This window comes from Cavia porcellus, unplaced genomic scaffold (genome assembly GCF_034190915.1).
Source record: "Cavia porcellus strain 051 isolate PalLab524CR breed Dunkin Hartley unplaced genomic scaffold, mCavPor4.1 scaffold_1, whole genome shotgun sequence".
In the NCBI taxonomy this organism is placed as follows: Eukaryota; Metazoa; Chordata; class Mammalia; order Rodentia; family Caviidae; genus Cavia; species Cavia porcellus.
The window spans coordinates 191,581,412-191,725,590 of NW_026947484.1; the positions used below are offsets into that span (position 1 = coordinate 191,581,412).

The 144,179-nt window shown below is 39.9% G+C and overlaps 1 protein-coding gene across 2 annotated transcripts; it reads right to left on the bottom strand.

Annotated features, from left to right (window-relative positions):
• Positions 1-28,882: 28,882 nt before the first annotated feature.
• Positions 28,883-119,914, bottom strand: Melk (maternal embryonic leucine zipper kinase). Of its 2 annotated transcripts, none has more exons than XM_063225338.1 (18): positions 119,735-119,914; positions 108,516-108,611; positions 106,130-106,215; positions 101,822-101,938; positions 97,544-97,687; positions 94,449-94,517; positions 91,829-91,921; positions 84,150-84,248; positions 64,437-64,505; positions 62,541-62,639; positions 54,161-54,247; positions 47,200-47,319; positions 43,104-43,214; positions 39,082-39,313; positions 36,434-36,530; positions 34,927-35,095; positions 31,898-32,001; positions 28,883-29,408 (listed from the first exon to the last, which is right to left on the bottom strand). In XM_063225338.1, the coding sequence occupies exons 2-18, from the start codon at positions 108,571-108,573 to the stop codon at positions 29,231-29,233; spliced, it is 1,932 nt and encodes a 643-aa protein (XP_063081408.1). In that variant the 5' UTR covers positions 108,574-108,611; positions 119,735-119,914; the 3' UTR covers positions 28,883-29,230. The 2 variants fall into 2 exon arrangements, with proteins under 2 accessions (XP_063081408.1, XP_013008692.1); XM_013153238.3 differs by lacking the exon at positions 119,735-119,914 and adding an exon at positions 112,206-112,372.
• Positions 119,915-144,179: the final 24,265 nt, after the last annotated feature.

The window sequence follows — 144,179 nt, forward strand, 5'->3', positions numbered from 1 at the left end:
AAAGTGTATTTTTAAAGAATTTTATTATTCTGTGTTCTATTTTGTAGCCATACATGTTTCAAACATATCTGGATATCTAAAATAAGAGTAAATGCCCTACATGGTATGATACTGCATTAATATAAAACTATATTTAAAAAAAGAATATATGGCCCCACAACCAGCCTGCTGGGAGGAACCCAGGAGAATATCAAGATGAAGGAGCAAAAAACAATCTCAGACTTCAAGCCCACAAAAAACAAGTCTGGGAGACACAGTCATGGAAGAAAATGGAACTCACATACCTGAAATCTCTGAAAGGATAGCAACTGAAATAAGGAAACAACTTCATGAGACAGTAAAAGTAGTCAAATCAGAAATAATGTCTCAGGTGAAAGAAGAAATCACAAACATACTGGAAGAATTGTTCAGCAGGTCTAAAGAAGACAGAGACAATAAAGAGGAGCACAGGAAAATGATGGAAACCTTGAATGAAAGTAGAAAGGGAATTACAATGCAAGAAACAGATTCAAAGAGAGATGCAGGAAATTAAAAATTCAGTCTAAAGCTGGCAAAATGGCTTGAAAGAGGCTGAAGATAGACTTTCAAACCTTGAAGACAGGATTACAGCTAGTGATCAGAAAAGGAAAGATCTCTTAAAAATAACACGGAATCAGGAAATAACTCAACAGCTGCTGATGCAAAGAATCATAACTTAAGAGTGATAGGTGTAGGTGAAGAATCAGGGTCAACACAAATGAAACTAAAAGGATATTCACAGAAGTCATAGAAGAAAATTTCCCAAACATGGAAAATGGATCTGGCATGCAGGTAAGTGAGGCATATAGGACTCCAACTAACCATACCAAAGTAAATCTACACCCAGACATATAATAATCAAGATCTCAGAAATTCAGCACAAGAATAGAATATTAATAGCTGTTGGAGAAAAGAGACAGATCACCTATAAAGGAAAACCAATCAGAATCACAGAAGACTTATTAACACATACCATCAAATCAAGAAGAGTTTGGAGTGAAGTGTTTCAAACCCTGAAAGAAAACAACTTCCAACCCAGATTGATCTACCCAGAAAAACTATCTTTCAAAACTGATGGAAAATAAGATACTTCCATGATAAAGAACAACTGAAGGAATTCATGATCATCAAACCAACCCCACGGAGAGTGCTAAAGGATGTTCTAGAGAGAGATAAAGATGACCATGATTCCAGAAATAGCAGCAGAGGAGGATCACTAGACAAGACAGGCGACTGAATGAAGGGGAAAACTGGAAGGTTAACAGGAGGATAGCAGGGTAGAGACGAACCAATGTATGCTGGTTGTAACCATTAATGTAGATGGCCTCAGGTCAGCAATAAAAAGAAACCAGGGAAAGTGGATCAAGAAACAAGAGCCAACGATATTCAGTATATAAAAAACACATCTAACTGGAAAGGAAATTCATAGACTAAAAATCAAAGGAGAGAAAACAATTGTTCCATGTGACAGGAGATTAAAAAAAAAAAAAAGCAAGAGCAGCTTGCCCATCAACTGCAGAATGGCCAAGAAAGATATGGTATTTTCATGCAGTGGAAAGTTACCCAGCTATAGAGTAATCTCAAGGCTCCTGTAGGTAATTAGACACAACTGAAGATCATGCTCATGGCGGCAGCAATTCAAACTCATACGTGTGAACCCTAGCATAAGAAACAGAAGGAGTTAATGGGATCCAAAAGCAAAATAGTAAATGTAAGAGCAAAGCGGAGGGAACACCCTGGAGGGAAAGGTGAAAACTACTGTCAATTTCTTATTGTCTTATCTTGAACTCTTGCATTGTTTACACAATTTTGTTAGGTTTGGCTTTGTTCCATCTTATTTTGTTAGATTTTATGCTGTCAGATGGTAGGGCCAGATATTTTGAATATAACGGGATATTTTGTAGTAATCATAGTTTCCTATTATATTGCTTTGAAGTCTTAGAATGCTTTCATTCATTTTTTATTGGTTTTATTCTGTTTGTTTATTATGTGTGATGGTGTGAACAGCTATTTTGAAGAAAACAAGACATTATGGCAGCCATTGCTGATTTACTATCATGTTGTTTTGAAGTCCTACCATGCTTTTGTCCTTTTGTTTGGACTGGTTCTATCCTGTTATGTTTTATGTGATTTTATGTGAGACGGTATGGACAAGTTTTTTTGAGGAAAATGAGATATTATAGTAGCCATTGTTCATCTCCTTTTATTTGGTTTTGAAGTCCTGTAATGCTTTCATTCTCTTGAATGGTTTTATACTATTTTGTTACATTTCATATTAATATGTATGAAGGTATGCTCAACTATTTCAAAGAAAAGAGACATGGAGCTATTGTTGATGTCTGGTTGTTTTGTTGTAAAGTGCTGTGCTGTTTGCATTGTTCTGTTCTGATTTGCTTTGTTCTGTTCTCTTTTGTTTTATTTGCTTTAAAATAAAAAAATTGAAAGAAAGAAACAAAGAAACAAAGAAAGAAAACGGATCTTCACAACCAAACCAACCCCTCACAAGACTTATACTGATGACTTAGCAGGTCTCAGAGGATGATGAGCATCTTCAAAATCATGTTTGTGTCTTCTTTCTCTTATTACAAAAATGTTACAGCTCATTATACACAGGACCAAAAAGAAAATTACAATCAACTTTAATTCCCAGGGCTAACTTCAGTGATTATCTTAGTATCTATCCTTGTAATTCCTTCGTTTTTGTTTGTTGGTGTTTTGTTTGCTTGCTTGCTTTTCTTCTTAAGTAGCAAACATGGGTCACATGCTCCATATTGCTTTGTAAATTGCTTTTCTGACTCAACACTCCATGAACACTTTTCTTTATCATTAACTATTATTTCACAGCCTTTTAATGATTAATAATGTTCTACTGAGTAGATGTTCCATGCTGTTTTATAGCCAACCCCCACTTTTTTGTAGGTATTTGAGGTGTTTCTAATTTTCCCCACCAAACAAGGCTTCTTCAGATGTTACAGTGATTAAAATACTCATTCCCATCCTTTTAGACTTTACTAACTTGGAGAGGAAAAAGCAGTGACCGTAACCTCCAGTTGACAGATAAGAAAACGGAAGCTCATGAACCAACAGTAAGCCTCAGGGTCACGGGCTAACTGCTGGAACAGTATCCGACAGAGGTCTCTGGGTGCCCACCACAGCTGAACCCCTGACCCTCCTTTGTTCCTCCCCTGAGAAGAGAACGACTCTCCCAAGGGATGCTGTGTCTTCCTCCTCCACAGAAACACCTGTTTTTAGAGCAAGCACTTGACCCAGAACCAGAACTCTGACCTCCTTATCCAAAACTGCTCCTAACCACGGTAGTACTGTGACTTATTATTTTATTGTTTTTAAATTTGTCTTTCATGTAGTTCAGTGACTCTTAGTGGAACCAAACCCAAGAAGGTATTTAGGTGGCCAGTGATGGGAAGATGGGAGCCGGGACACTAGGTCTCCTACGAGGAGGCATAGGTGGTCTCACATCCTCACAACGCTGGCATTTAAACCTGACATCAGCATAGGTCCAAAGCTTTTTATAATTATCTAAACCTAGACTCAAACTCCATCTTACACATAAACACACAGGACACACACAATTTATTAATATTTTCAGGAAAGCAACCAACAGGGAAACTGAGAAGTTTTGTTTTCTTCTGGTTTTTGAGAGATTATTTTATTTTCTTCAACTCAGAGTGTCATCATTTCAGAAAATGACATTGTGATTGGCAACGCTCTTCATGGTGTTTGAGTCAGTGATATTACTTTTTATCATTCTGCCTTCATGGCTGTCACATTCAAAGCAATTTTAAGTATATTTACCAATATACATTTTTTTAGCCTTTATTCGAAAATGTCAAAGATAAAGAGAAAATGTCAACATCCAGTTGGATATTATCTTTTTCTTAAATTCAAATATCCACGAGTAAGTGTAAGCACCTGAATATTCTGCAGCGCTGTGTAGTTATAATCAAACACTTCTATATTGAAACACACATTATTTTTATTAAAATTGCTTTCCTCTTATTTTTACATTATATGACAAGTAAAATGCTATATTGATTTTTTAAATTACGTGAATAAGTGGAATATGATATTTTCCAACTATGAAGAACTGAGGCCTTGGTCTCCCTCCCAGTTAGAAAGATCAGCTCCAGGAAGGCAGGGCTGGTCCAGCAGTTCACCACTGTGGGCCCAGCACTTGGAAGAGTTCTCAGTAAAGATCAGCTGAATGAAGAAGGATGGGGGTGGTCCAGGCACCGTAAAAGAATCTGAGTGAAGGACATACTTACGCCAGAGTTCATCCCCAGTCAAAGGTACTAGGTGATACTACAAATCAGTGTGAGAGACCCCATCTGCATGGAGGTGGCCAGGATGCCCAGAGAACTTGGCTGCAGAGACAGTGCCTGGCAGAGGGGACCCCAGGCTGAGTAAACAGCCATTGTTGTCATTAGCAAACTTCTCAAGCAGTAACCACCACCCTCCTCAGCTCAACACCCAGTGGCTGCTGTTACTAACACATCTTCCTAACAGCCTCCTATCCCCATTTATTTCTGTCCACCACCCTACCCCAGGCCTGGCCAGCTTCAATAATCTCACTCTAATGGAAATTGGGGTTGTCAGGATGACCTTCCTCTCCCCTCCCCGACTCTCACCCTGGTGCCTGGCTCTGATAACTGCAAACATCTTCACCGCTCCAAGCAGAGGCCACGGGACCAGGAGGGTCCATGAGGGGCAGGCTCCTACGGGTGGGTGCCGTGACAGCGGGCAGGCCGGGCCCCAGGATTCAGCTGCCACACGGGGAGTGGAGCTGCCACGGCTCCACTGAGAATGCCAAATGGGCTGCCCTGCCCCTGGGGAGCCATCTGCAGCCCTCCACAGTGGCTCCGTGGCAGGTTTATCACACTCGCTGAGAGAAGACATAATCAATTCCCCAGCTGGCACTTTGCGCTGAATACCTACTTTTTCAGCTTGATAGCAGGACTAAATTAGTTATTTAGCAACTAGGCCCTAATTTAGAGAGAGCGAGAGCCTTGACAAGGATCATTGTTCAAGACCATCCCCCCTCTGCCTTCAGATAGGAGGCCCGCAAATCCCCAGAAGGTGATAAATAGACAATTAGAAAATAGATATATTTGGTTAGATCTACAAGGCTCCCCAGTGCTGTCAGGCTCACAATGAAGGGGGCCAGGGTAAATTGGTGGCCAATGAACGCCAGCTGCACGGCCATCCGTCCTGCAGACACACAGCCATATGTGGCCATTTACAGGCCATCCTGAAGAATAGATTGGACCAGTAAGACCAGGGGGAACTGAAAATACTTGACAAAGTTGGCTGCTCTTCATTTAACAAGAATAAAATATCTAATGGGGTGTAATGGAGGCCATCAATCACCTACTGCCAGAGCCGACCGTAACACCACACTTTTAACTATTAATGCCACTTTTTTCTCTACTAAGTGGGACAGCCACATCCGCTTTGTACGCAAGGTAGATGCTTGGGAGTGGAGCTGAACGGGTGATGCTGGAGAGCCATGGTAGATAATGAATTCCAGCTTAAAAATAGAAAGGGGACGTGAAGTGGTCCAGCCACTGTGGGAAACAGCATGGCGGCTCCTTAAAAAGTTAAACCTAGAGTTGTCATAGGATCCAGCAATTCCACTCCTAGGTGGAAACCCAAAAAGTGGGAAGCAGGGACAGCTGCTGGGCTTACAGTATTCAGAAGACAGAAGCAGTTCAAGTGTCCTTCACGGATAAATGGATAAATGAACAGATAAATGGATTTTTAAAAGGATATATATATATATATATATATATATATATATATATATCAGAATATTATTCAGTCTAAAAAATGAAATTCCTACCTGCATGTTGCAACATGAATGAATTCTGAAGACATTATGCTAAGTGAAAAACTCTAGACACAAAAAGACAAACACTGGGGGGCTGGGGATTTAGCTCAGCGGCATAAGCGCCTGCCTTGCAAGCAGGCAGTCGTGAGTTCGATCCCTGGTACCGATAAAAACGAAAAAGATCAAAAAAAAAAAAAAAAAAAAAAGACAAACACTGAAAGTGTCCTGAACGGTCCAGTTCATAGACACAGAAACGATGGAGGTAGCTGCTCCAACGTGGGGGAAGTGAAATGGACAGTAACTATTTAAGGGTATAATCTATGGGAAGGTGAAAATTTCTGGAAATCGAGATTATGGTTGTATAACACTGCAAATGTACTTAATGCCACTAAAGTGTACACTCAGAATGGGAAAACTTATGTGTCCCCTACCACAGTAAAAAGGAAACAAAGGCTAGGAAAGGAAAGTAGGCAAGACATTTGAATCCTCAGCTTGGGTGGCAAAGACTGCGTTTAGCAGGTAGGGACTGCTGGTTGTTTTGTGCACGTGAGGCGGGGGAGTTCCAGTCCATCTGTTTATCTCAATTCTAAGCAGCGACTGAGGCCTGCTCTGGGACGATCAAGGTGCTAGGCCACAGGACCTATGCAGAGGAGGCCACCTGCCCTCATGGAGCTGTCTAGCTGGAGAAGATGCTAGAACAAACAGAACATGTACAAAGAGCACACAGAACTGCAGGACCCTCTGGCCCTAGGAGCGGTGTTGGAAGCAGGTAGGGCATTTTTAGCACTCTGAGGAAGAGAAGAGGATGCCAGGGAGGCTCCAGGGCTGGTCATAAAAGCGGGGCCTTGAACTGGGGCATAAAACACAGGCAGCTTTTGCTCTAAAAGAGCAGAGCAAACTTCTCCATGCAGAAGAAATAATGCAAACGAAGGGGAAGCCTCTGATCTGTGCAACACACACCACCTGTTTGGCCAGGGTACAGTACCTAAAAATAAGTTTTTAATGTCTTAATTTCCACTCTTCTTGGTTTTATAAAACCAGATTTAAGACTCTTGAAAAAAAAATATTTAAGGCTCTTTCTTCATAGCGGCCACCACCCTCCTGCAGTGCTATCAGGAGAGAAAGGCCCAGAACCCCTTCAGCTTGAGTGCCAACTCCACTTTTCTCTTCAAGTGCAAAGCCTGGCCCCATGTCCAGTACTGCAGTGTAGCCCTGTAGCCAATTCTAGCCACAGGGTAGAGGAGGAAAAGGAAGATTAGCACCGGGGTTTGTTAGGATGCATTCAGTGATGGTGAACAGGAACATGGGCTTGAGCCGGTCTAGAGGACGGGGAGATGCTCTAGTTCTAAGGACAGGAAGTTGGAGGCAGACCAGCATCCTAGACAGGTGTACTCAGAGGATCAGTCTTGCCAACACGTACCCCAGATCCTGCTGTCACTGATGGAGATTGGATATTCACTAACCTAGTTTCTTTTTTTTTTTTTTTCCAGAGCACACAGCTAGAGTACATCTCCCAGCCTGCCTTGCAGTGGCTGGCTGACTAAATTCCATCCAGTAGACGGCGGGTAGAGCCCTGTTCTGCTCCCAAGCCAGGGAACCAAATCCTGACATACACACATGCACCCACTGCCTTCCATGACCATTCGTCTGCTAACCAGACAGAGGGCATGGCAGAGCCATCTGAAGGAAGGAGCTCACGTCTCTGAATTGCCTGAGACTAACTTGCTGGCATAATACCACAGGATGGGTGACCTAAATTATAGCAGTTTATTTTTTCACAGTCTGGAATTGAGAAGTCCCAGATCAGAGTGTCAGAATGTTGGTTTCTTGCTGGCATGCTGACAGCTGCCCTCTCACTGTGTCTTCCCGTGTTCTTTGCTTCTGTGCCTGCATGTCTCTGGCATCTCTTTGTATGTCACAATTTTCTCTTCTCAGGAGAGCAGTCAGACTGAAGTGTAATCCACCCTCACAGCGCCTTTCTAATTTGATCGCCACTTTAAAGACCCTCTTTCTAGTACTTCACATTCTGAAGTACTGGGAATTAGGATTTCAACATATAAATTTGGGAGAATATGATCATCCATAACACCACATGAAAACTGTTTCTCAGATTTCCAACTGGTGTTCATATGGTTGAGAGATAAACTGATAGTATGCTAAGACACTGAGATTTGAAGGTTTGTTTGTTACATGGCTAAGGATAATCTCCCTGACTGATGCACTATCATTGTGCGCCATACTGAACAGTGAGCTGCAAGACAGTCAAGAGTAGAATAGACTACATCCTTGCTCGTGTCCTTAGTAGAAAGAGGGTTACTTCCAAACGCTCTTCAAGAACAAGCAAGTGCCCTCTTATCCCGGAAGCTCTGAGCAAACTCGATTCCTAGTCCATTGTCCAGAAATGGGTTGTATGTCTATGGTCAATCACATGAGTGGACAGGAGTCATTCCATTTGCCATGTTTTACCCAAAGCTCATGGCTCTGTGAGAAAAAGAAGGGTTATCTGAGCAAAAATTGGAATTGCATTAGGCAGAGAGAGAACAGATATTGGGGATACAATCAACATTATCAGGGGTCTCTTTATCCTGGAGCCTTCAGGGCCACAATTTGCCAAGTGGAAAATTTTTAAAAGCACATATATCACATAAGTACTGGATGACACATTTTTTTTTTTAACTTATCGGTACCGGGGATGACCACACGTTTGTAAGGCAGGCGCTTATGCCGCTGAACTAAATCCCCAGCCCCCTAGATGACACTTTTGAGATCACATGTTCTAAGCCAATCCTGTCACATACGGATGAAGAAAGAGGACCCCAAGGTCACCAAGGGCTTAGTATGAAGTCCAGACCAAAACACAATGGGCTAACACACATACCATACCTCCCTCAGCATTCCAGTGTTTCCACACCCTGCTCCTCATCAGAAGCTCTTGAAAAAATTTCTAGGAATACATATTCCCAGGCCCCAGTCAGGCTAAACCAGAATTTCCAGAAGTATACCAGCCATGGTGGCACATGGCTGTAATCAGCACTCAGGAGGCTGAGGCAAGAGAATTTCGGCAAGTTCAAGGCCAGCCTGGGCTACATAGCAAGACCCTGTCTCAAAACAAAACAAAACAAAAACTAAAGTGGATCTCAGTATTCTGTCTTTACAAAAATCTTGCTGGTTTATTTTGAGTGAAGATAGTCTTGGGGCCAGAATATCACTCCTTTTCCATAGAAATAATTTTTATATTTCAATTTGCCTTAAGAAGAGAAAAAAATTCCATGAATTCATGTAATTTGGGAATGTTAAAAAGATAACTGACCTAGAAATGTGAGCATGTCACACTTTTCTGAGGCCTGATTCCTTGTCAATACGTGATGGATAGCAACCCTTGATCCCTGAACTTCTTCCCACATCTGTTGTGAGGCCTCTAGGAGATGAATGGGACCCAAACAGCCTTTGCGAACCATCAAGCACTATTGTTCTAATTTGTCCTTCCAGTCAGCACAGGAACACTGAAGGAAACACTAAGACACTTCATCCATATGGACGGACCCATCAATCTGAAAGATCCCACGGATGGGAAGCTGGGTCCCCACAGATGGAGGCCAGACCCTGCTCTCAACCCACCACCCACTTAGGGAGCCCCCCACTTGGCCACTGCTGGTTTCATGCATTATTCAGTTACTAGAGTCACCCTAGAGTGGCCTGGCAGTGTCCTTCACACAGTCTGAGTGTCTCCAAGCAGGGCAGATGAGGAACAAGAAGCAGAATGACTTTGAAGGAACCTGCAGAATGCAGATGAGCCAGGTGCTGCGGCAGCATGGGACCGAGTGCTCCTCGTGGGGAAGCGGAAGAGGTCTGGGTGTCGGAGGGGATGGTGGCAGCTACAGGATGTGGGCCGTCAGGCTCTGGGTCTGCCTTGGTCTGAGCTTTCTATGGCTTCTTTGCCCCAGAATGAATCTTTTAGTTGTAAAATTCCTTCTATTTTAAAGTACATTCACACCTCTTAATTCATTTGATCTTCAAAACCACCTTGCAAACAAGTAGACCTGAGTATTTCCTTCTCTGGGCTCTGCTATGCCCGGCTTTGATCCTGGCTCACTCTGAATTCAACTCAGTTCCTCAGCTCACTGGTTCATACATGCCCATTGTCTTAGTTATTCCTTCTTGCTGAGACAAAATACCCGGCCCCCACAAGTTAAAGGAGGAAAGGTTTCTTTTAGCTCTGTTTGTAGAGGCGTCAGTGCAGTCAGCAGGCTCTAAGACAGGGCGGCATGGCAGAAGGCCGTGGCAGAGGAGAAGCAGGTCAGCCTGTGACAAGCAGGAAGCAGTGCGCTTTCTTCTTCCAACGCTTTTGATTCCAACCAGGCTGCGAGCCTGTTCATGCCGCCACCCACACCAGGCTGGGGCTTCTTTCTTCAGTAAGCCCATCGTCGGCACCCAGTAGATGAATCCGGTATCACACGCCATGACCCAGTTTTACATGTTCATGATCCAGTCACCCCCAAAAGCCCTGCCTACAAGTGCACAAGGCTTTGGGGGACACAGAGATATAAGCCATGATATCAATGAACCCAATAGCTGTAAAGCCCTTTTTCTTCTTCCATTTGAATCACACTTGAAAACTTATTTAATAGAATTATCTAGGACACACAAGTAGTAGAAAATGAAATCAAATGAGCTTAAATAAGAAAGAAGTTATTATGCCAAGAAAAAGAGAATCTCATGGAACCCAAAAGAGGAATGTGAGAAGAGCAGATATAAAACCTAAAAGTCCAGACTTTGATAGGACAATCGCCATCTCCCTTCTCTGCATGGGGACCTATGATTTCTTTCTGTGTGTCTCTCTCTCCTCTCCCAAATCAATCTTCTTCAGTTCTCTGATTCAAAGAGAAATAATACAGAAGTAATTCCTGAGTTTTACCTCTTACATTCCTTTCCACTGTGAATAAAGAAACCTAGCCATCTTTCTTTTTTTGTTCTTTTTCGTTTTTTTTATTGGTACCAGGGATCGAACTCACGACTGCCTGCTTGCAAGGCAGGCGCTTATGCTGCTGAGCTAAATCCCCAGCCCTTCTAGCCATCTTTCTAACCCCAAATTTCAAAAGCCCTGGCAAGAGCCTACTGGGCCCGGTACCCACTCCTTGACCAGTTACCAATGGGAGCCACCATATGGATAGAATAAGAGATTAGGAGGTGATCCTAGAAGATAATTGGGAGGTAGTGTGTCTATTCTATAGTATACCTAATGTGTGAGATGTACATTCCTTCAAAATGTACCCTGAGTACACACTACACCCCAACCACTGCGGTAGGCACTGTAGATACAGTAACCAACAGTAATGAACCAGACACAACCCCTGCTGCCAGGGAGTGTACAGTCTGGCTGGCAAGATAAATGATACACACTCAATAATTTACTGCAATTGTGGTGTTATAAAGCGGAAGGAAAGAAGAGACAATAAACCAGGACTGGAGGGAAAGGGAGAGGGAAAGAAAGGAGGAGGGAGGGAGGGAACGGGGGAGGGGAGAGGCAGAGAGATGGAGACAGAGAGAGAGAACACTTAGTTTTGATGAGCGAGGAGACATCCTCCCAGAGGAAGTGAGACTGAAACTGTGAGTGAAGCTGAGTAGCCATTAGCCATTGCCTGGAAATTTTGAGGACCCTGAAATGTAAAGATGAAAGCCTTTTGTCTTCAAGAAATTTCAATCTAACAGAAAATTATATTTCTTTAAAAATTCCTTAGAACTTGTGATCCACAGCACAGTAACAAATATCTGACTGATTAAAAAAAAAAAAGTTCTGTGGTCAGGCATTCTGTAAGCTGTAAACAGAAGGTAAATTGTTCGCTTTGTTAGGGATTTTGATATGCCACAGTGCCCTGAGAATACCAAAGAGATGAGACTTTATAAATCATCTCCTCCACTGTAAGCCAAAATACTATCGTAAAACTCAGTCAATGGCTACAGGTTAAAAGACTTACCCAAGGCCACTCAGCTCCCCGGTGAGTGAATGTGGATTTGACTGGCCTTCCCATGGGACTGTCCTCTGGCCTATCTTCTTTGCATGGTAGAGGTTACAGATTCCTGCATCCTTAAATGGCCATGTAACCCATTTTTAATAGTTAGGGGTCAGGAGAATTCTGCTTGAAGGCTTGTGAAAAAAAAATTACTCCCTATATAAATAAAGACCAATAAGATGAGTTTTCTGGCTGCATTTCCTGCCTTCTTTTGGACTGCGTTGACAGCAGATGTGGCTCTGAGCTGCTGCAGCCACCATGAGAGCATAAAGGGAGACTTTATCCCCAACACTGTGAGTAGGGTGAAGCACAAAGCAGGTGGGAATGGCGATGGCCCTTGATTGCACTGGGGCTGGACCAGCTCTGGGAGCATCCATCGCTGCACTTCCTGCTATTAAATCCTCTAACTAGGATGTTTTATGACTTGCAGAAAAAAAATCCTTTCAGGTCAATTCTCAACCTTATAATCTATATTGGACTTTTAAAATACGGTACAGAGCATCTTCCTGTTTAATATTTTCCTTGAAGAATTTCTTAGTTTAATATACAAATTTCATGAAACATACATAACTTTCAATATATTATTTTAGCTAATATCCATACAGGAACACACACACATGGCTTAAAAAACTCATTGCAATGTTATTAACAAAACAATGTATGAAAAAGTCTCAGTTATATTCCGACTGCAACTAGGACTGTCCAGGCAACATTCTGAAAAGCACCCCAGAAAGCAACAAAAGGGAGACCCATCTCCAGGGAGCTGGCACTAGAAGCCTTGTTACCACACACACAACTGTTAATAATGATACTGATCATTTGATGGCAGAAATGGATGTTCTAAGTATTTCTACATCCTAAGATGATGGTTCGTAACTAACGGTATTTGGTTATGTTGTAGTTGTGTTTTAGGAAAGTCAGTTAAAGGTTTTGTGTTTCCATACAGCACACTGTATTCCTTCCCATTTTAGATAACAAAAAGTGGGCTCGCAGTCAGCCTTTCTGAGAAAAGTAGGTGCTTTTCAGGGATGAATTACTGAAAGGACAGCTGCCTATCATTTTATGTGGCAGGAAACCTGAACTGAAATTCTTTTAGAAATGCCTAAAATACAAATCAATGCTTCACCAGTATTAAGAATCCATATGATAACTGGCTGTGAGAGCTGCACCTTCCACAGAACAGTGCTTACTCATAGGTTTTCATAAACTACTGAGACCTAGGTGACTTCATCAAATACACCAGAAGAGTGTTTAACAAGTATGAGTACACACCCTGGACAGATTAAACAGAGTTCCTGGAGGACGTCTCATTCATCAGTACACCACCCCCGCCCCAGGCATTTTAATGTGTGGTCAAGTTTGAGCATCATTGCTCCCAGAGCTTAGCAGGAAGAAAACATCATGACAACATTAATTATGAAATCCTCTAGCTTCCCTTTTATCTTGGCTACCAGGAAGCTTGAATTTAGTTATAGTAACTCTCTTGTCCTTGGTTCTCTTTTAGTTAACTCTCCTCTTTCCCCACATGTCCAAATGCTACTTCTTTTATACTATTTCTTTCATATTCATAAAGTTCCCCCAAATTTGTATCCTATCATTAACCTCCCCCAGACACGATCAAAGATTCTAGCGCACACACATACAAGCACGCACGCGTGCAAATACACTTGTGGAATCTACACATTCAGCTGCCAGCCTTATTTCTTCCCCTCCTCCAGAAGTTTGATTGCCTTAAACATGTTCTACAGTGGTTAAAACCTTGACTAATCCAATTTTCTAACCAGGAATACAAAACATTAATATCAATTTATTTTCTGTGGTTAAAAAAAAAATCTTACCTTTGAAACAGAATATATGGCCCCATGTATGCCTGAGTTTATCAACACATTAAAATCCTTTATGTTGCTCTTCTCATCAGCTCTGACAAAGTAGTACGGAATTAGACACCCTGTGAACTGTTTCTTTGCTCTAATGTGTGAGCTGCGCTTCACTAGAGGGAATAAAATAATCCACTGTCATTTCTGCTTCTATCATATTCATTTTTGGCAGAGAATTTATTCATTCTCCACTATATAGTTATTTATGTGCTACAATCTTGCATTTTTGCATTCTCCAGAGAAGGCACCATTAAAACTCTTAATGTGACACCTCATATTTTTAGTAGACTAGAAAATAGTTACAATTTTAATTTAAATTGAAATGACTGTGTAATAGCTGGACAAATCAGTTTGAGATCCCTAGAGCTCTTAATTGTAATTCTCGATTGTTTTCTATGCATAAATTTATTTTCCAAAGTGCTTGTTGTGAAATATTCACTCATTTTTTTCAACTGTTCTATGCTCATTTCAAACTCACATATTTAATAATTTTCTATGGTTAACAACTTCATGATTAAACTTTAATGTTAAATATAAATGGTTGAAATAATAAGCTTTATTAGAGTAGTTAGAAGGAAAGGCGGATTCAACATGTAAAGAATGATAAACTTAAATATAAAGTGTTGTTTAAAAAAGTGAGTAATATTCATTCTGGCCAAGAACAAAGCAGACAAAGATTTTGATATATGCATATATTAGATATGTAAATGGTAGATAACAACATCTACAGTTTCATAAGCCATGGGAAGAAATTTAATATGATGGAATTTAAGGACAGAAGCAGCCACGAGGGGACAGCACCTGGTGTAACCCACTCAGTTCTACAAAGGAAGAATACAAGTTTCAGAAAAGAGAAATGATTTTTTCAGAATCATGATTCACTAGTCAAGATCAGGCTAAGAAAAGAACAGCAGAAACTACAAGAAGAGGGGAGAGAATTCTACAAAGGTGACAAGATATCCTCCTTGCAGAGTCCCCACACCCACAGAGGCTTCAGCGTCCACACAGAGCCACAGATCATCCCGTAGCCTCCCACGGAGGTCTCGGCCACATGGATGACTCAGGACATCTGAGTCTCAGTGTTAAACAAGAACGAAGAGAGCACTTGAGATACTGTGAGAGCAGATTTGATTTTAAACTTAGCTGGCAACGTTCAAGGGTAAAAATGTCTCCAAGAAAAAACTGGCAGAATGTTTCCCAATCCTTGAACACATCCCCAAGACACACTGACCTGTACACACACACACACACACACACACACACACACACACACACACACACCGCTAATGAAGGTTGATGGCCCTTTGCTTAATTTAAGAATATGTAAACTACTTAGAAAACAGCCCTGGCTGGGCCTGGACACCTGGGGTCTGTTACGGACCTTGCCCTACCTGGACATGTGACCTGGGCTATGGCCATTTTTCACATCGGGCCTCAATTCCTTCAGCAGTAGAATGAGGACTTAGGCCTAAGGACCCAGCCTTCCCCCTAACTTTCTATGGCTTTTAATTCTGTCCTTTAAATCCATTTTCATGTTCTTTATTTGACATATACTGAGCATCTTCTATAGGCAAGACTCCGCTTGATACTAGAAATACAAAATGGATAATGATACACTTCTGTCCTTACCTTGCAGAGGTTCAGAATCCATAAAAACAAGACAATGCAGAATGCGAAAGGTAAGCAACAGGGAGCTGAGAATAAATACAAGGTTCTGGTAGGGGCATTTGAGGGGGTGGCCATGCCCTTGTCCACGGAGTGACCATATAATGTACTAGACATACTAGGACACTTTGAAGTATAAGGGAGTCAATATTAATAATTAGGATGGGCAGCAGGCTTACACCGAGACTACCCCAGACAAGCCAGGGTGCATAGTCAGTCTGCACCTGAGACCTCTAGGGAAGAAATAGATGTGGAGAGAATAGGGAAGAAATAGGTGTGGGCCTTTTAGGTGCCTATGGAACACCTCCATGAAGCTGTACAGTGGAAAAATAAGACACAGACCTGGGATCACGCTGAGAATTTTGGGTCACAGATATACAAGTACATTTTGGAGCCATCAAGAACCCTAAGACAGCAGACAGTGACATATGCCTGTAATCTCATCTCTGTAGGAGGCTGAGACAGGAGGATCTCAAGTCTGAACCCAGCCTGGCCAATTTAATGACTTAGTGAGACCTTGCATCAAAAAATAAAAAGAGACTGGGGATTCACTTCAGTGCAAAGCTCCTAAATTCAGTTCCCAGTACAGATGGTAGTGTACACACACACACACACACACACACACCAGAAAAACAGGATGAATGTGAAAAGTGGGTCAAGGTCAGGCAGTGGCAGAGGCTGAAAAGGAAGACAGAGTGGGAGGGTAGGAAAATCAGAAGAGGATAAAGTTTTTTTTTTTTTTTTTGTCTTTTTCCTTTTTATCGGTACCGGGGATCCAACTCACGACTGCCTGCTTTACAAGGCAGGCGTTTATGCCGCTGAGCTAAATCCTCAGCCCCTGAGGATAAAGTTTTAGTCTTAGAAGATGTGATGTCCACACAAGGCCATGAAGAGTGACTGAAATCAGCAAGTGGATCACCGACTTCCTTGGAAACTCCACTTCGGAGCAGTTTCCTTCACAAAGACACAAACCCCCTTAAAACCGAAAGGCTTCTCAGCTCTCCATGCCTGCCCACCTGTATGGAATCTGCGAATGCACCTGAAACATGGAGGTAACAGCCAGCCTGCTGCATACTCCTTAAAGAGCCACGTCTATCACGGGCCAGAAAAGCACTCTGCAAAGGACGAGCATCATGCTAAAGTTCTCTGTTCTTCCCTCCACTCATTAAGCACCTTTCCTCCTGTCATCCTCCCTCCCTGCTGCCTTCAGTTTCACAGGCCCCAGCCACCCAGTCATTCACGAAGCCAGACACACGAGCACACGGTCTGAACCCCTTCCCTCCACTTCTCTACTGGGAGCAAGCTTCCGCGCCAGCCTCATGATAAACTACTCCTGGTTCCTCCTGGGCAAGTCCAGTGTCCTCTGCCACGTCCAGCACTGCTGACTGCTCCTCTTCTGGAGGTCTTGATTACCTAAAACCCAGCTCCTAGATTCTCATACTAAGAACCTCGAAACATGAAGGTTTCTTAGGGTTCCAGGGAAACTCAAGGGACTCAGTTCAACTATCACTCAATCTTTATAACTCCTTCCAGCAGTCCCAAGGGAGGAACCCTCCGGTTTCTGCTTGAGAACACAGGGCAGGGAACTTGGTCCTTTCAGAGCAAGCATCTTTCCTGCCGATAGCCAAGGAAAAAGTCCTATCTTGCAAAAAACACAAAAAAGTCCTTCCTTGCATGAACACAAACCTGGCTTCTTATTGCCCATGCATCGGTCTTCATTTATGGGTCCACCCAGAGGAGGTCAAATCCCTCTTCCATACTTCTTCAGATCTTAAAGATACGCCTTACATCAGCTCCTGAGTCTCATCTCTTCAAATCCAGGCAATCTCCACTCTTCCCACCATTCCCCTCCTCACAGCAGCTTCAGATCCCCACCTCACCCCGACCCACTTATCTGAGTGCGCTCATTTCCAGTGGTTAAGTGTGTGTTTTGTGTGTGTGTGTGTGTGAGGTAAGTGAAGAAAGGGAATGTCTTTTAGTTTCTGTTCCAGTAGTTCGTTTTTGCAAATATCAGGGAACAATTTCCAAGAGGCAGCATGACATATGATGACATAGGAACAAGGTTATCAGAGCCCAGCACACCAGACAGTCTGAAAACCCTTAAGTGAAGAATACTCCTCTCCATGAAACCTTGATGATTTAAAGGGGACAATAACCATCTGAAGCAGTCAAGGTCTCTGTTAAATCTGGCAAAGCTAGGTGATTGGAAGGGGGGTTGTGTCTCATGCAAGGGGACCCTTTGGTCTTTAGCGACATCATTATCTGTGGGTTATTATCATTACTACAAATACTAATACACTTTTATTAAGCACTGGCAATGACCCAGGGCAAGTGAGTTTAAGTTCATATTATATCCATTTTCATTATCTAGAGAAAAGAGGAGAATGAACAACCGACTATAATGTGAAATTCTAAAGTAGGAAAAATGAAAAAAGTTTAATTAAAAAAAAACACACAGTAAAGAGAAAGGCTCCAACTGTTCGTGGTCAGGGGCCGTGATGGATGGTGAATCTTGTCACCCTGGACTCGTCCCCTATGATTTCTTTCCATCTCTTGCTCTAAAAAAAAGATCTTCCTTTACATTAAGGGCATGGCAGGGAGAAAGGAGGGGCTCTGGATAAGATATGTGGACTCTTATCTCAAGGGCTCCTTTGACTCTGAAACTCTACTAATCAATGTTTCCTAACATCACTTTTGAGCCCCAAACAAAATCAAATTTAACATTAAACATGCAGTAAGTGTAAACATAAAAGTAAAACATTAAATCCTGAGAAACATCTCCTTCCCAAAGACCACTTTGAGCTCCAACACTAAAACACTGTAGTATATCACTGCCATCTTTTAGAGCATCCTGGCCTGCTGGACAGTCTCTATCTCTTAAGAAAGATCAATGTCTCATTAACCACATTTTTTTTTATTGGTACCAGGGATTGAACTCATGACTGCCTGCTTGCAAGGCAGGCGCTTATGCCACTGAGCTAAATCCCCAGCCCATCCACATTTTTTTAAAAAAGCCTTCTATGAAATTACATCTTTCTGTTCTAAGACTCTGTTTGGAAATATGAATTATGTTTCCATGTGAGTGATTTCTCTCCATCTAAGGAATGGCTGAGATTTTTCAGTGTATAAACCAGACCACGAACTCAGAACGCCAGCGAGTGAGCAGAATGGACATGAAGACAGAAAGTGTGTTGTCCAGAATCCTTGGAAGAAGTATGAACGTATACTTACATCCACAGGGGAGGTACTTACTTTGGTGGAAACTTTGACCCATTTAAAATGACACTTTAACTCTTGATGATGTTTGTAGCACTGTACATATAAAATAGAAGCATACACATTTGCATGGGTATGTATCATAGTTATAGAAACACCTAGAAACATGCAGTGGTTTACCAAAGATTATACAACAGAACCAGGTCTAGACACCCAAGTGCCTGAATCCCAAATTCTAGGGTCAGGTGGGAGACATATCTCAGTGACACAGCGAGTGCATGACAACAGTGAGGTCCTGAACTTGGTTATGGTTTAAAAAAAAGAAGTGCTCCACACCAAATTGTTCCTCCTGTTCAAGTACACAGACTCATGGACCATGCAATGAAATATCATAGCTGGGCCTGGAGAATGCTTTACTGTACCTCAACATAATAACCAGAGGTCACACCCCAAAATCTTCTCATATACTATGAGAAACAGGTGTCTCTTAGAAAGCTCATAGTAAAAATTATGCAGAATGGACACACACATACACACTCACACACACATACACACTCACACATGAGTGTACATGCATCTTGGTGCTGTCTAGCTTGTTTCTTACTAAGGCCCTTGACCACAGGAGAATACATGTATTCTTTCCCATATCCCAAATCACATCAAATACGAAGTTTAAATTCAGTAAATGCTGGTGTTAGGGCTGGGGATTTAGCTCAGTGGCATAAGTGCCTGCCTTGCAAGCCTGTGGTTGTGAGTTCGATCCCTGGTACCAGTAAAAATATTCAAAAAAACAAAAAAAAATTTCAATAAATGCTGACTGAAAAGTGAAATAAAGGTAGAAACGAGTCAAGAATAAATTCCCAATAAATGATGCCCAATAAACTGGGTCAAATGGCTAATCATTCAGGGAGGCAGCTAAGTTTGATAATGGAAGGGTCAAGGGTGGGACTACAGTACCTATCAGATTTGTGCTTCGAAAAGACCATCATGCAACTAGGAAAATATCGTAATCTTCTAGCATTAACTTTCGGCAAACCCTGTGCTATGAGGTGCACATATACAATCTCATTCTTTTAAAATATTAGTGCATATTTGCAGCATATAATGATTGCATTTATCATGGGGATTAGTTACATATACATAACAAATCTTAATTATTTTTATTTCCCATTCCTTCTGCTCCTTCCCCCCCCCCCCCGTTTCTTGGCCCCCTTCTATTCTCACTATTCTTAAGGCCATCTCTTGCAGAAGGCATATTTTTTCCATAATACAGCTGAGAACCTGAGCTTTAAGAAGATACCTAAAGTGAGGCACAGCGGTGGATACCACAATCCCAGTCCTTGGGAGGATGAGACAGGAGTGCATGTTTGAGTCCAGCCTGGGCAACTTAGTGAGTCTCGTTCTCAAAAGGCTGGAGAGGCAGCTTATCTCCCGCTAGGTTCAGTTCCTACACTGTGTGAAAGAGAAGGGGCGAGGAGAGAAGGGGAGGCCTAGGGAGAAGGGGAGCAGATCTAACTGCTTGAGGTGCATCCAACAGAGCCTTTCTACAAACTGCCATTTCAAAAATCTTAATTAAAAAAATTTCTCAACAGTTCCAAATTCTCCATTTATATTCACATTAGTATGTGTTTTGTTGTTTTGCTGCTCCTTTACTTTTGGCACTACAAGATATTCCTGACTTATTCTGCGTATTTTTCTGCCTTAGTCCTAGAATCAGCCATTTCTCTAACCCTGATTTCTTTTTTTTTTTAATTTTACTTTGAAAGTAGTAAACTACAACAGAACAAGACAGAATAAAGCCAACTGAGACCATGTAGTGAAATTGGTACAGAACTTCACAGCAGGTTACCAGGATAACAGTAATAGGTATCACAGTATATTTCGTTATCTTTACAATAGTTGTGCTTTCAATCACGTATATCAAAATAAAATGAAATAGCGCATTATAGAACTTATCAAAACAGAATATTGAATAGAGCAGTACCATTAATCAGAATAGAGCAAAACAGTAATAAAAATACTTGCCTTCAAAGAGATGGTAGAAGGAAATCCCCCTTATTTGCTACGGGTCAACCTCCCAAGAGATGCTCAGATTTCTGGTTCCCATTTGCTAACGGGGCGGGGGGGGGGGGGGGAACAGGGGAAGGTGGGTAGGGGAAGTGGGATGTTTGACTCTAGGCCGTGCACCAGTAGGTTCACTATCGCTTAGCAGGAAGGCAGGCTGGTTGCTTGGTTTCCCAGCGTCCTAAGTTCCAACATGCAGATCTCAGGAGACACTGGTGGTTCTCCCCCTGGAGGGGCCGTAGTCTGCCACACTGCTGCCGCTTACCGGTAAATCTGATTTCTTTCACTGAAGAACAGAATTAGAAACCTAGATTTACTCACTTGGTGTGATTATTGCTCCTGGGATGTCTTTTAAGTGCTCTCACCCAACAGTGAAATAGTCATGAATATATTACAGAAGCTAAGATTAAGAACAGTGGGCAGTTTTGCACCTTTGAGCCTGGAAAGGGTGGGATCTTGCTGATTCCTGAGATGGCTTTGAGCCATCTTTCGTATGGTCCTGACGCAAAGCACCTGTCTTCTTTTTTAATATAAAAACTTTTGGCAACCAGGCTGCTCATGGTCCCCAGGAGTGGATTTACCCAGCATGAGTCTAGTAGTTGAATATGCTCTTAATAGGTGGAGCCCGTTTGGAGGTGGGTCACTGGGTGTGTGACCTGGAAGGATGCATTCGTGTCCCCAGCTCCTCACTTCTCTGCTTCCTGTCTATGACATGAGCCGTTCTACTCTGCCAGGCCACTCCATCATGCCATTTCTACCGTGGAGCCAGCCAAATTGGAATAAAACCACTGAAATCGTGAGCCAAAATAACCTCTCCTTAGGCTGTAGCTGTCAAGTATCTTGCCCCGGTGACGAGTAAGACAGCCGGCAGTGCAGGAGCTCCTTATGCCTTACTTCCTTGTCAGATCTGGTAAAGTTTTGTTTTTATTGTTGTTGTGACTTTCGTTGTTGTTGTTCTTGCCACTCTAATAGGTAGATACTGGTATCTTAACTTGAAAATCTCTGATAAATGGACAAACAGTATTTTCATGTTTGTCATCTGTATATCTACTTCAGTGAAGGAGCTGTTTATAATTTTTGACCATTTTTAATTATATTTTTTATTATTTTAAGAATACTTTAATACTTGGGGTACAAGTCCTTTATGTGTTGGAAATATTTTCTCTTCTTTTGTGAGTTGACTTTTCTCTTTCTTGATGGTGTTCTTTGCAGCAATTTTTTAAAATTTTGGTGAAGTCCAGTGTATCTATTTTTTCTTTTGTTGCCTGTACTTTTAAGTGTTAGAGCTAAGAAGCTATTGCCTAATCCAAAGTCACTTTTACTCTGATATTTTTAAAAGAATTTTTAACATTTTAGCCCCTACATTTATGTCTCTGACCCATTCTGAGTTAGTTTTGTATGATTTAAGGTAGGGGCTCAACTTCATTTTGTGTATGTGCATATGTGTATCCTGTTGTTCCAACATTTGTTGAAAAGATAATTCACTGAATTGTCCTATCATCTTTATCAAAAGCCAACTGGCCATTACCATCAGCAGAAGAATGCCATCCCAAGACATCCTAACCCTGGGGATCTATGAATATGATAAGCTATATGACACAGGAGAATTCAGGCTGAAAATGGATTCAGGCTTGTCAAGCTACTGACCATAAGTTAGGGAAATAATACTGAATTATCAAGATGGGAGTGATGTAAAAGGGTGTCCTTAGAAATGGAAGATAAGGTGTCCCACCTCCAAATGGGCTCCACCTATTGAGCATATTCAACTACTGGACTCATTGCTGGGTGAATCCACTCCTGGGGACCATGAGAAGCCTGGTTGCCAATGGAAAGGGTTCAGAGTTAGAGAGAACGGTAACTATGTAAGTTAGAGGAGTGTAATATGAGAACTCAAATCCTCTGTTACCTTTGCCATGAACCAAGGAATGTGAGAAACTTCTAGAAAAGGTAAGCAAGGAGGTCCTATTCAGAGCCCAGAGGTAGCATGTAGCTCCATCTATGCCTTTATTTGAACCTGGTGAGATATGTCATAGATGTAAGATAACTGATATGTGGTTTTAAAACCACCAAATTTGTGGTAACATTAGAAAACTGTTTTTTCTTGGATTCCCTGTTCGCTTCCACATATTTATATCCATATGTTATTACCATCCTGTCTAAGTCACTGTAGCTTTGTAGTAAATTATGAAACTGGAAAGTGTATCTCCAACTTCATTTTTTCAAGATCATTTTGATATTCTGGATCTTTTGCATTTTCATGTGAATTTTAGAATCAGCTCATTAATTTTGGAGGAAAAAATCCTGGGATTTTGATAGGGGTTGTAGCGAGGATGTAGACCAAATTGGACAGCATTGCTGTATTTAACAATATTGTTTTCCAATCCATAAACTTGAAATGTCTTTTCATTTGTTAGATCTTATTTTCTTCTATGTTGTTTCAGTTTTCAGGGTATGTCTTGTAAATTTTTTTTCTCAGTATTTTTTTCTCTTTAAGTTGTTCCTCATTTTCTTAATTTAATGCTGTTGTTTAGAAATACAAATTTTAAAATGTCAATCTTGTATCTTACTACTTTGCTGGACTTCTAGTTCTAGTAGTAGTAGTGGTGGTGATATGGCAGTAGTAGTAGCATTAGCAGTGTTTGTAGTAGCACAGTAGTCACAGTACTGTGTTCCTTAATATTTTCTACATAGATCATGCCATCTGCAAATAGATAGACTGCACTTCTTTCTTTCCAGTCTAGATATAATTTCATTTTCTAGCCCAAATGACTTGATCCTCTAGTACAATTCTGAATGGAAGGGGAGGAACAGACAATCTTGCATTATTCCTGATCTTAGGGGAAAATCATTCAACCTTTTACCATGAAGTAAGATCTAAATTTTGGGCATTTTGTAGATGGTCCTTATCAGTTGAGGGAGTTCCCTCAATCTCAATTTGTTGAGCATTTATATAATAGAAGGATATTTTACTTTGTCGATGGTTTTTCTACATCTATTTTGATGATCATGTGTGAGATTTTCTCTCTTAATTCTATTAGAATGGTATATTACATTATTTATTTTTGGATGCTAAATCAATTCCTAGTGCATTTTAAAAATATTCTTTTTGTTCAAAGTTTTATAATTTACACATATTAGTTCATTTATAAGACATTCCTACATTCTAATTTCGCCATAAAATTGCCTCACAGACAATAGTTTCATATGTGAAACTAAAGTAATTAAAGGGATAAAGACACTCAGCATCTTGTGACTAATAATGGAGGGATCAGCTTTTTGCCCAATTTTGATGTCCTCTTTGCTTCCCTCTGCCATACGATCCTTCTGCATTTCTTACACATTAGTCTAGCGCCAGAAAACTACCAAGGCACAACAAACACAGGAGTATAGGAAGGACTGCTCTTTCTGTCACTTTAACCACTTGGGTTGTGATTGAACATTTTCTGACATCCAAGTGTCCAAAGAGACATCCACGCGACTTTGTCCTCTCCTTTAGATACGTGTAAAGTTCTTAAGATGACTCTCCAAAGAAAGGTGCCCCAGAACTTTTAATACCAACACTCTATGAATGCCAATGAATATGACACTGTATTTTGATCTTTTTTCAATGGTCTCCCATACCTTTCTTCTTTTTCTCTTTCAATTCCCTTAGCTCAAGATTGAGTTAAATCTCTTGTCAAGCTGCACTTCAAATTGTGGTGTCCGGCCTCACGAGTGTTAGGCCAACCAAAAAGAGCCCCAGCCACAGCGCACCTGCCTAGGAAAAGGGAGGCGTTGATACCATCTGATCCACTCCATCTACTACGGGGGGGAAGCTCCACTTTCACTGTGGGCTGCAAAGAGCCCACACACGGAAGAACAAAAACTCGCCATACTACCACCTTATAGCCAAGAATTGTCATCTTTTCTATCTTTGTGGCTTAAAAAGCTTACTGTACATGCTGTCTCACTTGCTAGGTAAAAGATTATCATTACAGAATTTAGAAACTGATGACAAAAAGAGAGGTAACTTACCCAAGATTTCAGATACTAAGCAGTAGTCGGGATTAAAAGCTAAGTTGTCTGACTCCTGTCCAGTGCTCTGTCACTGCTCTGCTTAATCTGCTTTTCTATGGCTTCATCTTTTTGTTGAAATGAGAGGTCCAGGATGCACTTTTAATCAAATATATGTACACATACTTCAGAATGACAACTATCTAGATTATCAGTAAACTATCAGTAGTGAGCTATTCTCTCTTCTAAAAAGTGAAAGGATTTATAAAAAGTTGTATTTTTTCCTCAGGAGGTTTCTAAAACAGCCTAAATCAATAAAATTTAATGTAAATACATTTTTTTAATACTGCAAAACTGGACACAAAACTAGACATACCTGTAATCAGCTCAGGGGGCTTGAGGCAGGAAGATCATAAATTTGAGGCCAGCCAGGGCAATTTAGTGAGACTCTGTCTCAAAAATTTCAGAAGGGCTGGGGCTGTAGCTCAGTGGTAGAGCACTTATGTTCCAGGCCCTGGGTCCAATCTCCAGCATTGAAAAAAAATTTCACCCAAAATCACTAGTTTTATAAGATAATAGGAAAAGAAATCAACTTACAACCAAGTATTTGAATTACAAATCATTGAATTGTATTTTCTTACATTTAAACATATAATTCCATAGGCCTGCATTACACAAGATCTTGGAAATGAAAAAAAAATCCTGGAAACACATGAAATTACTATGTGAGAAGAGGGAAAGGGGAGAAATACAAAGGACTAGGATGTAGTATGTTTATGTACCAGCTCCCCACAATATATTATGTATCACAAACACTTATTAGTAAAACAATTTTCTTAGTGTAGAACTTAGAAGCTAATTCTTATTTTACTATACTCTTATTCAGAGAAAAACTTTAAATTTTACTGAGAATCACATAACTGTCATTTATTACAGTAATATAGTATGAATTAGTGAAGTTTTCTTGTATCGTAAAATTCTGATAGGACTGCTGCTGTGAAAAGGCAATTTTTAAATAAACATCATCTGCACAAGCGCATGTTCCTCTACAGCAGTTTCAGGAGGGAGGGAGTCAGTCCTCTATTTCCAATACAGGACATGACTTTGAAGCCCATCGCATCTGTTTCAAACCCAATGCACTTTAAGTCCGATGGCCTTGAGAGATCTCTTACTTTAGCTGTGCCTTAGTTTTCTCCTCTGTAAAAAGGAACATCACCTGTCTTACTTTTCTCGTTGCTGGAACAGAACCCCAATACTCACAGTTAAAGCGAGGAGTTAGCTCACAGCTTTTAAAATTTAGCTCACAGTTTGCTAAAGTTTCAGTCCTTCTCTGGCCTGCTCCAGGGCAGGGTGGCGTGGCAGGCAGGCATCACAGAGAGAGTTCACAGCAGGCAGAAGGCAGCAAAGAAGCAACAGACAAGACTCAGTCTCTTATACTGTATCCAGGCTACTGGGGTGATTGGCATGGTGCCAAACCAATCAACCACCTGAATCCTAGCACAGTACCCTGAGTCCATCAGTCACACATTCTAGGTTCAGCTCTCTCTGAAAAGGCCCCACCTATGACTGCATGAAGCTTTGGGGGGGACATCTAGACACAAGTCAAAACTTCACCTACCTTTCAGTTAGTGTAAGGAGTAAATGAGTTAATACATGTGACACACAAGCTTCTGGCAATGATTTGAAAGCATTTGTCTAAATTAGGAATCAGGCCAAGGATATAGCTCACTGGCATAAGCACCTGCCTGATAAGCACAAGGTCTGAGTTCAATTCCTGGTACCAAAAAAAAAAAAAAAAAAGTCAGGAACAAGCAAACATACTCTGTGAGAGTTCAGGCAGTAAATACTTCATACTTTGTAGGTCATACATGAGTTCTTACCCCCTAAGAGATTAAAATCAGATATAGTGGGCCGGGGATTTAGCTCAGCAGTGTAAGCACCTGCTTGGCAAGCACAAGGTCATGAGTTCGATTCGCAGTACCAAAACAAAGCAAAACAAAAGTTTGAATCTGTTGACAACCATCATAGTCTGTTTGCTTCTTCAGGGCCCCATGCAGGACAGTCCTCTATGTCCTTCTAAAATGTTACAACCTGAAGCCAGGCATGGTGGCACATACCTGTAGTCCCAGCACTCAGGAGCCTGAGGCAGGAGGATCACCCTGAGTTTGAGATCAGCTTGGATTATAAGGTGAGCTTAAGGCCAGCCTGAACTGCATAGCCAGACTCTGTCTCAAAAAAGACTAAATAAATAAACAATAAAGTGTTACTAGCTGGCTGAGGTTTCATGCTCATACAGAAATCACAAACTGGCAAAGTATAGCTCTTTAGTATTAACAGGGCTGAGATTTGAACGTTAGTGTCTAACAGCTCTGTTTATGTTAATGACCTCTTTACCTCTCAAAGCAAACAACTACTGACAGGGCTTGGGAACTCTTCCAGCCACCAGAGATGCCAGCTCCCAGCTATTCTTCACTACTCTCTGTTGCTCTCTGGCTGCCAGCTGTTGACACTGCTACCAGCTCTGGCTGCTGGTTACTGTTGGCACTAACAGCCCTTGGTGTCACCAGCTCAGCATGTGCTACTCAAGACAAATCAAAAATTGGCAGGAATATGGTATCCAGACAATACTAGTGTTGAATATAGAAAACTAGGGACTCTCAGACATCACTGGCATGATTGCTAGGCTCCACATGGGGATCAGAAAGAGATTCTGCAAGTAGACAAACCACACCTTCCTGTAAGCCAGGCTTTTATAGGTAAATGGAGGCAACTTGAGACTATACTCGTAAGTGAAATCAGACTCACATTTGTAAATATCATGTTGTCTCTTTAGTGTAAAAAATAAAAACTGAAAGAGTAACAAGAGCCAAAATGTACAATAAGTATTGTAATAATGAAAAGGAAAGAAGTGTTTAAAAGGAAAGAACAACTTGTAAGTATACACATATAACTGTGTATGTTTGGGTGTACAAGATAGGTAACCATACTACTAATTCTCTGTTAGTTCATGAGAAAGAACAGTTTGTGCTGTCATTGTTTGAGTGTTCTTTTTTTTTTTTTTTTTTTTTTTTGTACAGGAGATCGAACTCATGACCTTGTGCCTGTCAGGCAGGCGCTCATGCTACTCAGCTAAATCCCTGGCCCGGATTGTTTTATCCTTTGATTTTGTAACTTGAGCAACTACTTCTAAGATAACAAGTGTAATGTATTAACTAGTGTTGATTGATTACTGTTTTCTTTTTTGAAATTGTGTATTATTTCTACTCTTTGTTTTGTTTTTAAAAATAAAAAAATTCAAAATAAAGGAGAGAATATTAAAGTATGTGAATTATATTTCAATAAAGCAGTTATTTTAATAAGTAAGATCCTCTGATGGCTCTCCTCTTTCAAAGCATTTAGTTTAGACCTAGTTCCTTCACGACTCATTTTCAGCTAGCTTCATTTCTTATCTTTTTGTACATACTCCTCTGTCAGAATGTCGTACTTCCTTTTTCTTTCTAGTGAATCCCAATATATCCTTCAAGAATAAATTCTGCCTCCTCCAAGAAGTCACTCTGCCTTCACCTCACCTCCTCTATGCCATGGCGTCCATGCATCAGCAGCCAACTCTGACTCCCTGGGTTTACGAGACTGTATCATCCTCACTGCTAGCACCTAACTCCTATAAGTACTTAGTAAATGTTTACTGAATAAATGAATGACAGAACATCCCCTGGCTATTGACCAGAAATAGTGCTATCTTTTTTCCAACTAGTTTAATTGGTAAAATCCATACAAATGTAACTTGAGTTCTGGTCTTCAGAGACCAATAAAATGAAATAAAAATACAAAATTGAGGCCAACACTGAGACTTAGGGAAATTACCATAAAGGAACATTTCATGGGGGTTCACAGTTCGAATACTTATCATTGTTGACTGAACATACTTACTGAAGTCAATACTCTTTTATTCAACATATTAAATGTGTTGTTTAACTCTGGTAACCACAGCTGTGACTTAGTTAACGATCTCAATAAATCCTACTTAAATCAGAGACAGGAAAAAATTATGCAAATGAATTCTTATCTGTTTTTCTGCCCAAGGCATATTTGATAACAGATAAAACACACTCCAAATAGTCTCTACTTAATAATCAGGAAGCCATTTGAGGTTTTATTTGGATCAAAATCAAATACAAAGAACAGAAGCCTGCTACATTCACAAACAGTTTTATTTTGGGAAAAAAATATATATTAAAAGGAGAAAGGTAAGAGCTTGCATCCACACACAGATCGAAATCTGGGAAAGTCAATGGTTATTAATAAACAAAGCCACATGATTAAAAAAAGACAGTAACAGATAATGACAGATGGGCTTGCCTTCATTTCATCTACAAAATAATACCCTTTACTTAAAGACAAAAGGTATTAGTCTTTAAGATAGCTCTTCAGAAATAAGTTTGTAGTTCCAATGGACTTTAAAATCAAACTAATCACATCGGTCTCCATGTAAGTTGTATTACATTCATGTTCAAGCGGGCAGGATAGAAACCATCCATCAATTACACCTTGCAGCTAGACAGGATATCTTCCACTAATCTCTTGTAAACCCAGGCATCACCCTTCAGTCGCTGCCTCCTGATACCCACCACATCAGGCTTCTGAAGCTGGCATACCTCTAGTTCAAACTGCATTGTCACCTTGCCAAAGTCTGACTGTGTTTGACACTTCAGTGTATAGCTGTGAAAAACAAAATAACAGTTAGTAGGAAAACCATGAATATTCTGTATTGTACCAGAGGTTGCTAAGCTTCTAAGAAGCTGGAGGGGAAATGAGACGTTATTTCATATCAAGCAAAGTACAACTGTTTAGTTTCCAAATGGCCTGGCTATGCTTTAGTGATAGAGTAAGACTGGTGTATTCCCAGAAGCTGAACAAAGATCCTAGGAGAGAATAAAGAAGAAAAAGCTTTACCAGAATTCTCCGGCTCCGGAGAAAAGCCCTTCTTTCATAGCTACACATGCCACTCATGCTTGGGAAATCTGGCATTCTTTATGCATCTCTTTCAGCAGTGTAATCCAGGAACATTAGGCCATTTTCACAATGTTTACAACAAAGGAAAGCACGGAGAAGGTTAAGAGTATTTTGCATACACACATCTTGTCAGAAACTTCTGTCTCTCATGTAAATAAAACTGAAACCACTACCCTATCAGAAGGACACATATTTTTGAGAGTTTAGTAACAAAAAATCATGACTCTTAACACTTAAAGCAGAAAGCAAAAGCAAGAGACAGCTGAAGGAAATGGTATTTTCCCATAGCGGGATGCTTAGTGTCAGAACTACTACCAACATTAGTTACCCACGAAGGAAAGGACCAGGAGAAGCGAAGTTTGAAATGCATCTTAAAAAATAGAAATGATCCTGAAAAGGTGCATAAGTTGAATTCATCCAAATGAAATTATCTTAAAAACTGCTTTACATTATAGTTTTATTTGTTTTACTTACCATCAATTAACAATAAACACTATGCCTGATTTTAAATTTCAGCTCCTCTAAATATTTAAGGGCATAATATTGGGCACTTTTCTACAGAAATGTAGAGAAATTTTTTTGCTTGTTATGTATTACGAAATTTCACAAATTACCATTCTTTGTCTTACTAACTTATCTATTTTGGGAAAAGAGCACGATCTCTTAAGAAAAATAAGCAGTCAAATCAGAAATACCAAAGAGTTCTTTTTTATTTTTCTTTTGTGGCAACTCTCTACCACTAAGGTACAGCCCCAGCTCTATCTATCCATCCACCCATCCATCTACTGAGACAGCGTCTCAGGAAGTTGCTCGGGATAGCCTCAAAATTGTGACTCTCAGGCTCAGTAGTCAAGGAGAGTGAAGCATACAACAGTTTAATCTGAAGGCATTTTGTACTTACTGGAAAAAGACAACAATGCAACATAACTGACATTATAAACATCACCCCACTGAAAAATAGCTTTGTCTTTCTCTTTTGTTAGAGACAATGAAAAAAAAAAAAAAACTAGAAAGGAAAAGGAAAAGAAAAGGGTCAAACAGAAATCTCCTGGTTACTCAGAAAGTTAAGAAGACAAAGTATTGGTTAGCATCCAGTTACTGATCCAACAGATTACATGCTGAAGGGAAGATTATCCAAAGCTCTGTGAAGATTCTCCAACCAAGCCCTCAAGCACGAGGAGAGCAGATTGAGTTAAATGGATGTGTTCTAATGAAGCCAAAAGAAAATCTGGATTCATGTAATGTTTACAGACAGTAAAAGTGAAATTACACTTGGAAAAGACTGTTTCTTAAATATTACTCTATAATGACTATTCCATTTATATGGTTTTGATAAATCTATCAGTGGCTCTACCTAACTGCTTTAAAAAAGAAGTTTTAAAACTGGGTGTAGTGGCTCATGCCTGTAATCCCAGCACTTGGGAGACAGAGGCAGGAGGATCCTTGCAAATTCGAGACCAGCCTGGGCTACATAGTGAGATCAAGGCCAGCCTGCACTGCAGAGTGAGACCTTGTCTCAAAAAACAAAAAAAAAAAAAAAGAAAAGAAAAGAAAAGAAAAAAGAAAAAAGAAAGAAAGAAATTTAAAAACATACATTAGTGAAAATGCCTAGAAATACAAACATCTGGAGTAACTAATGCAAGGCTGTTCAAAGCATAGAACATCACTAAAGAGAGAGTTTATTAAAGAATAGGGAAAAATTTAAGTCACTTCATTAAAGTACTAAAAGTCCAATCCTGTAAGATAGTCAGTCATAAAGCGAGTTCTATACAAATTCTGAATTGTTCAAAATAGTTCATTAATTTAATTATAACTGATAAAAATTACTATAAGGTAGGAAATTCAAAGGAAAGCAGAATTTAAAAGAAAATTGGAAGTTCAGTTTTTTTCTGGTCTGAAATGAAAGTCTAATTTTCAAAGTGGGTCAGGGGTTTAGCTCAGTGGCATAAGTGCCTGTTTGGCAAGCACAAGGTTGTGAGCTCAATCCCTGGAACCACTAATTTTCAAAGCAGTGACAAATTGGATACTTACTAAGTCAAATAAAAGCAAATAAATTATGAACAATGATGTCTGTAAAAACTTTTTGGAAAATGGTGAGAAAAAAAATTTAAGTGGCAAAGTTGAGAGAACCAACCCTCAGTTCTTCAAAGTCCAAGTAAGTGATAAGTGAAACAATCTCTAAGGGAGCTTCTTACCCTTTCTGTACAAAGTCAACATGCTTCTTTGGGAGAACAGACATTAATTCACTCAAGAGTTGATCAGGATTCACTAATCTGGTTGTAGTCACATTATAGTGAAGCTTTAAAAAGAAAATACAGAGGCAAGAGTAAATCTTTACATCAGGACAAAGTTCACCCTATCTCATCTAGAGACACAAAACTCCTCCAAACGGCTCAATCCCCTCCCCACTTTTAGAGCCAAGGGCTCACTGTGTCCTCGGCAGTCCCCAGACTCATCATCTTTTCTGCCTAATCCTCTCAAGTACCAAAATTACAGGTGTACGTCACCCACCATACCTGGCTGTAACACCTTTTCAAACAGAAGTATCTCAAGAAAATCCTGGAAATACCGACAGTCAACTCTGCTATCAGAATTAAGATGGACTGGGGAAGCTTGGAGAAAAATGTTTATTAGGAATACACAGTTATTCCATATTCCACACTGTCACCCCTCTCCTACCAATCTTTTTAAATTAGTTAATATAAAACAGCACCAACCTATCTAAACTTTACCTGTGTTCCCCTTTCTACACCAGGACACAGACATTAACAGTCCCGACAGGTAAACTGTGGGAAGGGGAAACAGATGCTCTAGAGAGCCTGCTTTGTATGGAGATGGAGATGCGTCCCCAATTCTTTCTGGATTAGAGTTTCAGGAGCTAATTCTATCCCAACTTTTTAAGGGAATAAATTAATAGGTATTTAAGGGAATAAATTAATAGGTATTTGTTTAAAGACGTAATGTTTCTTCTTACTGACTGAGAGAGAGCACAGTTCTAAGAAACAGTTTCATTCCTAACTGGTATCTATCCTTTTAGGCTGAACAACTATTTATTATACTTTCTATATGAAAGGCACCATTTCAGTAGGTCCTAGAGAAAGGGGAAAGAATGTTTTCCTAGTAGTTCTTTCATTGTTAAACAAAATTATAGTTTTCTATGCCTTTTATATCTGAGTTCATTTTATACATAACGAAATGCTGATGCAAAAAAGGGTCCAAACAATTTTCAAAATAAGAACCTGTGGCCCAAAGAATAGATCCTTATTTTCTTGAAATATAACTTCCCTTAGGCCAGGCATGGTGGCACATGTCTGTAATTCCAGCACTCAGGAGGCTGAGGCAAGAAGATTGCTGAGAGTTTGAGGCCAGCCTAAGCTGCATAGTGAAATCCTACCTCAAAAAGTCAAAAAAAAAAAAAAAAACAAAAACAAAAACAAAAACCAACTTCCCACACTCTGATATAAATTACTGCTGACATACAAAAAAAAAAATCTGTAAATTTTTAAAATAACATACAGTTCACTGTATGTTAACTAAATCTCAATACACTCATTTTTAGAAAGTGTCCATATAAAGCAAACACCAGTTCACATCACCAGTACAGCAAATGTGAAGTTGAGCGTTAAACAGTCGGAGTTTGTAGCCTCTGCATCAAGTTCTAAAAGAAATAATCAGCAGGGCCAGGATGAGACCCCATTCTTGGCTCCCAAACCAGGGCTCTTCAAGTTAAACTGGTTTAGTCCTGACGATAATAAGTAGAATACTTATAAATTATAATTTCAATTTCTGCTTCTGTAAAGTAAAGCACAATCCTAATTTATCTATTTACATTTTGGATTTGTAAAGACTGCTTCTTTTTTTTAAAAAAAAATTTTTTTAGGGCTGCTTCGGGAGCCAAAGATTTAGCTCAGTGGCGCAATGCCTGCCTGGCAAGTGAGAGGTCCTGAGTTTGATTCCTGGTACAAAAAAAAAAAAAAAAGACAGCTTCCTAAAAGAGGTTAATTGCATATCACTTGCTATCTTAAAACTAAGGTATTCATTATACTATCTTTCAACTTTTCCACGTTTATGACTTTTTAACGCAAATTATTGGTAAAAAACATGAGGTTAACTTCTTAAAACAAGCCTTTCACTTCTGCAAAAACTTAAAGCATTAAAAAGGGTTAAAAAAATACAAAGTTAGATCAAGTTTCAGATCTTAGGTTTGTGCTAATTAGACTGATTTTGCTACGTTGGAGTTAAAATGCTCAGTGCTGACAATAACGATCCTTAACACTGCAACAACGTATTAGATTAATAAAGCATTTCATACGCATTGGAGCATCCTATGTGTACAGCCTGCTTCAACAGCTCACCTCCACAGAGCTGCCAGAGTAGGCATTATCTCCAGATTCTACAAATGCAGAAAACAAGGGAGCCAGGGAGAAAATGACCTGTCTAAGCTGTAAGGTATGAAGCTGGAGTTAGACTAATCCTCAGATTCCCAATCTTGTGGTTTTATTCTGTGTCCAGGAAGTATGGGGACTAACTAGAAGGTCAATACAGCAACTTCTACTAGGACATTCGGGTTCCGAACATTTTACATAGATGAACAGTGTTAGAGCATTACTCATCGGTATTTGATAGACTCTTAGCAAGTTTCCTTAAGTTTATGTCATGTTTTATAATGAAATGACACTAAGGTTTTCTTAGTCCCAATATAAAGTTCTATAATACGTCCTGTCCCTGCTAAAGAAACCTCAGAAAAGATAAAATGCACCTACTAAAAAGCTACATGTAACATCAAACTTCTCGGTGCACTCTATAAATTGAACAAGCCAATAAACACTCGTAAGTGCTATCTTCTACTTTGAGACAAAGCATCAATGAGATGGCAGAACATTCGCAAGTGCCTTCTTCCTTCTTTATGCCCCCCCATCACTAAGGCAGCTCTGAGCTCCCTACAGATACCCTGTGCTTGCCCCTCCTGCCTCTAAATCCCTCCATGCGACCTTGAATATTTGAATTCGTTCTTTGAAGACAGACTATCAATTTACTTGTATTCTCAAAATGTACTGCATAGAAATAACGTGCATTTTAAATGCTCAAAAATATATTAACTAAATAAATGCATAAGTAAATAAAAATACTAATCGACTCACTCATTCAATACTTCTCTTAAAACAAATAAAAAAAACAGCAGCTAGCTTCTGCAGCCCTTACCTAAGCACCCCAGCCCGCTTACCTTTACCCTCCGTGGCCCGTCTCGGGCACATCCCTTCCTTCTGCTCCGGGTGAGCACAGTGATAACCTTATCCAGTCCCCTTTCAAGGCTCCCGAATACTCTGGTTCCTTTTCTTTTTGGAGTATCCTCCATATATGCCTGGTTAAGGTCTACTTCCACTGAGCGGCACCTTTAAACACAACAAAGCACGGATTGGGCCTCCTGTTGTCTCCCTACACACTTAGCTAGGTGAGGTCAGCCAAGGCCAGCTTGTCTCTCTCCTCCTCTGAAGGCCCAACGGTGTCTCCCCTAAAGGAGCCATCACCCATGCCCCTAGTCAATTGCCACACAGCAAAACTGTTTTCCCCTTTATTTTGTTTTTTTGAAGGGCGTTCTGTTTTGATGTCGAATATGTTAAAAAGTATAAAGAACAGTATAATGAACACCCATATCTGCTCCTAGATATGTAGATATCTGCTCCTAGTGTACACAGCTAATACACTACAGTTCTGAAATTTCTATCAATATTAATAGCTAATATTATTAAATAGTTAATATTTTGCCACACTAGCTTTGTCTAAATAGTTAATAAATACACTAAATATATGTACATATTTGCTGAGTCATCTAAAGATGTTAAAATATTTCAGTCTGAAACACTTCAGCTTGTACCACCAATGAAGAATATTTTTATGAAACCACAATACCATCATCACATTTAAAAATTAACAATTCCATAGATTCATCTCATACAGTTCACACTGTAGTTCCTCCAGTGACCCAAAATGTATCATGCTTAAAAAACAAAAAGTTGTGAAAGACAACAGCAGCCAGGCATGATGGTGCACACCTCTAACACCAGTCACTCAGGAGGCCAAGACAAGTGAGCAAGTCCAAGAGCTGCCTAGGCAACTTAGTTAGACTGTCTCAAAATTTCAAAAAGGGGATATAGCTCAGTGGCACAGCACCTGCCTAGCAAGTGTGAGGTCCTGAGTTCGATTCCCAGTACATAAAAAGAAAAATTTTTTAAAGGTTGGTATAGGTTTTGCTTAGAATGCACAAGGCTCTGGGTTGAATTCCTAGTGTAAAAAAAAAGAATAAATAAAGCCAATGAAAGGTCACTTATGCCACGGAGCTTTTCATCCAAGAGAAGGCTTCCTTTGAAACATCAGTTAACGTACCCTTTATTACTTGGGAGAATGCTGCCTGCTAGTGGATTTCTATATTCTACCGGCAAAAAAAAAAAAGGAGAAAGTGAACATCGAAGAGAAAATTATATGGCCAGGAAGCTGTTAAGATGCCAATCCCACTACTGGTCATCAGTTTCACAATGCCACTCCATTCGGGTAGGGGCAGTAGTAGCTCCAGTAATGGCCACGGACCACCCTCATGAAAACAGGTGTTCCTGGAGTGTAGTCTCCAACAGTATCTATGCCACAGGTCGCCTTAACCAGGTATGTCACAGAAAAAAGAAAAGAAATCTCAGTATAGATCAAAGATCAAAGAATACAAAACACCAAACACTTACCGCCTCTCAGGACTAATGACACCTGTCACTAACTTGTCCGTTACTGCTGAATTTCCTGGGGTTTTAACTGGGGTCTCTTTCAGGCACTGGTTCCTGGCTATCAGAAAAACAACAAACACAAATCACATGTAGCTGATACACTACAGTTCTGAAACTTCTATCAATAATGTATGTGTCACTTTATTCACTGACTCAGAAATACTGTAATCCTTTGGCCAGCAAAGTTAAAGATTCTATTTAAAGAGATGTCATGTAATTTATGAGAAGCAAAATCATTCTGCCTTGCACGTGTAGCTTTCTTTCATTTCACTGAAAACTGAGCTCATATGTGTTTTATAAATATCATATGATAATCTAAATTGATCAAATACAGATTTCAAGCGTACTAATTCCCCTGTCTTTAAAGTCAATCTGTATTTATACAATAGCCTAATTTACTCCTTTAATTGATTCAGCATTGGAAAGTATTAATTCAATGGCCCTACTCAGCGCCTTGGTAGGCAAAATGATCAGCACCCTTAAAATCTTGACAAAAATTATTAAACAGATAAAAGTTTTGTTATTTTCCTATATTTCTGTTCCAGAATTTCATACTTTAGACAAGGTATTTGCATCCCAGACAGTTTGGGACAAATCTGCATTAATGAACCTGGTTACCACTGACTAGTTAACTTTTTGTTCATGATCTACTGTTCTGTGCCTTTAGAAATATTTGCTATATGACAATAAAGATACAGTATCAAACTTTTAAGAAAAGAATGACAGTTTGGTTTTGCATATAATCCTTAAACTCTACTCTCACTAATTCTATAACAACAAGAAAATAAGATCAATTGAAATATCTGTGAAAACAGTTTTCATCTTTGCAAACCACGAGTGTCTGCCACCATAGACAGCTGCCTTCTGACAAATACCACTGACAGGATTATACAGGAGTCACAAAACTGAATTAATGTATATATCCAAAATAACTCACTGTGAAAGTAAAATGCACTAATAGAAGCTATCAATTTTAGCATCAGTTACTTACTCCCTTACACAGCTCTTAAATTTAAAGACAACAGTCAGTAATAGTTTTTAACCGACACAATCCGGAAAGAACAATGCATGTAAACTGGTGACACTTCAAGATCTTAAAATAAATCCCAAGCTAAACACATTTCAATACCTTAGAGTTACATAAAAATTATCAATAAAGAAAATGACTATATGGTACTATCAAAATTTTTTTAAAATCTGTGAATGAGCCGCATAGTGATACACACCTATAATCCCAGCACTTGGGAGGCTGTGAGTTCGAGGCCAGCTTGGGCTACATAGTGAGCTCAAGGCCATCCTGAACTACACAGCGAGACCACATCTCTCCAAAAAATAAATTAAAAAATCTCTGAATGAGCTAAATGAGCTGAAGGTCCATCTTACTTCCCGGATCAACTCGATTCATAAGGACACTGTAGACAGAAACTAAGGCCCTACTCTGCTCAGATGTTATTTCACTGAACCCTCATAACAAGCAGAGGCAGTGACACACATGAATACCTATCATCATGGCAAATTAGCCTCACAGTTTTGGAGAAAGTATTATTTGGGTTGACAGAATGGAAAACGCCATTAACATAGTGGGCCTTCCTAACAAATATTAAGGTGTAGTCCTCCATAATATCTTCATGGATAATAAGCTGACTGTCAGTTCCATCAGGAAGCCAGAAGTTCCTTCTTAGTGCTAAGCACTAAGAAGTTTGGCAGCAATTCACACGGCAATGCTTCGGAGTTTGGGTTCACTAGGTCTTAATAAAACACAAGAAGTGGCCACAGTTACTTGAAAAGGGGCTAACAAAGCTTAGGACCATTTTTTAAAGTGACACAGACTAGATCAAGGTAAATAAAATTCCTTTGGGCTCTAGTTTCCTCCTTCATTTGGCAAATACGCTATGCAAGGCTGCAATAAACACGGCAGTCTTCGCTGTAATGACATGTGTGCCTTGTAAGACCCCATCCCAGTTAACTGGTTTCGGGTCTACGTTTCAGGAGGCACATAAAAACACTGAAGTATCATAAAAGATAGTTTAAATGGTAATAATTTAAAATTTGAGAGAAAACAAAGGAAATGACAGAGTTGTGGTATCTGGAAACAGACACAGCTATCTGGAAGGGCATACTAGGTATGGGTGGTAATACAACAGGGCAGAACAGGAAAGTGAGGTGGAAATCGAGATGGGTGAGATGGGCTCAGGAAAGCTTCACACTGAGTTGTTGTATTGGGGAATAAATGAGCAAGGAAGATTTAAACCTGGACATGACCTTGGGCGGAATCACTAATGTGAGTCTAGGGTTGCTGAACAGTAAAAATGATAATTGAATTAAATAAGCCCTAACTTGACTTGCTGTTTTGACACCCTATGATGTTATGCATCAATCTTATAAAAGTGGGAAGGAAAAAAAAAATTACCGTTTGAGAAAAATTAACCAATACATTGTCATTTCAACTAATGCAAAGTAACAAGATAAAAAAGGCAAATGACCTCTCTGAGCAATTCTGGACAGCAATGCCATTAAGTAACTTTCGGCCTGCTACATGTTTATTTAACACAGCAAAGAAATGAAATCTGAAGCTCTTTGAATCACTGCTTAAATCACTTAGCAAATACCTTTTGAGGGTGTGGCAGAATAATTTGGTGTAGTGAGTATTTCTCTTTTAAATTGATTCTTATTAACTGGAGTCTCAGGCTGCGGAAATACAAAATTCTCTTCATTCTTTATAGCAGTCTTCTGAGTATATATATTCTCTTTGTTCTCTGATTTATTTGTAGATGCTCTGCATAATATCGGAGTTAATGATTTAGACTCCAGGCCATTTGATTCTGTCCAATACTTGGTAAACTGGAAAAAAAAAAAGCAACTAGATAAAGCACAGTGAAGGAAAAAGTCAATTTCTTTACAACATGCCTTAATCACTTGAAAATTACCTTGCACTATTTTTATTAAAATTAAGTACTATTAAAAGAATGCTGGGGGCTGGGGATTTAACTCAGCAGCATAAGTGCCTGCCTTGCAAGCAGGCAGTCGTGAGTTCGATCCCTGGTACCGATAAAAAAACGAAAAAGACAAAAAAAAAAAAAAAAAAAAAAGAATGCTGTTGGTAATACTGGGAAATTTGAAAACATATATTCAGTTCTTTTTAGGACAGCAGATCACATTAGGCCATTCTACTGACAAATAATTTTCAACATGTTTCAGGTTCAGTGTTCAAACATACCCCAAAAAAATGTTCAAATGGCTATAAATAATCCCTAAGAAATGCTTCCTGCACATAGACTGCCATGGTTTGTCTCTAACATGTACCAAAAATAAAAGGTTGATCAGTGATTATAACCCCTCCCCCTCAAAAGTTAAAAAACTCTTATAGAAATAACTGACAAAATATATTTTAATATTTACAGAAAGGAACAAGCCAGGTATAGTGGTACATGCCTGTAATCCCAGCACTTGGGAGGCTGAGCAAGGGAACTGCTGTGAGTTCGAGGCCAGCCTGGGCTACAAAGTGGGTGCAAGGCCAGTCTGAACTGCACAGGGAGACCCTGCCTCAAAAAACCAAGAGAGAGAGAGAGAGAGAGAGAGAGAGAGAGAGAGAGAGAAATGAAGAAAATGTGAGATAAATTAAAACATAAGAGGACAGATACATGATAAATATTTGTTATCAAATAAACATAGAATAAATTCTCAAGAGACAGAGTTTTGATTTATATATTAAATAGCTATATTACTTTTATGAGATATATCTAAAAGATAAGGGCATGAAAGATTTCAATGGTTTATTTGTACCAATACTGCATATCTCAACTCATGTACTTCCCTAATAGTTCTTATATCGGTTTGCTCAGTTTCCGCCCTCCTAATTCTTAATCATTAGTAATGTTTCAGCTGTTCTTGTTCTTTTGCATTTCTTTACACATTTTAAAGACATTCTGACAAACTTCACAAAAACTTAAAAGTTGAAATTATACTGAATTTAAGATTCAATTTGGAAAAAAGGTTAGTCTTGACCTTCAAATCTCCAAATCCACTATCAGACTGCACTGCCACTCTTTTAAACTCAGTGGCTCAGATCAGCATGCTTTGTGACATTTTAACTTCCCTATTCCTGTTCCCTTCTCCCCAGCTCTCTATGGTAACTTTAGAAACCAATAACCCAAAATCACGATAAAAACCAGTAGCCTGAAGCTAATGGAGAGGGGTTAGAGTTCCCTCAAAGCTTTACCCTCAGAGAATTGTCATTGTCTAACCTGTCTGTTAGTTCTTTGGAAAACTCCACTCTCAAGGCTGACTCATCTTTCGTGCAGTGTGAAGAGTCTTTTCCCACAGATACAGGTTAAACTGCCTGCAATTTCAGCAGTCTGAGAGGCTGAGGATGGAGGATCACAAGTTCAACCCCAGCCTGGTAAACTTAGCAACTTAGTGAAATCCTGTCTCTAAATATAAAGTAAAAAGGGCTGGGGGGTATAGCCTTGTGCAAAGGTTCTGGGTTTAGTTCCCAGTACCACAGAAGAGAAGAGAGGAGAGGAGGAAAGAAGGGAAGAAAGGAGAACAGAAAAGACAACCAAAACAAAGCAAAACAAGGCAGGCAATGAAAACACTACACAGTTGCTTGAGGCAGTAGGGAACCACTGAGGAAATCAACACTTAGAAGGAAAAGATGAAGAACGACGTGTCCATTGCAGCTCTGAAAAGCTCTGACATGTAACCTGGAATCAAAGGCCATGTAACATGTGCGTTCTCAGGAGGGATGCACTTACTTTCTCTAAATTCTCACCTTCAGGTGATGCTGAAGCCCTGCACAAACAGCAAGCTAAGGCAGGTTTTCAACTGTGTGGCTGCACACTGAAAACATGCTCCCAAATATCCATGCAGCCCCTTATAAAGACGAAAGGATTTCTGATTCAGCATCTAAGAAAATCTCCACTGTAAGCATCAGTTCATTGCTATGATAAAGACTCTGTGACCATATATAGTAAAGAATACAGATTTTACAGAATTCATTCAGAAAAGCCAATAAATTACGAATAGCAACATCAAATCCTGGAGAAGGAAGTATACCTGATTATCAGAGTTGTCATGTTATTTTAAATGTCCAGTTTTAACAAATGAAAAATTTTATAAGACATACACATGCAAAGGAATATGAAAGTATGGCCCATATATGGGGGGAAAGCAATTAACCAAAACTGTCCTTAGGGGTGCCTAGACATTGGACTTATCACACAAAGACTATTTGAATCAGTTTTCAAATGCATTCAAAGAACAAAAGCAAAGCATATCGACAGAACCAAAGGAAAGTATAAGAACAGTATCATATGAGTAGTGTATAAATAGCATATTTAGAACAGAAACTCTAGTTGAGACATACAATAATTATAATGAAAAATGTGTCAGAGGAGTTCAGCAGCATTTTAAGTAAGCAGAAGAAAGGATCAGCAAATTTGGAAATAGACTTCAGTGAAATTATCTAGTCTGAGGAACAGAAAGAAAAAAGGAAAAACGAAAGAACAGTATATGCATAGAGAAGAGGGAAGAAAAAAGTATTTGAGAAATAATGTCCAAAAATTTCCAAACTTAATGAAAAACATTAACTTACACACCAAAGAAGCCTAACAAACTGCAAGGAGAATTTTTTTAAAAAGATGATCAAGGGCTGGGGATTTAGCTCAGCAGCGTAAGTGCCTGCCTTGCAAACAGGCAGTCGTGAGTTCAATCCCTGGTACCGATGAAAAAGAAAAAGACAAAAAAAAATGTAAAAAAAAAAAAAAGATCAAAAGGAAAAAACACAGATCAGCTACTGCCCTGTGTTAAGTGGAGAGAGAAGTCATCACAAAGAATCATGAAGAATCTGAGAGGCACAGAAACTGCTCTGGATTTTAATCCTGATGGTAGTCACATGCTGTCAATACACACAAGACTACTGAAAAGGGTAAGTTTAGTCAGGCACAGTGGCACATGGCTGTAATTCCCACACTCAAAAGGCCAAGTCCAAGCTTGCAACCACATTGGGCAATTTGGCAAGACCCTGAGCTATAAAATATAGCTCAGTAGTAGAGCTCTTACCTAAAATGCACACAGTTAGGGGACCAAGAAATGAAGGGAGGTAAGGGAGAGCAATGCAGAAAGAACTAAGATGCATTATATACATGTGCTAGCTCCCCACAATGAATGTTATAATCATTGTATACAACGAACACCCACTAAAATTAAAATTAAAAACTAACATGAGCAAAGTTTTGAGTTCAATCCCAATACTATAAAAGGGAGGAATTAACTACTGAACTACATATGCAAATTATACCATTTTTTTTAAGCTGGGGCAATAAAATATTCCAAAATAGAATCTTGGCTTTCTTAAACTTGAAAATAATTGACTTCCCTTTCATCCATATTTCAATAATCTCATTAGTTTCTCATTAATATTTTCATCAATCTAGAAATTTGTAAGCACACACTTGATTTCAGGTTAGTATACATGTTTTTATGACTTAAACATATAACAGTCTCTGTTTTAAACAGTAATTAAAAACTACCAACCTGGGCCAGGGATAGAGCTCAGTGGCACAAGTGCCCGCCTGGCAAGTGCAAGTCCTGAATTCAATTCCTGGTACAATAAAACAAAAAAGCTACCCACCTGTGGTGTCTGGGGAGCCGATGAGCTGTCTTCACTCCATTCGTAGTCCATAAATCCAGCCATGCAATTTTCGCCACCTGTGGTCACATCTTCCAGACTCATATTCTTTGACTATTCAGTGAAAAGACGAAAGAAGTTTAGAAATACTAGTACTATGCCTGAAGGACCTGAAAACAGAGTAAACCACAGATGGGACACTGAATAAGCTCACCATTTAGTGCAAAAACAGGAAGTCAAGAATTTTTAGTACAAATTATCAGCTCTTCAGAAAACTCTTCCACCATACAACATACTACTTACTTAGCTCAACATTACCACACAGTCACTATGTAATAGACAAATTTACAAATGAAAAGCTTTACAAAAAGCAGAAGTCGAATTTTCAGTTGTAAGAACAGGGCTGGGGACGTAGCTCAGTGGCTCAAGCTCAAGCCTGGTAAGCGCAAGGCTGTGAGTTTGATCCTCAGTTTAAAAAAAAAATTGTTGCAAGAACATACAAAGTAGTTAACTATTTCTACCAGGAATGAGCTGGCCCTATGAAAAGATCTTCCCTGGACCAGACATTGGGGTCCTGTGCTAATACTGTCTCCACGGTAACTTATTTTTCCTCACTCTTTCCTTTCAGTCTCTAAAGTCTAATACTCCGTGGGGTACTGCTGTATTTGTTTCTCCCCCTTCCTTTCTCCTCAATATCTTGTTACTCTGGCCAGTGAGTTTACCTGAATTTCTAATACCTCAGCCTTCATTTCCAGGCCCACTATCACTGCTGTCCAGTTCAAGGACAAACCTTATGTCTTTGCTACCAATCTTTTTACTTCTCAACCAGAGCACCAGAGTTTTTCAGGATTGGCAGTTACCATTAACTAGAGCCACCTGCATGGAGTGCCAGGCTGAGAAACATACTAAAAATAAATATTAAAGCTGAGCCTCAATGAAATGGAGAAAAGTTGAGAGCTATATGAATGACAGCTGTCACGCGTACAACAGCTAAGAGTAACACAACAACATATCCCTGAGCCCACAAGTTCTACACATCACTGGATGAACTTTTCAAAATCATAGCTTTCTCTCTTGCTCAAAAGTCAATCCCCGACAGGCATGGTGGCTCACGCCTGTAATCTCAGCACTCAGGAGACTGAGGCAGGAGGATCCTTGCAAGTTCGAGACCAGCCTGGGCTACAAAGTGAGCTCACAGCCAGCCTGAACAGCATAGCGAGACCTTGTCTCAAAAAGACCCTCCCCCCAGAATCAATCAATCTCCCATACCTATAACACAAGTCTAAAACTCTACCATGGCTCTCAAGTTTGCTGCTGACCAACTCTCCCTACCCTTCCAACTCACTTATTCCTACTTCGCCTCTTGAACTCTCCATTTCACCAAACAACTCTACTATTGCTCACAGATATGTCAAGCACAATTAACAGCATGAGCTTTTGCTAATTCCATTTGTATTGTCCTGCATACTAGGACTCCCTCTTTTCCATTTTTTAAAAAACCCCCTTGTTGGCTCACCTCCCATGCTGATCATTCCCATACTCTAAAGCATCAACATACAGCACACTATTAACCATTTATCCAGTACCCATCACCTCCTACAAATATATATATTTTGTTTTTTGCCTTGATTTAGTTGTTAGAGATTAAGTACTACACCTCATACAGTCTGTATCCTGAGATCCAGCCTGAGACGAGACTCACAGAGATTCACAAGTGTTACTAATCAGATCGCATTATCTAAACAGAGTATATTATCTGTCATCAGAGTATATTATCTGTATTGTTTCTCTAAAACTTCCATATATTGACTGATAATTTAGAATTACTTTTATATAAAAATACTCTGGAGAAAAAGGGTGATTCTTTCTTTTTTTTTTTTTTTTTGTCTTTTTCATTTTTATCGGTACCAAGGATCGAACTCATGACCGCCTGCTTGCAAGGCAGGTGCTTATGCCGCTGAGCTAAATCCCCAGCCCCTAAAAGGGTGATTCTTTATCTATGATTCTATCAAGGGAGAGGTCAGTATCAAAAAACAAACTATACAACTTAGTGATTTGCGTAAAGACCTGACAAAAAACCAAAATTTGATTTCTACTTCATTTGTCATTAACAGCCTATTTGCTATAAAAATTCATCCAATAATATGACTTGCCCAAATGATGATGCTATTAGGTAAATGTTCATTACATAGTAGATGAAAGGTAAGAGTAAAAATCTTCCCAGATACTTTCCACTTGGATACTTTTTATATAAGCAACTCGACTGAGACCAGGCCAATTCAAATAGAAGAAAATTCAATGGCTAAGGAAAGAAAATGTCTCAGACCTGTTAACTGTGCAGTCATAAATTTAAAAACTGATCCCAAGTGAGGACATGGTGGCACATGCCTGTACTCCCAGCTACTGAAGAGGCTGAGGCAGGAGGACTGCAAGTTCCAACCCAGCCTGGGCAACAGAGCAAGACCCAAGCTCAGTCAAGTGATTAAGTGTGGAGGCTTCTAATGTCTTTCTGTAATACCCTTGATCAGAAGCAAATCTCAGGGTTCTGTGTCCTGACCCAAATGAGTCTGCAAGTTTAAAGGGTTTGACATTGTGGACAAGAAGGGTGCCGGCTGATCCATGGGGTGACAAGCAAAAGATCCACCTGGACAAGGAGATATGCCTTCCAATCCACCTCCCCAGGAAATGATCAGACACCACCCTGGGGATGAGGTATTTCACTTCAGAGATTTCTTCACATAACAGCCACTTGTACTGACACTTCCTGTACTCAGTTTGGCTGAAAAGACCAACTAGGGAGGTAAAAATGGGCAGAGGACAATTGGGTGTGGCAGGGACACAATACCCACTATATTCATGATTAACAGGGCCAAAAAGAGGGATCTGAGTCATCAAAGGAATCTGGGAGAGAAAGGAATTCAACTAAAAATGATGAAATAAGTGACGTTTTAACAGGTTTTTGCAGTTTTGAGAACTAAAGGAAAAGATTATCTCATCCACAGTTATTCGAGTTATTTTAAATTCTATAAATAGAGAACCAACTGCTTCTCTCAGCTCAACAAAGGTACAGTTTCCTAATGCTAGATAGTCATTTCAACTGCAACCTGAATTAATCCCAGAGAAGATCATATTATAAAGTTCTATACTCATCTAGCAAAGTATTTGGACAGTCAAATTTTAAGCTATGGGAGATACAAAGAACCACACAAAAAACACATTAATGCAAGCACTTAGGAATAACATGTTGCTTCCAATATGTAAAGCTGCCCTGCCATTGTAAATGTCCATGACAAAGGAAACTAAGAGATAACAAAATACAGAACTTGGTTAAAACCAACTTTCGTGCAAAGAATCTAAGTTATACGAACTATAGCCATGGCAAAAATCTAAAGCTAAACCCTTAACATAAACATTAGATTATTTATTCAAGTATTCTGTGTCATTTCCTGAGTAGATATTATAATACTTACGAAGTATAATAGTCCTGTATTCACAAATCTTATTCCCAATAATTTTTAAAATTATTCTCTACAATTCAGTAACACTGTGTCTTTTTAAGGCCCTTGAATGTACATAAGTTATACAAACACACACACAAAAAACTGGGGCGACAGTAAGATATCAACTGTATCATCTATAATTAGCAGGTTTATTGGCCAATTCTGTTTTCCTTTAACTTACCTATTACTATTTTTTTTTTCATTTGTTTGTTTTTTGGGGACAACATCTTACTATGAAGTTTGGGTTGGCCTTGAACTTGCAGTAACCCTCCTGTCTCAGCCTCTTGAGTACTGGGATTGTAGGCATGCACCATCATGCCTGGCTTAATTTATCTATTTCTGAACTAATCACGAGCTGCTTTTGTGAAGAAAAAGGGCTGGATAGGGAAAGATTTTTTTAAAATGTATGTTAACATTCAAACTTTCAGAGTTCACATCTAGAACTTTCCATTTTTCTCATCAAAAATATTTAAATCTTAAAATATCTTGCCTCTGGCTCCTTGGTGCCAAGAAGTTAATGTTCCCGGCTTATGTTCACTTAGAACAGGGTGGCCCAGGACAAGATGAGCAGACATTCACACAAAAGCTCTAGCATTTACCTTTGGGGTGGCACTGGCAGATTCACAGGAAAAGGAAGGAAGCCGTAAGCGAACTGGTTTTCCCCGAGCCTTCTTGGCTAGAAGCAGAAGATAGGTGGCTGTGAGATGATCATACTGCCACTAAAGGAGAAGGAAATAGAGTTGTTTAGAAAACTAACCTTATGCACTGAAATAATGTTCTATTTAAAATAAGTCTTTTTCTCAATTTTAAAAGTCAACAGCTTCTCAAATAATATGACAGACAGGAATCCTCTGTTCCACACTCTTCACACCTACAGTTCCCACTTGACAGAAAGAGCAACATCTGAAACACTTTTACCAACTTCTGTGTTAACTCCACACATACCTTCATGTTTTTCAACTTCAGATATTACCTACGTATTTCCTACAATGGAAAACGAGAATCTAGATCTACTACGACTCCCTCCCTCGCTCCTCTACGCATCTTATCTCTGCCTCCTACCACGCAATACTGTAATTTTCAGTATCTAAATTTTAAGTAAGCAAGCAGTATTCACAACTAAGTAGGTGTGCTGACACCAAACAATCAGAACAGAGGCCTCCAGCGAGTAGGGTTCTGGGGGTCTCTGTCAGGCCAATTAGTAACCTTTGAACTGCAGGGAAGAGGTGCCAGAGTGTCTGAGAATGGCACCAGGGCACTGGGAAAGGCACTGGAAGTAGGGCCCACTTACTAAGTGGTATATAATAACCCAACAACCACCGACCATACTGACCATCAGCCCAGCACTAAACTTTATAGGGCACTGCTCTGACATTTTCCTTTTTTTTTTTTAATAACATCTTTTTGCTGAAGTTGTTTGCCTTTCTTCTAATACAGCCTACAGGCTCCAACACTCCCGACCTCTTTCGCCTGCACTCCACGCCCCACCTCGGACTGGTTTCTGTCTCAGACCACTACCCAACGGTCAGTCTAGTTCTCCCCGTTCTGTCCCACAGTGTATCCCCTGTTCCCTAGATTCTCATTTTTCCTCTTTCTTGTTTTGGTGATTACATTCTTGATTTGGTGATATCCATCATCCACGGCTTTCTGAGGGTACATGTGTGGGATGTAAGATTTTTTGAGATTTTACATGTCTGACAAGGCAGTAATCTACCCTCACACTTGATTTTGACTTGGCCAGGTACACAATTCTAGGCTGATAATAATTTTCACTGTTTTGAAGGAATTATCACCCTTCAAAGAGTTACTATCGTAAAATCTAGTCTTTCTGGCTCCCAAATCTTTGTATCCATTTGGTTTTGTCTGAACTTTTTTTGATCCTTCTTTCTCCTTACTTTTCAGAAATTCCACTGGTACAGACCCTGGCGTAAGTCTGTTCCAAGGCACTAGGCCAAGCCCTGGGTTAATTCCAGCTTCCTCACTGGAAACTCATGTACTCTGCCTCTGGGTTACTTCTTTGATGGGTCCTTCCCCACCTTTCTTCTGTTTTATCTTCTGCAGCTTCTATGATTTGTATGTTGGACCTTTATTACCCTTTTTCTATTTTTACATCTGTCTTTAGGTTTTATTTTTGACAGTTCACATTAACTTCATTTTCAAACAATTGTAACTTCTTCACTTCTGTGGACATGTTCTAGATTTGCAAGAGCTACCCCTCAGAAAGGTCCTCTTTTAGTCATCTTATTCCTATTTCAAGAATGAAATAGCTGGGTGGGGTGTCTGGTAATTCTAGCACTCAGGAGGTAGAGGCAGAAGAATCATTGTGAGCTTAAGGCCAGCCTGAACTACAGAGTAAGCCCTTGTCGATTTAAAAAAAAAAAAAAAAAAAACTTTCCTTATCTCTGAGAATTATCATTTTTAACCAATTTCCTCATTCCATGCACTATCATCTAAGTAATTTATTTTTCTTCCTCTCACTCCTATTCTGCTCATTTTAGTTAGACTTTTGACTCCTTCACTTTCTTTTTTTTCATTCTGGTGCTCTAGATTGAATCCAGGACCTTGCACATACTAAGCACATTTCCACCACTGAGTACACACTAACCCCACTTTTAATTTTCTTATTAGAGGTTTTCCGCAAATGTCTGTCAATCTTCGGTTGTCTACTCTATTAAAAATGAAGAATTATATTACACAGCCAATTACAGCCTCAGTGGGTGGGATGGGTCGGCTGCTCATCATCTGAATGGCTTTTCTCCAAGGTGAAGAGACAGGAACCTGAACCCCAAACTATCATTATGGTAGGTCTTTCCTCCTGGCTGTCTCCTAGAATAATCTAGTGTTTTCCCCACCCTTACTGGAAATCGGATCATGTCCTAGTTCTGGTATTCTCAGGTTGAACAGGAGAATAGAAGCAGTGGTTCAGTGCTGAAAATGAGGACTTTAGGTGTCCATTTCAAACTGGTTCATCAGTTCCCTCCTGCGCTGTGTCTGATTCAGTAATGGCTCTTCTTAAGTGTCTCCAATTCTCTGCTGGGATGGGGAAAAGTCACTGTAGAGCAGAAGGCGGAGACAGGGACCCGTGGTTCTCACTGCTTCTAAGACACACTTCTGAGCAATTCTCCTGTTATTCTTTTGATGTCAGAGTCCTTTACACTTTCTGAAGCTCTGCACAGTAACCATTTGTTGGCTTTTGCTATTGTAGGCACTTAGATTTAGGTTTCCTCCAAAATACTATGTCAGCTACCATTTATCTCTTTATAATTTTCTAAGTTATACTGATAATCCTTTGTCTCCTCTTTTACTTTTTTTTTTGCTTTTTAAGTTATTTTTTGTTGTTTTAGTAAGTTTTTAGAAAGTGTTAGATATAAATATAGCTACTCAATCCACTGTTCAGTCTGTTACTAAATAATGCTCGTAAAACTATGAGACTGATCTACAAAAGTGCTAAGTTTAACACTACAGAATACTAAAAAAGAAAAGAATATTAAATGCTATGGGCTCCCTAAAAAAAATCTACTACAAACTATTTTTATTATTTTATCATTTATATTTGAGATGGTCTCAAGCATAATATAGGCTTTCAAGTTTGTTCCCTATCATTCTAGTGAGGGAAGTATAAAATATTATGATAAATTATAGAATGCAGCCTTTAACCCAAGCAGAACAGAAAAAAGGAACAAAAGAAAGGAGGAAGAGATGAAGATAGGGAAATAGAAAACCTTCCCACAGAAACTATCTGGGCCCTGGGTGAAAATACTTTTACATTAAAGATTTTTCCCCATTTCCATATCTACCGTCTCATGTGTGCTAGCCATTTTTTAAAAAAGACATGCTACAGGCCAGGCGTGGTGGCACACACCTGTAACCCCAACACTCAGGAGACCGAGGCACGAGGGTTGCTGTGAGTTCAAGGCCAGCCTGAGCTACATAGCAAGACCCTGTCAGGGAAGGGGAAGGAAAGGGAAAAAGGAAACAGAAACGAAGGGGAAAGGAAGAGAGGGGGAGGGAGGGAGGCAGAAACAAAGAGAAAAAAAGAAAGAAGGCTATAAACTCAGACAAAGGATAAGAAATTTGTTTTCCTTAAGAACAATGACATGGCATAACTCAGGTACTATAAACTATTCCTAGGTGGTGCTAAAAGTTTTACTTTTATTTTCCTTAGGGGGAAAAATACTTTTATAACTTTTTTCCAGCACCACAGTATTCTTCTCATTATGATAAAATGCACAGGGGAATTTTGTGTTCAATAACAGATAAATCAACAAATTAATTACACTTTGGGGTGTAATGTCAATCCAGAAGTCTAATACAAAAAATGACTCTCTTATCTTTTAGGCAGTGCCCTCTTTTGAAAGTCAAATGTTTGAAAGTGATAGGTTTACCTATTAGGAAAAAGATTCTATTTCTAGAAAACTAAAAGGTTTTTAAATCTCCAGCCAAATCTTAAAAGAAGTTCACAGGCACCTGGACTGAGAGAGGTGGGTACAGTAGAGAGGGTCAGCTAAACTGAGAGTGGCCCATCACCCTTCCCCTGATCTCTTCCTGGGCCCTCCATCTGTAAGCAGATAAACGTTCACGTCACAGAGGTGGGGTGGGGCTTCTTGTCTATCCTCAGGAGATTCTCATAAGCTTATATCTGAGAAGTCTCCCTGTCAAAGCACTAACTGCTGGAGAAACGGGAAAAGTCAGGCAAGCAGCGAGAGCTGTGTGCTCTAGCACCACTTTTAGGAATCTTGAGAGGGCTACAAAGATATCCCTCAAAATCATGAGTCACAGGAGGCTAAGCCAACTTCATATAAAGAGCAGCCTAACAGTGATCACATACACAATATGAGGTTCTGTATAGATTGAATATTTAGGAATATTTCTTTATTTTTACACAAAGATCAGAGCATGGATCTCACTGAACTAATTTCTATCTGTATGTTTAACCAGAGCCAAAAGTAAAAGCAAAGCTCCCAAAATGCTATAAAAATATATAAGATCTTAGTTGACCTCAAACTTGGTTTTCCAGGGCTCTTCAAACTGGAAAGTACTAACATCAACATGAGTTCTCTGACACCACTTACACTAGGTCCTCAACCCTGGGACTACTCACTCCTGATCTGGATAATCCTTTGTTAGGAGCTGTCCTGTGCATTGCAGGATGTTTTATCAGAATCTCTGGCCTTTACTAAAGGCCATTAGTACATACACACATACATATATACACAGATTGTGACATCCAAAAACATATTCAGACGTTGCCAGATGTTGTGGGGTAGGGCAAAAACCCATCATGGTTAAGAATTGACCTAGACCAAGACTTCTTGAGCTTTAATGTACAGATGAACCATTGAGGGATTTTATTAATATGCAAATTCTGACTCAGTAGGTCTACCATGAGGCCTGAGAATCTGCATTTCTCATCAGCATCTAAAGAATACTGATACTGCTGGCCCTACACTAGTTGAATAACAAGAAACTAAAAGACTAATTCTTAACTCCTAGAACTGTACAATGCAATCATTTGGGATGTTTTTAAAAATTCCAGTGCTGAGCCAGGCATGGTGGCTTATTTCTATTATCCCAGCATTCAAGAGGTTAAGGAAAGAGACCATACGTATTTCGGTTTGTATGATGGTTTACATTGGAGTTTGTGTCTACAGGCCCCCTGAAAGCTTCATGCACTCATAGGTAGGGCTTTTTCAGAGGTAGCTGGATCTAGTGTGTGATTACTAAATTAGTCCACTGACTGCTCTGGCACAGTTCTAGCTGTGAGTGCTACCAGAGCCCTAGATAGACTATAAAGGGACAGAAGAAGCTGCTACTGTCCGCTAGATGCCTTGCGCCTTCCATCTTTTGCCTGCCATGAATTGTTTCTCCTCTGCAATGCCTCTCCGCCACGTCACCCTGCCTTCGATTATGGACTGAAACCTCTACAAATTGTAAGTCAAATAAACCTTTCTTCCTTTTAACTTGTTGGGTGTTGGGTATTTGGTCTCAGTCATGAGAAAAGTAACTAACATAGTTTGAGACCAGCCTGCGCTGGATAAGTGAGTTCAATGCACACATGTACTACTATCAAGACCCTATCTCAAAAAAATAAAAATTCTAGTATCTAGGTCACACCCCAGACTACTGATAGCGAACCTTTTACAGCTTTCAATAATACAAATAACTTACTGTGGCATGCATGCCACAGAATTGCCGCCAATCAAATCACAGTATCGGGGCAGTACTTAGGCATCAGAATTATCTTTAAATTTGCCAAGGAATGCCAATGTATTCCAAAATTAAGTGTCTCTGATTTATGCAGAGTGGCTTACACATTACTCATCCCTGTGACTAAGTATAAACAAGGCATTTAAAAATGAGAAAGGGGGCCAAGGTATATATAACTCAATGGAAGAAGCATTAGCCCAACACGTTTGATCCCCAGCACCACAAAAAAGGGGAGAGGGCAGGATGCAGAAGAGGAGGGGAGAAAAAGGCTGAGGCAAGTGGCCTGATTTCCAGGTTGTCCTGAACTACAGACCTTGTCTCAAAACAATGAAAACCAGCTGGGCACAGTGGCACATGCCTGTAACATCAGAACTCAGGAGGCTGGAGGATCACTTTGGGTTCAAGGCTACCCTGGGCTACACAGTGAGTTCAAGATCAGCCTTAACTACCTAGTGAGAGCCTATGTCAAAAAAAAAACCCCTCCTGCCAAAATCCAAAAACAAGCAAAAAGAATTACTTTATATCTCTTCCTCACTGAGAACTGTATCTTACAATGAATAACTAATCTGTGCCTTGTATGTGGTGTTTTTTCTTTAAAATGGAATCTAAGCTCTCTATTCTCCAAATTAGAAAACCAAACCAAATCAAACCAAAAAACACACATGAACACAAATTATCAGTGATGAGAGACACAGGATACAGGACAAGAGCACAGCAAGATATGATTTTCACCTATCACACTGGACAGTACCCAGAAACAGCTATGAATGCCTCTATCTCTAGGAAAAAAAACACTGAAATAATGCAGGTAGACGGTCAGTATCTGAAACACTTGATGATTTCTGCATTGACCCACAAGCTTGGATTGATTTTATACTACAGGGTTGTTTATAGGTAAGAAAACTGCACTGTGTTTACAAGAGAATCAGATTTCTATAAGAGAGACCTTTAAAGTAGTCAAAATTAGAACTATTGGTTCTTTATGGACAATTCTGTTTATTAACTTTTTATTCACTACAAGTCTTTAATCGGTATCTTTTTCTTTCTTTATTTCTTTTTGAGACAAGGCCTTGCTAAGTCACTTGATTGCCCAGGCTAGGCTTGAACTTGTGATCTTCCTGCCTTAGCCTCCCTAAGTACTGGGATTATAGGAGTGTACACGACGCCCAGCTAAGTAATGTCTTAAAAGTGCTCGTTTTAAAGAACTGCACTGAAATTATATATAACTATAAAATGCATACAATATTTACATTCATGACAAAATCACATCTAAAAATGCTATATTACGTTTAATGTAATGATAAAAAAAGAACAATGAAAAACATATTCGCATATTCAGGTTGTATTTCTTACCAATGAAATTAAATCCTCCATTGTTTGCCTGTTGTTTCTATGATGTACAGAAAGTTCTGTTAAACAATCATCATCAAGGTGAATAAACTACAAAAAAGAATTTCATAAAGTTTATTTAAAAATTACAATTATATTCATTGTTTTGAAACTTGAAGTCAGCATAATTACTTTATAAAATAAAACACCAATATGTAACATTAATAGGAATTTGCCAAACTTTGGAATATTCTTTCACATATGGCAGATCAAACACCTACCTCACCCATATACCTACCACTGGACCTATGCCTTCAACCCAACATTCCTCATAATTTTTAAATGCATATATGAAAATGACAACAACCATTTTAAGAAGATGAGTTCTTTCCCAGCTATCCTTACCTCCTCCTCCTCAGATTATTAAAACACCTTTGTGCCACGAAGAACCATGCACCTTCTCTGTGCAAGACCTTGGCATTTTCATGACCGAGTAGCCATGTAGACACTGTGGTAGAGGGGTTGTACAACACGCCAGTAAGAAGTGGCTCAGACATGCAGCACCTATACCTCAGGTTATGTTCAGGTCAGTCAGCACAATCCAAGAAACCCTAAGATGTCAATGTAGATCACGCTCATATCTTTGCCACAGATACTAACAAAATTTTAACTTTAAAAAAATTTGAGAGACCATTTGTAATGATGCACTCCTATAATTCCACCACTTAGGAAACTAAGGCAGGAAGATCACTGCAATTTCAAGGCCAGTCTAGGCTACATAGTGAGTTCAAGGCCAACTTTAATACATAGTGAGACCATGTCTCAAAAACCCAAAAAAAAACGAAAGTCTCTATATAAATTTCATTTTGCTCCAGAGAGAAATGATCTAACCATTCAGATCCCTGCAGAATGGGACCTCAGCAAAGACAAGACCAGAAGGGACTGAATACACATCACAGGACAAAAGGAACAGCTTGGTCCAGGCTGGACAGGAGGAGCTCGTCACATGTGAAGAGATTGACACGGAATATAATGTGAAAGTTCATCTCTCCAAAATAAGACATTCTTTTCACAGCAGCCCCAGGAAGTGATGCTTTACTTTCTGCTTCAAGGCCTCCTCTGCAGGGAACTCAGAACAGTTGGGACGGTGAGCTCCTCCCTGTTGCGTGAGGTCTGCCTCACAGTGATCTCTCCCCGCTGCGAGCCAGTGTGCAGCCTGATGCCAAGGGGCTCTGGGACTAGACAGACCTGGGCTTTAATAATTATACATTTGATCCTCAGTTTCTCAGTATAGTATGCTGCAAGTCTGAGCCACTTCTTATTGGGATGCTGCACAACCACTGTACCACAGCGCCTACCTGGCTATCTCGGTCATGAGTCCTTTCAGTTTCTCATACCAGAGAAACAATGCAATATTTAAATGTGAGGACACCAGACTTTTAACAATGGCTCATCATGACAACAGAAGATTAGTAAAGACAATGACTTTGCTGTAGTTTGAATGTTTGTGTCGCCCTAAAATTTACATACTGAAACCGAATCACCTATGTGATAGTATTAAGAAAGGGTGTTTGAATCATAACAGGGCTCCATCCTCATGAATGGGATTAATACTCTTACAAAAGAGGAATTAACACTCCAAAGAGATGATACACTGAGAAGAAACTTGAATGCATGCCCTCATCAAATGCCAAACCAAAGGCGCTTCAATCTTTTTTTTTAAATTTTATTTAAAAGGAAAAAGAGAAAAAACAAAACAAAACAAAACAAAGTGGTGTAAGGGTACAAGCAATACAGAACTACAAAAAAAAAAAAAAAAAACCAGTAAGAAATCACCAGTTAATAGATTACACATTATTGTCTTAGAGATAGTTGCTCAAGTCACAGTATCAAAGCATACAAAGTGAACATTCAAACAGAGAGACTGCAAACAGTTGTGTTCAATGATCCAACCAAAAACATTAATATGGTCAGCTATTTAACATCCCTAAACATACCTGCAGTTGTATCCTTTAGAGCACTTTTTTCCCTCTCTTTTTTACAACAAAATTTACACGTTTTGGGTTTTATTACTCCTTAGTTCTTATTACTTTTTTTTTTTTGGAAGAGAATAAAGTCAAATATGGCAAAACAAAGCTGTCACAGTCAAAACCAAGGATAGACATAGTACATGATGTAAGCACAGAGTACAAGGTTATCAACAATGGTTACCATAATGTCTCTTGTTTCCTTAAAAAGAATTGTCTATCTCATTAGGTATTATAAATTTGAACAAAACAGTAGAGAACAAGGCCAATAAAACTTAAACATTGTAAACATTACAGGACTTCCAAAGGAGATAATAGTCAAACCAGAATGGGCATCTTAGTGAATCTTATTGCCTTCAAAGTAGTTGCCTATACCCCCAAACTTGATACTATCATACAGAATGGAACAGAGTCTAATCAGTCAAAACAAGATAGTGGGAGTATTACAGGACTTCAAAACAAGTTACTAGGAAATCAAAAAAAGTTACTATAATATATACTGCTAATTTCTTTAATTTTTCCCCTTAATTAAAAAACCATAATAACTAAATAATTTTTTTAATGAATAAGGGAGAGATTGAGATAAAAGAGGACATAACAACATAACAATACAGGCCAAAGCATGACTGTTTCAGCAACCTAGTGCTTCACCACCAAATAACCCGATTTAATAGTAGTTACCATAGTCTTTCTTTTTCCTTGAAATATTTGAATATAACTTCATATACTATAGCTTCGAATATTTCCATCTCAAGAAGCCCAGAATAAAGCCTTTCCAATTAATAAGTGAAAACTTTACAAGGCTTCAAGGCACTTCAATCTTAAAACTTCCCAACATCCAGACCTGTGAGAAGCAAGTTGCTGGTGCCACCCAATGTATAGTATTTTGTTACAGCAAACTGAAAAGACTGAACAAACTTGCGTTTTTGGCTGATAAAAACACAGCATCACCATTCACAGAGAAAGATTTACACTCGTGGTACCAGGTGCTAAGTTCCCACTGTTTCACTTTGACCTTGGCAGCCACTAGACCAGTACAGAAACCCAAATGCAGTAACACCGAGATGGGAATCATCTTGGTGAGATCACCATTGCTCAAGCAAAAAAGAAATATTGTTCCCCTCCATGATCTTAAGTTACTCCTTTAAAATAAAAAACTATTATTTTGAAATCCTGCATCACTTACACTGTTTTGTTTTGACTGGCTTTATTCTGTTTTATTTTGCTTGGTTTTACTCTATTTAAAATAAAAATTTAAAAAATAAAAATAAAATTAAAAACCGCTTTCTCAGCGCCTCCTGCTCTGCACTTTACCACAAAATAGGTGTAGGAAAGGGGAGAAGGAAGAAGGTGACATCACTTCTGGGCTCCGAAAGTAGCAAGAACAAAAAGAGTAGGGCAGAAAACACAGTGGCGTCTGAAAAACACGGGGTATCACAACCTGGGTTTGCCAAAGGACCACAATATTTTATTTTATGTGCTCTGAGTTCTCACACAAAGTCAAGTTAAATTAGGTACAAAAAATAACAAATTCAAGCCAATTATTTTGGATTACCTGGCCCTACTACATTTCCTGTTTACTAGGGCAGAAAATGGAACTGTATATAACTTTCATTTGATACAGTATTTGAGTACTAAAGCTGTGTATGAAAATGGTAGGAGATCATGCACACAGGTATAGAATAGTATTTATATCTTAACCATCCATGTAAATTTGAGGTTTTCTATAGTTCTTTCTTGATAACACAACACTGAAGGAGAAAAGAAAATATTTCAAACAACAACAATCTTTTATGCCTCTTTTGTAACTCATTTGATCCTGGGACAGCTGTGTAAGGCAGCATAACAGATGAGCGACAAAAGACGTAAAGGCACTCTGTAGATGACAACACATGACCCAAACAAACACAGCAGACTGACAGAGTACCCACATGTTAGAGATGGTAAAATTAAGACTTAGAGGAGTTGTGTTCTTCCAAAGACTGGTGTTTTTTTACTCCTAGCCTGGGGTTTTTCCAACCACACCACTATGACTCTGTTCCAGTAGAGCTCAAACAAAGAAGTCATAAAAGTTGTCAATGCAATGATACAGATTCTGATCTTGAACTAGGTGGACCTATTGGATCCACTCCATGCTGGAGCCCTTCCACCTGGATTCAAAACCTTGTTCACGGGGATTTAGCTCAGTGGTGTAAATGCCTGCCTAGCAAGGGCAAGATCGTGAGTTCAATCCCCAGTACTACAAAAAAAAAAAAAAAAAAAAAAAAAAGCACCTTAAAATGCTTCCATTCTCTGGGGCTGGGGATTTAGCTCAGCGGCGTTAAGCGCCTGCCTTGCAAGCCTGTGGTCATGAGTTCGATCACTGGTACCGGTAAAAATACAAAACAAAACAAAACAAAAACCTTGTTCAGCACTCACTGATTTTTTACTATAGGCAAATAACAGTGAAACGTCTCACAAATTTAATTTGTCCTACAATTTTGAAGAAGATGGCCATGGTTGTGTTTGTCACATAATGCAAAGTTTGTTAACAAAAAATGTTGCCTAATGCCTCTGGTTGTGAACCAAAATGTTTACAAACAAAAGCATTTGTGAACCAAGTTATCACTGTACATAATAATTCTGTGCCTGGGGGGTGGGATTTAGCTCAGTGGCATAAGCACCTGTCTGGCAAGCGTGAGGCTGAATTTCAATCCCCAGTACAAAAAAAACCAGAATAAAAGAAATAATTCTGTGCCTCAGTATTTCATCTGCAAAACTGGGACAATAAAAGCCTCTCCTTCTGAAGGCCAGTAGTGTGATGATTGAATGAGTTAAAAGAGTTAAAAGGGCGGGGACATAGTTCAGTGGCACAGCGCCTGTCTGGCAAGCACAAGGTCCTGAGCTCAATTTCCAATAAGCAAAATAAAGCCCATAAAGTAGTGCCTAACTCCTAAAGGGACTATCCTAAGAATTCTAGCTATATTATTCTGAGAAATGATATAAAGAAAGCCCTTATGATAATGGCACACTATTCTAAGTACTCAATAAATATTACAATTATCATAGTAAGATGTAAGGAAAACTGTAAACTCTTTGAACGAGAAAAACTATACATTTTACTATATATGCTGCCTCAAATTTATAGAAAAAACTATACATCTTTTAGGTTGTAAAATCAGAGACTTTTTAAGTACAATAAATATTACAATTATTATATCAAAATGTAAGGAAAACTGCCTGCTTCTGGAACACCTAAAACTTTATATATTTACTATATGTGATGCCTCAAATTAAAAAGAAAATTTCTAGATTATTCAAATCAGAGATTTTTCTATTTTGGTATCTGTTCAGCACAAACAGCAGCATATCCCTGTCAGGATCATGGCTGAGAAAGGGAGGCAGTGTCCTCTGAACATCACACGTGGAGAAACAATGACCCCCAATGGCAGAACGCAGGCACCACTCTCCCCTCAGAGGGGGCACACTCCAGCTTCCCAGGCTCTTCTGTGGTCCTCCCTGGTCTGCTCCCAGGCTCTCTGTGCGGACTACCATTAGACGTGAGTTGTATTTACTCAGTAGACATTAAAGCATCACAGAGAGCCAGAAAACATGGATGAGAAAGAAATCTCAGGAGCTGACAGTTAAAGGACAATCAGGAAGAATTTCAGCTCAGCTTGCGAGGTTCATAATAGTGAAAAGTTTTAAGAACGGGCTTGAAGCAAATGAGATCTATTTTTCCAGTACCACTAGCCACTGGGAGAAGTGTTGATATTTACTGGTGTGCTTACTCCAGACAGCACATTCCTCACTACTATACCAAGTCTGCTGTTATGGTGAGTCTGAGACAAACTTCCAAGCTATTCTGCTGTCCTGCTCATGTCCCACTCTACTGCAGTTTCAGTAGCACACCAGAGAATATCCCTAATCATCTGAAAAGGCTAGTAAAACACTTCTTCCTTTTCTAATTACACAACTGTGAGACACAGTTTTGCTTCCACCAAAACACTATGTCCAAGCAGCATGAATGCGACAGCAGAGAAATACCCAAGTGTTTTCTATTAAGACCAAAAAAACTTACCAAGATGTACAACAACGGTACATTTCTCAGTAAATTCATTCCTTAAATAATTATCTCTTATTCCTTAGTTTCCTTCTCTACAAATAGGACATAAGAACTATACTGACTTAGAAGAGCAGACCTTCCATAGTAGCTCTAGCCTCAGCCATGTAGTTACTGAGCAGTGTAAGCAGAGGCCTGGAAAATGCTTAGATATTAGGTTTTTCCCTTTCTCTCCTTCTTTAGAATGAGTCACCACACAATGTAGCCCAGACTAACCTGTTAGATACATATGACCCAAGTCTTCTGAGTGAGGTTATATACACGCAATCCCAAATCCTGTGAGGGAAGCCGTGTAAGTGACCACAAGCAAGACAGCATGGGAACTAACTCCATGGCTACATCCTGCCTAAACTGCTTGTCCATAGACTTGTAAATCAGTATTGCTTTAAGCCATCACATTTGTTTAGTGTGGCTTTTTAATGTGGCAATAGATTACTAATTAAATACATTCTTTAATAATGCTCATCCCACATTTTTATCAAGTTCAAGATGCTGTTTAAAAAAGTATTTTTCTGAAACATTAACGCACACATATTAAGATAATCACTTAAACCTGAATAGCATTTTATGCTTTTTAAATTCTTGTACCTATGTTTTAGACCAGTTTTCAAAGTGTCATCTGCAGACCCCTCAGGATATCCACAACCAAAATTATTTTCATAATAAAATACTACTATTTTTCATTTTACACAGAGCTAGTTATATTTGCACTAATGGTACAAAAGCAATGATGAGTAAAACTGTTGGTTCCTTAGTACAAATCTTCATTGTGCATTCACATTTCAGGATAAAAGAAAAAAGCCAGTTTGAGTCAAGTCCTTAATGAAGTAGTAGTAAAAAAAGTATTAACTTAATTAAATTTCAGCCTTGAGTGCATGTGTTTCTAAGATCCTGTGTTACAAAACAGGAAGTTCCCTATGGAGCTTCTGCACACAAAGCATGGCTGCTGTCTGTTGGGACAAGCTCCTGTACGACTGCCTCACAAACTCACCTAGCTCTGATCATAGAACACCAGTCTTCTTTGAAAGAACACTGACAAATTATGGTGATTTAGACTTGGATATTTAGTGGAAATTTTGTCAAAGATGAACAAAGTGAACTTGCTCAAGGAAATTAACTGACAGGATTTGTTGCCTGTGATGCAATTTGGGCTTTCAAGCAAAAACTACAATTTTGGAAAAATCTATATTTACCATGAACTTGACAGCTTTCCAATATTTAAAGATTTCCTGAAGAGATTAGTAGTGATTTTAAGGAACATAATTTTTAAATACTGTTTAATGAAATGTGTTGACATTTGGAAGATGCGCACTACTCAGTAATAAGTGTTTCAAATGACAATGGGTAACGTTATGCGGGAAAAACAGCCAATGGCAGACCAGTGGGTTTTATGGCTGGACTACACAGAGTTACTTGGTGTGGTTTCAGATTCCACTTGCAACTAACCTTCAGGAAACTACCACCTGTCACATCTTAGTGGATTATCTGAGAATGTATGAAAAGGCTATTAAAATGTTTTCCTTTTCCTACCATATATCTGTGTAAAGCTACATTTTCTCCATCTATTTCAATCAAAATAACACATCAAAACAGATAAACACAGAAGCAGGTAACTACACAGATGCTCTCTATTAAGCCAAAGTAAAAAAGTTTGCAAAGACGTAAAACATGCCACCTCTTTTTCCTAATTTAATTTTTAAATGAACTTTCCTCATAAAAGTATTTATTTATGAGATATAATAGGTTTTTAAACTATTACTTTATTCTTACTGTTTACTATTACTTTAAAATGAATAAATAAATATTAAGAATGTGAAAAGGTCCTCAGGCTAAAACGTCTGAGCTAATACAACCTCATAACTGTTCTGGGAAGTAGAACTGGTTTAACCTACTTTTCACAGATGAATAAATAGGTTTAGCAAAGTTAAGTAACTTACCCAAAATTCCCAGTGCACCGTTCACAATCCTGACTACATATGAGAGACACTTGAGAGCTTTTAAAAATACTCATTAAGTGTTCTGGGGTGGAGCAGGTACTGGTTTTGCTAAGTCCCAGGAGATGTTCACATGCAGCCCCAGTTAAGAAACCACTCCCTGTCCTACAGATTAATAGGCAAATATATGATTAGGTTATAAGTCTCCCAAATACCAATCTGACAAAGCCTCAAAATACATTTTCTTTTATATTTAGGTCTCATCATTGTAGATCCTAAGTTCACACAACAATCACACACAACATAAAAACAAAAATTACACTGGATTTCATTTTACTTACAGGATTCTTGCTTTGCCACTCAACAGGACAGTTGTAATCTTGCATGATCCAGGGATGGTTCAATAGATTTTTCATAGAAATCCGTTTCTTTGGGTCCACCTAGTGGCCAGTAAGAAGCAGCTAGAGATTAGCATTTCAAACAGAACACAGAACACCTCTCCTCCTAAGAACTACTCAAAATGCACCAGAACAGATGTAAACTTTATTATCACAAAAAATGCTGTCAAAGACCTTAAAATGGCCTTGGAATAAATTCTTTTAAGAAGGCAATAGAAGAAAGAAAACTATAGCAAGCAACACAGGCTTCGAAGATAAGTGTTTTAACAAACATGAACTTCATTGGTATGGACATTATTCATGAAGTTTAGTCAATCTATTGTATGATGTAATAGTCTTTTGCTGGAAAATCTATTCATGGGAAATAGTCACCAATTTAATATTCAAGCAACCAGAATGCAGGGCATTCATACTGAACATGCAATCTCTACCTCCAATGAGCTTACAATCACACAGAACAAGTTGAAAAGCACACCTTTCTTTTCCAGTTGTAATTTTCAAATGTGAGGAGAGAAAAATTAATCAACAAAGATTAAGTTTTTCGAGTCTAGAAGAAAGGATGAGGCATTTTCAATCTCATTATGGAGATTTGGTGGTCTGGCCCTACTTAAGCAAGGTGGGTGAGCCTGGGGTAAGTTTTAAATAAAAGATAGAGGTGGTTTAATAGATGGAAAAACCAGAAGATATTCTGAATACATAGTGATAAAATACTACACTAATAACATTATTTTCAGTGTTTCCTATAAATCTCATTTTATCCTAATACTACACAGCAGTGAGGCAGGCTCTGACCTCCTATTTTATAGGTCAAAACCAGTTTAGTGATTAGCAGGACAGATACCAACCTATATTTCACTACATCTGTAGTTCTTCACACAGGTTCCCAGAGCAGTAGCATCTGGGGACTTGTTGAAAATTTTAATCCTACCCCAGATCTACTGACTCAGACACTCTATACGTAGGGCCCAGCAAACTGTCTTAATAAGCTGGGCTGGCAATTTTCTCACATGTGAAAGTTTGAGAACCACTGTGCAATACATGGACGACTTAATTGTATATTGGCTCATTCAAGCATTCTTTCAGACTTTCTATACATCTAACATGCAAGATGGAAATAAGAAAATAGAACTGCTGGGTATGGTGACGCACACCTGTAATCCCAGTATTCAGGAGGCTGACGGAGCAGGATTGTCACAAATTGGAGGCCAACTTGGGATACACAATAAGTTCAAGGATAACCTGAACTATATAGTGAGACTCTGCTCAAAAAAAGGAAAAGGAAAAAAAAAAAAGGAACTGGGTGTGGTGGTGCACGCCTGTAATCTCAGCATTCGTGGGAGGCTGAGGCAGGAAGATTGTTGCAAGTTTGAGACCATCCTGGGCTACAAAATGAGCCCTAGGCCAGCCTGAACTGCACAGCAAGACCCTGCCTCAAAAAGACAAAACAAAAAAGAAAAAAGAAGATGAAAGAGAGTTGAAAATTGGGCAAGAGCTAGTTAAAGAACTACACAATGCTCAAGAAAAATTATGAAAAAACACAGCAGGGACATATAGTATAGGTCTACCTAAATTGGCTTTACAGTATAATTAAGAAAGAGTTGAAGCTGGGGCATGGTAGTGAACATCTGTAATGCCAGCACTTTGGAAGATTGAAGCAGGAGGATCACAAGTTCAGGCCTGCCTAGGCAACTTACTGAGACCCAGTCTTGAAATCTAAAAAATAAAAGTCTAGGGATGTAGTTCAACGCAAAGACCCCAGTGGATTCAATCCTCAATACTAAAGAGGGCAAAAAATTAAATATAGTCTTCTATTATTTAAAAATAAATAACTAAGTTTACCTGTAGCATTTGTTGAAGAAGTAGAACACTACTGGGAGAGAGCCACTTAGGGACATCATATTTCCCTCTCTACAAAAAAACAAATAAAACACTGTAAGATTTAAGTTCAACCAGCCTTGACAACAGATTTTTAAGGTAAGGATGTGTTACAGGTTTACTTCTAAACTTACAGACTTTATTTACTATTAAGATTCACTAAGCATTACTGTTTTATTTTAGAGAATAAAACCCAACAAAACAAAACGAATAAAGTCAATCAAAGCAAAGCAGTGAAAGCGATACAGAACTTCAAAACAGGTTAACAGGAAATCTACAGTGGTTGCCATAATGTATTTTGCTACCTTCACAATAGTTGTCCACACCATCAGACAGCAAAATCAAACAAAACAGAATAAAACCAATCAAAACATAACACTGAGAAGCTGGGGATTAGCTCAGGGGCATAAGCACCTGCCTGGCAAGCCAAAGGTCCAGCATTTGCTCCCTAGCACCAAAAAAAAACCAAAACAAAACATAACACATAACATTGAATAAAACAAAACAATGAATCGGAACAAAACAAAACAGTGAAAACAATACTGCACATCGTTATCTTCAAAATAGTCGCTCAGGTTACCAGATGCAGGAATAAAACAAAACACTGAATTTCAAAAACAAGACAGGAGGAATCCCCACAGCTGGCACAGTGCACACTGCCATCTTCCGGATGCTCAGAGCACCAGCCCAGGCCTGCGGGGTCAGCCAAACACAGAAGCTCCAGCCTTTCCTTCCCCTCAGCTGCTATCACCTCACCCTAAGTCATCTGAGTCAGGGTGGGGAGAGGGATGCGCTTCCGGGTGCTGAGCCCACGCACCGGCTGGCTCATAAGAAGGTGCTGAGGTTCTTACCAACTAGCATGGCGGAGGCCGCTTCAGGGGAAGGTTTGCTTTATCCTCTGGTTGAGGCTCTTACTGATCAGCATAGCAGAGCTTGCTCCACGGAAATGCTCAGTAAGCATTATTAATAATAACAAATTCATTTCTTTCCTTAAGAAAAAATCTAGTAAACACTAGCATTACTTCTGTATTACCTATGTTTTACAGAAGGGCTAGAACACATTCTCTGTGCTCTAGGAAAAGCATAAATGCTTCTGTTGCTGGGAACCCATAGCAGGATTACACAACAGCAAGTATACTACTATATTCCACTTGTATTGCCAAAGCCAACTGGAGTTTATAATCTCAGCTGACACAGTGAAATAGCCAAAAAGTGTACGTGGTAACAACACACAGATTGTGGTTAAAAAAGTTCACATACATCATTCACAAGGCAGCATCCACAATCATTGAGATAAGCTGATAAGACACATTTTCTAAGGCAAGTACTTTTTTCTGAGAATGGAAGAGACACAAGAGACAAATGCTTATAATATAGTATACCCAGAAATTATGATGACCACACATTAACTAAAGGCCAGATTGGGGCTGGGGATTTAGCTCAGCGGCATAAGCACCTGCCTTGCAAGCAGGCAGTCATGAGTTAGATCCCTGGTACCGATAAAAACAAAAAAGACCAAAAAAAAACCCAAAAAACAAAAAACTAAAGGCCAGATCAAGTGGTTACTAAACATCAACATATATTAAATACCTTTTATTTGGTATCAGGAATTGAACTCTGGACCTTATACTAGCCAGGCAGGCACTGTGCCACTGAGCTATATCTCTCGCCCTAAAATCTTTATAGAATCTCCCACAGATATCCTCTTACCCAATTTAAAGAAACAATACAGTAATTTTTCACAATAGAGATCAAATTACTTAATGCTACATAATAAAATAATTATTGGAGAAAAATTAAAGTTGAACTGCAATTCATAAGTATAGATCAAAATTAATTTCACCAGATTAAATGCCAATATAATACCATTAGGAGCACTGGACTTAAAGTAGGGTGACTATTTTTAGGACCTTTCTATACATAACAGCAAAGTAAAAACCTAAAAAAGACTAACATACAATAAAATGAAAACCTGCCATTTCTGTATAATAAACACTACTAACAAAATTAACTACAGCAATTGGGGAAGGGGACTTCTACACCTCAATGACAAAACAATGTACTTAAGCACATAAAAAGATCCTAAAAATCATTAAGACGTCACCACTAGTATCCGAGGCTCTAGTGTCTCTCATCTTGTACAGCACAGCAGGCTGCAAACAGGTCTTTCAAATCCTCCACTGTCCCTCCCAAAGTCTGGTCTCCACTCACCATCGCCCAAGTCCTTTTAAGACACTGGGTCAAGTCAGGTCACTTCACTACTTAAAATTCTCCAGCAGCTCCCCATATCCCTCACAATGAAGCCAAAACTCCTTACCCCATCCATGACCCTGGGGGGCCGCCTCCCACCTCTACCACCCTTTGCTACTTCACAAGCTTCACTTCCTCAGCCAGGTGTGGTGGCTCACACCTTTCACTGCAGTATTTGGGGAGGTTGAAGCAGAAGGCCACAAGTTACAACCTGGCCTAAAAATAAAAAGGTCTGGGGATATATTTCAGGGCAAAGGCCATAAGTTCAATCCCCAGTATTGGAGGAAAAACAAAAACAAAACACTTTCTCACTCAGCAAACCACCATTATAAATGGAAAAGTCTTAGGGCCTATATAGTTCATGGTTCCTTGGTTTATAGTACTTTTTTTTGTACGGGGGATTGAACTCACAACCTCATGCTTGCCAGGCAGGTGCTTATGCAGCTGAGCTAAATCCCCAGTCCCCGTCTATAGTACTTTTGTCAGATACTAACTTTAATCTTCTTCAGGACTCTACTTAAACACCAGTAGTACTGGTAAGACTTCCCTTTACAACGGTATAACCCAACACCCTCAGTCACTGTGTACTTCCCTTCACACCTACTACTTTCTTTACAGCCTTTATTATCATTTCTCCTACTACTCTTTTTCTGCTTCACTACATTTACATATAAACTCCTTAACTACAAGGATTTCTGTCTTTTCTGTTCATCTATGGTGATCTCTGGGTCTACCCTGTAAAGATACTCAGTATTTGTTGAGCAGGCATGGTAACTGTAATCCCGGTTACTCAGAAGGCTAAAACAGGAGGATCACAAGTTCAAGACCTCCCTGGTAACTCAGCAAGACCCTGTCACTAAACAAAAAATGCCTGAGGATACAGACCCCTAGATTTGATTCCCAATACCCCACCCTCCAAAAAGGTACAGGTAATTCTCAAGATAACTTTTATTTATTTATTTTTTTTTTTTGTCTTTTTCTTTTTTTTCGGTACCAGGGATCGAACTCACGACTGCCTGCTTGCAAGGCAGGCGCTTATGCCGCTGAGCTAAATCCCCAGCCCCACAAGATAACTTTTAAACATCTAATAAACATGGAAATTTGCTCAACTAATCTTAACAATAAAAATCCATTCAAAAAACATGATGCTACTTGTTGTCTATTAAATTGACAAACTTTTTTTCTTTTTCTTTTTCTGTTTCTTTTTGAGACACTTCTTCTTATATTGCTCAGGCTGGTTTCAAACTCCTGGGTTCAAGCAATGCTTCTGCTTTAGCCTCCGAAGGAACTGGACCTACAGACATATGTTGTCATGGCCAGCTTTCAAACTGACAAATTTTGAAAAAAACCTTACTCAGCATTAGTAAGAGTTCAGGAACAAGAGTGCATACACACACACACACACACACACACACACACACACACACACACACACAACTAGAGCGTATAAACTTTCCCAAACAACAATTTGGAGCTACCTATTTAAAGTATTCAGAATTGTATATGCATACACAATGGAAACAGGAAGGCAGCGCTTTTGCAGATAGGAAGGCGATCTAGAGATGGAGAAGGGAGAAAGGGGAAGGGAAGAAAAAACAAGAAGGACTAAGAGGCAACATGTAGCTGTACCAACTCCTCACCATGAAGGTATTGATTACATGTCACAAAATGGACTGATAAAGATGTATTTTTAAAAAGTCAAATATCTAAAAAAATTTATGTATATCCTTGATCTAGCAACTTCATTTCTGGCAATGATCCTAAAAGAAAAATCACTTGGCATACACAAATTTATGAAAAATATTCATCACAGAATTGTGTATGATACAAATGAAAACGAATGAGCTAATCTGAAAGTATCCAAAAACTAAAAAGTTCAGGGAGAAACAACAAGCACTCACGCATGCAGAGTACCAGCACTTGGGTTCTCTGTTCTTACAATAAGCCTAGAATATAATTCTTATATCTAAGACTATAGTGGCCAACTGAGTTTTAATTATTTTAACAGTTAAAAAGAAAAGGTATCACAGTCAAGAACTCGACCTCTCTGTTGAGGTAAACAGATGATCTACAAAGTGTTTCCTAGAAAAGTCACTGCTTTCATTTTACAAGTGACAGTATAATACTAACATTTTCATTTCTCTTCTATCTAAACTACCCAGTAGGACACATTAATAACTTTCCAGGGAGCCTTAGTGCTTGCCAGAATCAAGAAAGTGACAAAATTTGTCTCCAAACTACATCATGAAGCCCCTAATCCGCTAATGGCAAATATTTTAGAGAAAAGTTGACCCAAACTACAACTTATTACAAAATTCTAACACAGGCATTAAACCTGAACACCGAAGTTTTAGTTTAGACAAAATGACTCATACATTAACCTTTCTTGTCTTAAAAGAAAAACAAACATGCATGCCATGTGTCACCACTGCCCTAATCCATTTCTCCCTCCTGGCCTTCCTTTATGGCCAGCTGTACCCAATCTGAAGGCTCAGTGCTGCCTCAGCTCCATACCTATCTCGGCAAGGAGAAATTCTCAGGTTCTTTGGTCAATTCTCTGGAACTCAGCAGTAAATCACAGCTGCTGCACGACGTATCCTGGGCTACTTGGCCCCCCTCTCAAACCTGAGCTCTGTCTTATTCCTAAGACCAAGATTCTCATGCGTCTAACCCTGGGAACCTGGTTTGTTCTCATTCTTAGAAAAACTGTCCATCTGCCTGGTCTCTCAAACAATTCAGCATGCTCTTGTCAGGGTCCCATAGAGAGCACAAACCACCCTGAGACAAGCACCCTCCCCCTAGCTAAGAGTCACAGCCCAGGAAGTCTCTGACCACAAGCTGGGGCTTGCCTCATTCGCTGGTCAAGACCTCCACACACTCGGGTGGTCCTCTCTCGTGCTGATTATTGCAGTCATTTGTGGCTTACTCTTCCGACACCATCTGTACTGGGTTCAATTACCTCACCCCCGCACAACTGTGTAAGAGTCAAATCGTTGTTTTAAGCCACCACCCTGCAGTACTCTGTTAAAATATCCCTAGAAAACACATACACCATCTGTAGGGTTTGATTTCCTTGTGACCTCTCCCCTCAGCACTGTCCACCCCCCAAGAATAAATCTGGTTCCTGGTTCCAGCTCTTTCTGGTCTGCTCCAATGCACAAATAACAGGCCCATAACCAATGTACCAACGGTAAAAACAACAACAACAACAAAAAAAAAACTTCTTTTTGTTCGGAAATTATCAGGCAAAACAAAAGTACTCTTAACTGAACTGAAGCGTACTCCACCGAGAAAATGAATACTCTGAGCAAAGTACTGAAAAAAACAGAAGTCCACCAGATGGATTCCAAATCCCTTTTTCTTTTTTTTTTTTTTTTTTAATCACCCCTTAGTATCCCATTCTGAAATCATGGAATTGTTTTGTGGTGCTGGGCACCTGACTTAGAGCATCATACTTTTTTTTTAAGACATGGTTTCACTATGCAGTTCAGGCTGGACTTGAATTCACTTTGTAGCCCAGGTTGGCCTCAAACTCACAATGATCCTTTTGCCTCAGTCTCTCAAATTCTGGGATTATAGGCACGTGTCACCAGGCTCTGCTCTCACACATTTATTTTTCTCACATATTTTTTAAGCAAACACTCCTCCACTGAACCATAACCCAGCCCTCATAAAGTATCTTTTAACAGATCCCAAGGCCAGCACAAGTTAATCCCAGCACCCAGGAAGCTAAGGCAGGAAGACTGCTACAAATTCAAAGGCCAGCCTGTCTACAAAGTAAGTTCAAGGCAAGCCTGAACTACAAGACCCTATCTCAAAAACCAGACCAAACTAAACTAAACTGATGTCTTGTGTTTTTGCTAGCACCCTGCTAGCAATCCTCTCCAGAAAAAAGCAGAAGAAACAAGTGAAAAAGTAGAGTTTGGCACATTAGAAACAAGAATGGCCTGTAGTCATTGTGAAGTTCTATGCCTGAATTCCAGTTCTGCTTCTTGGTAGCCCCATGAATTTGTTATTTAATTTCCATGAGCTTGTTTCCAAAGAGTAGACCCTAAAGACAGATTCTCCCAGTTCAAATCCAAGATCTACTACTTACTAGCGATGTGACTTTCGACAGCTATTTGACCTTACTGTGCCTCAGTTTCCTCACCTATAAAAGGTCACACAGTAGAAGCCATGCAGGGCCCAGGAGGAGAAACAAGTCAATTCAGCCTTCCCGTGAGTTGGCAGAAGCCAGGCTGGCCTGGGAAGTCACAAGAAGCCAGTTCACCCTTCCCATGAGCCAATCGGCTTGCGGGCTAGGAAACAAGAAGGCTCTTCCCCTCTATTCCTGTAAGCAACCTGCTGATCTGGAGGGCGGATGAGATGATAGCAACTGATGATGCAAAACAATTTAATGCTTGTATTGTTGCAGGCCTCAGGCTGGTAGGCTGACCATCTGTTAAGAGGATAACAATATGCACTTGAGCAACTATATCTAAGATGATAATGTGCAATCTATTAACTGGTGATTTCTTACTTTTTTTTTTTTTTTTTTTGTAGTTCTGTATTAGTTGTACCCTTACACCGCTTTGTTTTGTTTTGTTTTTTCTTTTTCCTTTTAAATAAAATTTTAAAAAAAAGAGGATAACAATATGCAATGTAGCAAATATGGAAGATTTCCTCTGTCCTGTTTTTGAAATCCAATATTGTTCTGTTTTGTTTTATTATGTCTGATGGTATGGGCAGCAATTTTGAATATAACAAGAGGAATTATGGTAACCATTTTTTTATTTCCTATTATCTGGCTTTGAAATCCTGTATACTTTCACTATTTTCTTTTCTGCTTTAGTTTGTTTGGTTTTATTCTCCTTAAAATATGCTTTCATTCTTTTGTTTTCATTGATTTTATTCTGTTTTGTGTTGTTTGATTTTATTATGTCTAATGGTATGGTTAGCTATTTTGAACAAAATAAGAGACATTATGGTATTCATTGTTGATTTCCTATTCTTGTGTTTCATTGTTCTTTTCATATATCTCTTTCATTGACCTGTTTAGGTATATTCTGTTTTGTTTGGTTTTATTCTCTTTAAAATTAAAAAAATATTTAAAAAGCATAGCAATAAGTACCCACACACAGAATCACTGCTAGAATATGATTTAATACATATAAAGTACTTAGCACAGGACCAGGTATAAAGCAAGAACTCAATATATGTTAGCTTCTGCTCCTCTATTGCTGCTGGTGACTCTGCTGATATACTGTTACACTATGTAACAATGCCACATTCAGAATTAAAAAAGAAATTGTGTATGTGAAAGCAATGGTTTGCATATAAGAGGCAAAAAGCAAACAGTAGACCACAGGTGGGCCTGTTAAATACTCAGCAGGGTAAGAAAGGCAAAGCCTATTCTGAGGACATCACATGCCATCCCAAGAGAGTGCTACCCACTGCAGCTGCTTCAGAATCTTAGGACTGCCTGGTAAGAAACATCCTCCATGTCATAGCCTAAACCCCTTGACTACTGCACCTCCATGTTTATTTTCCAGGTGACCTAATGTCCCATTGCAAAAATGCTTGCATCATAGGAAAGTTAAAGAACACATTCTCTTAGAATGTTTGCCAACACTGTAAAACCAAGTTAAGTTTACTCAATGCTGTTTCTCAGGGAATGTATGCCTAACTGCAAAGGAACTGTTAACATTAAACCCGCTGCTATACCAACCTAGAAACTTGGAAACCCTCCTTGTGTGTGGTTTTTGCCTTTATAAACCTGCCCTCCCTCGGCTCGAGGCTCTCAGCTTTGAAACACAGGATGGTCTGGGGCCACTGAGCTCAGCTAATAAAGTGCTCCAAATTATTTCAAATTGGAATCTCGAGTTGTCTATTGTTTAGGACCTGCCACAATGTAGTCAAGCCTGCCACATGACCTGAAATATCCTACTCGCTTTCCCCATTTGGATAGGACACCCTGTAAAGCTGTCCATGAGCAAGTCATGAGGTCTGACACTATCCCTCAGCTTCACTGTCTTCACCGGAGTATCAGCAGAAAAGTCTAGATTTGATCTGAGTTCTGCTGCCAGGCTTAACCCAATTTATTATGTATATATAATTCTTTCTTCTTTTCCTCCTTTCCTTTTTCTCACCTCATCTCCTGAGTGCTGGGATTAGAAGCATGTGCCACCACATCTGGCTGTACTGGGTATTTGGGATGGAGAGGGTTGAAATAGGGTCTCATTACATAGCACTGGCCAGTCTTGAACTCACTATGTAGCCTAAGATGGCCTCACATTTGTGGCACACCCCCTCCTGTTTCAGCCTTCTGAATGCCTAGATTACAGGCAAGCATCATCATGCCCAATTGTACACAGTACTTTTTTATTATTATTATTTTATTTTTGGTACTGGGGATCAAACTCACAACCTTGCACTCGCCAGGCAGGTCCTTATGCCGCTGAGCTAAATCCCTAGCTACACTACTTTAAAATACACAAAACATATCATTGGTTCTCATTTGTCCTGCAGGAGACATCTGACAGTGTCTGAAGACATTTCTGATTTTCATAAGGCTACCACAGGCATCTAGTGGGTAAAAGCCACAGATGCTGCCAAACATCCTACAACGCACAGATCATTCCCACTCCCACCCCCAACAAAGAATTATCTAGACCAAAATGGGAACCAATACCACTGATGCTGAGAAATATTTGTTAGAGCAATGAAGGGTTAGCCACAGGACCAGGAGATAGTACTTTTCTCCTATGCTTTGCTAGTGGGTCTAAAAAAGTTCACATGTAGATAAAGAAAGGCTACTTCTTAAAATATTAAAATATATCTCCAAAGATCAAACAAAAAAGACCTTAGGGAACAATTCTGCTGGGGAACAGGATCGTCACAAAAGGCCCTGTGTCAGCCAGGACTATGACCCCTTAGCTCCTGTTTCTGCTTGTCTTTGGAGAATTCTTGTTTCTTTATTTAAGGGGCGATAACCTTGCAAATGAGAGCAAGAGGAACAGCAGATGAAAGCCGGGGGGGGGGGGGGGGGTCTGCAGGCTCAGCAAGATAATCCTGGGAATTCTAGCAGGCTGAAAAGTTTTCATTTTTCACATGACTCTACGAAAGGCAAGTGATTCATCAACACATAATCACAATTATAGGGTTGTAGTCAACCCTATAATTATAAAAAAAGACTCATACAGACATTTTGTTCGTTCTCTTTAAAATTATAAATTAAAAAATATAAAATAAAATTATAATTTATATAATTAAGAAGCAATTCTACTTTCAAACCTCTTGATTTTCATTTACTAAATGATTGATACTACTCTAATATTTGTGTACCAGAACTAGAATATAGTTACACTTGTCTTTGAATGCAGTGTTAGCAAATAGGTGACATTAATAAGATTAATATTCACTCTGTTAGTAATTATGATGAAAACTGCAGCTGAGCATTTTGGTAAAACAGCCAACAAATACAAAAGATAAACCAAGTCTGCCTCTTGGACAAGTTACATACAATGTGTCAAATAGTGCCCCTTTTTCAATCAAGCCAAGAACTGAGGGAATTGTTATTCCCAAGGAATTTTAGAACATTCTAGGCAAAGATACATACTGCATGCAAGTGATACGACACCTTAATTAGATTCAACCAGCAGACTGTATTACACTGCGACTCGGAACAACAGTTCTGAGCCAAGATTACAATAAATTTCAAAATCTATAATGTGTGAAATTAAATTCCACAATAATGCATAAAAGTCCTAATTTGAATCAATTTTCAACTTGCAAGTACATGAAAAACCAAAAACTGGAATTCAAAGTAGGAGAAACAAAGAATATACAGTTTTACTAAATAATATTAATGAGGAAGGCCAAATTTCTACAAAACAAGAATTAAATATTTTCTACTATCTGTATTTCAAATATACTGGATTTACCAAAAGTGTAAAAGTATCAAAACTTGAAACTAACATCTACTATACAAGATGTAACACTTCTGTACTATTTTAAGGTTCACTCCTTCCCCAAGGATTAATTCAGGATCCACTAATGCAGTTGAATAAACATACTGATGAAACAATGCATTAATAGTGGCATTAATTCCACAGCTGCCATACAAATATGAACTTGCAATAACAGCAAACGAAGGTAAAGAGCATAGCAGTTGAAGGTCTAGACACAATGGCTAAAATACAACAAGCGGAAAGTTAATCAGAAAGCGCCCTCCCAACACCACAGATACAATGTACTCAATTTCAGTAGAGTATAAACCATCCTTACTTTATCTGAAGATAAGACTGCAAAATCCTGGTTAGTTGTATCCACAGACAAAAACTATGTACCCAAACACTTAGGGGTGCTCTTGTTCTAGTCAGAGGGGAGGGTCCCCCAATAGTTTATCCTCTTATTTAAACACAAAACATACACATGAATTATCTATTAGTTTTCTTCACTATGCAACCTGGCTTGGGACTGGTGGTGACAAGTGGCTGATCAGACTGCTCTCTCTGAAATGGATTTGCAGTTATTAGAGAAAACATGAGCATTTCAGCACAGTAAGATTCTTGCTCCTCTACACTATGAACGAGGAACTTCTAGAAGTCACTGGGCAGCATGAGTTTTGTTTTCTCCTCGCTCCCAAAACCAACATTGGGTGTCCAGATCCAGCCTGTCAATATTCTCCACACTTTGCAGTCAATACTTCTCCTTAATTTCGCCATACTGGTCTCACTGGTGCCAGATGAACTTCCTGATCTTTCTAAAAATCAGCTCAGATGCTCACACAAAGCATCTGAGGGCAGCCATGACAAAGAGCAGGAGATGGCTGGCACCTCCATATGGTGCACCAAGGAACAGTCTATTCAATTTTTCAATCAACAACTTAGAGGAACTCTACAGTGGTATAATACTAGGAGGTATCACATGACAACAGAATCAAGACTCAAGCATTTTAAACTGAGATTATTATGCTGAACTAAAAAAGAAAACAATGTAAACATAAGTCAAAGAACTTAGAGCTGCTGAAAGCTGGAAAAGACCCTGGAAATAACTGATTACTGCAATGTTCTAATACTACTGACGAACAAAATGTGGGGGGGGGGGGGAGTCGATCTAAAGCAAGTGGAAAAATTTATGCACAGTAACACCTAATAATTAAGAGAATTTGTAGCCTCAGTAAACCTGAAAACATCTGGGAACATTCACAAATTACAGCCAAAAAGAGAAGCTTGTGATGGCAGACACTTCTCCAGTTACCTATGACTGTTACAGAAGTAGCAACCACAGAGTTGAGAAATACTATTTCAATGGTAGTCATGGAAATGGTTCCTCTGAGCCTATTTCAGTTCAAATCCCAGCTCTGCTATTTACGAGCTATAGGACCCTGAGTAACTTACTGTATGTCTCTGTGGCTTAGTCTCCTTAACTGTAGAAGGGAAACAACAGCAACTGCCTCATTTAGAGCAGGACAACAGCTCATGAGTATACTCTTCATTATAATGTATTGAGAATATGCAGCAAAATTTTTCTGATCAACCATGTGTGAGGGCCATAAAAATATGCAGCAACATACACAACTCAAGAAAGCTTTGTATTCTTGGGGAGGAGGATTCAACAAAAAGACTAATGCAGATCCTTTAGGCAGAATAGATTTCAGCACTTCTCAAAAAAAACCCTGAATGTGGGGCCTGATGGTGCACACCTGTAATCTCAGTACTTGGAAGGCTGAGACAGGAGTGCTGCTTCAGTTCAAGGCCAACCTGGGCTACAACGTGAGTACAAGAGTCTGGACTGCAGAGTGAAACCCTGATTCAAAAGCGGGGCGGGGCACAGAACTCTATTTCATGTTACCGACAAATAGAAATCTGGCTGGCACAAACCATCTTGCCTACTCTCCAAATCTGTTTCTAGGGTTCCAAACTCACCTAAACCTTTAACATTCTACTTTTCAAAAATGAACACCCATTAACAAAATTCAACAGCATACTAAACGCATTATAAGCCATAACCAACAGGGATTTATTCCTGAGGTATTATAAGATGATTCGATATACTAAAATCAGTGTAATACACCACATATTAACAAAATGAAAGAAAAAAACCCACATGATCATCCAAATTGATTCAGAAAATGCATTTGACAAAAACTCAATACCTTTTCACGAGAAAAACATTCAACAAACTAGGAAAAGAACTACATAATATAAAATTCCACAGCTAACAACACTCTCAATAGTAAAAGATTGAAAAGTTTTCTTCTAAGATCAGAAACAGTAACAAAGATACCTATTCCATGGCTTCTATTCAGCATAGCAAGGAAGTGCTAGCCAGAGTAACTAGGCAAACAAAAGCAAAACTATCTTTACATAATTCAAAATTTAAAAGGCACACAAGCACATAAGATGTGCTTCTAGCCCTCTCTAATTTTCTCCCAGAGAGAATAGCAATTATCAGTGTCCTGTATCTCCTAACACGTAATAATGTAAATATACCTCCCTTTATCTTTTACATAGCTGACGGAACATGCTTTATGTTCTATACCTTCTGCTATACTTAGTACAGCTTAGATGTCATTTCACTATCAATATTTAAAAGAAGTTTCTTGTTCATTTTTACGTCTATGGAATATGCCATTATAAAAACATATTACAAGAGCTGGGGATTTAGCTCAGTGGTTCAAGTGCTTGCCTGCTAAGTGCAAGGTCGTGAGTTTGATCCTGGTCCCAAAAATAAATAAATAAATAAAGACATACTACAAATTAACATTTTCCAAAAAAAAAAAATTCATAAGAGCCAATTGCAAAAAAATAAGAAAAAGGTCAAGGAGTAAACAGCACTGCTACTGTGCTATGAGACTACAGATCCCCAGAAGTATTTGACCACCACACAATGCAAAAGAACACCTAAAACAGCGGGGTGTAGAGGTGTACACCTGTATTCCCAGCACTCAGAAGGGTGAGGCAGGAGGATGCCATGAGTTCAAGGCCAGCTTAGGCTACAAGAGTGAGTTCAAGGCCAGCCTGCACTACCACAGCAAGATTCTGTCTCAAAAGCAAAACAAAACAACCAAAAAGCACACCGAAGGCCATGTCTCCTGGGACTCACTCACCACCCCACTCAGGACTAGGGGTTGAACCAAGGAGCTTCCTGCTGAGCCACAGTCCCGGCCTATTTTTATTTATTTATTTATTTTTGAGACAGAACCTTTCTAAATTTGTCCAATTCCCCAAGCAGGGCTTGAACTCACACTCTTCCTACCTCCATTCTCCCAGAGCCCTAGGATGGTCAGTGTGCACAATCACATCCAGTTTACTCATCCCTTATTTACCATCCTGGTTCACTCATTCCTCATTATGAACGCAACATTTATGCTAGCCAGCCATCTGTTTTAAAATTAAGTAAGTTTCATTTCTTCAAAATATTGTCCCATTAGCTTTCTAAACATTCCATTTAAAAAGTGTACTGGAAAGTTGGAAGTGGTGGTGCACACCTTTAATTCAGCACCCTGGGAGACTGGGGAAGGAAGATCACAAGTTCGAACCAACTGGGCAATTTGGCAAGACTCTATCTCAAAATAAAGAATAAAGGCTGAGGCGCACCTTTCCACCGCAAAGCCAGAGGTGGAGCTATGCAGCAGCTATGACGTCGCTTGGAACACAAAGCCCTGACCCATGGCTGCATTTTACTTGGTCCTAAACATGTGTTTGGAAAGTTTACAAAGAAAATAACAAGTACAAAACCTACAGAAAAATTTTCTTAGAGGATCGGGACTGGAATTCTAAAAGATCACATATAGCAAAGGAAAAACAAAATGCTTCTCTCCAGGAAACCATGCAAAAAAATTGTGGAGCACAGTGATGAGCTGACAGGTGAACAGGCAGGTGCAGCATCCTGAGGATCTGGTATGACAGCAGGAAAACCTAAAGGTTGTCAACTGTGTCCTATAAGAAAGGACAGAAAAACGAAACATACATGCTGACAGTGTAAGTGTTCCTCGTGTATGGGACATGCAGTTTTCATGTGGGAAGCTTACCTTGGGTATAGAGATTGCAGCAAACATTATTTTTGTTACAGAGTTTTACTGGTGTTGTCATTGTAGTTCAGAAAGCTTTATTTTTGATGTTAGCTTTTAGGTTTTGTAAGCAAGTAAACAGCTGATATGAAAATACTGCTATCTATTCTAACCACTTATTACACACTTGATATTTTATTTTACTGATATCTTATTTCCTTGCTAAGTACAAGTTACACAAGATAATAGCACGGTCCTGACAAAATAGAAGAGAAGTTGCAAGAAGGGCCTGCAACATAGGAAAAGAAGCTAAGCACATGTACGTCAGGGTGAAGTACATGTAGGGAACATGCAGCTGCCATGTCTGAGGACTGCCTTGGGTGTGACAGCTGAAGCAAAAACTGTTTCTGTGGCAGACTTATGTTCGTCATTACACTGCAGCTCACATTGGTTTTTATTCCTGATTTCCTCTAAGTTTTGTAAGCACGCACACAGCGGATGTGAAAATGCTGCTGTCTATGCTAAGCACTCATTGCACATGTGATATTTAGTGACATCTTATGTTCTTATTATTAGGTGTGATAATTGGTGTAACATTTGTTGTACAGTGCTAATGTATTTTCATTGTAGTTCATACGGGAATTTTTTTCTGATGTTATCTTTAAAGTTTAAGGTTTTGTAAGCAAGCACACAGCTGATGTGAAAATGCTGCTGTTGCAGCTGGGGATTTAGCTCAGAGGCACAAGTGCCTGCTTGGCAAGCTCGAGGTCATGAGTTCGATCCCTGGTACAAAAAAAAAAAAAATGCTGCTGTCTATTCTAAGCACTCATTGCACATCTAATATTTTATTTTAGTGACATCTTATTTTCTTATTATTTAGGTGTGACACCTAAATACTTCTCTCTTTTTTTGGTATTGGGAATCCAACTCAGGACTTGTACTTTGCCAGGCAGGCACTATGCCATTGAGCTAAATCCCTGGCACTAGATGTGATAACTGAAGGAAATATTTTTTTGTAGAGCACTACTGGTAATTTTACTGTAGTTCAAAAAGAAATTTTTTCTGAAGTTTTTTAGGTTTTGTAAGCAAGTACACAGCACAGTAAAAAGTTGATGTTTATTCTAAATGTGCAACTTATATTAATAATTTAACACTTTATTTTATTGATATTTTATATTCCTGTTTACTACACATTGCATAATATAATAAGAACCTCCTGACAAAACAGCAAGACCATCACAGGTCAAGTATGTCCAACAAAAAGACCAAGAAAGCAAAATACATGTGCTATCAGTGTAAGTGACAGGTGTTACATGGACCATGCCACTGTCCTGTATGAAAACTGCCTTTGCTATGATAACTGAAGTAAAGGGTATTTTTTTTTTTTTTTTGTAAAGTGCTATCGGTATTTTCATTGTAGTTTACATAGGAATTTATTTCTGTTGTTCATTTTTAGACTTTGTACATAAAAAAGTCAATGCTGAAAATTTTGATTTTAATAAAAATTCAATACACATTAAAATGCAATGCTTTATTTTTGTGATTTTTCCTTTTTAAGTACTCACTGTTTAATATACAACTCAAAAATTAAAATTAATGCTTTATTTTTGTGATTTTTTTCTTTTTAAATACTCACTGTTTAATATACAACTCAAAAATTAAAATTAAAATTCATCAATAGAAATATTCTAAAGAATAAACAGTGCAACACAACCAAGGTTATGCTACTTTATGACAAAAATGTGTCATGCTGATAAGAAAACTAAATGACAGGTACATGGAAGCTTTCTGCACTACTTTTCAACTTTTCTAAAATTTAAGGCTATTTTTAAATTTTATTAAAAAGAAAAAAGCTGGGCTTAGGGTATAACTCAGTGATAGAGCACTTGCCTAACATGCATAATGCCCCAGGTTTCCTCCAATATTGCAGGAAAGACAAAAGAAAAGGGGAGGGAAGGAGATAGAGCAGAGGAAAGGAATAGAGAGGGGAGGGGGTAGAAGAGGAAAAAGAAAAGAAAAACTGGGTCCCTATTACTTTTAGCATCAAAATTTAATTCCTGGTTATCAAGAAATTTCCATGCATGTACAGAAAACACCGTAAGTATATCAACTGCAACACAAAAAAATGTTAGTGCCCTTCAGGTGCTATACAGCATGAAGTTATTAGTACAGGCTCTGAATTCAGACAACCTGAGTCCACACTCCAATTCTGGAAATAGGCAAATTATTTTGCTACTCTGCTTCATTGTCCTCATGGTCAAAATGGAGATAACAGCAGTATCTATACTTCATCAGGCTACCACCAAGAGTAAATGATACAATGTTTACACCAGCCCACAGCACACAGCACAATATTCAATAAACAGCAACTGTTACTGCTCCTAACACAGAGCCTTCTTACAGTACAATAAGAAAAAGATGAGCAACCTTAGAACAAAACAGGGCCTTGAAGAGGCATCCTCAGGAAAGGTGAGCAGGAACAAACACATAAATATTTCAAATAAATTTGAAGTCAAATTAAAAAAGACATCATTAAAACATCACAGGTCACTTTTAGTCATCCTTTCTTTGAAGGGGGGTGCCTTTTTGGGTCTCACTATGCAGTTCAAGCTGGCCCTGAGCTCAATTTGTAGCCTAGTCTCGTCTCAGACTTGCACCAATCTTCCTGCCTCAGCCTCCGGAGTGCTGGGATTACAGGTATGAGGCACCAGGCCCAGCTAGTCATTCTATTTTTTGACCTATACTATATATAAAAAATGACTTACAGCTATATGTATCACAGTGCACACTGTTGAGTAAAAAAAGAAAGATACAAACAATATACATTGGCTAGCATTTAAAATTTGATAAGTAGGCTTTGCGTGGTGGCTCACGCCTGTAATCCCAGCACTCAGGAGGCTGAGGCAGGAGGATCGTTGCGAGTTCTAGACCAGCCTGGGCTACATGGGCTAAAAAGCGAGCTCAAGGCCAGCCTGAACTGCACAGAGACACTGTCTCAAAAAGACAAAAAAAAAAAAATTAAAAAATAAAATTTGGTAACAATACTGAAGAAAGTGCATAGAAACAGGCACCGATACACTGCTGTTAGGAGTATAATTTGCAAGAACAACACAGGAGCACAATTTGATCATATTTATAGATTTCTTAATGTTGTACCCTATGACCTAGCAATTCTACTACCCAAGGAGGTCTATTGTACAAAGAAGACTGTACAGAGACGCTGTCTTGGACTCATGGATAGTAGAGAAGAAACTAGAAAATAACTTAAAACATCAACAAGGGAATGGCTAGATAATCTGCACTATACCTATACCAGCAGTTGTAAACTTATGCCTGCACACTATTTGTTTTCCTTTTAAGATGATCATGTATGTGTGGTTTTTCTAAACTAAAACCTCGGTAACCAGGTTTAATTGCAGGGTTGGCACTTTGCTATAAAAAGCAGGTTTTGGGTTGCAGTTTGGGCGCTCATCTCTAAAAGGTTTGCCAGCACTGATTTACAGTATTTATATAAATGACTTAGACCTATATGAATCACGGCACATACTGTGAGTAAACAAAGAAAGATACAAAATATACATGCAGTAGTATGATACCATTTATACCAAGGAAAAATATAAAATATTACTATATATATTACAGTATACATAATATATTACTATATTCATTCTGTAAGTATATTATACACATATAACTTTACTTTTTCATAAAGGACATTTTTACATACTACTTGTATAATTAAAAATCAATTTTTAAAGGGGAGCACTACGGTGCTGCAGTGATAAGCAGCAGAGAAAAAGCCTCTCTGAGAACTGCTGTCCAGACGCTATAGTAACGTGAAGAACACAAGAAGGAGGGAAGTGGTCACTATCATAACTATATCATCATGTTTATGTGAAAGTAGTCATGACAATACATAGACAAACAGGCATGGCTGTGCTCTAATAAACATTTAAATAACCTGCCAGGCATGGTGGTTCACGCCTTTAATCCCAGCACTAGGGAGGCTGAGGCTGGAGATCATTGCAAGTTCAAGACCATCCTGGGCTACAAAGTGAGCTGAAGGCCAGTGTGAAGTGCATAGCAAGACCCTGTCTCAAAAAAGAATAAATAAATAAATGGATGGATGGAAGATTTGGCCTCCAGATCATAAACTGCCAGCCTGAGCTCTTTATCAAGACGACTGATTGCGGTTTTAAGCAACCTTTCCTTGCCTCACTCTAAAAAGGAATCACCTGCAACACAGATCCCTAATTATTCAAATATCCACAGAAATGTGTGTCACACTACTTACTCGAGAGTCCGGGTTGGCAGGAATGATCTTAACAGATCAGACAGTAATTTCTAATGAGAGAAATCAGAGATGTCCATCTCTCATCTAAGTCTTCTGTTTAACTTGCTCCAAATGTCTACTTTCCTGCTGCTGGGACAAAATATCGAGCACTCACAACTGAAAGGAGAGTTTAAAGTTCCAGTCCCTGCATGGTCAAAGCATCGTGGCAGGGTCTGGGCAGAGGAAAGCTGCTTACACCACGGCTGCTCGGAAGCAAAGAGAAGGGAGGAGCCAGAAAGAAAGACGCAGTCTTCTAGGTTGTGCCCCAGCTCTCTGCCTCCCCCAAACAAGCTCCAGTTCCTAAAATCAAGTCACCTACACTGCCCCAATGGTCCAGTTCTCTTCTAAAAATGCCACCGAGGAGTGCATGAGGCTCTTGGGGGACATCCAAGTATAAAGCATAAACACTGAGCAAAACATACACACACACACACACACACACACACACACACATACACACACACTGTAAATCGTTATCAGTACCTAATTCCAGAATGTTTTCATCATCCCCAAAGAAATCCTATACCCACTGGCAATCACTCCCCACTCCCATGCAACCACTTGTCTTAATATATACATGATTCTTAAAAAGCTTACAAATACTCTTAACTATGATCTTATTATTCCTTAAAGCCAAATTTTTACCTTTCTAAAAGTAAGAGGAGGATTATTACATTATCCTACTTCAATAGGAAGATGTGATTTAACACAGTAACTTACTAAAGTGTTACTTTTGAATATCAAAAAAAAAAAAAAATTCCTATGAGTAAAATGATCTTACAGGCTTACTTACCTAATTTGGGGGCCAACTTAGACTACAAAATAATTTCTGTCTGGTTGGGTTTCATTAAGCTTTTTATCAAAGAAGTGTAATACACATAAAAGTGTACACCTTGATAAGATTTCACAACTTGAATGCACAAGTGTACCCAGTACCCATATCAAACAACAAAAGATTTCTTCACCTCCTTCCTAGCCACTCCTAAATGATAGCTACTATTTTCGTACTTCTAATACCGAATTATTTTTCTGTTTTGCAAACATAAGTATGCAGCATAAAAAGCTTTTACATTTAAGTTCCATGCCTTGCAATACTCACCACAATCTTCTTGTACAAAGCCATAACATTATCATCATCAAATGGTAGAAAGCCACACATAAGAACATATAAGAGTATGCCCATGCTCCAAACATCAGCCTGAGTGCGAGAGGAAAAAAATAATTAAAAAAAAATTAAGAATAACAGGACACCAAATAGAACACAAAGCTGGAATAGGGCTCAGAGAGCATCACATTACACACACACACACTGTGCAACTGTCATCAGTACCTAATTCCAGAATGTTTACATCATCCACAAAGAAATCCCATACCCACTGGCAATCACTCCCCACTCCCACGCAACCACTTGTCTCTAATATATGCATGGTTTTAACAAAGCTCACAGGTATTCTTAATTCACAAAGGATTAAGTACTCCTAACTCACCCCCTACACAAGCTCAGAAGGTAAAATCACCCAGTCAGTGCAGGTCACCCAGGAAGGCCTTGCACCTTTCAGTTCAGTACACTCTCTTCTAGCTGCATGCTAAAACTTAACAGCCAATAATTTCCAGTTGGCTGGGCTGGATTGAGTATGATAAGGAAATGAAGCCCAGTCTCTGATTATAAAGACAATTCTACAGGGCTACTGAGGGTTTAGGTTACATATGAGGATTATGTAAACAGCCGTAAGGATGTCAAAACAAGTCTGAAAATTTTTGAATAATCTGCAAATGTGACTAAGCCGCATTATAAAATCCTCTCTATGTACAGAAATCTTAATAAAATTCAATGATTGACTTTTCAGGCTAGAAATTAGCCTGCCAGCACAAATAACTCTATAAATCCCAAAATCCAGAAAGGAGTTTAACTTTTATATGTGATATTCATGTGTCGTGAGTCCTAAGCATACTTATTTATTCAAAGCCTTCAATAATGGCATCCTAATTAGAAATCATAGCTCCTGCCCTCATTTAAACCTTAGGGAAATTTTAAAAGTTAATGTCAGCAAACAAAAAAATCAAAACAAAGCAAAAAAGCTAATGTTAGCAATTTTTTTGAAGGAAAAAGAAAAAAAGAAAGGTAGCAGTTAACTTGGGCAGCATCACACTCTAGATATTATCTGTACTGGGTAACCCAGCTAGTTCATTCTTGTCTACTGAATCACATCAAACTACTAGAACTATTATGCTAATATTACTAGATTAATTACTAGATTACTAGTATTAATAGTATCCCTCAGATGAATAATTCATTTTAAGCTGACACTTGATTTTCGTTCCAACTTGTAAAAAGTCAGAAATTAACCATTTATGCTAGAGATATGTCAAATATTTAATCTATAAATTGAAGCATGATGACATGGCATTCATGGCCAGGATGCTAAACTCAAAGTACAGGGCATAGTGGCCGAGGCTTATCATCCCAGCACTTAGGGTCTGAGGCAGGAGGACCACCACAAATTCAAGGCCAGCCTGAACTATACAGCAAGACCCTGTCTCAGAAAACAAATAAATAAATTCAAAATAGAGCTGCAGGGGGAAATGAGCGAACACAGCCTTGTCAAGTACCTTAAGAGGTCCACAGAGATACTATGCGTATGTTAACTTAAAAATTAAAAAAACAAATTGAACCTGGTAGCACATGCCTGTAATCCCAGAATCCTAAGAACTGAGGCAGGAGCACTGCAAATTCAAGCCCAGCCTTGGAAACTTTGTCTCAAAATAAAAAAAGACAAAGGGCAGGATATATGGTTCAATACAAAGGCCATGAGTTCAATCTCCAATGGTGGGGGCGGGGGCTGAGGAAATAACTGCAAAATCCCACAGAAACCTACCAGAGATGACTAGAGACAGGAAAGCTAAAGAGAGTACTCTTCAGTTAACTCATGGTGCTGGACTCAGGTCAATTGTAGCGATCAGCTGAACTGAATGGTGGTGCTGGATGTGGGTGGCCAACCTGAGGACCGTGGCCAACATAAACGGAAGAACTAGAGAGGAAGGGTAGTGGCATGGGTTCTCCTATTGCCATGGCTCTCCCGGAGAAGCTTGTCCAGCTTTCCTGATACGAACTCGGCTGTTCTCATCGCCAGAGGAGCTCAGGACCTTGTAGTCGTTGAGGATGGCTGTGGTACTTTTCAGGGGAGCCCTGGTCCCTACACCCTGAGCTTCCTGGCTCTGTGCAGAGCTGTCAACCTACTGGCACAGCTCCTTCATACTGCTGGCATAGACTTTCTAGTGTCCATGCTGAACTTGGGGCCTTTGCAGCACAGATTTGTGAAACACACTTGCATGAGACACTGTCATGGACTCTAGGTCTTCAGCTGGACACATGGAGCATGTTGCTATAGGATCCAGGCCCTCAGCTGGATTCTTTGGGGTCTTCAGTATGTGGACTCATTTCCTGCACTTTTTTGTGTTTGACATTTTGGGATGACTATTATAAAATAATGCTATAAATTATAGGTCCTATATTAAATTGTTTTCCTAGCAATCCCTGACAACACACTCATCAAAAAGTACTTTACTTAGCCAGGCATGGTGGCACACACCGATAATCCCAGCACTTGGGAGGCTGAGGCAGGAGGATTGCTGAGTTTAAAAAAAAAAGAAAACTCTTCACTTTACTGTTCAAATTAGATGTAAGAATAAACTAATCAACTAAAATCACAAGCCAAAGCAAATGCAAGTAAATCTGTTAGCTACTAATTGCCAAATAAGACAAAAATAACTAGAGGAAGAGAGGTCTAAAACCACTTCCTGTGAGAAATTACAGAAGAAATCAGAGATATTATCATGGAACATGTCCTTACAGCATGCTCTAGACCATAAGCATCAGAATTACCTAGACGGTTGGTTTTAAATGGAAGTCCTTAAAAATTCTATCTTGAAAAACAAAACCAAAATCTCTGAGAGCGCAGCCCTGCACTGTAGACCTTTCAAAAAGAGCCCCAGGTGATTCCTTGTTGCACTGTCCTTAGAAGGGTGGAAAACAAACTAACATGGCCAAGAAATAAGATAACACAGGAAAAACTCAGGGTACATTCAGACCAGCAGGACCTTCTGGAAGCCCTCTAGGAATCTTCTGGCACATGAGTATCACTCCTGGGAGACCGGCCGAGCAGTAGAAAGAGTCCTTCGCTCCGTCCAAATACTGTCCGGGAATCACCACCTGTGTGACTTTGCAAAGGCACCTATTTTACGAGCCTGAGTTTCTTCTTTGCTCTATGGAATCAGGTAATAACATCCACTACTGCCCAAAGGATTTCATGTGGCTTTAATGAAAATGATACAAAGTATTTAACATATGAAACTCCTGTGCACTACTGATGAGAACTGTAAGGTGGTGTAACCAGTAGGTAAGACAGTGTGGAAGTTCTCAAAAACAGAATCACCACATGAACCAGCAGTTCTCTTTCTGGCTGCATACCCTGGCTATATCTACTTTATATAGTACTCAGTTAAATATAAAATGAAAAGCAGGATCTCCAAGAGATATCCATACATCTATGTTCTATTATTCACAAACAAAAGGCAGAAGCAACCCAGTTATCCACTGACAGGTGAATGAACCAACAAAACACAGCATACACATACACGGAGCATTATTCAGTCCATCAGGGAAGGAAATTCTGACACCTGCTATAACATGGATGAACCTTGAGGGCATTTTGCTAAATGAAATAAGCTAGCTTCAAAACAGTAATATTCTAAGAGTCCGCTTATATGAGATCTACAAAATAGTCAAATTCATACAGTCAAGCACAATGGTACACAGCTATAATCCCAGTATTCAGGAGGCTGAGGCAAGAAGATCATGAGTTCAAAGCTAGCTTAGCCTGCACAGCAAGACCCTATAACAAAATAAAATTTCATAGACACAAAGCTGGATGTGGTGCCGAATGCCTATAATCCCAGAACTCAGGAAGCTGAGGTAAGAGGACAGCCAGGAGTTTGAGGTCAACCTGGGCTCCATAGTGAGTTCAAGTCAGCCTGAATTACCAAGTGAAACCATTTCAAAAAATAAAAACAAAAATTTCCTAGACATGAAGTAGAACAACTGCCAGGAGAGTGGAAATAGTAGGAGTGGGGAGTTACTGATTAATGGGCATAGAGTTCTCACTCTGCACGATGAAAAACATGTCAAGATTTATTGCACAACCACGAAAATGTACTTAACACTACTGGACTGTACAATTAAAAATGACCAGGATGGTAAATTTTATGTTGTATGTATTTTACCACAATGGAAGATAAAAAGTAGCTGGATGCAGAGGTGCCTACATACAACTAAAGCCTTCTGGAAGGCTGAAGCAGGCAAAAGAATCATGAGTTTGAGACCAGCATGGACAACAGAGAGACTTAGCAAGACCCCGTCTCAAAATTAAAAACAAAAGGGCAGGGACGATAGGGTTCCCTGGGTTCAATCCCCAGTATCAAGAGTAGCTTGGGATGCAGCTCAGTGGTAGAGGGGTGGTCTAGCATAGGTGAGACCCTGAGTTTCTTCCCTACCACCACCAAAAACAAAATGAAAGTGTCTCATATGGATTCAAAGACAATACTTTGAATACAAGGAACAAGTTTGTTTCCTTTCCTATATTGATCTAAAATGGCCACAAAATTACTTCCACGGTATTTCTGCCAAAAATTTCTAAGATGAATCTAATCAAAGAAAGCATCAAACAAATTTAAATTCATAGACATTCTACAAAATAAAATTAACATTGGATGTGGTAATGGATAACTGTAATCCCAGCAAGCAGGAGGATAATGAATCTGAGGCCAACCTGGGCTACATAGCAAGTTCAAGGCCAGCCTGCACTACATAGTGAAACCATGTCTCAAAAGAAGTTACCAAACCCAGTGGTGGACACTCCTAATTCCAGCACTTAGGAGGCTGAAGTAGGAATATGACAAGTTTGAGGACCACCTGAGCAACTGAGCAAGACTCTGTCTCAAAATCTTTACTTTTTAAAATTAATTTTAGTGGTACGTTTTAGATAAACATAATGATCACATTCATCACAATTTGTACCTGTACGTATTTTGATTCTTTATTCCTTAATGCTCTACCCTCCCTTCAACCCTTCTCCTTCCCATTTACAAAGCTTTGTTTCTAATTTTTTCCTTCCTTTCTTTGCATTCTTTTCCTTTCCCTCCTTCCCTCCATCCCCAAAAGGACTGAAGCCAAACATAGTGACACATGCCTATAATCTCAGCATTCGGGAGGCTGAGGCAGGAAGCATGCCAAGAGTCTGAAGCCAGCCTCGGCTCCAAGTAAGCTCAAGCCCAATCTGAACTGCACAGCAAGACCCTGTGGGAAATGAATGAATGAATGAACTAACGAACAAACAAATGAAAGAAAGAAAAAGATGGGGAGGAGGGAACTGGGAGGTAGCTCAGTGCAAAGGCCCTAGGTTCAATTCTCAACTCAGGGATAGGGAGGTTTAAAGTCAAAGGAAATAAAATCTGAAAAAGTCTAACAGATTAAAAAGGACTAAAGATACTAGTTAAGATGGCACACACCTATAAACCCAACACTTAAGAGGTTGAGGCAAGACGATCATTGCAAATTTGAGGCCACCCTGAGCTACACAGTCAATGTAAGACCACCATGAAGGGCCAGGGATACAGTTCAATGGTATAAGTGTCTGACTGGCAAGTGCAAGGGCGTGAGTTCAATTCCTGGTACAAAAAAAAAAAAAAAAAAAAAAAAAAAACCCACCATGAACTGTGGACCTGGTTGTACACACCTAAAATCCCAGCAATCAGGAACCCCAGGCAGGAGGATCACCATGAGTTCAAGGCTAAACTGAACTACAAAGTGAGAATCACTCTCAAAAAAAAAAAAAAAAGACCATCAGAACTATGTATCAATACCCTGCCACAAAAAATCAAATAAATACATAAGTAGGACTAATACAACACAGTAACTAAATGCAATATGTGATACCCCTGATTAATGTAATTTGAACTTTTATTATTTTTTCTTCTTTTTTTCTATCTATCTTTAAATAAAATGAATTTTTAAAAAATGCAATGTGTGATCATGGTCTATGGGAAAAATAGTTATAAAGGACATCATAGGTACACGTAGCACCAATTGAATTCTGAATTGTGGATTAAACAAACTGTATCAGTGTTAATTTCCCACATTTTTTTTTTTTTTTTTGCAGAAGGGGGTGTCTTTCTGAGACAGGGTCTCACTATGTAGTGCAGGCTGGCCTTGAGCTCACTTTGTAGCCCAGGCTGGTCTTGAACTCACAATGATCCTCCTGCCTCAGCCTCCTGAGTGCTGGGATTATAGATGTGTGCCATCATGTCCAGCTGTAATTTCCCAGATTTTGATAACTAAAGTATAGTTAACTCTTTTTTAGGAAAACTATGCAAGTTGTGTAAGTATCTAGTAATAAAGAGACCACTTTCAAATGACTCCCCTCAAGAAGGGTGCATATATACCTGTATATTCAGACAAAAAATGATACAGCAGATAGGGAAACATGTCGTTGTTAATCTACGTTTTAAAAGCCAAAAGTTCCTTATTCTGTTTTATTTTATTTGGTTTTATTTTGTCTTGAGACAAGGTCTCACCAGATAGTCAAGGCTGGCCTGGAACTATGTAGCCCTGGTTAGCCTCAATTAGGGCAATTCTCTCGTCTCCGTTTCTTGAGTGCTAGATTACAGGCACCACGCCTGGCTTCCTCATTCTATTTTTGCACTACACTGCATACTTGGGATTATACCAAAATTAAAAGTCACTAAAAAGAAAAAGTTCCTATCTTCTCATGTGACAAATTAAGTACCCAGATATTTCCCCAGATTAAGTACCCAGATATTTCTCCCCCATAACACTACTTTCAAAAGATGTTTTACATGAGTTAGGCTATAGCTCAGCAGCATAGCGTCTGCCTGCCAAGTGTGAAGCTGTGAGTTCAATCCTGGGTACCAAAAAACAGGAGGAAAAAAAAAGATATTTCACATGAAAAGTGGACACTATACGCAAATAAAATCAGGACCAGCTATAACATTGATGTTTCCCTCCCAAAGGATCATACCATAAAAAAGCATGCTAAAGATGTGATGTCTTAAAACAAGAACCTGTTGAACCTAGCACTTCCTGAGCCTCTGACAACTAATGCGTGTTGTTTTGTTTTACTTTGATACTAACATCAGCAACACATACTGCAGAGAACAGAAGGTAAATAGTGAGTTTAAAGTGGTGTTTACAACTAATTGACCACAACCAGTTACAGATTTCTTTATTCCTTCTCCACTCCCACTGCTTCACTTGACTAGCCTAAAAAAATAAAAAATAAATTAAAAAAAAAAAAAGGCAAAGCCCAAGCCTGGGCTGCTCCACAGGACCGCTGGCCCCAGAAAACTGGCTGTGGACAAAGAATGGGCTTTCTCTCTGCAACTGATATCTCTGAAATTCTAAGCCCACAATTCTGGCTTCATGATCTACCCACTAGACTAACTAGTCTAAACTATGGCATTGTTTACTACACAAACAAACATAGCAAAAATATATCTCTGTTTCAAATATGTATTGTGTTATTATGTTTACTGTAAGTTCATCCTATCAGTTTATAAATCTCACTAGCCAAACAGACTAAAAGCTTTGGTTAACAAGATTATTTCCTACTTCACTGTAATACCCCAGTGCACAGTGCCTGACTCACTGCAGGTCACCAATAAATGTATGTTGATTCTACACCAAATTAATCAATAAATAATTACCTCTGATCCAAGATATGATTTGCCTTGTATTAACTCAGGTGCTGCATAAGCAAGACTCCCACAGCATGTCTGTAGATGATAATCCTTATTACCCTGTCAATAAGTTAAAAAACAAACATTAATTATAGTCATTAGGAGTATCAAACTTTGATGTCAGGCATGGTGGCATATGCCTGTAAGCCTAGTACGTGGGAATCTGAGGCAGGAGGATCACAAGACTTTGATACCAGTCTGGATTACATGGAGAAGAACTCCAGCCTAAACTACATAGTAAGACCCTGTCTCAAAAGAAAAAAACAAGTATCAAAATTTGATAAACATTCTTTGAACACAAAGCGAAGCTAAATAAAGAACTAATAATAAGAGACCTGCAGCCAACCCACACCCTTTGCACGCATGCATGCACGCACATGTGGTCTGTACTTTCCTGGATTTCCAATACTACTGCAACCATACACAAACGGAATCTTTTTCCTCCTAGCTCAATCATAACTGGCTCGCATTCCTCTAGATATTCATTCATGTCACAACCAGCCTAGCAAAATCCAAGCACATATTTCTTTCCACCCTCAATAAAAAAAAGGTTCTTTGCCAGTTCTTAGCTCTAATATCAAATCTTTACAAATATGGAAAGGTTTCTCCTTAGAGGGCAAAAAGCAACACAATACATAGAACAGTAACTTAAGAGTCTATTTTCTAGTCTCAGTTATAAGGCAAATCACCATCCTTGCTTCCAGATTTAGTAAAATGAGAAATGTTTCATTTTCCTCTGCTCTCCCACAGAAGCACCAAAACTTAATGAAAGTGAAGCTACTGCCCAACTCCTAGATGGAGTCCTACAGCTAGCGAAGGACTTGTGAAACTGTAAGACTTCATTTAGAACAGAAACATTCCCAGAAGTGAGATCCTCACCGAAGTCTGAGGCAATCCTCTCCTACACTAACCCACTTTCATAAATGGTGACTGTGTGGGTGGCATCCATGGCAGCCATAAAAAAGGGCTAACAGATTTTGTCACAAACATTCTCCACTGTTTTCTCTGGATGGCACGACTTAAACAAGGTTATTTGTTCAGTGCGGAGGGGTTGGGGCACCGGCCTTCTTGCATTTGCTTCCCACCCACAAGGCTCCAGTGATAAACTCGGGAGAGCGAATGGAGAATAGAAAGAATCAGACATTTGACCAAAAACACAAAATCTGTTTTCTTCTGCACCAAGTTAATTATGGATGGGGCAGGAAACATTCATGGAATTACAAGTACTAAAACTAGTCAGCACTCTTAGTAAGTGTAGATAACTCATTTTAGAGACAGTACCATCATTACACAGGAGATCTGCTGCAGACAGACCTGGGAAATTCAAAGTCACTTCAAACATAAGGCCAGTTCGCCCTTCCTGTGAGCCAGCAGTAGCCTTATGGGCCGGGGAAAAGAAACAAAAAGCCACTTTGCCTTTCCCGTGAGCCAGCTGGGGTGCAGGCTGGGAGACAAGAATATCTGCCCCCTACCTCCATAAGCAACAAGCTGGTAATAACTGAGTTACAAAAACAACTTAATGCTTGTGTTGTTTGACTGACTTTATGGGTCTAGGGCCAGTGGTCTGAGCATCTACTTGGAAGATAACAATACGCAATGTAGCAACTGTGGGGAATTTCCTTCTGCTTTGTTTCTAAAATCCAATATTTAGTTCTGTTCTGTTTTATTTTCTTCAGTATTCTCTTTTGCTTGGTTTTATCCTGTTTGTTTGATTTTACTGTGTGTGATGGTATGGGCAGCAATCTTGAGGATAACAAGAGGCATTATGGTAACCATTGTTGATTTCCTATTATCCTGTTTTGAAATCCTGTATCACTTTCACTGTTTTGTTTTGATTGGCTTTATTCGGTTTTATTTTGATTTCCCTTTAAAATAAAATTTAAAAAATAAATAAATAAAACCAAAGAGAAGTTATGATGGGCAACACTTGAATGCAAATTAGGGAAATACGTTGGAGTATAAATTTACAAGTGTATATACAAACATTTTCCTTCTATGAAAGGGGATTGTTTCCAAAAGTGTAACTCATTCTCAGTTACATTACTATCTGTATAGCTAAGAATAAATTAACTCTAAATTCTAAAATCTTGTCTAAATTAACAAAAACATCATCTAGTGGCAACATGGTCAAACTGCAAATGCAGTGATCAACACAGCGAGCCCATTGCAATGGCTCCCTAAGACACCGGCACAGCAAATATTCACACCTTTGCCCACAGGGACTTCAGCAGGGCCAGCCCTTCCACCTGGAATGGGTGGGTCACAATCTTAACTCGTATTAGAATCTTCTAAAGAATTTATTGATACCAGCTATACATGGTGGCACATGCCTGTAATCCCAGGACACAGGAGGCCAAGACAGGATTGTTGTGAGTTTGAGGCCAGAGTGGGCTACAAAGTGAGTTCAAGGCCAGCTTGAAGCACTAGCAAAACCCTTTCTCGAAAAGACCAAAAAAAGAGAAATTACTGATACCGAGGGTAAAATTCAACATTCTTCACACAAGATGAAACGATGCTCAATAAGTGCAAGAAAACATCACAAGCTACTCTGACAAAGAACTAAGTGCACTCTCAGTTCTACACTTACCTTAGGTTTTGCACAGAGGCCAAAGTCAATCATCTTTACTTTATGATGCTCATCAAATAAGAAATTCTCCTGAGAAAACAAGAAACATTTTTGTAACTGTATTTTGACCTTCTTATGACATATCCCATCTCTAGTCATTTCTAAAAATGAGTTTAAAAAAAAGTTAGTGTGGTGACTGACTTACACCTGTAAACCCAGCACTTGGGAGGCTGAGGCAGGAGAATCACTGTGAATTTGAAGCCAACCTGAGCTACAAAGTGAGTTCAAAGCCAGTTTGAATTGCATAGCAAAACCTTGTCTCAAAAAAACCAAAAAAAGCTGAGGATTTAGCTCAGTGGCATAAGCGCCTGCCTGATAAGCACGAGGTTGCAAGTTCAATCCCTGGTACAAAAAAAAAAAAAAAAAACACCAAAAAAAGGTTTAAAGTTATTTGTACTAAAAAGCATGTGTATAACAGTGAAAATCACTAAAAACTAACAAGATGGCAAATGGTTTAAAAAGGGAAAGACAATAAATTAATATACATAGGGCTGGGGATTTAGCTCAGCAGCATAAGTGCCTGCCTTGTAAGCAGGCAGTCATGAGTTCGATCCTCGGTACCGATAAGAATGAAAAAGACAAAAAAAAAAAAAAAAAAAGAAATTAATATACATAAATAGGGAAAGACAGTGGGCATAGTAGCACATGCCTATAACTCTAGCACTCAGAAGACTAAGGCAGGAAGATCCGAAGCATAAAGTCAGCCTGGTCTACACAGTGGGCTCAAGACTGGCCTGGACTATATAGTGAGACCATGTCTAGAAAAAAAAAGAAATAATAGTAGTAATATTTAAAAACAAGTAAGTGGGGCAAGATGGTGCATGCCTATAATCCAGCACTTGGGAGGCTGACGCAGAAGATCACTATGAGTTCAAGGTCAGTTTGACCTACACAGCAAGACCCTGTCTCGAAATAAATAGACAGATAAACAGACAGTAGACATGTGCATAACTATACCACTTCCTGTCAAAATACACAGCATAAAACATTCCTCTTTGGTGCTGAGGACCAACTACTTGTGACTACAATCTGTGCTAAAAGCAAATTTAAACCTAAAGAGTGAGCTCAGAATGAAGAGCTGAGCATAAACAGATGAAAAAGAATAACAACATTGTCCTCCCTGTTCAGACCAATTCTCTGATCTCTGTGTGTCTAAATTCATATTCATATTCAGTATCATCCACTTCAAAAATCAAGAACCTGCAGACTTAACGTGTATTCACATTTTTATTCAGTCCTGTGGAGTGTGGTCTAGTCTGGCAGGCCAGAACATGCCCACAGTGCCAGCATTCTGAGAGCTGGGCAGAAGAACGGCAACATGAAGCCCAGCCTGGGCAATTTAGCAATGCAGTAAGGCACTGTCTCAAAAAGGAAAGGAAGAAGGAAGAAAGGGGAGAAGGGTGGGAGAAAGGAAGGAAGGGGAGGGAGGGAAGGAAGGGAGGAAGAGAGGGTACATGGCTAGGGATGTGTACAGTGCAAAGGCCCTGATTTTAATCTCCAATATCAATATATACACATACATTCAGACAGACAGACAGACATATATACATAAAAAAAAAGAAAAAAGTTGTTTTTCAATTTTATCACAGTATTTCCTTCTAAGGAATAGTGTATTTAAAATTAAGGAGAGGGGGCTGGGGATTTAGCTCAGCAGCATAAGTACCTGCCTTGCAAGCAGGCAGTCGTGAGTTCGATCCCTGGTACCGGTAAAAATGGAAAAAAAGACATAAATAAATAAATAAATAAATAAAATTAAGGAAAGGCCAGGCATGTAGCTCAGTGGCATGATGCCCTCCTGGCAAGCACAAGGTCGTGAGTTTGATCTCTGGTACAAAAAGAAAAGAACTCAGGAGGCTGAGACAGAAGGACTGCTGTGAGTTCAAGGCCACCCTGGGCTACAAAATGAGCTCAAGGGCAGCCTGAACTACACAGTGAGACCCTACCTCAAAAAAACAAAAACAAAAACAAAAGAGAAGAAAAGAGAGCCAAGCATGGTAGGTAGTACACTCCAGTACTGGGTAGTACTGGGTAGTACTGGTAGTACTGGGTAGTAATCCCAGCATTTGGGAGGCTGAGGCAGGAGGATTATTGCAAATTCAACAAAGTAGCCCAAGGCCAGTCTGAACTACACTGGAAGACTCTGTCTCAAAAAGACCAAAAAAAAAAAAAAAAAAGAAGGAAGGAAACGAAATGAAACAAAACATGACATTAGGAAAAGAACACTGAACAGAAAACACTCAACAACTTCTTTCCTATAGAGATAAAATCCAGATCACAAAGACATTTGTCATGTCACATACAAAAGACAGATAAACAGAACACCCATTGTTATGGGTTAGACCTAAAATGTCCCTGAAGCCTCCGTTTGGAAGGTCTGGGTCACAGGGGGCCTGTACTCATAAGTGGATCACTCACTGCAGGTTCAGTGGTGCCTCAGCTGGGAGGTGGGGCCTGGCTGTGGGCGAGTCTCTGGGGGTAGGACTGCACAGGTGTCCTCAGCCCCTCCTCCCATGACCAGCATGGTGTCCCCAGCCCCTCCTCCCATGACCTGTACACAGGTGTCCCCTTGTCCCCAGTCCCTCCTCCTATGACCTGAACACAGGTATCTCCTTGTCCTCAATCCCCGCTCCCAGCCCTTGTCCCCAGCCTGTGGGACAAGCAGTGGTCCTTTGCCAGGCCCCTTCACCATGTCTCCAACCACAGAGCCAGCCAACTTCAGAATGAACCCGCTAGAAGCTGGGGGCCAACTAAACCCCTCCTCCTTGTAAGTTTAGATGTCATATTCTGTCCCAGCAGTAAGAAAGTGACCAGCACATGAATCCATCGGAAACATTCACAACATTCAGAAGGAAGAAAAAAGAAGTATGACAAGATTCTGCCTGGAATAAGGAGAAGAGGGGCGCAGAGGAGGAGAACAGATGAGAAAGTCACAGTGGCATCGGCAGCAAAGCTACGACAGCCTGCACTGCGAACGTCTGGAACCCTGAAAACAGGTTCGCAGGTGACAGAGGGGCTGGCTTCTCAGGTCCGCACGTAGGGACGACAGGGCCACTTACTGGCTTGAGGTCTCTGTGAGCATAGCCCTGGCTGTGCACGTAGGCAACCGCAGCCACTATCTGACGGAAGACGACCCGGGTCTCCTGCTCCGACAGGCGGTCCTGCGAAATGATGTAGTCAAACAGCTCTCCGCCGGGACAGTACTGCAACAGAGAGAGGCACGCAGTCACCGTCACACCCCACAGGAATCGCTTCCAAGGGACAGAGGGCCTTTAAAACTTACACTGAATTCAGAAACATTACTAACTCAGCTTTAAAGGCAGGGAACGGAGTAGGCACGTCCAAAAACACACTCTGAGGATCAAACACGTCAATAATTATTCCAGGAATGAGAACAGTAACGCTTTCCGTGAACAGTTTTATTACCAGTAAACAGGAGTAGAACTAACAACCACTGTGATCTTTAAAAGCTCACTCAGGGTTTTAGATTCTTTATATAGCACAATCCTAAAACTCATTCTCTCATCTTAATGTACCTGCATTTAGTATAGACCTAAATTTAAAAAACACAATAATGACTGTTCTCCAGTAGTTACTGTTGTTCTCTGGTCACTGCCCGAAGACAGTGGTTTTCGGTCTGCGTCAGGAGGGGCCTTAGTGTTCACGGGGGAGGAATGGCAGCAGGAGCTCGGCCCTTCCGGCCCCTTTGCAGAGCAGCTCCGCACTTCGGGAAACTTGATTTCCATTTAAAATTTCATTTTATTTTAGCAGTGTGAAAATTATAAGTGTACAGACTTTCGATTTCAGTTTCACACTGAGATTGGTGTAACAGATGTAATCACATCAAAAAAGAGGCACAGCCACTGCGCCCCCTGTCACCCAGTGGCGCCCTTGTGCTGTGGGATATACTTCTAGTCTACTCTTGCTTGGCCCAAACTCAAGCCACAGGGCCTGTCTCTTTCCCTACTTTTAATAAAACTTTGCAAAAAAATTTAAAATACACAGTGAGTTCAAGGCCAGCCTGGGTTACAACATAATGAAACTCTGCTTTGAAGAAACAAAAATTAAAAATTAAAAAACAAACAAAGCTATTTTTAAAAATAATAAATAAAACTTTGCTACTATTTTTTAAAACATGGGCTGAGGATTTAGCTCAGCAGCATTAGCACCTGCTTTGCAAGCATGTGGTCTTGAGTTTGATCCCCAGTAGCAAAAAAAAGGGGGGGGCTGGGGATTTAGCTCAGCAACTGGCAAGCTTGAGGTCATGAGTTTGATCCCCAGCATCAAAAACAAAAAAAAAATTGAGGTACATTAAAGATAACTGACTGAAACAGCACTGCTTATAAAAGCAAAAAACTACAAACAAATATCTCAGCCTATTTGTGGTCTATCACAAAAGACACAAAATACCTTTTGTTGTTTGTATAACCAACAAAAACTTACTGGTTTTAATTATGGAGGCTGGGAAGTCCAAAATCAAAGTGTCAACTGAGCTAGGTGTAGGGATGCACATCTGTGATCTCAGCACTGGGGAAGCTGAGGCGGGAGGATTATTGTGAGTTCAAGGCCAGTCTAAACTAGATAATGAGATTCTGCCTCAAAAAACAAAAAATAAGCAAACAAAAACCACAGTGCCTGTAATCCCAGCACTTGGAGGCTGAAGGAGGATCACTGTGAGTTTGAGGCCAGTCTGAACTACATAGCAAGACCCTGCCTCAAAACACCAAAAAAAAAAAGTATCTTCCCATGGCAAAAGCAAACAAAAAGCTCCCTCAAGCCTCATATATAAGGGCACAAACTCTTGAATGCACAGCCCTCTCTGGGACACCCACCTCTTAACAGTACAACACTGCAGTCTAAGTTCCCACATATGACTTTGTGAGGAAAACAACATTCAGACCATAACCACACCCAAATGTTCACACTATGTCAAGTATGTCACAGCTATAAAATGAAATTCTCTGCAGTATTATAAAACAGGAAAACTACTGATAAGAAACAATGTCTGGGGCTGGGGATTTAGCTCAGTGGCTTTAGTGCCTGTCTGGTCGTGCCTGCAAGGTCGTGAGTTCAATCTCCCATACCAAGGAAAACAAAAAACAGAAGTAAAGAAAAAGAAATAGGGGCTGGGGATTTGGCTCAGCAGCATAAACGCCTGCCTTGCAAGCAGGCAGTCGTGAGTTCGATCCCTGGTACCGATAAAAAGGAAAAAGACCAAAAAAAAGAAAAGAAAAAAGAAATACTGTCTGGTAGTAAGTGAAAAAACAGCAAATATAACATAACAATTTACAAAAACACGCTAAGTAAAGGAATCCAGACAAAATAGTATAGACTAATATTAGAGATTCATTTATATCAGACTCTGCAGGTAAAAATAATCTGTGCTGACAGAACTCAGATCTATGGTTGCTGGATGAGCAGGGCAGCTATGGTTACAGGGATTAATTTCATGGAGCAGGAGAAGTGGGATGATGAAAATGTTTTATACTACAAGTGGAGTGGGAAGAACATTAGTATAGACATTTGCCAAACTGTGTTTTATTAGACGTAAATTTTGTAAGTACCCAGAAATACATATGAAAAGAAAATAATAAATACAAAATAAAGAAAAAATCTAAAATTTCTATGATGTACACAAAAGGTGTTCAAGAGGGAGGGAAAAAAGTAGAGTGATATTAGTCTGTTACCATTTGTATGACAAAAACCAATAAACCAAACGCATGCACAAACACACATATATAAAATATACATATGTAACAATAGGAAATATCAAAAAGTAGTGAATGCTGGGAAACAAGGGGAAGAGTTTTTATTTTTAATATATGTCTTTTATCTTTCAAATTTTGTCCACAGTTGAGGAATATTTTGAGATTTTATGTCTTTTTCTAAGCTACTTTGGAGCCTTCGGCAAGAGCAATGATTAAATGCACGGGTTTAAGGCCAAACTGGACAGAGAGAGACACAGAGACCGACCCCCAACTCAAAAGAAAAAGTTTTAAACACCATTGCAGACTGTATGGGTAGTAGAGTTGGGTAGTAAAGGAAAAATGGTTCTAGATCCAAAATTTCAACATTATAAATTTCAAAATATGCTTTTAAAAGAGTACTGATTTGTGAAAATATTATACAGTTATAGATCATTTAGCGAGACTAAGGGAAATGAAAAATGAATGCCAATTCTAAGAACATTCACGTTTCATATGAAAAGGACAGGTTAAAATGTGAAAAACTTTGGTTTACACAACATGTGCCCTGGAAACTATCCACATGCCACGTGCTGTGACTCCCTAGAAGATATGTCCAAGTTCCACTGGTACCCATGATTGTGAGCTTACACTGAGGGTATCTGTGGGTGTAATCAAGCCAAGAGACAGTAATACTAGATTAGAGAGGCCTTAACCCAATGCTGAGAATCTCTTAGAAGAAGAGGGAAATCAGGGCAGACACACAACTCATGAGAGAAATATGGCATTTGAAAATGAAGGCAAAGATTGCAGTAGCACATCCATAAACCAAAGAACACCAAAAATTGTCAACAAATGATGGGTGTGGTACTGAGCACCTGTAATCCTAGAACTTGGGAGGCTGAAGCAGGAGGGCTGCTAAGTATAAGAGTTCAAGGCCAGCCTGCACTACATTAGTGAGACCCTGACTCAAAAGAAAAAGCGGGGGGGGGGGGGGGGGGCGCACCTGGAGGTTTAGCTCAGCAGCATAAGCACCTGCCTTGCAAGCAGGCAGTCGTGAGTTCAATCCCTGGTACTGATAAAAAGGAAAAAGACAAAAAAAAGGAAGGTTGGGGCTGGGGATTTAGCTTAGCGGCATAAGCACCTGCCTTGCAAGCAGGCGGTCGTGAGTTCAAACTCCAATCCCAATAGAAAAAAAAAAAAGGGAAGGAAGGAAGGCAGATAGATAGACTGATTACCAGCAACCACAGGAACTAAGAGTCCTGAAACACATTCTGCCTCAGCACCTCCAGAAAGAGTCAGGCATGGTAATCCTAGCAAAGTTACATATAGTCACTGCCAACCTTAGGAAATTAATATACATATAAAACTGAAATGAATCCTTCTCTTAAGAGCAAATTTTAACATCTACAATCCTCTGAACTATATCATTCCATTAGGAGAATACCAGAAAGAGTATATTTACATTGAATCTCCTCTTTATCATACTGCATTCGCCGACTTTTATACATGCAGAGGTGGGGTCTACATTGTTATAGCCAGAGTGCAAATAAACTGCTTAGCATTCATTCTAATCTTTTGGTGACACATAGTTTTCTCTCAACTAAGAATAAAGTTCTAAACACTTTTAGGCACCCGAAACATACTACCAACCTCGAGAACTATGAATATTTTGTTGGCTGTCTCTAGCACATGGTAGAGCTGACATATATGCTGGTGTCTCAGGTTCTTCAAGGCGTCAATCTCTGTTTTGACCCGAGGCAGATCACTCTACAACAAATCATCATTTCAAATGAGCAATAAATTTATTAAGTAGTCCAACCACAAGGTACATGCACCAAATCCCTGCGAAGAACATGATCACCATGTACTACAAGAAGTTTTAAAAGACAAGAACCTAGAACTTCCATGAAATAATAGTAACACTTTAGTGTAAAACAATTCTTACTATACATGGTGCCATACACTTGTAATCCCAGCACTCAGGAGGCTGACACAGGACGACTGCCAGGAGTTCAAGCCCAGCATGAACTATGTGGTGAGACCCTGTCTCGAAAACACCAAAGCTAAATAAAAGAATAAGTAAATAAGGCCTCAATCCAATGTCAGTGTGGCTGACACTACATCCAGTTACCTAGGACTATGTGATCAACCAGGTGTCAGTCAGGTCCTGACTAAGAATCAACCACAACGACTCTAATGTGACAGTCTTTCCTGTTCATTTGCCTTGGGGATGGGATGATGATGATTTTTTTTTTTTTTTTTGTCTTTTTCATTTTTATCGGTACCAGGGGGAACGATGATGATTAAAGCCCTGGAAGTAACTGAAATATTAAAATCCTAGGAAATAACTAAAGGAACTTAGGAACTATTAAACCAAGTTTAGAAATAATGAATTAAGTCATGATATTGATGCTGTAGAGGATAAGTACTGAGTATCAATATGATAATATATTTTATAACAAGGCTATTTAGTTGTTTGAAGTGTTCAAGTGATTAGTCTCACTGAAGTTGTAACTGGAATCTAAATGACTTAAGGAAACTAGTCCAATTTGTAAACAATGTTAAATGCTCAATAAGATGGTTTTTACTTTATTAAATTAATATAGTAATGAACACCAAAAGAAAAAGAAGGCAGAATGAATTGACTAACAGATAATTAAAATAATTTCAAAAATAGGCCACTATGTGATATTCAGGATATTTTGAAAAGAATTCAAAAAATTCGGGAGGCTGAGGCAAGATCATCACGAGTCCAAGGCCAGCCTGGGCTACATAGTGAGTTCAAAGCCAACCTGAACTACAAAGCAAGACCCTGTCTCAGAAAGTCAAAAAACAATTTTTTTTTCAAAAAGTGAAATGACATTGCTATTACAAAACTCCTGACATCTCCTTTGACTTAATTTACTAGCACTCACTTCCTTAAAAATAGAAAGCAAGATAACTATGTTAAACATTGTCCTGTTACAGCATAAGGAAGGCATTTAAACCAGGTGATCTTTGTAACCCCAGCACTGAGGTGAGCTAAGGGAGGAGGAAAACCATGAGTTCAAAGCCAGCCTAGGCTATATAATTGGGACCTTGCTTCAAAAAACAAAGTTTATGAGGGCGGGGGAATTTAGCTCAGTGGCATAAGCACCTGCCTTGCAAGCACGTGGTTATGAGTTCCATCCCTGGTACCAATAAAAAAAAAAAAAACTTAAAAAAAAAAAATCAAAAAATCATTTTTGTTTGCTAATTGAAAAAATTTGTAAAAATATTTATGCTATCTTCCTCAATGGTATACTACTAACAATTCTAATGTTAGCTTGATACAAAAGAAAATATTTTTTGTTAAAAAAGATTTATCCAAGGGGCTGGGGATTTAGCTCAGCGGCATAAGCGCCTGCCTTGCAAGCAGGCAGTCGTGAGTTCATTCCCTAGTACCGATAAAAACGAAAAAGATGGAAAAAAAAAAAAAGAAAGATTTATCCAAAGCTAGATCCAGGAATATAGCTAGGAATATAGCTCAGTGTGGCACAGTGCCTGCCTGGCAAGCATGAGGTTGTGAGTTCGATCTCTGGCACAAAAAAAAAAAGCTAAATTCAAGCAGATGGAGAGGCCCATTTGCCTCAAATCACCATTGACCCATGGACAGATGTACAGGGGCCCTTCATAGCAAGGAACAGGGGAAAGGAAGTGCTGTGAAACAATAGACCTCTTCACCCTGTTTCATCCTTTCTTGAACCCAGAGGTCTCCATCTCCTGTTTAAAGGAATGAAACTGGACCTGATCTCCTGGTGCCAGCATCTGCACATTCTGTCCATTCATCTGTGCCAAGGAGACATGGGGGTACGGGGTGTGCCTAGGCCTGAGGAAGTTTGGAGAAGCCACTTACTTACCTCTGAAAGAGAATAGTCTGACTTAAAAAGTTCCTTTTTGTGGTGCTGGTTACAACTCTCCCCTTGGTTTAACCCAGTCCAGCCCCTGAGGCGCCACATCGTTTGCCTGGTGCTCTTAGGTAGAATCCATCAAAAGTAGGTGGAGCAAAGCAAAAAGCTTAAAGTTACCACTAAAGACTGTGAGATCACACACAAAAGAAAGCCAATGTCAGGAGACACCTAATCATTATACCTGCTGGAAGGGTATCTGCTTTTAGGCAATCATGCAGAAGAACCTCTTTTGTAACTCTGCAGTTCTACTTATTTTTGGGAGGGCTGACACATGGGTGACTCTTTGATGCCCACGATTTTCCCCATTTGTCTGAATGTATTTCCTTCTGAAGGAAAGAAGAAAATGCCTCTTCTGAATGCACTGCCAATAACCATCTGCAGCCCTGTCCCATGGCATTGAGGTAACTTTTCCTGATGAGGATCCCACACGGGAGGGGATGAGACAGATGACTGGAATCATGAAAACTCTTCTTGCCAAATTTGAACCCAGCAAGGATTTAAAAAGAGTGGCCCACAGGCTGAGTTTGTCTAGAATCCAATGTCACGTCTTATTCCGTTTATTCTGTAGCCAACATCCTAAAACATTAGAATTTTAACAAGCAATAGTTACAAAGCTTACAAGCTGATGTAAAACAAGCCAGTCAGAGGAAAGCAGATCCTGTCTGAACTAACATACTGACAGCGCTAAAGCAAGCCAGTACTTCCGTGAGACAAGGTTAGCTGTAAGATGTACCACTTTTTAGTCTCACTTTCTTGTAAACCAATGTGAATTACCACTTGGGGGAAGGTACATAATTTACTAAGTATATATTTCTGAGCAAGATTATCACTTATAAACCAAGAGGAATGTGGCTTTATCAGTTATGTGACTCTAAGCAATCACAGACGGCTCTTGCTTTTATTTACCATTAATTTAGAAGAGCAAGGAAAGCAGCTACGACAGTTATCCTGGCCGAAGTTACTCCAGAGAATCTTCTTAAGGACAGCTAAACATCTTTTTCTAAGTCATGGGAACCTAAAGGGAGCTCTAAAGGAGCACCAGCACTTTTATTCCTGAACAAGTCACAACTGATCTCTAAATACACCTTAAAGCCTCTTATTTCATTGAATTCCAAACTGGCTCAAGAGCCTCAGAACACCTCCATGCCCAAAGTGGCTGACACGCATGCCCAGATTTGTTCATAGGAAACCCAAAGGCAAGGAGAAGGATGGATGAGGCTCACTACCTATGTAGGACAGATTTAAACCTCCATCTGAATATTGCCTTAGTGAGTAGTTTCCTGCCTCACAAATCAGAAGTTCCCTAGCAGAAGAGAGTTCCATCAGCTCTTAAATCGGAACAACCGCTTTATATTTATAGCCCACTCAGCACAGATTCCCAGCTGCAACCTGTCCAGTTAGTTTGCAGTCTCTGGACAGTATTGAAACTGTGCTGCCTACCCTAGAACAAAGGTGGTTATAAAAGAGAAAGATAAAAGCAACCACAGCAAACTAAAACAAATGAGTACTCCAAACCAAACACCTTGAAATTTTTTTCTACCTCTGAATCCCTTCTCACATCTGTCAGTGTCCCAAAATAACCTTTAATGTGTCCCCAAATGGTGAAGGTGCTTACCTTAGGCCCAGCAACTAAGACAAAGTTCAAAATGGTGCAGACAGCCGATCTAAGACATGAAATATGTGCCAATGCCCTGCATCAATCTAAAGGATAAAGAAACACCTTCCTCCAGATCACTTTAAAACCATGACCTGTACACTTTCTCTCTTTTTTTTTTTTTTTTTTTTTTTTGTCTTTTTAAGATAGGGTTTTGGGCTGGCGCTGAACTCAATGTGCAGTCAAAGCCGGCCTTGAGTTCACAGTAATCTTCCTGCCTCAGCCTCCCAAGCACTGAGATTATCCCCAGGCCTATACATTTTTTAAAAGCTATAAAAATATCATTATAAGAAAAGAACAGTAATGAGGACACTGAAGTTTTAATCACGAAACTGATCTTTAAGTAGAATATTACAAAAATAACTTTAAACTTACCCCTAGTGCATTTTTATCCATGATTTTTATAGCCACCATTTCTCCAGTGAGGATATGACAGGCAAGTTTGACCTTCGCAAAGCCACCTAAATACAGAAGAATGCATAGGATAGGGATAGGCAAGGACTAAGCACAAAACCTTCTACCTTTGCAATGGTGCACACACAGTGCCAGTTGCCAAGGGGTAGGATCACTTGAGTTGAAGCCTAACCTGTGCAAAATAGCAAGATTGCCCATCTCCAAAACGAAAACAAACAAACAAAAAAATCTTCCTAGAAGTTTTACATCTGTCACTTCCAAAATGTTAGAATGACTCTAGCCTCTTCTCATTCCATGTCTAGCTGAAGAATTTTTCTCCTTACCATGACAGTGTATCTCTAGTTTTGTAATAACAAAGTAGGAAAATTGAAGTCACTCTTTACTGGTATGCTTTATGAATAACACTGTAATTAAATTTTCTTTATAATGAACATTATTAGAATATAATATAAAGTTGTTAAAACACAAGACAAATTAAATTATATAAAATTTCTGATCAATTTTTAAAACTGTGAAGATAAGCAATTATGTTTCAAAACTAGTCAAAAACTAAATGTCTCCAGCCAGATGTGATGGCACACATCTGTAACCCCAGCACCCAGGAGGCTGAGTCAACAGGATCACTGCAAGTTCAAGGCCAGTCTGGGCTACATAGTTCTATAATAAACTCAAGGCCAGCTGCACTAAATGTGCATTCCTGTCTCAAAAAACAAAACAAAACAAACCTTCAAATAAATACTTTCAAAAAGGGGGCTGGGGATTTAGCTCAGCGGCATAAGCACCTGCCTTGCAAGCAGGCGGTCGTGAGTCCGATCCCTAGTACCAGTAAAAATGAAAAAGACAAAAAAAAAAAAAAAAAAAAATACTTTCAAAAAGCTACATGTGCCACACATGGTAGCACACACCTGTAATCTCAGCACATGGGAGGCTAAGGCAGGAGGACTGCTGCAAGTGCAAGGCCAGCCTGTGCTTACAGTGAGTTCAAAGCCAGACTAAACTCCTTTTTTTTTTTTTGTCTTTTTTGAGACGGGGTCTCGCTATGCAGTTCAGGCTGGCCTTGAGCTCACTTTGTAGCCCAGGCTGGTCTTGAACTCGCAAGGATTCTCCCACCTCACCTCCAGAGTGCTGGGATTATAGGCATGAGCTACCACGCCCGGCGCTTAAACTCCATTTTTGAGACTCTGTCTCGAAAACACAAACAAACAAAAAACCCACACATGGTATACTTGCAATCCCAGCACTCAGGAGGCTGAAGTAGGAAGACTGCCATGAGTCTGAGGCCAGCCTGGACTAGAGTTCAAAACCAGCCTGAACTTCATAGTTAAACCCTGTCTTAAAAACACAAAGGGGCCAGGGATTTAGCTCAGCAGTATAAGTGCCTGCCTGGCAAGAGCAAGGTTGTGAGTCTGATCCCCAGTAGCAAAAAAAAAAAAAAAATAATAATAATAATAATAAATAAATTAAATTAAGTTAAATTAAATTAAAAGAAACTCCTTGTTGTCTCTCCATGGTCTTTCCTAGTGCAGTAAAGACCAAATCCACTTTTCCAGGTGCTCAGACCCAAAAGGCTGGAATCATTCTTTCTCTAGTATCACATATGTGACTCTCAACAAATCCCATTGGCACACTTTGGGAAAAATATTATGAATGGTTACTTTGGGGGCAAGGAAGTAGGTACTGATTGGAAGTGGTCTATGTCTTATCTCAGCAAACAATGTAAGGGTAAAACAGATGGGTAATACATATGTAAAACTTCACTGCAGTTACTATATTCTACGTATCTTTTTTTTAATTGATTACTAGAAATCAAACCTTGTGCTTAGCAGGCAGGTGCTGCACCACTGAGCCAATAACCCTGGCCCTGTTTTGCATATCTGATTGTATGCTATAGTTCAAAAAATAATTACAGTACCTTCACTACTGTCACTCTCATCCAAGTCACTACCAACTCCAACAGCACTCAGCTAAACTATTTTAATACCTTCCCAGCATCGTTCTTCTGCCCTTGCCCTCTCCTACTCAATCTTTTTCCCTCCAGCAGCCAGGTGACTTCAGCCATGAAATCTAGGGTGAGATCACCCTAAAGCTCAAAACTCTCCAACCACTTTTATTTAGGATAAAAACCAAAATTCTTTAATAAACGAAGTCACCTCCTTCTCTCTTCTATCTTTGCTCCACTTTTTCTCATTAAAGTAGAAAATTTAAAACTACCCAAAAAAAAGCATGCAAAAGACTACATAAGTTAACCTAAAAATCTCATAACTGCCCAAGTAGACAATACTTCCAAATAGTTAACTTATCTTCTGCCAAGGCAAAAATATCAAACAAAAGATGAAATATCAGTTACCTGTCCCAATAGTTTCATATAATTCATAGTATTTGAGAAGCTCATCATAATCTTTCATAGTCTACCTCGAAGCTTATTCAAAATGACAGAAAGAACCTGTAAGACAAAAACAGTACATAGCCAATAAAGAAAATGTTGCCAGATTATCTATTTGTAAATGTAAATATAAATATAAACGACACTGGAAAACTGATTAGATTTTTTTAAATTAGATTTCTATCTCACACCATATATACAAATCAGTATCAGAGACAGACGTAAATATGAAAGATAAATTTTAAAATATTTAAAAGAACACTGTTGTTGGGCATGGTGGCACAGGCCTGTAATTGCAACCCTAGGGAGACTGAGGCAGGGGGACTGCCCCAAGTTTGAGGCCAGTTTGGCGCCAAAGTGAGTTCAAGGCCAGTCTGAAATACAGAGCAAGACCGTGTCTCAAAAAACAAGTTTTTTTTAAAAAAAGAATATTGTCATGACTTAAGGATATGACAGGATCTTTGACATGTTTATCATTTAAGAACTACTACAGAGCTGGACACGGCGGCATCCAGCTACTTTGAAGTCTATGACAAAAGGATCAGCTGAGCCCAAGAGTCTGAAGCCAGCTGGGCAACAGAGTAAAGCCTCTATCACCTAAAACACTGAGCATGGTGGTGGTGTAATCTCAGGCTATAAGAGGCTGAGGCAGGAGGATCACAAGTTCCAAACCAACCTGGGGAACTTAACAAAAACCTTGTCCCAAAAGGTTTGTAGATGGAGCTCAGCATGGAGATTGTGCATTTAATCCCCAGTTCTAAAAAGGAATTAAAAAAAAAAAAAAAAACCCTCTCAGATTTGTTAAAAAGCAAAATCCCAAGTAATGTAGTACCAGGATAGAACACAAAGGTTAAAGAAGAAATACAAAGAGATATTATAAAGATTTAAAAACCCACCAGGCATGGTGGCATATGCTTGTAATCCCCACACTCTGGAAGTAAAGGAGGCTGGAGGATCCCTAATTAGAGCCCCGCTGGGAGTCTCTGTCTCAAAAGTAAGAAATTAAAAAATGGGCTGGGCATGGAGCTCAGTGTGAAGGCCATGGGTTCAATCCCCAGTACTACAAAAAATAAATAAATAAATAAGATTCAAAAACCATAAGGTGAGCCAGGTACGGTAGTGCATGCCTGTAATCCCAGTACTCAGGAGGCTGAGGCAAGAAGATCACTGTGAGTGTGAGGCCAGCCTGCACTACGCACTAAAATCCTATCTCAAAAAATTAACAAAACACACGAGGTGAAAATGGAAAAAGGGAAGTAGCTGTTTCATTAAGTGTCTAATTGCCACCACTGCACCTGTCTAAATGCCATACAAAGATCTGGGCTATTTCTAATTGTTGTCCTCTGAAAGAGAACATAATTTCTAATATGGTGTTGAAATTCACTTCTCTAGGAATACAGAACTATCATCATTAACTTCTTGATAGAAAGCTCCCAAACAAGTTTTAAACTTTCAGTTCATCACCTCTGATCAATTAGCAGATTAATTTGCACCAAATTAAAACTAAAACCATGAACCTGCTTTTTCCTCCATTTTTCTCTTATCAACCTCCTTCCCTCAAACTACACCAGATAGAGCCAGAAGGGGTGGCACATGCTTATAATCCTAGCACTCAGGCTGAAGCAAGAGAACTGAGAAGAGTTCGAGGCCAGCCTGGGATACATTGTGAGTTTAAGGCCAGCCTGAACTACATAGCAAGATTCCACTGCAACAACAACAACAAAAAAGCAAGACTCTGTCTCATAAAAACCAAAAAAATAATTATATCAAGTTTTTAGGTGAGTGACCTATATCTATTTAATCCAGGGAACATCATTTTTGTTAATATATAAGAAAAGCAGTACTTATAAATGGCCATAAGTGATGTGCTATCTATTGATAGATTATATTTAATTTTTTAATTTTGTGGATATAGAGCTGGTTCTAAAATCCTGATTTAAAAATTAAATACTCTTAAATCAACTTATTCTTTAGAGGTTGGAACATGGATCACCAAAAGATTTGTGACTGAAATAACCCAAACATACTATCATAAGTCAGTGAGGAAAGCAGCTTCCTAAATGCTGACACCTGAGTGTCTTCCAAGTGTCTAATAAAAGCACTGGGAGACTATATAACTGCAGTCCAAAACTTCTCTAAAAAACAAGGAGGTTGGCAAAATAATGAGAGGCTTATGGTTACATTTTATCAGATAGCAACAAACTGGGGGTACAAACATTACTGGGGGGACTGTACTATTATTTACTACAAAATGCATTTACCTTGTGAGTAAGAACAGTGATGATCAAGATAATTTCAAAGAACACAAACAGCTTGTAGTGTGGCCTCGCACTACAGTTAAATAGCATCCTACAGATATTTATCCTCCCCAAAGTGTCTCTGTGCCCCTTTGCCAGCCTGTCCCCTCTCCTTTCCCTTCCCACCATGGGCCTGCTGATTAGTTTGCACTTCGTATAATCTTACATAAATGCAAACACACAGCAGGAACTCTATTTTCTGGCTTCTTTTGCCCATCACCCTTGTTTTGAGATCCCTCTATCTTGTTGCCTGTATCGGTGATAAATGTTATTTCAGGGAGACCCTGCATGGATAAACCAGTTTTAACCACTGGCTTGTTAGTAGACATTTGGGCGTTTCTGGTTTTGAGCTATTACAAATAAAACTGCTTTGAACCTTTGTGTCTAAAAAAATAAATAAACAGTTAGACAGCATCCTGCCCTGCTCCCTTGCAGAGGTTTCCGGGCCCATCAACAAAGTGCCACAGGATTCTAAAGGCACTGAGAGATTGATTTTCCCTTCTAGTTGATCTATATAGTAGGGATGCAGAAAGTTCAGCACAGCAGTTGAATCAAGACCATTAAGGCCAATAAGGACTTTTCTGACACGTATTTTTCACACTCCATGGGAAACGAAACCAAACACAAATAAAACAATTAGAATAACTGACTACTAAGCAAAATTTGAGGCACTTCTGGTACCGCCGCCTTCCCTCCATTCCTCTAACCGCAGAGAATTATCAAAGGTGAAACCAAGGACAATTACCTATCCTACGTGCCAAGGGCCTGCCTGACCACTCTCCTGGGACGCTTTTTTCGAGGAGTTTGACTTTCTTCCCCACAGCTCTCTTGGTGGGAGCAACCTGCTGTCCTCTACCGTCTTCCGGGAAGGAAAGACCGGGAAGACCGCTAGCGTCTTCCGGGAACTCTCAGAGTGAGCCTTGGAAGCTACTACTTTGAGGTGAAGGCAAAGAAATGATTTGGACTCTGAAAAATGGGCGATGGCACCTTTTAAAACTTAAGTTCTCCAGAAACCTGCACTGTACAAGTGGAACTCAAACCCGTTTTCTGAACTTCTGTGGGCACAATCGAGGTCAAGGAAGCAGCTACAAGAAACCAAAATCGCAGCCTTGGGAGGCAAACACTGTGCCTCAACAACCCTCAACGCCCTATGGAGTTGCTTCTATCAGCCTCACGGAGCAGAAAACCGAAGTAGAAAAGGCTAAGAATCTCGGCAACGGAACAGGGCTGGTAGGGTATGGGTCCAAAGAACTCCCGTCTTTCGGGATCGGGAGCAAAGCGGCCCAAGGGCCGCACCCCGCGCCGCCGCAGATCCCGGTTGTTCCCGTAGCTGCGGAGGGTGAGCAAGAGGACTGACCTGAGAGGTAGAGGGCCAGACCGGGCGAGACGGACAAAAGGGCAGAAGAGCCAGCCAGCCCTCCCAGCAAAGCAGTGCACACAAGTTCCTACTAGGAATCTAACCCAGCTCCAGAACTGGAAGCTTCCGCCCGCCAAGGAAATCAAACCTCCCGCGCCGGAAGGGGCGGGGCGCAAGCGGCAAGACTTCCGCGGAGACGGCCACGCCCACCGCGGGCGGCCAGAGGGTTCCCGTGGGCTGCGAAGGTGAGCTGAAAGCCCTGCTGTAGTAATTCACATTGAGCAACCCACCGAGGACTCGTAAAGGTTTTCCACGTGGCAAGGACATGCGAAGTTTCCACATACTCAACTTTCTTAGGTTCTTTTTGCTAAAATTGATCTAGCCTGGGAGTTCCTAGTAGTCACAGTTTTCGTCCCCTATGGCCGTTTCCCACTCAATATGGGCAGGTGTACCTCCTTGGCTCCCAAATGTCACTAAAACCTGTCCTCGCGAGGAACTAAAGCCGCTAGGGTCAAGTGGTTCATTCGGTTAACTCATGGCCTCATAAACCCTGCCCCAAGCATCACAATAGAAGTTTTCTTGTGTATGTATATTTTATTTAGGATATCTCATACCTCCTTTTTTAAAAATTTCTTTTAGTGTCTGTTTGCATAACGTGATGTTCATATTCGTCTCAGTGGGTAGGTACACTGACGTTTTAACACGTCTTCTTTTTCCCATCCCCTTCCCTCATCACCACCACCACCACCACCCCACCCCTGCCCCATCTCTGGATCCCCTTCTCTTTTCAAAAGATCCATCTCCTTGTTTCCTATTGTCTTTTGATTTTTTAAAATTATTTATAATTTGTATTTTTCAATTAAGCTTGTGTGTCTAAATTTATTTCACTATATTAAAAGCTTGTGTGTCGGGGCTGGAGATCTAGCTTAGCGGCGTAAGTGCCTGCCTTGTAAGCAGGCAGTCGTGAGTTCAATCCCTGGTACTGATAAAAAGGAAAAAGACAAAAAAAAAAAAAAAAAAAAAGCTTGTGTGTCTAATATATTTTACTTAACATTACGGCATCAAGATGCATCCATTTGCCCACAAATGATCCAAATTTATTCTTCTTTTGGGCAGAGTAGGACTGCATTGTATATAAATATCACATTTTTTTATCCACTCATCCGCTGATGGATACGTAAGTGGATTCCAAGATTTAGCGAACTGTGAGTTCTGCTGTAAGCATGAGTATGCATGTGGTATAATGTCTTTAACTCTGGAGAAGATATCTAGAAGTAACTAGCTTAAATGCAATTTTTACTTTTAGTTTACTTTTAGTTTTACTTCAGGACTCTCTGTACTGACTTCCATAGTGGTTATACCAGTTTATGTTGTCACCAACCAATCAAGTCCCTTTTTCCTCACAGCCTAGTCAGGTTTGTTATTGCTTGTTCTATTATGATAGCCATTCTCTCTGGAGTAAGATGGACTCTCAATGAGACATTGAGCATTTCCTTGTGTATTTTCTGGCCACTAGTACATCTTCTAAGAAGTGGTTCACTTCAGTTGCCTACTTTTTTATTTTAGGAGGTCTGGTTTTCGTTTTTGTTGTTGTTGTTGTTATTGTTTGAATTCTTTGTAAACTCTGGATATTAGTCCTCTATCGGAGGAGTAGCTGGCAAAATTGTTTCCCTGGAAAATTATGTCCCTTTCTATAGATTGTCTCTTCATTTTATTGATTGTTCTTTTTGTTGTGCTGAAGCTTTTTAATTTGATATAATTTTATTTGATTACTGATGCTATTTCTTGTGCAATTGGACTTCTGTTTAGAAAATCCTTTCTTATGCCTGTCTCTTCAAGTTTTATCTATTTTATTTTCCAGTAGATTTGATTCTTTTTAACATCTGTCTTTGATTTAATGTTGGTGCATGGTGATAGGTATGGGTCTAGATTCAATCTTCTGGGTATGTTTAACCATTTTTCCCAGGATCATTTGCTAAAGAGGCTAGTTTCCTCCATCATATATTTTTTATCCTTCTGTCCGGTGATCAGATGGCTGAATGTGCCAGAGTTTCTTTCTGTATCCTTTATTCTGTTGACCCACAGTTTTTATGCCAGTACCATGCTGTTTTTAATCAGCTCTGTAATATAATAAAGGCTGTTGGTATTTTGATTAGGACTGACTTAAATCTACATATCAATTTTGGAAGTATGGCCACTTTGACAATATTTGATTCTGTCTATCTAGAAACGGGATATCTTTCCATTTTCTGATGTCCTCTTCATTTTCCTGTTTCAGAGTAATATAGTTTTCATTGTAGAGATATTTTGCTTCCTTTGTGACATTAATTCCTAAGTATTTAACTTTTCTTTTGTGAATGCTATTGTTTTCCTAAATTCTCTCTTGATCCGTTTACTGGTGTAGACAATGCTACTGGTTTATGTGTGTTGATTTTGTATACTACTACATTGCTGAACTTGGCTATTCTAGGAGACATCAAGTGGAATTTTCTGCGTCATCTATATAAAGGACCATGTCATTTGCAAATACTGATAATTAGACCTCATCCCTTCATATACCTTTCCCTTTTATTCCTTTCTCTCACCTAATTGCTCTGGCTAAACTTGAGTAGTATATTGAACATGAGTGGTGATAATAGACATCTTTGCCTTGTTCCTGATTTTAGAAGGAAAGCTTTCAGCTTTTCTTTATTCATTGTGATGCTGACCATTGGTTTGTCATAAATGGCTTTGAGATCTTATCTCTGATTGAGATAAGATCCTTCTATACATATTTTCTTCAGGGTTTGGAAGAACCCAAGAGCGGATTTTAGATTCTGTCAAAGGCATTTTTGCATCTATTAAGATGATCGTGTGATCTTTTGCCCTTGCTTCTGTTTACATAATTATTAAATTTATTGACTTGTGTATGTTGAACCATCCTTGCTGAGATAAAACCTACTTGGTTATGATGTATGATCTTGTTGTTGAGCTGCTGCTGCATTCCGTTTGCCTGTATCTTTTTGAAGATTTTTGCATCCATTTTCATTCAAGAGATTAGCCTGTAATTTTCTTTCTTAGTTAGGTCCTTGTGTGGTTTTGAAATCAGAGTAATGCTTGCTCCCAGGAATGAGTTTGGAAGTACTCCTTCTCTTTCAATTTCATTAGAATTTGAGGAGTATTGGGATTATCTCCTCGAAGAAGTTCAGTGAATCTATCAGGTCCTGAGTTTTATAAATTGTTAGGTTTTTTATTCCTGCCTCAATTTCATTGCCTGTTACTGGATTAGTTGGGGTTTTCATGTATTACTGATTAAGTTTTGGTAATTTGTATGTATCTAACAATCTGTCCATTTCTTAACGATTTTTCGGTTTGGGCCAGGGGTTTAGCTCAATGGTTCAAGCAACTGCTGGTAATTGCAAGATCGTGAGTTCCCCACGTACCAAAAAAAAAAAAGATTTTTCAGTTTGTTAGAGTACACTTTTTCATAGTAGTTACTTAGGGTTTTCTGGATTTTGGCAATGTCCATTGTGAGTTTACCTTTATGTTTCCTAATTGCATTGATGTGGTTCTTTTGTTTCCATCTTTTTGTAAGTTTACCTAAGGATTGTCTATTTGTTTATTCTTTCAAAGAACTGCTCTTCGATTCATTGATTTTTGTTTATTTATTGTCTCAATTTCATTACTTTCTTTCTGACTTTTATAATTTTCTTCCTTACACTAGACTTAGGTTTGACTGTTCTTGTTTTTTGAGGAACTTTAGGTACATCATTAGGTTATTTATTTGAGTTTGCTATGTTTTTCTAATGTGAGCATTACAGCAATAAATTTATCTCTTAGGAATGCTTTCATTGTGCCATGAGTTCTGGTAGGTTGTACTGGCATTAATCACTTGATTCTAAGGATTAATTTCTTCCCTGATTTCTTCTGTGACCCAGAGTTAATTTACTATTCAGGTGTTTGTAAAATTTCTGTGATTTCTTTTGTGATTGATTTCAGAGCACTTTGATCTGATAGTATGAAATGATTTTGATCCTTTTTTTAAAGCAGGCTTTATGGCTTATTCTGTTTTAAACAATGTTCTGTGTGCTGCTGAGAATAGATATTTTGTTGAAGGAGGATATAACATAACACTGTAGCTATCTATTAAATCTATCTGTTCAGGAGTGGGGTTCAGCTCTGATACTTCTTTAACTTTTTGTCTGGTTGCTCTGTTTGTGAAAATGGGGTATAATGGTTTCCCACTATGTGATGGTTTGTTTCATTTTATTTTTGAGACAGGTCTCTCTATGCAATTTGGGTTAGCCTTGAACTCACTTGCCCAAGCAAGGTTCAAACTTGTGGCAATTCTCGTGCCTCATCCTCCAGAGTGCTGCAGTTATAGGCATGCACTACCATGCCTGGTTTCTCCATTAATTTTCAAAGACAGTTTTACAGAATATATTCATCTGGGTTGAAAGTTGTTATCTTTTAGGACATGAAATACTTCACTCCAAGCTTTCCTGACCTTTAAAATGATTTTTTTGTTTTTGCTGTTTTTGTTTTGTTTGCTTTTAAGTTGTTTTGTTTTGTTTTTTGAGACAAGGTCTCACTCTGTAATTCAGGCTGGCCTTGAAAGTGCAGCAATCCTCCTCTCAGCCTCTTGAGTGCTGGGATTATAGGTATCTTTACCAGTTTTAAAGTTCTCTCCTTGTGTTGAACTTCTAAGATTTTGACCATGATGTGTTTTGAGATTCTTCTTTCATTGTAATTATTTGGCATTCTGTAAGACTTGCTTAACTGTGTATTGAGTTTTTTCCCCACACTTAGAAAGTTTTCAGGTATAATTTCCACAAACTGATTTTTTTGCTGTTTTGTTTTGTTTTGGGACTTTTTGGTTTTCTTTTGAGACAGAGTCTCACTGTGGAGCCCAGCCCAGCCTTGAACTTGAGCTTGTGCAATACTCCTTCCTCAGCTGTGATGAAAAGTGTGCACCACCACACCTGGTTTGTAAACAGATTATTTTTATTCCATGTGTGCTGCCCTCTTAATTTTTAACCCCACTTAGGCTTAGGTCAGTCTGTGAAGCCTCACTGAGGTAGTGATGGATGAACATCTTTGCTCTCTCATCATTTTTAAAGTAGCTCTGAGTATTACATATCATCTTGTGCTCCCGTTCTGTCCTTGAAGTCTGAGGTTCTCTCACATTGGTCACTTCTGCTGTTCACATTCCAATAGAATTCTTTAACTCTGGGATTTCCATTTGGTGTCTTTCCATGGAGACTATTTCTTTGGTACATTTGCTATTTATGTTTTAAAGACTTTTGGACAGCTCTTCTAATTCTTTATTTGTTTCTTCTATAACCATATTGATTAGTTTGTTAGCTGCACTATCTTTTGAGCTATCTTTGACCTTGCCAAGTTTTTTCTTCTTTAATCATTCATGCAGCTCAGTTATCTGGTGTTTGATTTTGTCTCCATTAGTGTCCTTTGGATCTGCTTTGGGAGAGTTGAGAAACTTGGAAGCATTTGTTACCTTGTTTTCCATGTTCCTGTGTGTCTGTGTGTATGGGGGGGGGGGGTGTATACGTGTGCGTGGGTGCATGCATACCGAGGATTGAGGTCAAATAGAGTAAAGAGAGCCAGGAATAGTGACATATAACTGTAATCCCAGCACTTAGGAGACTGTAGGCAGGAGGACTGCCATGAGTTGGTGGCCAGCCCCGGCTACATAGTGAGTTCAAAGCCAGCCCAGATTAAGTAGTGAGACCTTGTCTCAAAAATAAAACAAAAAACAAATAACATAGAGTGAAGAGACCACGTTGGTGGTATGAATCTCATTAGTGTAAGGTTGTTTTCCAGTGATGTGACCTTACCTTTATTTGTCAAGAAGTATTGTCTACTACTTCATCCTATCCTGTTTAATCAGGTTGGACCCAGTCACTGTGTTGTAAGGAGAGAATTTCTACTGCTTTATAACAGCATCCACAGAGCCAACCATACACCCATCATAAACATTAAAATTTGTTTTGACACTTTTATCCATGCCTCTTCCAGATTATCTATGATGGTGTTATTGGCAATTAGTCTGGGATGTGGAGAGAAAAGGGAAGGAAAGAGGAAAAGTCAGTAGAAGGAGAGGGAGATAAGAGAAATATTAATAGGTTAAAAAATAAATGGGAGGTCAGATTCTGTTGAAAGTATTTTTTACGGCTGGAGTGAAAGGTGAGTTGTCAGAGGGCTTAATATTTATGGAGGCAAGAGGAGACTTATAGAGGGGAGAGAGGTACAATTAGAGACTGAAGGTAGCTGTGAGGTTGTTGGAATTTGTTAATACTGTATATTTTGCTTAGCTTTGTTTAAATCCTTTAACCACAGTTCTGTGAAGGGTTACTCCAATATGACCATGAAGTAACATTCAAGTTAAAGTATGGAACTATTCTTATTATCTTTTGTACATGTACACAGATACTATATATATATATATAGTATGTATATGTATAAAGGATACGTGAAAGAGGTAAGAGGCCAAATGAGAAAAAGTGAAGAAGACAGAAGAGAAAGAAAGTTAACCTGGGCATGGTAGCACATGCCTGTGATCCCAGCACTGGGGGCAGAGGCAAGAGGATCACTGCAAGTTTGAGGTCAGCCTGCACTACATAGTGAGACTAGTTCAGAAAGCTGAGAGACAGACACAGCAGAAAGAGAGAGAGAGAGACCTAGAGAAAATAAAGGAGAAAAGCTGAAAAAAGACAAAAATAATAATATTGATAGAAAAGCAAGAACCAAAAAAAATAAAGAGGAAGGAGGATGAAGAGGAAGAAGAAGAGAATGAGGAAAGGAGGAAGAAGAAGAGGAGGAAGAGGAGGAGGAGGAAGAAGAAGAAGAAAAGAAGGAAGAAGAAAAGAGGAAGAGGAAGAAGAAGAAAGAAGAAGAAGGAGAAGAAAGGAAGAAGAAGAAGAGGAGGAGGAGAAGGAAGAGGAGGAGGAAGAAGAAGAAGAGGAAGAAAGAAGAAGAAGGAAGAAGAAAAAAGAAGGAAGAAGAAGAAGAAGGAAGAAGAAGAACAGGAAGAAGAAGGAGGAGGAGAAGGAAGAAGAAGAAGAAGAAGAAGAAGAAGAAGAAGAAGAAGAAGAAGAAGAAGAAGAAGAAGAAGAAAGAAGGAAGAAGAAGAAGAAGAAAGAAGAAAAAAATGTATTTTTAAAAAAGAAGAGTCCGGCACAGACAAGCAAGAAAACACACCCAAAGCCCGGGTCGGGCTGCACCACACAGCCACAGCGCCCGCACCTTCCCTTCCTTTCCCGCCCCAGTGCCAGTCCCCTCGCGGACGGCCAGGCGGATGTCCTGGCCTTCCCGGGTCCAGCCCGGCCCCAGCCTGGGTCCCCTTTCCAGGTGCGAGCGGGCACTCGGGCGCCGGGCCCGGTCGGCCTGCAGCTGCCCCTCGCTCGGCTGGCTGGCCCGCCCGGCCGGCTGCTCCCCAGGTCCAGCGCGGGGAGCTGCTTCCCTCAGCCACGCCCTCCAGGGCCGTCTGGAGGCTCCGCCTGCCAGTTAGTTGCCTTTCTGTGCAGACCTACCTGTGTTTCTCCCAGCGTCCTCCTAGTGTCCCAAACTCCCTGGCTTGTACAACCCGGTTGGAACCCTGCGGCGCCTTTCTCTTTAGCCCTTTCACCGAGAATTCCGACAGAGGCCCACCCGCAGCCAATCAGCGGCCACTCGCTGTGCCCGGCAACCGCGCCCTCCAGGGGGCACCGTCGCTGAGCCCTCGCCCCACCACCTTCTGCCTGCTTCTGCTTGCCGGACAGCTCCCAGCTCTTCAGTCTGCTGCCACCTTGCGTGGAGCTGGGATATGTGGAGTGGCCTCAGCCCCAAGCACAGGTCTCAACCAGAGAGCTTGAGCAGATCAGTGTTCTGATACAGTTAATGTTCAGTCCTCACTTACGTGATTTTGATCAGCTATACAAATGACTGTTGTGAACTGGACGAGGTGGCGCATGCCTGTGATCCCAGCACTCGGGACACTGAGGCAAGAGGATCCCTGTGAGTTCGAGGCCACGTTGGGCTACATAGTGAGAACCTGTGGGGAGGTGGGGATTACAATCCCAGTAAAAGCTTGAAAGGAAAAAAGTGTTATAGCCCCAGGAAAAAATATTAAATTTAAATGTAAACGTATATTTTTATTACAATTAAGTGTGAGGCTACAGGATAAAAGTTTTTTCAAGCAAAAAAAAAAATTACATTAAGCTAACATTTTGTGGAGCTCAGCCCATGCCTGTAATACTGCATCTCAAACTGAAGGCCAACCTGGGCTACATAATGAGAGACCCTGTCTCAAAAAAAAAAAAAGAAAGAAAGAAAAGAAAAGCATTCTCTGGGATGGAAAAACAAGTAAGAAAAAGGGGAAAACAGATGGATATTAGGGGCCAAGGATATGGCTCAGAAGTATGGCACCTACCTAGCAAGTGCTAGGTCCTGAGTTTGAGTCCAAGCACCAAAAAAGTTAAAAAGCTATGTATGGAGTGAAGATGAAGCTCAAAGGTAGAACACTTGTATGAGTTTCTGGGTTTGATCCCCAGATCTAAATAAATATATAAATAAATTGTGACTGGCATATAATACTTGAATACTATGTCCTAGCTGTTTAGGAAGTTGAGGCAAGAGAACTGTTGAGCACAGCCTGAGCAATTTAGTGGTTTAGTAAGACTGAGTGCCAGCACTTTGGAGGCTAAGGCAGGAGAATTGTCCAGAGTTGGAGGACAACTTGGGCTACACAGTGAGTTTGAGGCCATCCTGAATTGCATAGAGAGACTCTCACTCCAGAAGAAAGAAAGAAAAAGGCTGAAATGTGTCATCCTCAGTGCTTTGAAAATAATAATAAATAAAAAATAAAAGGGCTGATGGAGTGTCAGAGTAATCCTGGGTTTATCCTCAGGTTAAAAAGAGGAAAAAAAAGTTGCATTTTTTTTTAAATAATAAGAGTTTCATTCTGATATTTGATATTTCCAACCTAGTAGCTACCTTTAAACTAGTGATGTTACCATTTGATTTAACATGTTTACTAAATCTTGCTTTCAAAAAATACAATATAGGGTCGGGTATTTAGCTCAGTGGTATAAGCACCTGCCTGGCAAGTACAAGGTTGTGAGTTTGATCCCCAGTACCAAAAAAAAAGTACAATATAGAATTACTATTCAAAATTGTAGTTAAAAATGTAGATATCTACTAAAATTTTTCAAGAATTTTCTTTTTTAGTCTTGCTATATTGCTCAGGCTAGCATCAAACTCATGATCCTCTTGCCTCAGCTTCCTGAGCAAGTAGGATTAATGCAAGATACTACACCTGGCTTCAAGATTCTTTTGAATACTTTACTGGAAAATGTTTGAATATTGCTGAGTTAAAGACAGTAATTATACAACAAGAAAAAGCAATGCAATACAAGGAGACAAGCGTTCTGGGCTGCAGAGCCTGAACAGCCTGCGCCGCTGTGGCCTTCTCAGGTGCATAGCAAGGAGGGTGCATTATGATTCTGCTGCTCACTAGCTAGGTAGATGGGGCAGGCCTTGTGGGAAGTAACAGCGCTAGGAACAACAGCACCATTAGCTGCAATAATAAAACCCACTACAGTTTCTTGAATGATTAATGTGCACTTATGACATCCTTTCTACACCAGCCCCAGAGAAAGGAAGGAAAGAGAATGTGGCTCTGCCCAAGGGAGCTCGAAGACAGAGGAGCCAGACCTGTAGACAGCCCACTCTAACAAAGGACTAAACAGAAGTGCTGTATGCAACTGTGTGCAGCACACTTAAAAAGGAAAGCAACCAACTCTGAGCAGGAGATTGAAGTATTTTGTGGTGGAGCTAAGTCTTGAAAAAAACAGGAAGAAATAGGCAAGGGAACAATGTTCCCCAAGCAGAGAAAAATATGTGTGCAGAATCCCAGAGGCAAAAACAAAACCCCCCCATATCACCACAGTCCCCATGGAAAAAGGCAAATTGGGTGGAGCACAGGATACAGGCAGGGGTTTGACAAGAAAGGAAGAGCTGGTAAGGGTGGAGCACAAAATACAGAGGGTGGCACAGACAGGAAGCTCTGGTACACAGGAGACGCAGAGGAAGGGCCTTGTGTGCCAGCTAGAGTGGGAGGGGTGTCGACCAAAAAAAGAGGGAGGAGAAGGATTTGCATTTCAAAGGAAGGCAGAGCAGCCACTCCCTCGCACTGGAATATACCAGGCTACAGGGGCAGGGGGAGAGCTGTGTGTCCCGGGGCAAATCAGATGCCATGAATCTTGGCGCCCTGTGACAGAGCCACCGGCAGAACCGGAAACGAAGGCTGCAGTAGTCTTTGGAGCTGCCGATTGTGACAGCACTCTGTGCGTTCCTTGCTGCTTGCTTTCTTGGGTCGTCCAGGCTGGCTGACCTTGGACTACAAATCAGACCCCAATTTTTTACCCGATCCAACAGCAAATGGTGAACCACATAACCCTAGTAGAAAAGATGATTTTTTTTTTTCATTTCATTTTTATCGGTACCGGGGATCGAACTCACGACCGCCTGCTTGCAAGGCAGGTGCTTATGCCGCTGAGCTAAATCCCCAGCCCCAGAAAAGATTTAACACACACACACACACACAATTAAGAATACTTTAGGGGGCTGGGGAGATAGCTCATTGGCACAGTGCTGGGCCTGGCAAGTACGCCGTCAAGACTGCAGTCCGGGAAGGAGAAGAAGAAAAGAATACTTTAGGGATTTGAATTTAGAAACCACCTTAGGGATTTTCAAATTTTTCTAATTTGATATTTGGAGACTTTCTGACCTAATGAGAATGGTGGTGGACGCTGTGATCTATACAGCACCCTCAATAGCAGAGGCTGAGGCTGGGGTGCAGCTCAGTGGTACAGCACTTGCATTGTCTTTGTGTAGAAAAAGACAAAAAAAACTTACATGGCCACCAATAACGGATGAGTTTGAACTAAGTTCTGGGGTACCACATGAAGGGGATAATGGAGAATGAGAGTGCCCTACAGTGATTAAGAGGAACATGGGAGCCAGACGTAGTGACACACGCCCATGCTTCCATCACTCAGGAGGCTAAGGCAGGAGGATTGCTGAGTTTGAGGTGAGCTTAAACTACATAGTGAAACCCTGTCTCAAAAATACAACAGAAAAAGAAGGATAATGCCTTTGTGCCAGGGTGCCTGGCCTCAAATTCCAACCTCAGTTTCCTCCTAAGTTGTTGGGAGGATAAATGAGTTGCTATATATAAAGTGCTTAGACCAGTAATGCTACTTAAGTGATAGGCATTACCATGAAATCTATGGAAAAATTCAAATTGCAGACTACCTAGAGTGTTCTATAATTTATGAGAAGAAAGAACAAATATGCATGTGTGTAATACATACAGTGATTATCTCTTAAGGGTACACACAAAAAATAAACTAGTAGCTGAGATTGCCTCTTGAGAAGGTACCAGTTGGCTAGAGGAAAAGAAAGGCAAGGGTTACAAGGAGTTGTAAAAAGGCACCATGTTGGCTTGGTACTGTTTGAGTTTTGGTTTTTTTGTTTCTGTTTGAAACAGGGTCTTATATGTAGTTCAAACTGGTCTTGAACTCACTGTGTATCCCAGGCTGGCCTCAAACTCTTGGCAATCCTCTTGCCTCAGCCTCCTGAGTGCTGGGACTACCGGCATGCACCACCACGCCTGACCTGGTTTTGTATCTTTGTATCTTGTACTGAGTCCAAAAGATACAAAACCAGGTCAGGCGGGGAGGCACATGCCTATAATTCCAGCACTCAGGAGGCTGAGGCAAGAGGATCCTTACAAGTCTGAGACCAGCCTGGGCTACAAAGAGAGCTCAAGGCCAGCCTGAACTGCATAGTGAGACCCTGTCTCAAAAAGACCAAAAAAAGAATAAATTATAGATAAAATTTTTAAAAAGTTATTACTTCCTGGGGCGGGGGATGGATGGGGATAAAGGAAATCTCAGGGCAGAGAGAAAAACACCAGCATGGTGCCAGTTTGGAGAATAGGAGAAGAAATGTGGGTGAGGCCAGTGCAGAGCCAAAGGGAAGGTAATAAAAAATGGTAAAGAGATTTTTTTGCGGGAGACAGTACTGGGAATTGAACTCTGGGTTCTCACGTTTTCACACCGAGCTACTTTCCCGCCCCTTGTTTATTTTAAAACTTAGTCTTGCTAAGTCATTAAATTGGGAAAAGAAAAAAAAAAAAAACCCTAAATTGGACAGGTTGGATTCAAACTTGCAATCTGCCTGCCTTGTCGTCTCAGACTGCTGAGGTTATGTCACGTATGCCATGCTCGACTAAAAGAACAATTCTTGCCATTAAACGCTACCCTTATTTTACCATGAACACGGTGATTTAATACTTATGGATGTTCGAATCCAATGAGATCATGGGCGTAGGGTTCTTGGGCTCAGGCTGTACCTATATAATATATAAAATCCAGTGGTGCATACCTGTAACCTCCGCACTGTGGGAGGTTGAGGGAGGAGGGTCTCAAGCTCAAACAGCCTGGGCAATTAGGCATCTTAAGTGAATGCCTATCTCAAAGTAAAAAATGAATTAAAGGGCTAGGGATTTAGCTCAGCGGCATAAGCGCCTGCTTTGCAAGCGCACGGTAGTGAGTTCGATCCCCAGTACCGATTAAAAAAAATAAAATTTAAAAAATGAATTAAAAAGTGCTACGGATGAATTTCAGTGAAAAGTCCCTGTGGTCAAGCCTTAGTTCCACAAAATAAATAAAGACAGCATTCCTTTGTGTTATAAATGTTCTAGTCTTCCGTCTACGGATTGCACTGATGGATTCGTGAAGGCAGGTCCCTTTCCTGGACCTCACCACGAGAACCTGCAGCTATAGCACCCTGTTACCACTCGGTGGCAGCAGACTCCAACCACGGATTACGTGGCTGAGAGCTGATTAGAAAAATCACGGACCTAAAGACGCCTGGACTCTAAACTCCTGATAGACATGCACAAGACCATGTATGAAATAGCCTTGCCAAAAGTAATTAAGCCTGGGGGAAGGGGCGTGTAAGTGGGAGAAGCTTGTTAGGGGGATGGAAAATTTTTTTCTTTTTTTTTTTTTTTTTTTTGGCCTTAAACTCAGTCTTTGCACTAAGCAACATTACCAGCTCTTTTTTATTTGTTTGTTTGTTTACTTAGAGATCTGATCTCATTGAATTTCCCAGGCAGGATTTAAATTTGCAATTTTCCTTTTTTAGCTTCTTAAGTGCTGGGATAAGGGTGTGGTACCACACCAGGCTTAGTTATTAATTATCTCATTAAGAGATCATGATGTTGGCATGAATTTATGGAGGTGAAAAGGCATTCACTACACTCCGTTATGTGAAATAGCAGGTTATAAAATAATATACAATCTGTAGCCTGATGTGGTGGCACAGGCCTGTAATCTCAACATTCAGGAGGCTGAGCCAGGAGGATTGCCAGTAGTTTGAAGCCAACCTGGGCTACATAGTGAATTCAATGCCAGTCTGAAGTACATGGTAAGACCCTGTCTCAAAAAAGAAATTTTATAAAAAGAAAGTAAATTCAGAGTATACAAAACTCTATAGGATACCTAGTTTCTTTAAAAAAGAAAAAACAAACTCAAAAGGAGAATTTTTAGATTAAAACAGACTGAAGGGGTGAATTATGCCAAGCATGGTAGCAATGCCTGTAATCCCAGCACTAGGGAGACTGTCAGAAGGATTGCCTGGATTTCTTTTTTTTTTTTTTTTTTTTCCCCAGTATTGTCTCAGGTCTAGATTGCCTCGATTTCAAGGTCAGCCCAGTTTCCATAGTGAGTTGAAGGCGAGCCTGGACTACAAAGTGAGACCCTGTCTCAAAAAACAAACAAACAAACAAAAAAATTTGCATTTACCCCATACATTTATACAATTACTATGTGAATTTATTTTTTATTATGTCAATTTAAAAAGATAAAACTTTTTTTGAAAGAAAATATTATGCAAGCAGAGTACAATATATTCTAAGACTGCATATCTACTAATACTTGTTTCCTCAAAGTTGAGTCTAAATCAAATTTTTTTTGTGTGGTACGAGGGATCGAACTCACAACCTCACGCTTGCCACTGAGTCAAATCCCCGGCCTTAAATTAATTTTAAAAAATTTAAATATACATAGTGGAATATGATATAATGGTAGATTATCTGAGACCTCAAAATGATGTGGGAAGAGGGGGCTGAATAAAAAACTGGAATGAAATTTGTCAAATTAATTATCATTGAATCTGAGTTATAGGACTTAGTAGTTAAAGCCTTGGTACTCGAAATACCAGCAGATCAGCAGCCTGAATGTCATCCAGAGCTTTGAGCAATGGAGTCTCAGCCTGCTCCGAATTGTTGACTAAGAATCTGCAGTTTGACAGAATCCCCAGGTGGTCCCGGGAACGATAAGCTTGCCAAGTATCAAGGTATTTTCTCTTACTCCCTCACCATCAGGTACCTGAGGTCAAACCAAAGGCTTCTGCACCGAGCTACATCCCCAACTGTTTTTGTTTTTATTTTGAGACAGAGTCTCACTAAATTGCTAAATTGCTCAGGCTGAGTTGAATTCGAATTTGCGATCATCCTGCCTTAGCTTCCCAGAGTGCTGGGATTATAGACATGTACCGCCATACCTGGCTTCCACTTTCGAGTATGTTTGAAATTTCCACATTTAAAGAATAAAAATACTGAGCAGTGTTGATAATAACAGAGTGTGGTGCACGTTGCATGGGTGGTGAATATTGCATAAAAGATGCTCATCAAATATTGGTTAGAATGAGCTGCCAAGATAGCAAGTATTTCTAAATTTCCTGTCGAGAGTTGTATCCTAATTGCAGTGTGTTAGGATTAAAAACATGGTACATAAATGTATTTATTCTTTGCCAAGAGCCTCTAACATAGCCCTCATCACAGATCCCAGGGAGTAAACTGCGGAGTAGAGAGGCCAGATGACTCAGCCCAGACCACACAGCCCTTGTACACAAAGCCAGAACTTGAAACTGGAACATCCAAGTCCAAATCACATTCTCTTTCTATCACTACACCATATTTCTAGAAACTGAAATGTGTCCCAGGCATCTGTGGCTTGTTTTTTTATAGAAGTTGGTTTCCTTTTAATCTTTATATGTATATACAGTTTTTTCTTCTGACATATCTTGTTAGACCACAGCCTCTTTTCCTCTCTCTATGTCTCTACTGACATTTTGCCTGGAAAGTAGTATGTCTCTAGTCTTTAAATCTTACCTGGGGCTGGGGATGTAGCTCAATTGCACAGAGCCTATCCAGCGAGTGCGAGGCCCTGAGTTTGATTCCTGGTACAAAAAAAGGGGGAGGGAGGAGGACTTTCACCTTATTCAGCAGATAATTATAACCTTTGAGTTTATCTCACTTCCAAGATCTGAAACTTTACACCTTAAATGACTCAGGCATTGAGCTTGCAACTGGATAAACAGTGACTTTAGCCATTGACATGTGGAACAGAAGGGCCAGATATGGACTTCATTTTTGACTCATAGAATCATGAAAGTAATATACCATTATTTAAAGTCAAAGCCATTGAGTTTTGGGGTGGTTTGATGAAATAACTATAATTTTCTCTGAATAGTTCAAGGGATTTCCCCATCAAGAAAGCAAACACTATTGCCTCTGATTTTATTTTATTTTTAGTGCCAGAGATTGAACTCATGACCTTGCACTTGCCACACAGGCACTTATGCCCCTGAGCTAAATCCCTGGATTACCCCTGACATTAAAAATTGTAATTCTTCTCTGGGAAATTTCTCTTAATGAATATCAGACCAATGTTCTCATTTTATAGGATGAAATTTCCAACACATTATAAAAATTTAAATATCCAGTAGGGTCAGTGGCGGACATCTATAATTCCAGCACTCAGCTGAGGCAAGAGGATCACTGTACGTGTGAGGCCAGGCAGTACTACATACCGAGTTCTAGGCCAGCCAGCACCTCATAATGAGACTGTAGGTCCAAAAAACCCTCCAAAATTTAAATATTGAATTTTATTTTTATTTTTTATAAATATTGAATTTTAGTTACACAAAATCATCCCTAAAACTGGTTAATCAAGTACAAATCCCTGAAACTCTGGTAAATAGACTGCAAATCAAGGACTAAGGAAATTTTGCAACAAGACACCCTTCAATAGCTGAGCCACCTCTGATGGTTATGATATACACACAAACTGCAGCTTAAAGGACCACGGTCCTCAGCACTTGTCCTGCTGAGGACCAGTTCCAGGCCAATGGTGAACTCCAGGTCAAAGCATTCACTGCCCGATGGGGAACTGTGCCTACAGAAGATGTTCTGGAGAGAGACCTGCCCAACCCATTTGTTCAGCACTATGGAATTCTTCGGGCCACTCCCATGGCTGTACTTTGTACCAGGTCACTCACACTGGATACTTGCTTCTAAGGAGAAAGGAGATCCCCTCTCATCCTGCAAACAAATTGGGAGGGTGTTTGTGTTTTGTTTTAGTGCTGGAAATTAACACAGAACCTCATGCATGCTGAGCACCTGCTGTACCACTGAGCAATGTCGATAGCTCTGGAAGTTATTTATTTCTACCTATTTATGGTTTATCCCCCAAGGCATGGCGTAGTGAAGGAACAGGAAGATAGGCCTCATTTTTTGTGTAAAACCCATACACGTTTCTCAGTTCTACAGTTCTCCCCCTTCCATATCTTTATCTAAGCCAGGATTTAATCAATCTTGTACACAGCATCAGATAGTAAATATTTCAGGTTTTGTGGACCATACAAACTATTCAGCTCTGACCTTAGAGTACAAAAACAATCATAAATAATAAGTAAATGAGCCAGGCATAGTGGCCACACCTGTGATCCCAGCACTCAGCAGGCTGAGACAGGAGGATCTGAGGAAAGAGTTCAAGATCAACCTGAACTACATATCAAGACCCTGTCTCAAAAAAAAGGTGAATATACATGTCAATGTTCCAATAAAACTTTATTTATAAACTTTGTGTCTTAGTTACTTTTTTTTTTCTTAGTTACTTTCTTATTGCTGAGACACAATGTTCACAATTTAAAGTAGGAGGTTTAAAAAAAATTAGGAGTTTACTTTTGGCTCACAATTTATAGAGGCTCCAGGGCAGGGCTGCATGGCAGAGGGAAATCACAGGGAAATGGCAGAGAAAGAGCTCATGGCAAGGCCAGCAGGAAGCAGTACCAATTGAGGGAGGAGCTGGGATATATAATATCTTTTCCATCACACCCACAGTAACCCACAGTGATAGAACTGTAGAAGGGAGGAAGAGGAGACTGGCGGCGGCTGAAAAGATAAGTATAAAATATAAGTAACCTTTATTTTGGGAATGCGGGGAGAGACACCCCTGACCCTCTGGGGCGTGGCATCTCCACCCTGGGGCCAGTGATCTCTCCATGGAACACGTGGAGTGAGGCACATAAGTAGCCTTGGCCTGGGGTGGAACCTAAGGGGCATTAGGGATGCACAGGTAGCCCATTGGTCTTAGTTTGGCGCCAGAGGTAATTTCTAAGGGTGGGGGGAGATAGGAGCTCCTTGGCTTTACCAGCTACAGTATCCCGCCTGGGCCAGCAACCCTTTCACCTACCTCTCTCTATCAGACTTCACCTCCCAACATCACATCTAACTGAAAACCCATCGGTGGCTTAATCCAGTGTCACACATGCATAATCCAGTCACCTCCCAAAAGCCCCACCTAAAAGTGCATAAGGCTTTTGGGGACATCTAGATATAAGCCATAACGCCCTGAGTTATAGAGAGCCCTTCCTGGTCCTTGTCATGATCCAGGAAGTTTATATCCACAGTCCCTAAAGAAAGTTATTGGAATTCTAGCAATCTAAAACCTACCAGTTCCAGTGCAACCCAAAATGCTGATAAAGACACAAAGACATATTTATACTTACGGGGAGCCAAGGGGTCCTAAGTCCAGCCAAGATAAATGTTCACTGGAACAAAGACTGCTACCCAGGGCCCAACCTGGGTTTTATTAATTCTCCATGAGGCAAGTTCCCCAGGGATGAGTGACAGAGTGGTGGGAAATACTGAATGCCGTGAGCTGGGCTAGGTAGGAGACCTGTGATCACCTCTGCAAAACGCTCAGAGAAAGACATGCAGAGAGAGTGATCTGCATGACACAACTGAGGCAGTATCTAATATTTGGGGTCAGCGCTTCAGCTCTGATGCAGTCTTTTCTGCGCTGGTAAGTCACGGCCTCCTGTCTTGAGCCTGGTCCCTGCTGACAGCAACAGCATGGAGCAGGGGCTCAGTATCCATGCAGCTCAGCCATGTGTTTTGGAAGTCACTGGGCAGGGAAAGCTACTGTCACCTTGCTTCAAAGATTACACATCAGCTCCTCAGCCACCCCAATTTACACTGCTTTAAGGCCCATTGAAGGAATAAAGAAATGGCCCAGCCAGCTCAGTGCATGTCAATGCATGGAGACAGGGCCAAGTTTAGCCACAATGGAGAGAATTGCTGTTTGTTCAAGGAGAGTCATCCAGATAGTTCTCCACAATGACTTTTTATTTCCACGTAGCTACTATTCTCATTTTGACATTTCAGTCATTTAAAAATGTAAAAAACAATCTTGGTGTGATGGTGAAAATCTGTAATCCCAAGTACTCAGGCAGCTGAACCAGGAGGATCCCTGCAAATTCAAGGTCAGCCTGGGCTACATGGGAATTCAAAGCCATCCCGAACTACATAGCAAAGCCCTATCTAAAAAAAAAAAAAAAAAAAAAAAGGCAAACTCATCCTTGACTCACAGGCTTTTCAGAAACAGGCAGCAGACTAGATTTGGCCCATAGGAAAGATGTGGCCTAAAGCCATAGTTTGCTAGCTTTGTCCTTCGTCATAATCCCCCCAGGAGAGGTGACCCAATGTTATTATTAACTTAACCTTATCTTCCCCATTTAGATTCCAACACTGCACAGAGCCACCACACTCACCCCATAACAACTGAACCCTTGGAGAGGGGCTGGGGATTTAGCTCAGTGGCATAAGCGCCTGCCTTGCAAGCAGGCAGTCATGAGTTCGATCCCTGGTACCAATAAAATGAAAAAGACAAAAAAAAAAAACAACCCTTGGAGAAAGAGGGGGGAACCATGAAGTCAGAAGGTTTAGGAAAAGCCACGGTCATGTACTTCTCAAATAAGGAAACAAGCCAGAAGGGCTAACCCTATACACAATGAAGAAACGCGGAGAGTGTCACACTGACAGGCCAGATGCAGCATCTCTTGCTGCTTGGGCTCAAGCAGGATCCAAAGTTAGGAAGCAGGCAAATGATACTGTTTCTACAAGCCACTGGAACAGCACACATCACCAGAAGGAGTACTCGAAGGTTCAGGTCCTCACACTTGCCAGGTCTGGACTCAGGCAGCTTTGGCATCATAAGTAGCCAACACCAGGATATTGGTGCCCAGGCTGATCACCACATTCCAAGTCTGTCACTGTGCTAGTGTCTTTTAGCCACTGGGAGAGTTGCACCTGCCTGATGAAGTACAGTTGTGTGGAGTCTGTTTCCTCAGTCAGGTCTACAAGCTGAGGAAAGGCTGCCGCTCCATTTTAGCATTCAGAGATATACCTGCTCCTGAGGAGGACAGATGGGCACTCAGTCCTTTGGTTTTGTTTGTTTTGTTTTGTTTTCTTGTTGCTTTTGAGATGGTCTCACTATGTAATTCAGGCTAGTCTTCAACTTACTGTGGAGCTCAGGCTGGCCTTGAACTCCCAGCAATCCTCCTACCTCAGCCCCCAGAGTGCTGAGATGACAAGTGTATGCTACCACGGCCAGCTGCGTTCTAGTCTTTGAAGGCTCCCTTGTCTCATGATTTCTAAACAGCATTTTCCAATTTTTTAAATTAATTAATTAATTTTGGTGGGAGGAATTGAACTCATGACCTTGCTGCTGAGCTATATCCCCAGCCCACATTTTCCTTTTTAAAGTCTATCTTTTCTGGGGATGGAATTTGGCGTCAGGTTACAAATACCAGTGGTATCTCCACATCGGTTTAAGATAAGAAACAAAGGTGAATTTTTTTCCTTTTTGTGTGTGTGTGAATTTTTTTCTAAATTTTTATTTTTGAGATGGGTCTTACTAAATTGCTAAATTGCCCAAATTGGCCTTAAATTGATGATACTCCTGTCTCAGTTTCCCAAAGTCTGGGATTACAGCATGCACTGCCATTCCTGGCTTTTTGTATCTCATTTTAACTGCTAGTGAATGTGACTCCAAAAAACTATAAAGACTGAATCTTCGCTTATTACAAATATAATTCTCGTAACTGAATGAATGAGGAAGACCGAAAGTAACTGATCACGGTCCACGTTCCTTTGAATGTCTGATACTTGACATAGAGAAATACTTAAAAATCTCATCCAGGGGCTGCAAATACAGCTCAGTGGCCCAAGTGTCTACCTGGCAAGCAGAAGGTCTGAGTTTGGTTCCTGGTACCCCCACCAAAAGTAGACACAATCCACGTGGATTACATGATCCATTATATCTATTTGCCAGGAATACGGCTCAGTGGCACAGTGCCTCCCTAGCAAGAGCAAGGTCCTGAGATCAATTCCCTGTACAAAAAAAAAAAAAAAAAAAAAAAAAAAAAAAAAAAAAAAAAAAAAAAAAAAACTCTCACCCCAGTAAACCCAGGGTGAAGCAAGAAGATCAGGGGTTTAAAGCTAGCTGGAGCTAACAGCAAGTTCAAGGACAGCCTGCACTGCATAATCAGGTCCAAAACACAAACAAACCAAGAAAAAGTATCTAATTTCTTCAATTCATATTTTTTGAAAACCTAATATTCTATTTAAGTTAGCTTGATGCTTTTAACGAGACAGCAGGGCAGAGGCTTCTTACCAAAGAGAATGTCTTTCATTTCTCAGTCAGCGAGTTGGCCTCAACCTTGGCTGCCAATTGGAATCACTTGGAAAACTTTTAAAATTCCAAACACCTCACCGCACCCCCACCAGCTAAGTCAGAATCTGAGGAGGCAGACTCTCCACGCCATTCCTTTGCCTCAGCCACTACTGTAGTAAGACATTCAGGATTTTGACATTTTGTCCAGGTATGCTGTGTGGCGCTCCCTAAAGGACACAGTTTGCAAGACTTACATATATGATGCAGCCTAACCTCTTAATTCAAATTCTCTGAAGTACAGTATAGCCTTTCTTCTTGCCTTGAACAACATGCTAGGGCAAGGTGGATTCCAGGTGGGTTTTTGGAGTTTTTCTGTAACCTTGGCAACAAAGAAAGCTGCAGGTATAAATCAATTTAAAAAATAGCAAAAGACATGTACAGATACTTCAAAAATAGATATATGAATAAACATGTGAAAAGATTCTCTCGACATCTTTAGTCATCAGGAAACATATGAAAAGCGTAATGAGCTACAATTCCACACTCATTGATGGTATCAAAAGACTAACAATACCAAATATTGGCAAGAATAGAGCAACTAGAACTCTCATACACTGTTGATGATAGCAAGAAAAAAAGACACAACTACTGCAATAAACTATTCAACAGTTCATTATAATGTCCACACTCATTGATGGTACCAAAAGACTAACAATACCAAATATTGGCAAGAATAGAGCAACTAGAACTCTCATACACTGTTGATGATAGCAAGAAAAAAAGACACAACTACTGCAATAAACTATTCAACAGTTCTTTATAAAGTTAAACATGCATTTATCCAGCTGGGCACGTTGGCACTTCTCTGTAATCCCAGCACTCTGGAAAGTCGAGGCAGGAAGATCAAAAGTTTAAGGCCACTGGGGCAACTTAGTGAGATTCTGTTTCAGTAAAGTTCTGGGGATATAACTCAGTGAAAAGGCACAGAGTTCAAATCCCAGTACCACTGACATGGGGGAAACGCTAGGTGTCAAATACACCTAATTTATGTCTCCAGAAGTCAAATGAATTCTAAGAAACAATGGAGGTTAAGAGTAGGGAAGTTTATTGGAGAAAAGGAATGAGGACTAGGAATGGGGGAATAGGTATTAAGAGTAGCTGCTGAGAGACAGGAATACAGTGAGCCCACCTCGCAAAGGAAGTTTTACAGAGCAAAATCATGAAGTAGGGACAGCATGAATCAAAATTATGATCAACCAATAAGATTGCAAGTATAGGTAATATTGATCCAATGGCAGCAAGAGTACATGATGACATCATTAATTTTGGATAATCTGTAGTTTTAGTCTTATTTTTAGTTTTAGTAGTCTTAGTGGTTTTAATTTTAGTCTCTCAGTTTTAGTCTTAGTTTTAGTAGGTGGAAGAGGATGGCCCACCCCTAATGATATAATGAGAAATCTCAAAAGGTGATACTAATAATCCCAAACCTCTCCTCCCTCAGGGAAGTACGTAAAACTAGCCATTCTGATTTTAATCTTCAGATGTACCTCCAGCCACATCCTTGATGGATTCTCATCATTTGCACTGACTCCCTTGAGGGTCCATCCCTGCCTGACTGCCTGCTATATTTCTACCTAACTCGGCTGTCTATAATACCACCAAAGAAATTTAATTTAATTTAAAAATCGTCCAATAATCCAGCTACTTCACTCTTAGGAGATAAAAACATACATCCACTAGCAATGATCCACAATGTTCATGTAGCTTTATTCACAGTAGTTCAAAGGTTGGAACAAACTCAAAATCCAACAGCTAGATGTACACGCCTATAATCCCAGCACTCAGAGGCTGAGGTTTGTACTCTGGAAGCTGACATGTGGAAGTATAGCGAGTCTGTGGGCAGGGACTACCTGGGGAGACTGTTTCAAAACAAACAAAAGCAAATATCCAGTGTCCATCAACAGGGGAATATGTACACAAGTTATGTTATATTCATACAAGGAATGCTATGTAATAAAAATTTATTGGGCCAGGGATTTAGCTCAGAGGCATAAATGCCTGCTTTGCAAGCACGCAGTCATGAGTTCGATCCCTGGTACCAAAACATAAAAAAAATAAAATTTATTGCACATAAAAGCACAGATAATATCACAATGTTATGTTAAGTAAAAGCAGCATGACATAGAATATATACTGTGTGATCTTATTTATATGAGATTCAAAGAAACGTAAATATAAAAACCAGAGCAATTATTTGTGTGTAGGTAGAAAGAGGTGATTACACAAAAATCAACTAGAAAGAGGCAAAAGAACAAGGGAACTTTCTAGAATGATAGAAATATTCTAAAGCCACTTTGGATTGTTAGTTACCTGGGTGAACACAATTGTCAAAACTCAAAGTACATACTTAAAGCCTATGTATTTTATTGTATGTAACTTAAACCTCTGTTTCAAGAGCATAGAAGAGGGCTGGGGATACAGCTCATCAGAATAAGTGCCTGCGTTCCGGGTAACCACTCCCTGACACACAAAAAAATCATGGAGGGGGCCGGGGATTTAGCTCAGGGGCATAAGCACCTGCCTTGCAAGCAGGCGGTCGTGAGTTCGATCCCCGGTACCAAAAAAAAAAGTGTATAAAAAAAAAAATCATGGAAGAGACTGTAGCTCTGAATTAGTCAGGATTCTTTTGAGGAACAGTATTAACAGAGTGTATATATAATTATAAGAGCCAATGTAGCCAGCATGGTGGATCATGGGTGGCAGAAGGATCACAAGTAAAGAAGACATGGAAGGGCAATTTAACAGGATTTTATCTCAGAATAAAACTCAGAAGGGTGGAGATATAGCTCATGAAAGAACAACGCTTTGGGTTCTATCCCCATTACTGCAAGAGAAGGGGGAGGGGCTTTATTTGATTTGCTTCCACAATCGGAGTCAGAGTCTGGCTGGTCCCACCATGACTGTCTGCAGGGTAGGGAGTGGAAGAAACTAGTGGCTATTCAGTCCTGGAAGCTGGAAACCACAGAACAAGAGAGACCAGTGATAGGGCCCCAGAGTACGGCCAAAGGCTTGGGAGTTCCCTGGAGAATCGCTCATGTGAGTTCACATTCAGAGGCTGAAGGGCCTGAAACTTTATATTTCCAGGCAATGACAGCAGCAAAAGGCAAACTTGCAAAAGAAGAATGGAGCCTGGATACGTGGGAGTTTCCCTTCTTCTGCTTACAATTTAATCTGTGCTTCAGTTTATTGGATGGTGCCACCCACATTCGGGGTTGGTCTTCCTCACAGTTTGCTTATCCACATGCCAATCATTTCTGGAAAGTCACAGATACACTCAGAAATGTGCGCTGCCAGCTTCCACGTGCCGTGATCCAGTCAAGCTGATGAGCAAGATTTACCATCACAAGTGCTTGTCATTGCCCGTCTCTGGGAGCTTTTCTGCTTTGGCTGAGTGAGAAAGCACACAGGTTCTGCAGAACACTGCAGGGCTTCCTCCCCAGGAGGGCAAAGACCCAGGGTTGGAAAGTGAAGGAAAGTTTAGAGAACATCAAGCACCGAAGTTGGCAAACAGAACAGTTACCACGCAGTGCATTTTTGCTGCAACGGGGATAAAGGAGAGGAGCAGACAACAGAAAGGTCAAGGAAGCCCTTGAATGCCGGGCTAAAGAACCTTCCCTTTATCAGAAGTCCTGACTCACAGGAGGGTTTCAGCAGAGAATCCTTCTCAGCCAAATGCCTTCTTGAGGGTTTCACTGATTCCCCTTTGATTTCTTCTTAGTACCTTTCAGATCCAGAGAAATTCACAGACCCTGTTAGCTCCTTCTGGAATTCTATCAAACTCAGACAGAAGCATGAACGCACCAATTTGCTTTGGACTCAAACTTTTTATTTTTAACCTTTTCTAATACCAAGGAGAAACTTCCATGGAAAATTTCCAGAGTATTATTTTCTGGTTCCATTTTTCTCATCTCTCATTGATTCCTCGTATTCTGCAATCTTCTTTCCATTTCCCTATTCTTAAAACATTCTGGCATGGAAAGACAATTCTATTAATTAAGGCTTTGTATTAGATTGTCTATTGCGGTGGAACAAATCACCCCCAACAGTCAGTTGCATTAAAACAATGACAGTCATTTATTTTCTGTCTTGATTTCTGTGGGTTGTTGTATCAGACAGGGCTCAGCCAGGAGATGACTTATGTCTGCTCCATGATGCCAGGGGTCTCAGGAGGAAGACCTGAGGACTGAGAGCTGCGGTCACCTGAGAGCTCCTTCACTCACTTTGGACAGTAGATTCTGGCCAGTTCTGGCTGGTAGAACACCTCTCCAAGTGTCTACGCTCCCCTCACAGGATAGTGACTGGATTTCCAAAGCAAATGGTGGAGGAGCATGTGTGATGGAACTTCTACCTTTTTATGCCTTAGCCCAGAAGCCACACAGAATTGTGGTTCCACTTCCTTGGATAGGCAGTGATGAGCCCTACCTGGACTCAGACCTCATTTCTCAGGGGGCAGAGTATGGACCCCATTGCAAGGAGAGCATGTGGAATGGGATGAATACATCCTGCTACAGGTTCTTACAATTTTATGTGACAGAAAACTCATAGCTAACAGGTTTAAACAATGAGGAAATGAATCGACTCACATAGGTGAAAATTCCAAGGGAAGGCTGACTCAAATACAGATGGAATGACTCTGAAGTCGTCACAAGCCCAGTTTCGTATCACCAGCACTCAGTTTCTCTTTATTTCTAGGTTTAGCTTTTTCTATGCTGATCATACGTCAGTGTCTCCCTTCCATGGAGACAAGAGGCTGCCACACTACACCCGCAAGTCTCCTCTTGCTCAGTCACTGCAGGAAAAGAGATGCCTGCTTCTCTGTTTTTCTTTCCAGGACATAGTTCACGCAAATGTCCTGGAAAGTGTGCTTGTTTGGCTCTAATTGTCTTGGCTTGGCTCTTGTGCCCATTCCTGAACAACTCACTGTCAGTAAGGAAATGTTCTGTAGAATTGGCTGAGGACTGACTCACTCCCTTCTGGAGCCAAGGTCAACATCACTGTAAGTCACAGGTATTTTGCACTAGAGATTAATTTAATTGTAAGGACAATTTTCATTACAATTTGCCATCAGCAGTTTATTTTTCTCAAATCATGAAAAGTTTAGTGTGGTGGCACATGTCTGTAATTCCAGCACAGTAGGCTGAGGCAGGAGAATTGCAGTGTTTGAGGCCAGCCTGGGCATCATAGTGAGTTCAAGGCTAATCTGAACTGTAACACAGCAAGAACCTGTGAATGAAAGAAAGAAACAAACAAACAGCAAGAGCTTAGAAATCTATAGCTCCTGGTGCTGGTCTGTTGACTCCAGGTTCAGGTCTGGTAGAGCTGTGATTCTCTTAGCTTTCTATCTTTCTCATCAGATGGATGCCTCAGTTCTACACATCATGTCTTTCTGGAATCACATCTGTTTTCTGCCGTGTGCAGCCATACCTCTGCTAGCTGTAAGGAAGTTGGGAAGTGGGTACAGGTGAGGCAGGCAAGGGAAAAGAGTTGGGAATGGGAATTAGGTTACCCAACCCACATCAGTCCTGGACATGAAAATGTATCATCTTCCCTTGAATCACATGGCTACAAGTCAGAAAGGATGTCTCTTCTAAATAAAATTGAAGGTCACCGTAGCAGAAGAAGGTTAACAAAATGCTGAATACAAACATAAGACACAATTCCTGCTATAATGTCATCCCTTTGAATTTACAGGAACATTTTCTTTCGGGGGAGGGGGGGGAGAAGAAGCACTAGAAACTTCTTCCTGGTAATTGTCAAATTCTGTAGAAATTTAAGAGATTTTCTTGGTGGAGGTTATGTTTGAGACAGGGTCTCACTATGTATGTAGCCTAGGCTGGCTTCAAACTTGTAATTCTATTGCCTTACATTCTGGAGTGGGAATTCCAGTACTCAGGAGGTTGAGACAGAAGGATCCTGAGGGTCAAGGTCATTTTGGGCTACAAAGAGAGACCCTGTCTAAAAACAAAATAAAATAAAACCAATCAGATAAACTTCTTTCCTCTGCTTCTGTGATGCTGAGCTCTCTTTTTGTAACTGATCGTCGGTGCCTCCTTCCCCCTTTTTTTTGTCTTTTTGAGACACGGTCTCACTATGCAGTTCAGGCTGGCCTTGAACTCACTTCGTAGCCCAGGCTGAACTTGAATTCACAGCAATCCTCTTGCCTTAGCCACCCAAATACTGAGATTATGGGTGTGTACCACCACACCCCAGTCTGTGCTGTTGACCTGGATACATTTTTTCTTTTGTACCAGAGATCGAACTTATGGCCTCATGTTTGCCAGGCAGGCCATTATGCCACTGAGCTAAATCCCCATTCCCTTGGGTGTGCTTTTGAAAAGCCGTTTTCCCTAGCCTGCAGTTATGTGCCATCCTGCAACCCAAAATCCCCGTCATACAATCTTCTCCCTTATCTTTCTTATTTTATATATACAGTTTGTTTGCTTCTTATTTTATATATACAGTTTGTTTGCTTCTTATTTTATATATACAGTTTGTTTTGCTCGATACCAGGGCAAACCTGCTGTCTTTGCCCTGGGTTACATTTATTTATTTATTTATATTATTATTGTCATTATTTATTATTTTTGTTAGATAAGTTCTCACTAAATTGCTCAGGCTGAGCTCAAATTTGCAAACTTTCTGCCTCAGATTTCCAGAGTTCTGGAACTATGGGCATGTGCTAGCATGCCCAGCCGTTACATTTTTGTGTGTGTGCATGTGTGTGTGTACCGGGAATTGAACATAGAAGTTTGCACTTGCCAGACAGGCACTTCTGCTACTGAGCTATATCCCTGGCTACATTTTCTTAAATTGACTGCTTAGTCCACTTTTTTCTTTTTCTTTCCTTCTTTTTTTTTTTTTTTTTGTGGGAATCAAACTCACAACCTTGTACTTGCTATAGGCAGGTACTTACACCCCTGAGCTAAATCCCAGCCTTTTTTTTTTTTTTTAATCTTTTTCTAAAGACAGGATCTCACAATGCATCCCAAGCTAGCCTTAAAGTCGATGAGCCCATACTGACCTCGAACTCTTGAGCCTGCTGCTTTAGCCTCCTGAGTATTGGTGTTATAGGCTTGCACCACCATGCCTGACTCCATTCTCACTTCTATAAAAGAAACATCTTAGTGTGGTTATCTTTTTATAAGTATAGATTTGGCCCATTTTCATAAGCTTTGTTGTGCAACACTTTTGGTAAATATCTAAATAGATTTTGCTTTCCTTGAATTTGTTTTGTAATATGAATAATGCATATTCTGCTTTCTTTTTGTTTGCATTTGTCTGTTGTCTTTTCCTAAAGGTTATGTTTAACGTTCCTGCTCATTCATATGTCACACACACTGTACTTAAACGCACACACTTGACTTCCGTCTAGTACACATATGGGCTCTCTCGACTTGCTATGTTTATTAGTTTGAATGCCAATGGCTGTGCACCAGGGATTTCCAAACTTGTGAACCACAACCGAAAGCACTTGGGATGTCTTTGATATTCTTCATGGAAGAGATACTGAAGGGCTGAACTATGACCCTGAATCGGGTTCAATTTCCCCCTCACCCACAGTGGAGTAGGCATAGTATAAAATGTCCTTTATTCTTTTCCCTCAGAACTAGGAAATCAGTGGCAAACATGTTAAATGAGACATATACGCCAGCACTGACCTGGACCAAGCACATGGCTCAAAGCCTCCTTCCCATGGCTTTCCAATACGCATCCTAAAACTGCAGGTATGTGCTTCACTGGTGCATCAGAACCTTTAATATTTCCATAACTTTAATAATGCTACTTTCTCTTTTCTCCAGTATTTTTTCCACCAGAAGTCTCATGCAGCTCTTCATAATGCATGACTTATGGTTCTGAACCCAAAGTCCAGGAAATCATTGATTAACTTTAACACTGAAGAGCTGGGCCTGCAGCTCAGTGGTAGAATACCTGACTAGCATGGGTCTTGGGTTCAATCCCCAGCACTACTATAAAAAGAAAAATAAGAACCAATCCTATCACACTTAAGGTATAAAGACACACATAGAATATGTGCTAGATCCACATGGCCTTTTACCAAGGAAAAAGAGAAAGACGGAAGCAGTGAGCCTGAAGTATGTTGGGAGGTCCCATAGGAACCCCAGAATGTTGATCAGGACCCACCCTTGACAGCAGTCCCCGGATGCCTTGCCCCAGCCTCATACAGAGAATGTAATTTTTCTGAGCTCCCACATTATGAATGCCTCTCACCCGCTATAAGAAAACATGTTTTAGCAGAATTCCTAGAGAACTGGAAAAGGATGTGTTGAGATTGCTCTTCATCAGAGGAGCACCTGGGAATGAGGTGAGATTGTGGGAAAAGCGGTGGGTGTCACAGACTGAGCCCGGGACAGCTGAAAGTTGCATTTTGTCTGATGTCATCCCATTTCTAGTCACTCCACAATAATAAGTGTGTCTGTAACTTTTTTATATGAAATGGTGATAGACTGAAAACCCAAGGTCGTGTCTGCAAAGGGGCTGAACAGAGGCACTGCACCACTGCTGAGTTCCCATAAAAGGACTGAGAGAATCTATGAATTTAGATGCCCAAGGATTTTTTCCCCCACTGGGCATAGCGGCACATGCTTTGGTGACATAGCAACTTAGCAAAACTCTGCCTCAAAGTTAAAGGGATGGGGATAGCAGGATGGGATATTGTTCAGCATGAAAGTCCTGGGTTTAAACCCAGTACTAGAAAAAGAAACTTTTTTCCCCAAGGGAAGCAAGAGCATCCAGCCTCTACGACGGCTCCCAGCAATTCTGTTCTAATGTTCATTAATTCTCACATGAAGAGAGCTTACCAGCCTAAGCAATATATAAATATATATATATATATATATATATATATATTATATATATAGTCTTTTGGGTCTCACTATGCAGTTCAGGCTGGCCTTGAGCTAACTGTAGCCCAGGCTGGGTCTCAAACTCACAATGATCCTCTCCTGCCTTAGCCTCCTGAGTGCTGGAATTACAGACATGAGCCCAGCTCAAAATGATTGTTTTTATTTTTGGTACCAGGGATTGAACTCATGACCTCAAAGTTGCCAGGCAGGCGCTTATGCCACGAGCTAAATCCTCGGCCCTATATATATATATATATATTTTGGGGGGGTGCTGGGGATCAAACTCATGACCTCGCACTTGCCAGGCAGGTGCTTATACTGCTGAGCCAGATCCCTGGCCCAAGAGGAAATTATATTAATAATGGAGAATGACTACCAATGTTAGGCTTTGTCTTGCTCATTCTTGGATAACACACTCCAGGGGGAATCATTTGTTATGTTGTGAAGATGCTCAGGCAACCCTACAGAGACATGCACATGGTGACAAACTAAAACCTTCTGACAGAAATAAAGAAATAGAGAAAAGAGAGAAAAATAATAAATAAATAGAACCTCCTGATATCACCTACCTATGTGAGTACAGCCCGGAAGTAGACCTTTCAGCCCCAGGCCACACTTTGATACAATCTATGAGAAACCCTTTACCATTGAATTTATTTCATTCTTTGCTAACTGTCTGGTTACTCAGCTACCTCCCGGACTAAACTCTGAGTCCCTGGAACTCTAAGCCTTGGGCTGTTCACCTACTTTTGTTCCTTACATACCAGGCCTACTAAAGGCTCAAACCTAGTTTTGAATTAAAAAGCAAAAAGAAGAAGAAAAAGAGCTTTAAATGAAATGGCAGCTCCTTAATCAAATGAATGAATGAGTGAATGATGAAAAATAGTTCCAGAATCTTTTAAATTAAGAGGTATAACTTTATCTAAGAGATTTTTCTGAAAAACCAGACCTCAGCCTCACAAAGAAGAAACTGATTTTCACAAGGACTAGAAAAGACTGGAAGATGGGGAACATCACAGAAAGAGGAGTGTTATCTTGGACCACTGCAGATAGCAAAATAAGAGCAAAGAATGAGACGGCTCAGCAGGACCCCTTCACTTTTAGCTTACACTTTCCAACAGTATTGTGAGTCATTCTGAGATAGGATTATAGGCCTATTGTTTTGGAGAGAAAATTGAGAAGCAAAAAGGAATGTGCCCAAGGAAGAAAGGAAAACAGGAGAAGGAAGCAATCCTTAGATTTCAAGCCTAAGAATTGTCACAAGACTCTCCTAGAGCCTTCTGGGGAGAGGATTTTGTAATTCTTCTGCGGCTTACCCAAACCTGCACCTACCAAAGACTCCTAGGCAGAAGAAAGGAAGTAGAACAGTAGTTGCTTTCCTGTTGAGAAACTTTCAAGCTATTTACAAAAAGATTCCAAAGGGTTCTACAAGGGAGAAGGGAGGGGAGCGTGAGTTGGGGAGGGACAGGGTTTACAAAAAGGAGAAAGATCAAAGAATCTTCTGGACTTTATAATTCTGCTGAAGGTTCGGGTGTCTCCTTCCTCTGATAGAACAGCTAGGGGCAGCCCCCAGGAGCATGGAACTCTCACTCCATAACTCCAGCAGTTGCTAAAACAAACTTGGTGTGAAAGTTGGGGGATAGTGTATTGGGTGGGGGAAATAAGCAAGAGAAAAGGATATTGTTGAATTGTATCAATTTACATTCACTTGTGTATTCCTGATGTACTTTAGATGGTCCTCTACCAAGGCTCATATGAACCCACCTCAAATTGTTATTATTATTATTATTATTTGAGACAGGGTTTTGCTATGCAGTTTAGACTGACCTTGGAATCACTATGTAGCCCAGGGTGATCTAAAATTCATGGCAATCCTCCTGACTCAGCCTCCCCAATGCTGGGCTGGGATTATAGTCAAGAGGCACCACACTCAGCTACCCACTCTGAATTATATGAATTCTCTTTTGGAATATTGGACGAGTGAAAAATTTCTGTGCTTTCTCAGGAATCACTCTGTGAATATTAATAATTGAGATAATGAGAAAAGAAGAGAACATTGGAAGCATTTCAAATACTCCTTCCTGCTCCCTTCACCTTCTAGCCAGGAGAACAAGGAGAGTGAGTAGGGTAGACTGCATCAGAAGGAAGGGAAAGAGGGGGTTCAGTACAGATCAGTGCTGGGAAGAGACAGACAGGATGAA

Excerpts from the sequence above, each read along its gene's own strand:
- Melk (XM_063225338.1), bottom strand. The coding sequence starts at position 108,573 with ATGAAAGATTATGATGAGCTTCTCAAATACTATGAATTATATGAAACT. Across the intron at positions 97,688-101,821 it reads AAATATTCATAGTTCTCGAG|TACTGTCCCGGCGGAGAGCT; the intron begins GTTGGTAGTATG and ends TCTCTGTTGCAG. Across the intron at positions 43,215-47,199 it reads CTGCCAGTGCCACCCCAAAG|TCAAAGAATATGAGTCTGGA; the intron begins GTAAATGCTAGA and ends TTCACTGAATAG.